General features: G+C 44.3%; 4 protein-coding genes across 4 annotated transcripts in view; all 4 read left to right on the top strand.

The window, feature by feature from the left end:
* The first annotated feature begins 13,290 nt into the window (after positions 1-13,290).
* Positions 13,291-74,895, top strand: LOC143767326 (uncharacterized). The gene is made up of 7 exons (XM_077255568.1): positions 13,291-13,434; positions 13,564-13,743; positions 13,826-13,949; positions 14,023-14,117; positions 15,646-15,736; positions 45,882-46,785; positions 73,770-74,895. The coding sequence occupies exons 1-7, from the start codon at positions 13,357-13,359 to the stop codon at positions 74,362-74,364; spliced, it is 2,067 nt and encodes a 688-aa protein (XP_077111683.1). The 5' UTR covers positions 13,291-13,356; the 3' UTR covers positions 74,365-74,895.
* Positions 74,896-92,172: 17,277 nt separating this feature from the next.
* The window catches only part of LOC143768146 (uncharacterized), a 350,260-nt gene continuing 308,426 nt past the window's right edge, over positions 92,173-134,006 (top strand). Inside the window, exons 1-2 of the mRNA XM_077256834.1 lie at positions 92,173-92,238; positions 93,104-93,283. Coding sequence (XP_077112949.1) covers positions 92,173-92,238; positions 93,104-93,283 — 246 coding nt within the window. The remainder of the gene's footprint in view (positions 92,239-93,103; positions 93,284-134,006) is intronic.
* Positions 93,358-111,385, top strand: LOC143767026 (oocyte zinc finger protein XlCOF7.1-like). The gene is made up of 4 exons (XM_077255046.1): positions 93,358-93,490; positions 93,574-93,671; positions 98,244-98,334; positions 107,158-111,385. The coding sequence occupies exons 1-4, from the start codon at positions 93,358-93,360 to the stop codon at positions 108,075-108,077; spliced, it is 1,242 nt and encodes a 413-aa protein (XP_077111161.1). The 3' UTR covers positions 108,078-111,385.
* LOC143767285 (gastrula zinc finger protein XlCGF66.1-like) overlaps positions 113,117-134,006 on the top strand; it is a 32,604-nt gene continuing 11,714 nt past the window's right edge. Inside the window, exons 1-6 of the mRNA XM_077255502.1 lie at positions 113,117-113,176; positions 113,401-113,550; positions 113,680-113,859; positions 113,942-114,062; positions 114,146-114,243; positions 116,090-116,180. Of these exons, the coding sequence (XP_077111617.1) occupies positions 113,150-113,176; positions 113,401-113,550; positions 113,680-113,859; positions 113,942-114,062; positions 114,146-114,243; positions 116,090-116,180 (667 nt within the window). The 5' untranslated portion in view covers positions 113,117-113,149. The remainder of the gene's footprint in view (positions 113,177-113,400; positions 113,551-113,679; positions 113,860-113,941; positions 114,063-114,145; positions 114,244-116,089; positions 116,181-134,006) is intronic.

Raw genomic sequence — 134,006 nt, 5'->3', positions numbered from 1 at the left:
TGTTGCAGTAGGGATAGCGTATTACAGGCATCTATTCAGAGATTATTGCCTTATAATCCTTGTTGCTGCAACCTAAAAAAATATAAAGGTAAAATCTATTCTATTCCCTATTAATACGGCTGTTAGCTGCATTTAGTGTAGTGAGAGGTCCTAGGTATCATCAGCTGGAAACAAATGTTCATTTTGGTCACGTACATCTCTTCCACAGTGTTATGGTTCTCAATGGCAAGAGAACATAGCCCAGCAAACATACGAACTAGCTCTTGGAAGGATGGAAACTAAACTGACCATGAACTAAACCTGCCGCACAACTAACAGTAGCCGGGTAGCGTAGCCTGCGTTTTATCCCTAGACGCCCAGCGCCGGCCGGAGGACTAACTAATCCTGGCAGAGGAAAATATAGTCCTGGCTCACCTCTAGAGAAATTTCCCCGAAAGGCAGACAGAGGCCCCCACAAATATTGGCGGTGATTTTAGATGAAATGACAAACGTAGTATGAAAATAGGTTTAGCAAAATTGAGGTCCGCTTACTAGATAGCAGGAAGACAGAAAGGGCACTTTCATGGTCAGCTGAAAACCCTATCAAAATACCATCCTGAAATTACTTTAAGACTCTAGTATTAACTCATAACATCAGAGTGGCAATTTCAGATCACAAGAGCTTTCCAGACACAGAAACGAAACTACAGCTGTGAACTGGAACAAAATGCAAAAACAAACAAGGACTAAGTCCAACTTAGCTGGGAGTTGTCTAGCAGCAGGAACATGCACAGAAAGGCTTCTGATTACAATGTTGACCGGCATGGAAGTGACAGAGGAGCAAGGCTAAATAGCGACTCCCACATCCTGATGGAAACAGGTGAACAGAGGGGATGATGCACACCAGTTCAATTCCACCAGTGGCCACCGGGGGAGCCCAAAATCCAATTTCACAACAGTACCCCCCCCTCAAGGAGGGGGCACCGAACCCTCACCAGAACCACCAGGGCGATCAGGATGAGCCCTATGAAAGGCACGGACCAAATCGGAGGCATGAACATCAGAGGCAGTCACCCAAGAATTATCCTCCTGACCGTATCCCTTCCATTTGACCAGATACTGGAGTTTCCGTCTGGAAACACAGGAGTCCAAGATTTTTTCCACAACGTACTCCAACTCGCCCTCAACCAACACCGGAGCAGGAGGCTCAACGGAAGGCACAACCGGTACCTCATACCTGCGCAATAATGACCGATGAAAAACATTATGAATAGAAAAAGATGCAGGGAGGTCCAAACGGAAGGACACAGGGTTAAGAATCTCCAATATCTTGTACGGGCCGATGAACCGAGGCTTAAACTTGGGAGAAGAAACCCTCATAGGGACAAAACGAGAAGACAACCACACCAAGTCCCCAACACAAAGCCGAGGACCAACCCGACGCCGGCGGTTGGCAAAAAGCTGAGTCTTCTCCTGGGACAACTTCAAATTGTCCACTACCTGCCCCCAAATCTGATGCAACCTCTCCACCACAGCATCCACTCCAGGACAATCCGAAGATTCCACCTGACCAGAAGAAAATCGAGGATGAAACCCCGAATTACAGAAAAAGGGAGACACCAAGGTGGCAGAACTGGCCCGATTATTGAGTTCAAACTCCGCTAAAGGCAAAAAAGCAACCCAATCATCCTGATCTGCAGACACAAAACACCTCAAATATGTCTCCAAGGTCTGATTCGTCCGCTCGGTCTGGCCATTAGTCTGAGGATGGAAAGCAGACGAGAAAGACAAATCTATGCCCATCCTAGCACAGAATGCTCGCCAAAATCTAGACATGAATTGGGTACCTCTGTCAGAAACGATATTCTCCGGAATACCATGCAAACGGACCACATTTTGAAAAAACAGAGGAACCAACTCGGAAGAAGAAGGCAACTTAGGCAGGGGAACCAAATGGACCATCTTAGAGAAACGATCACACACCACCCAGATGACAGACATCTTCTGAGAAACAGGAAGATCCGAAATAAAATCCATCGAGATGTGCGTCCAGGGCCTCTTCGGGATAGGCAAGGGCAACAACAATCCACTAGCCCGAGAACAACAAGGCTTGGCCCGAGCACAAACGTCACAAGACTGCACGAAGCCTCGCACATCTCGAGACAGGGAAGGCCACCAGAAGGACCTTGCCACCAAATCCCTGGTACCAAAGATTCCAGGATGACCTGCCAACGCAGAAGAATGAACCTCAGAAATGACTTTACTGGTCCAATCATCAGGAACAAACAGTCTACCAGGTGGGCAACGATCAGGTCTATCCGCCTGAAACTCCTGCAAGGCCCGCCGCAGGTCTGGAGAAACGGCAGACAATATCACTCCATCCTTAAGGATACCTGTAGGTTCAGAATTACCAGGGGAGTCAGGCTCAAAACTCCTAGAAAGGGCATCCGCCTTAACATTCTTAGAACCCGGCAGGTAGGACACCACAAAATTAAACCGAGAGAAAAACAACGACCAGCGCGCCTGTCTAGGATTCAGGCGTCTGGCGGACTCAAGATAAATTAGATTTTTGTGGTCAGTCAATACCACCACCTGATGTCTAGCCCCCTCAAGCCAATGACGCCACTCCTCAAAAGCCCACTTCATGGCCAAAAGCTCCCGATTCCCAACATCATAATTCCGCTCAGCGGGCGAAAATTTACGCGAGAAAAAAGCACAAGGTCTCATCACGGAGCAATCGGAACTTCTCTGCGACAAAACCGCCCCAGCTCCGATTTCAGAAGCATCGACCTCAACCTGAAAAGGAAGAGCAACATCAGGCTGACGCAACACAGGGGCGGAAGAAAAGCGGCGCTTAAGCTCCCGAAAGGCCTCCACAGCAGCAGGGGACCAATCAGCAACATCAGCACCCTTCTTAGTCAAATCAGTCAATGGTTTAACAACATCAGAAAAACCAGCAATAAATCGACGATAAAAGTTAGCAAAGCCCAAAAATTTCTGAAGACTCTTAAGAGAAGAGGGTTGCGTCCAATCACAAATAGCCTGAACCTTGACAGGATCCATCTCGATGGAAGAGGGGGAAAAAATATATCCCAAAAAGGAAATCTTTTGAACCCCAAAAACGCACTTAGAACCCTTCACACACAAGGAATTAGACCGCAAAACCTGAAAAACCCTCCTGACCTGCTGGACATGAGAGTCCCAGTCATCCGAAAAAATCAAAATATCATCCAGATACACAATCATAAATTTATCCAAATAATCACGGAAAATGTCATGCATAAAGGACTGAAAGACTGAAGGGGCATTTGAAAGACCAAAAGGCATCACCAAATACTCAAAGTGGCCCTCGGGCGCATTAAATGCGGTTTTCCACTCATCCCCCTGCCTAACTCGCACCAAATTATACGCCCCACGAAGATCTATCTTAGAGAACCACTTGGCCCCCTTTATGCGAGCAAACAAATCAGTCAGCAGTGGCAACGGATATTGATATTTAACCGTGATTTTATTCAAAAGCCGATAATCAATGCACGGCCTCAAAGAGCCATCTTTCTTAGCCACAAAGAAAAAACCGGCTCCTAAGGGAGATGACGAAGGACGAATATGTCCCTTTTACAAGGACTCCTTTATATATTCTCGCATAGCAGCATGTTCAGGCACAGACAGATTAAATAAACGACCCTTAGGGTATTTACTACCCGGAATCAAATCTATGGCACAATCGCACTCCCGGTGCGGAGGTAATGAACCAAGCTTAGGTTCTCCAAAAACGTCACGATATTCAGTCAAGAATTCAGGAATCTCAGAGGGGATAGATGATGAAATGGAAACCACAGGTACGTCCCCATGCGTCCCCTTACATCCCCAGCTTAACACAGACATAGCTTTCCAGTCAAGGACTGGGCCATGAGATTGCAGCCATGGCAATCCAAGCACCAACACATCATGTAGGCTATACAGCACAAGAAAGCGAATAATCTCCTGGTGATCCGGATTAATCCGCATAGTTACTTGTGTCCAGTATTGTGGTTTATTGCTAGCCAATGGGGTGGAGTCAATCCCCTTCAGGGGTATAGGAGTTTCAAGAGGCTCCAAATCATACCCACAGCGTTTGGCAAAGGACCAATCCATAAGACTCAAAGCGGCGCCAGAGTCGACACAGGCATCCGCGGTAATAGATGACAAAGAACAAATCAGGGTCACAGACAGAATAAACCTAGACTGTAAAGCGCCAACTGAAACAGACCTACCAAGCTTCCTAGTACGCTTAGAGCATGCTGACATAACATGAGTTGAATCACCGCAATAGAAGCACAACCCATTTTTTCGTCTAAAATTCTGCCGTTCACTTCTGGACAGAATTCTATCACATTGCATATTCTCTGGCGTCTTCTCAGTAGACACCGCCAAATGGTGCACAGGTTTGCGCTCCCGCAGACGCCTATCGATCTGGATAGCCATTGTCATGGACTCATTCAGACCCGCAGGCACAGGGAACCCCACCATAACATCCTTAATGGCATCAGAGAGACCCTCTCTGAAATTCGCCGCCAGGGCGCACTCATTCCACTGAGTAAGCACAGCCCATTTACGGAATTTCTGGCAGTATATTTCAGCTTCGTCTTGCCCCTGAGATAGGGACATCAAGGCCTTTTCCGCCTGAAGTTCTAACTGAGGTTCCTCATAAAGCAACCCCAAGGCCAGAAAAAACGCATCCACATTGAGCAACGCAGGATCCCCTGGAGCCAATGCAAAAGCCCAATCCTGAGGGTCGCCCCGGAGCAGAGAAATCACAATCCTGACCTGCTGAGCAGGATCTCCAGCAGAGCGAGATTTCAGGGACAAAAACAACTTGCAATTATTTTTGAAATTTTGAAAGCAAGATCTATTCCCCGAGAAAAATTCAGGCAAAGGAATTCTAGGTTCAGATATAGGAACATGAACAACAAAATCTTGTAAGTTTTGAACTTTCGTGGTGAGATTATTCAAACCTGCAGCTAAACTCTGAATATCCATTTTAAACAGGTGAACACAGAGCCATTCCAGGATTAGAAGGAGAGAGAGAGAGAAAGGCTGCAATATAGGCAGACTTGCAAGAGATTCAATTACAAGCACACTCAGAACTGAGAAAAAAAAAAAAAAAATCTTCAGCAGACTTCTCTTATCTCTCCTTTCTCTGTCAATTAATTTAACCCTTTTAGGCCGGTCAAACTGTTATGGTTCTCAATGGCAAGAGAACATAGCCCAGCAAACATACGAACTAGCTCTTGGAAGGATGGAAACTAAACTGACCATGAACTAAACCTGCCGCACAACTAACAGTAGCCGGGTAGCGTAGCCTGCGTTTTATCCCTAGACGCCCAGCGCCGGCCGGAGGACTAACTAATCCTGGCAGAGGAAAATATAGTCCTGGCTCACCTCTAGAGAAATTTCCCCGAAAGGCAGACAGAGGCCCCCACAAATATTGGCGGTGATTTTAGATGAAATGACAAACGTAGTATGAAAATAGGTTTAGCAAAATTGAGGTCCGCTTACTAGATAGCAGGAAGACAGAAAGGGCACTTTCATGGTCAGCTGAAAACCCTATCAAAATACCATCCTGAAATTACTTTAAGACTCTAGTATTAACTCATAACATCAGAGTGGCAATTTCAGATCACAAGAGCTTTCCAGACACAGAAACGAAACTACAGCTGTGAACTGGAACAAAATGCAAAAACAAACAAGGACTAAGTTCAACTTAGCTGGGAGTTGTCTAGCAGCAGGAACATGCACAGAAAGGCTTCTGATTACAATGTTGACCGGCATGGAAGTGACAGAGGAGCAAGGCTAAATAGCGACTCCCACATCCTGATGGAAACAGGTGAACAGAGAGGATGATGCACACCAGTTCAATTCCACCAGTGGCCACCGGGGGAGCCCAAAATCCAATTTCACAACACACAGTCCATAATTTGATTGCTTTTTTCCTTGCACTCAATGACAGATTCATGTTTTTTTATGGTGATCTGTACTCAGAAATGTATTAAAGCAGGCAGGGTTGCTTGGGTTCCTCCAGAGTTTGTTGCTGCTACATACAAGAAAAAATCTGTTTAGGGCCAATTCAAATCCCGTATATATTCTGCAATAATACCACTCTTATCTGCAATTCATGTAGGAGTAGCTGGCGCAGTAAGGTGTTGTGAATTCTGCTCTTGGGTTCCCTCCGGTGGTTCTTGGTGGTAATGCAGTTGTCTCAGGGTTGTATATCCTGGGCAGGTGTTCCTGCTGATTTCAGCTCTGCTGGGGTATTTAGGTGTGCAGGATCCATTAGCCCTTGCCAGTTGTCCATTGTTCTTGGAGGGATTACATCTCTGTCTGGTTCCTCCTGCCCTGCTGCCAATTCAGCCAAGATAAGTGTCTGGTTTATTTTTCTGCAGTACACATGCTGTGTGCTTTGCAATTCAGAACAATTCATAGTTTTTTCTTGTCCAGCTAGACTTGTTTGGATTTTTTTCAGTCATGCTGGATTCTCTGGAGATGCAGATATACATTCTATGTCTTTAGTTAGATGTTGAATTTTTGTATTATCTGCTGTGGATATTTTTAGGGTTTTAAAACTGACCGCTTAGTACTCTGTCCTATCCTTTACTATTTAGCTAGAAGTGCCTCTTTTGCTAAATCCTGTTTTCTGCCTGTGTGTGTCTTTACTCTAATATTCACCGTCAATATTTGTGGGGGGCTGCCTATCCTTTGGGGTTTCTGCTCTGAGGCAAGATAGAATTCCCATTTCCATCTATAGGGTTATTTAGTCCTCTGGCTGTGTCGAGGTGTCTAGGATGTGTTAGGTACACCCCACGGCTACTTCTAGTTGCGGTGTCAGTTTAGGGTTGCGGTCAGTACAGGTTCCACCTTCTCCAGAGAAAGTCTCATGCGGCTCCCAGGTCACCGGATCATAACAGTACAACTGGCCAACAATGAGTTAAATGCATCTCAGAAGAAGGGAAGAAGGGTGTTGAGCCATTTTTTTTTCTGTAGTCTGCTTTGTCTCTCCTTCCCTCTTTTCCTCTGGGTGGCTGAGGAGTCTTGTGCTAGCATGGATGTTCAGGGATTAGCTTCTCTTGTAGACCAGCTTGCTGCTAGAGTACAGGGTATTTCAGATTATATTGTTCAGACTCCGGTTTTAGAGCCTAGGATTCCTACTCCTGATTTGTTTTTTGGGGACAGGTCCAAATTTTTGAGTTTTAAAAACAACTGTAAATAGTTTTTTGCTCTGAGACCTCGATCCTCTGGTGATTCCATTCAGCAGGTTAAAATTGTCATCTCCCTGCTGCGTGGCGATCCTCAGGATTGGGCATTTTCCCTGGAATCTGGGAATCCGGCCTTGCTTAATGTAGACGCCTTTTTTCAGGCTTTAGGATTATTATATGATGAACCTAATTCTGCGGATCAAGCGGAGAAGACCTTGTTGGCCCTGTCTCAGGGTCAAGAAGCGGCAGAATTGTATTGTCAGAAATTTAGAAAATGGTCTGTGTTGACTAAATGGAATGATGATGCTTTGTCGGCAATTTTCAGAAAGGGTCTTTCCGAATCCGTTAAAGATGTTATGGTGGGGTTTCCCACGCCTTCCGGTCTGAGTGATTCTATGTCTCTGGCCATTCAGATTGATCGGCGCTTGCGGGAGCGCAGAGCGGTGCGCACTGTGGCGTTGTCCTCAGGGCAGATGCCTGAGCCAATGCAGTGTGATAGGATTCTGTCTAGAACGGAACAACAAGGATTCAGACGTCAGAATAGGTTGTGTTTTTATTGTGGCGATGCTTATCATGTCATTTCAAACTGCCCTAAGCGTACCAAGAGGATCGCTAGTTCAGTTACCATCAGTACTGTACAACCTAAATTTCTGTTATCTGTATCCTTGATCTGCTCATTGTCATCATTTTCTGTCATGGCGTTTGTGGATTCAGGCGCCGCCTTGAACTTAATGGACTTTGAGTTTGCCAGGCGTTGCGGTTTCCCCTTGCAGTCTTTGCAAAACCCTATTCCTTTAAGGGGCATTGATGCTACACCTTTGGCTAAAAATAAGCCCCAGTTTTGGACACAGGTGACCATGTGCATGACGCCAGCCCATCAGGAAGATTGTCGTTTTCTGGTGTTGCATAATTTGCATGATGCTATCATGCTGGGTTTTCCATGGTTGCAGGTACATAATCCTGTGTTGGATTGGAAGTCTATGTCTGTGACTAGTTGGGGTTGCCAGGGGGTTCATAATGACGTTCCTTTGATGTCAATCTCCTCTTCTTCATCTTCTGAAATTCCAGAGTTTTTGTCTGATTTTCAGGATGTATTCGATGAGCCCAAGTCCAGTGCCCTTCCACCGCATAGGGACTGTGATTGTGCTATTGACTTGATTCCAGGCTGTAAGTTTCCTAAGGGCCGACTTTTCAACCTGTCTGTGCCTGAACATACCGCCATGCAGAGTTATGTTAAGGAGTCTTTGGAGAAAGGGCATATTCGGCCAACTTCTTCACCGTTGGGAGCGGGATTTTTTTTTGTTGCTAAGAAGGACGTCTCCTTGAGACCCTGTATTGATTATCGCCTCTTGAATAAGATCACGGTCAAGTTTCAATACCCTTTGCCTCTGCTTTTCGATTTGTTTGCTAGGATTAAGGGGGCTAGTTGGTTTACTAAGATTGACCTTCGGGGGGCATATAATCTTGTTCGTATTAAGCAGGGTGATGAATGGAAAACTGCGTTTAATACGCCCGAAGGCCATTTTGAATACCTTGTGATGCCATTCGGGCTCTCTAATGCTCCATCTGTTTTTCAGTCCTTCATGCACGATATCTTCCGGACTTATCTTGATAAATTCATGATTGTATATTTGGATGACATTTTAATTTTTTCCGATGATTGGGAGTCTCATGTGGAACAGGTCAGGATGGTATTTCAGATCCTTCGTGATAATGCTTTGTTTGTGAAGGGGTCTAAGTGCCTCTTTGGAGTGCAGAAGGTTTCTTTTTTGGGCTTTATTTTTTCTCCCTCATCTATATGGATGGATCCGGTTAAGGTTCAGGCCATTCATGATTGGATCCAACCCACATCCGTGAAGAGCCTTCAGAAATTTTTGGGCTTTGCTAACTTTTATCGCCGTTTCATTGCTAACTTCTCCAGTGTGGTTAAACCCTTGACCGATTTGACGAAGAAAGGCGCTGATGTGACGAATTGGTCCTCTGCGGCTGTCTCTGCCTTTCAGGAGCTTAAACGCCGATTTACTTCTGCCCCGGTGTTGCGTCAACCGGATGTTTCTCTTCCGTTTCAGGTTGAGGTTGACGCTTCTGAGATTGGGGCAGGGGCCGTTTTGTCTCAGAGGGATTCTGTTGGTGTGCCTTCTTTTCCCGTAAGTTTTCGCCTGCTGAACGCAATTATGATGTCGGCTATCGGGAGTTGTTGGCTATGAAGTGGGCGTTTGAGGAGTGGCGACATTGGCTTGAGGGAGCTAAGCACCGTATTGTGGTCTTGACTGATCATAAAAATCTGATTTACCTCGAGTCTGCCAGATGGCTGAATCCTAGACAGGCTCGATGGTCCTTGTTTTTTTCCCGTTTTGATTTTGTGGTCTCGTATCTTCCGGGTTCTAAGAATGTTAAGGCTGATGCCCTCTCTAGGAGTTTTTTCCCTGATTCTCCTGAGGTCCTTGAACCGGTCGGCATTCTGAAAGAAGGGGTGGTGCTTTCTGCCATTTCCCCTGATTTACGACGGGTTCTTCAGGAATTTCAGGCTGACAAACCTGACCGCTGTCCAGTGGGGAAACTGTTTGTTCCTGATAGATGGACTAGTAGAGTGATTTCTGAAGTTCATTGTTCCGTGTTGGCTGGCCATCCTGGTATTTTTGGTACCAGAGATTTGGTTGGTAGGTCCTTTTGGTGGCCTTCTTTGTCACGTGATGTGCGTTCTTTTGTGCAGTCCTGTGGGACTTGTGCGCGGGCCAAGCCTTGTTGTTCCCGTGCTAGTGGGTTGCTTTTGCCTTTGCCGGTCCCTGAGAGGCCTTGGACGCATATTTCTATGGATTTTATTTCTGATCTTCCGGTTTCCCAGAAGATGTCGGTTATCTGGGTTGTTTGTGACCGGTTCTCTAAGATGGTTCATTTGGTGCCTTTACCTAAATTGCCTTCCTCTTCTGATTTGGTTCCGTTGTTTTTTCAGCATGTGGTTCGTTTGCATGGTATTCCGGAGAATATTGTGTCCGACAGAGGTTCCCAGTTTGTTTCTAGGTTTTGGCGGGCCTTTTGTGCTAGGCTGGGCATTGATTTGTCATTTTCTTCCGCATTTCACCCTCAGACAAATGGCCAGACCGAGCGAACTAATCAGACTTTGGAAACTTATTTGAGATGCTTTGTGTCTGCTGATCAGGATGATTGGGTGGCTTTCTGGCCATTGGCCGAGTTTGCCCTTAATAATCGGGCTAGTTCGGCTACCTTGGTTTCGCCCTTCTTTTGTAATTTTGGTTTTCATCCTCGTTTTTCTTCGTGGCAGGTTGAGCCTTCTGACTGTCCTGGTGTGGATTCTGTGGTTGACAGGTTGCAGCAGATTTGGGCTCATGTGGTAGACAATTTGGTGTTGTCTCAGGAGGAGGCTCAACGTTTTGCTAACCGTCGTCGGTGTGTTGGTTCCCGGCTTAGGGTTGGGGATCTGGTCTGGTTGTCTTCCCGTCATGTTCCTATAAAGGTTTCTTCCCCTAAGTTTAAGCCTCGGTTTATTGGTCCTTATAGGATTTCTGAGATTATTAATCCGGTGTCTTTTCGATTGGCCCTTCCGGCCTCTTTTGCTATCCATAATGTCTTCCATAGATCTTTATTGCGGAAATATGTGGTGCCCGTTGTTCCCTCTGTTGATCCTCCAGCCCCGGTGTTGGTGGATCGGGAGTTGGAGTATGTGGTTGAGAAGATTTTGGATTCTCGCTTTCAAGGCGGAGGCTTCAGTACTTTGTCAAATGGAAGGGTTATGGCCAGGAGGATAATTCTTGGGTTTTTGCCTCTGATGTCCATGCTGCTGATTTGGTCCGTGCCTTTCATCTGGCTCGTCCTGATCGGCCTGGGGGCTCTGGTGAGGGTTCGGTGACCCCTCCTCAAGGGGGGGGGGGTACTGTTGTGAATTCTGCTCTTGGGTTCCCTCCGGTGGTTCTTGGTGGTAATGCAGTTGTCTCTGGGTTGTATATCCTGGGCAGGTGTTCCTGCTGATTTCAGCTCTGCTGGGGTATTTAGGTGTGCAGGATCCATTAGCCCTTGCCAGTTGTCCATTGTTCTTGGAGGGATTACATCTCTGTCTGGTTCCTCCTGCCCTGCTGCCAATTCAGCCAAGATAAGTGTCTGGTTTATTTTTCTGCAGTACACATGCTGTGTGCTTTGCAATTCAGAACAATTCATTGTTTTTTCTTGTCCAGCTAGACTTGTTTGGATTTTTTCAGTCATGCTGGATTCTCTGGAGATGCAGATATACATTCTATGTCTTTAGTTAGATGTGGAATTTTTGCATTATCTGCTGTGGATATTTTTAGGGTTTTAATACTGACCGCTTAGTACTCTGTCCTATCCTTTACTATTTAGCTAGAAGTGCCTCTTTTGCTAAATCCTGTTTTCTGCCTGTGTGTGTCTTTACTCTAATATTCACCGTCAATATTTGTGGGGGGCTGCCTATCCTTTGGGGTTTCTGCTCTGAGGCAAGATAGAATTCCCATTTCCATCTATAGGGTTATTTAGTCCTCCGGCTGTGTCGAGGTGTCTAGGATGTGTTAGGTACACCCCACGGCTACTTCTAGTTGCGGTGTCAGTTTAGGGTTGCGGTCAGTACAGGTTCCACCTTCTCCAGAGAAAGTCTCATGCGGCTCCCAGGTCACCGGATCATAACAGTAGGGATAGTGTATTACAGGCATCTAGTCAGGGATTATTGCCTTATAAATTGTACTCCTTGCTGCTGCAACCTAAAAAACAAGCAGGCAAAATTAACTGATTTAATGTGTCCATTTGCAGTTTCTCTGTAGCATCTGTATGCAAGAGATAGCGGTGGGAGACTTTATGCTGGAACTGGAATTAACACTTCTGAAATCTCCAGTGCTTTGTTTCCATACATTTTTGGGTGCTTCTTGAAGTATGTTTGGGGTAATTGTCCTGCTGGAATACCCATGGTCTAGGATGCAAACCTAGCTTTCTGACACAGGGCACTACATTGCGACCCGAAATCCTTTGGGAATCTTCACATTTCAAGATGCCTTGTACACAGTCAAGGAATCCAGTGACAGAGGCAGCAAAACAATCCCAAAATATCTTTTTACCTCCACCATATTTGACTATAACTACTGTGTTCTTTTATTTGTAGGCCTCATTCCATTTATAGTAAACAGTAGAATGATGTCCTTTACCAAAAAGCTTTTTCTTGGTCTGATCTGTCCACAAGACAGCTGCTAGCCCTCTATAAATTGTGAGCGCTGTCTGCTGGTCCTCCAAACTTCAAAGTATTAATAGTAAAAAGAAAATTTGCCCACCTCAGATGGATACATTTTATTGCAGTAGCAATACACAGCTATGCAAAGCATAACCGACTGCTGGCAATGCAAAAATACTTAGTTAGGGCTGGCTGCTGGCCCTCTAAAATTAGAGTGAGGGCAGCCAGATGGCCCTCTGACAATAGTGAGGACCACCTGCTTGCGCTCTACAACTATTGAGGGCTGCCTGATGGGTCTGAAAAAAAACTTTGTGACTTTCAGAGTCCCTTCTTCATAACCTAAACAAAATGTGTCCACGGAAAAATGCTCAAGTTTTCCATTAACTTTCATTATACTCGTTACTCAGGTTGAGCACCCGAGCATTACGATTTTCTAGACCTAGTAACGAGTACCCAAGCACTTTAATGCTCGCTCATCGCCACTCCTGACCTCACACATTAACTTCCCCTCCTCTGGCACCATGACAACCAGCACAGCAGAGTCCTGCAGACACTGAGGCCCCTGATCATGTGACCCCTGACTCCTCCCCTCCTGTGACCTCATCACAGGTCCTGTGCTCACAGAACAGCCATATATGTGGTGTGCGGCTCTGCAGGTGGAGGTAGGTGCTGGAGATTCCCCATTACTGGGCGCAGGGGATATTAACCCCCTCAGTGCTGAGCCTGTGATAACTCTCTGTATGTGACTATAATGGACTGTGTGTTATACCGGGGGCAGGACGGGGCCATGACTGGATGTAGTGATCATGTGACGCCGGTAACAGCTCCGGAGGTTTCTTACATGGGATCTTTATGATGTTACATCGTCATCTTCTCCCCATTCAGGTCCCTACAATATCGGATTCTCTCAGTGGAGATCTTCTATATAAGAGAATTCTCCTGAGTGACCCTACAAGGATGGAGAGGGACAGGGACAAGATGGCGGAGAGGATATTACACCTCACCCTAGAGATCCTCTTCCGGCTTACTGGAGAGGTGAGAGATTCTGATGACGTCACATTACATCATTCTTATCTATGGGAATAACAGATGGACAGAACTGGAGAGGTGAGGACTCTGGAAATGTCTGTAGTGAGGTTTATTAATGTGTCTCTCCATAACCAGGATTACACAGTAGTGAAGAAGACCTCTAGTGAGAGCTGTCAGGACCCTGTGTCTGAGGGATGGGGAAGACCCCTGAGCCCAATCACGGGGCCTCCACCTCACCCCCTGATACATGAGGATATCAATGACCAGAAGATCCTAGAACTCGCCTACAAGATGATTGAGCTGCTGACTGGAGAGGTGACACTGCTGGGAATGCTGGGACATTATACAGTAACGCTATGGAGGGATCGGGGGATGACTGTATCATTGTATGTGTCAGGTTCCTATAAGGTGTCAGGATGTCACCGTCTATTTCTCCATGGAGGAGTGGGAGTATGTAGAGGGACACAAAGATCTGTACAAGGACGTCATCATGGAGGTTCCCCAGCCCCTCACATCACCAGGTAATAGACAGGACTAAATACACACGGCCTATGTGTAAAGAATACATTCAGTCCCTGTATGTTTTTCCTTCAGTCCCATGCAGTAAAAGGACACCAGAGAGATGTCCCCGTCCTCTTATACCACAAGACTGGAAACAAGAAAATCCCAATGGTCCTCAGGATCATCAGGTAGGGGTATCACAACCCAGACTGGCACCAATCTGCCCTGGATTGAAAATCATATTAGATATTCCCAAAAGTTAAAGAGGTACTCCCACTTATTCTTTAAATAAATGTGGATGTAATGTAGTGTGTGTATTTATACCTTTCTTTTTTGCTTCCCAGTGATGTGAACAACCTGCAGACTGTCTTGGTCACGCTGTGCTTTGTGTAACCCGGAAGTGACTTTTTCATTGGGAAACCTTGGAGCGTCAGAAAAAAGTTTTATGGGCTTTTATTGTAAAAGAGACTTCAGGGTCATACATAGAGTATATAGTGAGCCAGGTAGTTGCAACTGTGTTGACGTCACTGAGAACCAGAGAATAATGTTGTTGGATACTGGAGAAAGCAGCAGTATGTGAGTATTTTAATACACTCACACTAAATTACATGCACATACCCACACTTTTCGTGAATTAAAAACATAGTGGGAGTGATTGTTTAATTTACTATAAATATTTAATAGTGCTACTGCCTGTATCTAATAAATAGTATGGTTACTGGATGTTCCCCAGCCTGAAGTTGGATGGTGGCTATAACTCCTATAATATCAAGTTTTTGATGTACTAAGATTGGTGCCATATTCCTGTACTGATGATTATTCTGGTGCTGTATTTATACACTGACAATGGATCTGTAGATGCATTCATATATTGATCTGCTGATCTATACATGTACTGATAATGGATCTAATGCTGTATTCATGTACTGATGACTTTTCTTGTGCTGTATTTATCTTCCGCTGGTGGTTTTAGTGATGAATTCATGTTCTGATGTTGGTTTTCATCCTGTGTTAATATTGATTTAGTAATCTTTTATTTATTGATTCAAAATAATTATAGGGTCAGTATACACACATGAACAATATAAAAGACTAAAAATACAACTGTCTGAATGAGGCCAGATATTTCAACTGAGCAGTGTTTGACTAAAGACCTTATACACCTAAGGTAGATGTCAACTAGCAGCAATCTTTTCTGACTTTTGCCCTATGTCCCTTCCTCTGCCGAGCTCTCTTTTGTTTTGAATGAGAGAACTGCTGCTAGATATTTCTGCCAGTGGTTCATCTATTGGAGAACAAAAGGATCTGCAGTCTGCAATCAGACATTATTATCTCCACTGATGTCATCAATCATAGCCACAGATATACTCCAAACTGTCGGCCAAACTATTTGGTATTAGCAGGTTAGGAACACATTTACTCTAATGTATACGGGGCCTTTACTACCTAATAAAGGGCTTGTGCTAACTTAGGGTACATGCACACAATGTCTTTTAGCCGTTTGAAGCCTGTTTTTCAGATGGGTTCAATGCAGAATCCACCTGAAAAAGACATTGTGTGCACATACCCTTAGTCCAACTTACCAGTGCCTAGGGCACCCTGAAAGCCAAATACGGTTTGATTTTTGGTCACCATGTTCATTTACTATTTCTATTTTTTTTTTTATCGATTTATACAACTTCTCCATCTGTCAGTGACTTATACAATCTTTTTCAGGGTAAAGATCTGACCCATATTATTACTACAGAGACATATGTGAGGGGTGATGAGCGGCGTAAAGAGGAGATTCCTACAGATAACCACACAGGTGAGTAGTGACCACTAAATGCCGAGAAGTCACAGGTTCTAATCAGTCACTGGATGGTATAATTATGTGTACATTGTTATAGGGGCTGTGACACAGTTTTTTTTATGTGGATTTTACACCTAAGGATTAATATTTGAAAAAAAACCTTTTCATACTATGTTCTTTAGTTTGTCTCTCTGCTGTAGAAGGGAGTCTTCTGTATTCCTAGTCTTGTCTAACTCCGGACACTGTCCTCAGTGAATGTCTCTAAATTTACTTTTGAAACTTGTCAGTGTTGGGGATTAAAACTCAGGACCCCTGATATGGAAGGCAGAAACATTACTAGTGAGCCACAGGCTGCATTTTTATGGCCAAAATACATTTCTCAGTCTGAAAAAGTCAGTAACATTTTTTATTTTCAAGCATAATATTCCAGTATACATATGGCGCAGTTGTAGTGAGAATAGGTAAAATACTCATCACGCAGAACTGTGATTTCCTTGCAAGCTTTTTTTCAATTATTCCATTGCCTGCACAATTTTTGCTTGTTTTTGGCAGCCATAAGTTCTGTAAAGGTACCGTCACACTGAGCAACTTTACAACGAGAACGACAACGATCCGTGACGTTGCAGCGTCCTGAATAGCGATCTCGTTGTGTTTGACATGCACCAGCGATCTGGATCCCGCTGTGATGTCGCTGGTCGGAGCTAGAAGTCCAGACCTTTATTTTGTCGCTGATCACCCGCTGTCCATCGCTGGATCGGTGTGTGTGACACCGATCCAGCGATGTGTTCACTTGTAACCAGGGTAAATATCGGGTTACTAAGTGCAGGGCCGCGCTTAGTAACCCAATATTTACCCTGGTTACCATTGTAAAAGTTAAAAAAAAAACACACTACATACTCACCTTCTGATGTTTGTCACGTCCCCCGGCGTCCATGCGCTGCTGCCGAGACCTTTCCCTGCACTGACTGTCAGCGCCAGCCGTAAAGCAGAGCACAGCGGTGACGTCACCGCTGTTACTGCCGGCGCCGCTGACACATTCAGTGCAGGGAAAGCTCTCTGCAGCAGCGCGTGGACGCCGGGGGATGTGACAGACATCAGAAGGTGAGTATGTAGTGTTTTTGTTTTTACTTTTACAATGGTAACCAGGGTAAATATCGGGTTACTAAGCGCGGCCCTGCACTTAGTAACCCGATGTTTACCCTGGTTACCCGGGTGCTGCAGGGGACTTCGGCATCGTTGAAGACAGTTTCAATGATGCCGAAGTCGTTCCCCTGATCGTTGGTCACTGGAGAGAGCTGTCTGTGTGACAGCTCCCCAGCGACCACACAACGACTTACCAACGATCACGATCGCTGGTCGTGATCGTTGGTAAGTCTCTAAGTGTAACGGTACCTTAAGGCAATCAACCCTGTCGAAATGTGTCTAGTGTGCTAATCCCTACTTTACCAGCTAACCCTAAATGATTTTCAGATATGAGCGGTGTTATTAGAAAATAGAATCTATTTGAATTAACCTTAAAAAGGACTTTTAGTTTAATGTATCAACACCAGGGTCTGTAATGCAATCAACCCTTCTCTAAGTGCCGCTAATTCACTCTTCCTGCTAATCCTACCCTAATTGCCGCTAAACCAGTATTCTAGAATAGAATCTATTTGAATAAGCTCTAAAAAGGGCTGTTGTTTTATTATTGTACCAGCATGTAACTAAACACTATTGAACACACTGTCCCTTCAGCAGCGAGTCTCCCTACACTATGTCTTGGTACAGTGCCCTCAAAATTGCATCACCGGGTCTTATATAGACCCAATGACGCTATGCAGTCTGCCAATCACAGTAATGCCAATCACAGTAATGCCAACATGGCTACTGCATTACCGCAATCCAAACATATGTAGTGGCTGAAAATCAGGCGCCAAACATGCGGGACGGAGAATCGAGCATGGCACTCAAGTACCCAGATACTTGATCGAGCGCCGAGGTTCTCGAGCACCATGATGCTCGATCGAGCACTGAACAGTGCGAGGAATTCTCTCCCATCACTAGTGCCCTGCCGAGTGCATCAACCCCTTAAGAACGTGTCCATTTTTGTTCTTCAGGACAAATATTTTTTGTTTTGTTTTTATTTTACTTGTTCCTTTTCAAGACCCATGTCATTTTGTTTTTATGGAATTTGGGTTACTTACTAACCAACTATTTTTAACTGTTTATAGGAATAAATAGTAAAAAAACCCAGCAATTCTGTTGGTTTTTTATTAGTTCATTTGTCGCTATTCATATGCTGCGGGGTTAACTTTATTCTGTGGGTCCGCACAATTATGGTGATATTAAATTTATATATTTCTGTTTGTGTTCTACTACTTTTGTATAACAAATACTGTGAGCAAAAAAAAAATAATTTGTTTTTATCTCGTCATATCCTGAGAGTCAGACAGTTTACAATTTTCCATCAACAGAGATGTATGACGGCTTATATGTTGTGTAACAAGCTTGTATTACAATTTTTGGTGGCAGAATATGCATATTCTCTCGTGCCATTTCTGGGTACAGACAACTTTTTGGTAACTTTTTATTTCATTTTGAGTCTGTATGAGCAAAGTCTAACAATTCTGTAGTATTTTTTATTCTTACAATGCTTTTGTGGAGAGTTAATAATGGTATAGTTTTAAGGTACGAGTCAATTGCATAACTTGTGCAACAGATCACTGTGGGAAATATATTCTGTTTGCCATCCATTGTTTGAAAAGTTTGCCTTGAGGACAATCAGGCACTGGTCTGGCCCTGTGTGGGTGAGGTTATAGCAAACAGCCTCAGAAAGTTAAGAAGGAGGAGCTGAGCTTGTGCTGTGCTAGTTCATGAGAAATCAAAACACACCATGTGACCAGTGCGGGAGAAACGCCCTTCCTAAGGGATAAAAGCCATAATGTATGAACATAAAAGTGGTGAAAAAAACAGCCATGATGGTTTCTGATTTTCATAGCCTTTAAGCTAGGTGAGCAATGCAAGAACCAGGGACTGACAACCATGGCTTACAGAGGACACTGCTGCTAATTCTTTTTCACACCCCCAGTGCTCCCATATTCATATATTCCTGATGGAAGCCAATGTTTCCATTGGCTGCTATTATATATAAAATTATATAAAAGACTCTTTCTTGTGTTCACAACGTAGTTCTATAAGAAAAAGTGGTAACCCTACATTTTCTCTAAATCCGTGGCTTCCTTTAAATCCTCCCCTCTGCCCTGCTCTGTGCTAGACTACATGTATCTCACAGGAAGGAATGAGACAGACACCAACTAATAGCCAAGGAAAAGGATTAAGGGTGTCACTAACCAGAAACACATTGATGTTTTAAGGACTTATTTATCACGAAATTTTAATTTTGTTTGTACGGCTTTTTTGTACTCATCCACAAATAAACATTTGCAAAGGTGGACCTCTCCTTCTTTTCCTTGGATTTACTGCGTTTAGGAATAGACAATGCCATTGCTCCAAACTACTTGAGATTACATGCGGGTGAGCTGGATATTTTCTCTTTCTCACCAACTAGTAGCACTGACTTAAAGGCCCCTTTAGGGTTCTCCATTGATCTTATGACTCAGGGGTGGGGAACTTCTGGCCCACGAGCCATTTATGGAATGTGATGAACTTTACTCTGACCTCTGGAAGATTCGCGGAGACCGCAGTGTTTGGACTGGAAGCCCCGTTTTGTGGGGTCTTTATTTCCTTCTTGCACTGTGAGCTTACGTATGTAGCGTTCACTACTGAATGTTGCGGCGCATGTAATAAAGGATTACATCCTGATGTTGACCAGTGCCAGCAGGGCCGTATTTAGAGTTTGTGCTGCCCTAGGCACTTTTAGTGCTGCCTCCCCCATTGGTATGACTAAGGGCTCATACTCACATGCAAGAAACTCGGATGAGTGTCGCACGTCAATACCCGGCACTGAGATCGGAGACTGTGGCCGCATAGCAGTACACGCTCCGCTACTGAGTGCCAGGTATTGATGTGTGATATTCATCCGTGTTTCTCGTATGAACCCTAATGCAGACACTGTCGGCAGTGACAGGCTACTTTCACATCAGCGATTTTTGCCATTCGCGGCACACATACATACAGCCCCGCACACACACATACAGCTCCGCACACACACACACATACAGCCCTACACATACAGCTCCGCACACACACATACAGCCCCACACATACAGCTCCGCACACACACATACAGCCCTGCACACTCACAGCTCCGCAAACATACATACAGCTCCGCACACACATACAGCGCCACACACACACAGCTCCGCACACACATACAGCACCGCACAGGCACACACATACATACAGCTTCATGCACACAGCTTTGCACACACACACATAGCCCCCCACACACAGCTCTGCGCACACACATACATACAGCTCCGCTGCCTGCACACACACACACATACAGCTCTGCACACACAGCTCCGCACACACATACAGCTCTGCACGCACGCACACACATACAGCTTCCCTGCTCGCACACACACACACAGCCCCACACACATACAGCTCCGCACACACACAGCACCGCAGACACACACATACATACAGCTCCACGCACACACACACACACACACACACATACATGCGATACAGCCACATACACACACCAGCACTGGCAATGTTTGCTCCTAGGACCCAGATAGAGTGAGTGGTGGTGTATTATACCCCACCCCCACCACTCACTCTCTAGGTCCGTCTGCCGGGAGCAAAGATCAAACATCAAACATTAAGGGCTGCTGACTGTGTTTTCATGGCTCCTCCAGCCTCAGGCACTACAGACAAAAACTAGGCTGAGGAATGTGAGGGAAGGGGTGATGACCGTGAGGTGAGTCACAGACAGAGCCGTGCAGCAGGCAGCGCGCGGGCACGAGCACGAGCAAGGAGGGAGATCATTACAGACAGAGACAGTGTACACTACTTATTGTGTATGTACTGCTCTACTGTCTGCGAGTCCTCCAGGCCAGCAATGTGAGTCCAGGACACGACCCAGGGTTGGGACACAGGGCGCCGCCTGTTGTGAACTCTATTTCTGGGCTCCCTCTTGTGGTCACAAGTGGTACTGTGTGAGTGCTGTCTTTCTGCAGGTTTGTGACTGGCATCAGCTGTCTCGTTATATGTGGGCTGGTTTCCTATTTAAGCTCACTTGGACTCTCAGTTCATGCCTGCTGTCAATGTATTCAGTGCTATTCTGATTCCTTCTGACTACCTTGCTACCAGTCTCTTCAAGAGAAGCTAAGTTTCCGTTTGTTCATTTTTTGATCATCAGTATTCAATATGTTTCTTGTCCAGCTTGCTAATATGTGATTTCCTTGCTTGCTGGAAGCTCTAGGGGGCTGAGTTTCTCCCCCCACACCGTTAGTTGGTGTGGGGGTTCTTGAATTCTCAGCGTGGATGTTTTGGTAGGGTTTTCTGCTGACCGCACAGTTCTCTATCTGTTTTCTGCTATCTAGTATTAGCGGGCCTCATTTGCTGAATCTGTTTTCATTTCTACGTGTGTCTTTTCCCCTTACCTCACCGTTATTATTTGTTGGGGGCTTCCTATATCTTTGGGGTTAATTTTCTTGAGGCAAGTGAGGTCTTGCTTTCTCTATAGGGGTAGTTAGTTTCTCAGGCTGCGTCGAGACGTCCAGGATTTTAGGCACGTTCACCGGCTACCTTTAGTGTGTTTGGATAGGATCAGGATTGCGGTCAGTCCAGTTACCACCTCCCTAGAGCTTGTTCTATGTTCAGTAACTTAGCTAGTATTTCTAGTGATCCCCAGCCACTGGGATCATAACAGTACAGCAGGCCAAAAAGTGTTTAATGCATCGCAGAAGTGGGATAAAAGAAGTCCTGAGTACAATTTTTTTTTTTTCCTTCCTTCCTTTGCTGCAGTCAGTCCAGCTTCTCTCATCCCCTTAATCTCTGGGTGGTTTTGAGCTCAGCTGCAGACATGGATATTCAGAGTCTGACTTCTAGTGTGGATCATCTTGCTGCAAGGGTGCAAAATATTCGGGATTTTGTTGTTCATAGCCCTATGTCTGAGCCAAAGATACCTATTCCTGAGTTGTTTTCTGGAGATAGATCTAGGTTTCTGAATTTTAAGAATAATTGTAAATTATTTCTATCTTTGAGACCTCGTTCCTCTGGTGATTCCGCTCAGCAAGTTAAAATTGTTATCTCCTTGTTACGCGGCGACCCTCAAGATTGGGCTTTCTCTCTGGCGCCAGGAGATCCTGCATTGCTGAATGTGGATGCGTTTTTTCTGGCGCTTGGATTGCTTTATGAGGAACCTAATCTTGAGAACCAGGCAGAAAAGGCTTTGCTGGCTATCTCTCAAGGTCAGGATGAAGCTGAGGTGTACTGTCAAAAATTTCGGAAATGGTCAGTGCTTACTCAATGGAATGAGTGTGCCCTGCCTGCAAATTTCAGAGAGGGTCTTTCTGAAGTCATTAAGAATGTTATGGTGGGGTTCCCCACGCCTGCAAATCTGAGTGATTCAATGGCTTTGGCCATTCAGATTGATCGGCGTTTGCGGGAGCGCAAATCTGCGCATCCTCTGGCGGTGTTCTCTGAACAGAGACCTGAGTCAATGCAATGTGACAGAATTCTGACTAGAATTGAGCGGCAAAGTCATAGACGTCAAAATGGGTTGTTCTTTAACTGTGGTGATTCTACTCATGTTATCTCAGCATGCTCTAAGCGCTTAAAAAAAATCGCTAAACCTGTCACCATTGATACTATACAGCCTAAGTTCATTTTGTCTGTTACTTTAATCTGTTCTTTGTCATCCTATTCGGTTATGGCTTTTGTGGATTCAGGTGCTGCCCTGAATCTTATGGATTTGTCGTTTGCCAAGCGCTGTGGTTTTGTTCTGGAGCCTTTGGAATTTCCTATTCCACTGAGGGGAATAGATGCTACGCCATTGGCAGAGAATAAGCCTCAGTATTGGACTCAAGTGACCATGTGCATGACTCCTGTACATCAGGAGGTGATTCGCTTTCTTGTGCTGCATAATTTGCATGATGTTGTAGTTTTGGGTCTGCCAGGGCTGCAGGCACATAATCCAGTTTTGGATTGGAAAGCTATGTCTGTGTCAAGTTGGGGTTGTCAGGGGATTCATGGCGATGTCCCTTTGGTGTCAATTGCTTCTTCCACTCCTTCTGAGGTCCCTGAGTTTTTGTCGGACTACCAGGATGTATTTGATGAGCCCAGATCCGGTGCCCTGCCTCCTCATAGGGATTGTGATTGTGCTATAAATTTGATTCCTGGCAGTAAGTTCCCTAAGGGACGACTTTTTAATTTGTCTATACCAGAACATGCTGCGATGCGGAGTTATATAAAGGAGTCTTTGGGGAAGGGACATATTCGCCCATCCTCCTCCCCTCTTGGTGCAGGATCTTTTTTTGTGGCCAAGAAGGATGGTTCTCTGAGACCTTGTATAGATTATCGTCTTCTAAATAAAATCACGGTCAAATTTCAGTATCCTTTGCCATTATTGTCTGATCTGTTTGCTCGGATTAAGGGATCCAGTTGGTTCACCAAGATAGATCTTCGTGGTGCGTATAACCTTGTGTGTATCAAGAAGGGGGACGAATGGAAAACAGCATTTAATACGCCCGAAGGCCATTTTGAGTACTTGGTGATGCCTTTTGGACTCTCTAATGCTCCTGTGTTTCAGTCCTTTATGCATGACATATTCCGAGAATATCTGGATAAATTTATGATTGTGTATCTGGATGACATTTTGGTATTTTCTAATGATTGGGAGTCCCATGTGAAGCAGGTCAGGATGGTGTTTCAGGTCCTGCGTGCTAATGCTTTATTTGTGAAGGGCTCAAAACGTCTCTTCGGAGTACAGAAGGTTTCCTTTTTGGGTTTTATTTTTTCTCCTTCTACTATTGAGATGGACCCAGTCAAGGTCCAGGCTATTCATGACTGGACTTAGCCTACATCTGTTAAGAGTCTTCAGAAGTTCTTGGGTTTTGCTAATTTTTACCGTCGCTTCATCGCTAATTTTTCTGGCGTGGTTAAGCCCTTGACGGATTTGACCAAGAAAGGTTCTGATGTGACTAATTGGTCTCCTGCGGCAGTGGAAGCCTTTCGGGAGCTGAAGCGCCGGTTTTCTTCAGCTTCAGTCTTATGTCAGCCTGATATCTCTCTTCCTTTCCAGGTCGAGGTGGATGCTTCTGAGATTGGAGCAGGGGCTGTTTTGTCGCCGAGAAGCTCTGATGGCTCTGTGATGAAGCCTTGTGCCTTCTTTTCAAGAAAGTTTTCGCCTGCCAAGCGGAATTATGATGTTGGTAATCGGGAGTTGTTGGCTATGAAGTGGGCATTTGAGGAGTTGCGACATTGGCTCGAGGGAGCTAGGCATCGTGTGGTGGTCTTGACTGATCACAAAAATCTGATTTATCTCGAGTCTGCCAAGTGCCTGAATCCTAGACAGGCTCGTTGGTCGTTGTTTTTCTCCCGTTTCGATTTCGTGGTCTCGTACCTGCCTGGTTCGAAGAACGTGAAGGCTGATGCCCTTTCTAGGAGTTTTGTGCCTGACTCTCCGGGAGTTTCAGAGCTGGCTGGTATCCTCAAAGAGGAAGTGATTTTGTCTGCCATTTCCCCAGATTTGCGACGAGTGCTGCAGAAATTTCAGGTTGATAGACCTGACCGTTGCCCACCTGAGAGACTGTTTGTCCCAGATAGATGGACCAGCAGAGTTATTTCCGAGGTTCATTCTTCGGTCTTGGCAGGTCATCCTGGGATTTTTGGTACCAGAGATTTGGTGGCTAGGTCCTTCTGGTGGCCTTCCTTGTCGCGGGATGTGCGTTCCTTTGTGCAGTCCTGTGGGATTTGTGCTTGGGCTAAGCCTTGCTGTTCTCGTGCCAGCGGTTTGCTTTTGCCTTTGCCTGTCCCGAAGAGGCCTTGGACGCACATTTCCATGGATTTTATTTCAGATCTTCCAGTATCTCAGAGAATGTCTGTCATCTGGGTGGTGTGTGATCGTTTTTCCAAAATGGTCCATTTGGTGCCCTTGCCTAAGTTGCCTTCCTCCTCCGATTTGGTTCCTTTATTTTTTCAGAATGTGGTTCGCTTGCACGGCATCCCTGAAAATATTGTGTCTGACAGAGGATCCCAGTTTGTGTCCAGATTTTGGCGGATTTTTTGTGCTAAGATGGGCATTGATTTGTCTTTTTCGTCGGCCTTCCATCCTCAGACGAATGGCCAAACCGAGCGAACTAATCAGACGTTGGAAACTTATTTAAGATGTTTTGTTTCTGCTGATCAGGATGATTGGGTGACTTTTTTGCCATTGGCCGAGTTTGCCCTTAATAATCGGGCTAGTTCTGCCACTTTGGTTTCGCCTTTTTTCTGCAATTCTGGATTTCATCCTCGTTTTTCCTCGGGTCAGGTTGAGCCTTCTGACTGTCCGGGGGTGGATTCTGTGGTGGATAGGTTGCAGCAGATTTGGAACCATGTGGTGGACAATTTGAAGTTGTCACAGGAGAAGGCTCAGCGCTTTGCCAACCGCCGTCGCGGTGTTGGTCCCCGACTTTGTGTTGGGGATTTGGTATGGCTGTCTTCTCGGTATGTTCCTATGAAGGTTTCCTCTCCTAAATTCAAGCCTCGCTTCATCGGTCCTTATAAGATTTTGGAAATCCTTAACCCGGTGTCTTTTCGTTTGAACCTCCCAGCATCGTTTGCCATTCATAATGTGTTCCATAGGTCTTTGTTGCGGAGGTATGTGGTGCCTGTGGTTCCTTCTGTTGAGCCTCCTGCTCCGGTGCTGGTTGAGGGCGAATTGGAGTACGTGGTGGAGAAGATATTGGATTCTCATATTTCCAGATGGAGGCTTCAGTATTTAGTTAAGTGGAAGGGCTATGGTCAGGAGGATAATTCCTGGGTTGTCGCCTCTGATGTTCATGCGGCCAATTTGGTTCGTGCCTTCCATGCGGCTCATCCTGATCGCCCTGGGGGTCTTGATGAGGGTTCGGTGACCCCTCCTCAAGGGGGGGGTACTGTTGTGAACTCTATTTCTGGGCTCCCTCTTGTGGTCACAAGTGGTACTGTGTGAGTGCGGTCTTTCTGCAGGTTTGTGACTGGCATCAGCTGTCTCGTTATATGTGGGCTGGTTTCCTATTTAAGCTCACTTGGACTCTCAGTTCATGCCTGCTGTCAATGTATTCAGTGCTATTCTGATTCCTTCTGACTACCTTGCTACCAGTCTCTTCAAGAGAAGCTAAGTTTCCGTTTGTTCATTTTTTGATCATCAGTAGTGTTGAGCGATACTGTCCGATACTTGAAAGTATCGGTATCGGAAAGTATCGGCCGATACCAGCAAAGTATCGGATCTAATCCGATACCGATACCCGATACCAATACAAGTCAATGGGGCTCAAGTATTGGACGGTATCCCTGATGGTTCCCAGGGTCTGAAGGAGAGGAAACTCTCCTTCAGGCCCTGGGAACCATATTAATGTGTAAAAGAAAGAATTAAAATAAAAAATATTGCTATACTCACCTCTCCGACGCAGCCTGGACCTCACCGAGGGAACCGGCAGCGTTGTTTGCTTAAAATGCGCGCTTTTCCTTCCTCCCGTGACGTCACGGCTTGTGATTGGTCGCGTGCCGCCCATGTGGCCGCGACGCGACCAATCACAGCAAGCCGTGACGTAATTTTCAGGTCCTGAATGCCGAATTCTAGGCATTCAAGATTTTAAAATTACGTTCCGGCTTGTGATTGGTCGCGTCGCGGTCACATGGGCGGCACGCAACCAATCACAAGCCGGGACGTAATTTTAAAATGCACGCGTTTCCTGCCTCCCGTGACGTCACGGCTTGTGATTGGTCGCGTCGCCCATGTGACCGCGACGCGACCAATCACAAGCCGGAACGTAATTTTAAAATCCTGAATGCCTAGAATTCGGCATTCAGGACCTGAAAATTACGTCACAGCTTGCTGTGATTGGTCGCGTCGCGGCCACATGGGCGGCACGCGACCAATCACAAGCCGTGACGTCACGGGAGGAAGGAAAAGCGCGCATTTTAAGCAAACAACGCTGCCGGTTCCCTCGGTAAGGTCCAGGCTGCGTCGGAGAGGTGAGTATAGCAATATTTTTTATTTTAATTCTTTCTTTTACACATTAATGTTGTTTCGATACCGATACCCGATACCACAAAAGTATCGGATCTCGGTATCGGAATTCCGATACTCGCAAGTATCGGCCGATACCCGATACTTGCGGTATCGGAATGCTCAACACTAATCATCAGTATTCAATATGTTTCTTGTCCAGCTTGCTAATATGTGATTTCCTTGCTTGCTGGAAGCTTTAGGGGGCTGAGTTTCTCCCCCCACACCGTTAGTTGGTGTGGGGGTTCTTGAATTCTCAGCGTGGATGTTTTGGTAGGGTTTTCTGCTGACCGCACAGTTCTCTATCTGTTTTCTGCTATCTAGTATTAGCGGGCCTCATTTGCTGAATCTGTTTTTATTTCTACGTGTGTCTTTTCCCCTTACCTCACCGTTATTATTTGTTGGGGGCTTCCTATATCTTTGGGGTTAATTTTCTTGAGGCAAGTGAGGTCTTGCTTTCTCTATAGGGGTAGTTAGTTTCTCAGGCTGCGTCGAGACGTCCAGGATTTTAGGCACGTTCACCGGCTACCTTTAGTGTGTTTGGATAGGATCAGGATTGTGGTCAGTCCAGTTACCACCTCCCTAGAGCTTGTTCTATGTTCAGTAACTTAGCTAGTATTTCTAGTGATCCCCAGCCACTGGGATCATAACAGCCGCCGCTCCACCTCAGCCGTCAGTCACAGTCACATTCCGGCCGGGCACCAGTGAGGCTGTGAGCAGGGGCATCACTGTGTCTCAGCAGGGGGAGTAGGGAGAGTCGGCACCAGCACCACGTGTTCTGGCTGCCTCTCTGCTGCCCCCTGTCTTCAGGAAGGGACGCACAGCCAGAGCCAGGACTAGTATTAAAAAAAAAACATTGCTCAGGTGCCCCCCCCACTTGTTCCCGCCCTAGGCGCGTGCCCTCAAGTGCCTAGTGGCAAATACGGCCCTGAGTGCCAGCGTCTGGATCTACTTTGCTGGCGGAGTTAGCGCATGATGCACTCACATACCACCGATAAAGACATCAGCAGCAGCCCCCATGTCTCCTGTGGTGTATGTGCTCCAGCCCCAAAGGCTCCTATTGTATATATATGCCAGCCCCAATGTTTCCTATGTGATGTATATCCTCCAGCGACATTGTATCCTGTGTGATGTATGTGTTGTAGCTTCAGAGTATCCTGTTTGATGCATATGAGTCATTTCTAGTGTATCCTATGTGAGGTATAGGCTGAAGCCCCAGTGTCAGAGATATATACACTGCTCAAAAAATAATGGGAACACTTGAACAACAGAAAATAACTCCAAGTAAATCAAACTTCTGTGAAATCAAACTGTCCACTTAGGAAGCGACATTGTTTGACAATCAATTTCACATGCTGTTGTGCAAATGGAATAGACAACAGATGGAAATTATTGGCAATTATCAAGACACACTCAACAAAGGAGTGGTTCTGCAGGTGGGGACCACAGACCACATCTCAGTACCAATGCTTTCTGGCTGATTTGTTGGTCACTTTTGAATGTCGGTTGTGCTTTCACACTCGTGGTAGCATGAGACGGACTCTACAACCGACACAAGTGGCTGAGGTAGTGCAGTTTATCCAGGATGGCACATCAATGCGAGCTGTGCCAAGAAGGTTTGCTGTGTCTGTCAGCGTAGTGTCCAGAGGCTGGAGGCGCTACCAGGAGACAGGCCAGTACACAGGAGACGTGGAGGGGGCCGTAGGAGGGCAACAACCCAGTAGCAGGACCGCTACCTCAACCTTTGTGTAAGGAGGAACAGGAGGAGCACTGCCAGAGCCCTGCAAAATGACCTCCAGCAGGCCACAAATGTGCATGTGTCTGCACAAATGGTTAAAAATGGACTCCATGAGGATGGTCTGAATTCCCGACATCCACAGATGGGGTTGTCCTCACAGCCCAACACCGTGCAGGATGCTTGGCATTTGCCACAGAACACTGGGATTGGCAAATTTGCCACTGGCACCCTGTGCTCTTCACAGATGAAAGCAGGATCACACTGAGCACATGTGACAGATGTGACAGAGTCTGGAGACACCATGGAGAGCGATCTGCTGCCTGCACCATCCTTCAGCATGACCGGTTTGGTAGTGGGTCAGTAATGGTGTGGGATGGCATTTCTTTGGAGGGCCACATGGCCTTCCATGTGCTCACCAGAGGTAACCTGACTGCCTTTAGGTACTGAGATGAGATCCTCAGACCCCTTGTGAGACCATAAGCTGGTACGGTTGGCCTGGGTTCCTCCTAATGCAGGACAATGCCAGAACTCATGTGGCTTGAGTATGTCAGCAGTTCCTGCAAGATGAAGGCATTGAAGCTATGGACTAGCCCGCCCGTTCCCCAGACCTGAATCCGATTGATTATATTAAGAAAAAAGGAGCGCACTCAGCTATATTAAGTTGGTGCTGGCTGTACTCGGGAAAAACCCAACAATAAGTCCAATATAGAAAAATCAGCCGCACTCTTATGGTATATCTTTGCAAAAATGTGATGTATTTATTCACATATGTTGAGACAAAATTTTATATATATACACACACACACACAGCAGGGAGTATAAACGGAGTAGTAACGTTTTGACCCTGCCTCGGGTCTTTCTCAAACTGCGTTTTCTAGATAGTGTGCAAAATAAGAAGTGTGGTCCCTTTAAGGGCTCCTATTATTGTGATGTCAGGACGTCCTGCTTCTGTGGGCGTGTGACACATCACAATAATAGGAGCCCTTAAAAGGGACCACACTTCTTATTTTGCACACTATCTAGAAAACGCAGTTTGAGAAAGACCCGAGGCAGGGTCGAAACGTTACTACTCCGTTTATACTCCCTGCTGTGTGTGTGTATATATATATATATATACAATTTTGTCTCAACACATGTGAATAAATACATCACATTTTTGCAAAGATATACCATAAGAGTGCGGCTGATTTTTCTATATTGAATCCGATTGAACACATCTGGGACATCATGTCTCGCACCATCCACCAACGTTACATTGCACCACATACTGTCATATCATATCAGATCATACAGGAACTTTGGGACCACACACACTACTGAGCATCATTTCCTTGTCTTGAGGCCTTTCCACTGAAGTGGGATCAGCCTGTAACTTCATTTTCCACTTTGATTTTGGGGATCATTCCAACTCCAAACCTCCGTGGGATATCAGTTGTTATTTACATTGATAATTTTTAGTTTTTATTGTTCTAAACACATTCCACTATGTAATGAATAAAGATTTACAACTGGAATATTTCATTCAGTGATATCTAGGATGTGGGATTTTAGTGTTCCCTTTACTTTTTTGAGCAGTGTATATATATATATATATATATATATATATATATATATATATATATATATATATATATATATATATATATATATATATATTGTAGGGGTTTCACTCACTCAGGTGCGATGGCTGACACTTCAGGAGGCACGTTCCTTTAAAAAGTTCATAGGTTTATTACATCATAAACCATGTGGCAAAATAACAGCAAACAAATGGCCTTTAGTTCAGGAAAAAGGAAAACAAAGTGTCCAGTCCACCAGGCTCAGACCAGGAACTTTAACACACTCAGGAGCCTAGCAGCTCCACACATATCTCCTGTGTTAAGTATTAGGCTTTCTTTTATAGGTCTAACCACACCCATAACCCATCACATGATCAGGCATGTGGTTGTGACATCACCAGAGGATCTGACAGACATATAGGTAGCTATGGCTACATCACAGCGGCAAGCCATTTATGCGACACATATCGCCCATCGATTAAACACCCTTTAGCCACGCTACATACCTCCCCCCTCTGCCTAAAGCCGTGGGGCTTGGCACTTTCTCCCACTAGACAAGGGATTCTTGACAGGGCATCAGCATTACCGTGCAGCTTTCCGGCCCTATGTTCCACATGGAAACAGAAGTCCTGCAGGGCTAAGAACCAACGGGTGACCCTAGCATTTCTACCCTTCGTTTCCCTCATCCACCTAAGTGGGGCATGGTCAGATATCAATCTAAATTTACGTCCCAGCAGATAGTACCGTAATGTGTCCACCGCCTATTTTATGGCCAAGCACTCCTTCTCAACGACTGAGTAGTTCTTTTCAGACGAGGACAACTTCCTACTCAGATAGAGGACAGGATGCTCCTCCCCATGTAGCTCCTGGGAAAGGACTGCTCCCACCCCGACATCTGAGGCATCTGTCTGAAGAATAAACTCTTTTTTGAAGTTTGGGGCCATCAGAACGGGTTGCTTACACAAAGCCTCTTTCATTCCTTGGAAGGCTGACTGTTTCTTCGGACCACTTAACCATTACTGATTTTGTCCCTTTTAGCAGGTCAGTCAGAGGCGCAGCCATCGTGGCGAAGTTTGGGATGAACCTCCTGTAATATCCCAGGATACCCAGGAAGGCTTTAACTTGCTTCTTGGAAACTGGTTTTGGCCATGTTTGAATTGCCTCCACTTTACTGATTTGGGGTTTTATTTCTCCACGACCCACTATGTATCCAAGGTACTTAGCTTCTTCTTTACCCAAGGCACACTTCTTCGGGTTTATTGTAAAACCGGCCTCTCTTATAGCATCAAACACCGCTTGGACCTTTTCCAGATGACTCTCCCAATCCGGGCTAAAGATGACGATATCATCCAGGTACGCAGCAGCGTATGCCTTATGGGGTGCAAGGACTCTATCCATAGCCCTCTGGAAGGTCGCCGGAGCTCCCTGTAGGCCAAACGGCATCCGGACATACTGGAAACATCCATCTGGTGTAGAAAACGCCGTCTTCTCCTTGGCTTCCTGTGCCATGGGGATCTGCCAATACCTCTTCGTCAAATCCAAGGTGGTTATGTACCTGGCAGGTCCAAGCCTTTCGATGAGCTCATCAACGCGGGGCATGGGATAAGCGTCAAACTTGGAGACCTCATTCAACTTCCGATAGTCGTTGCAAAACCTCCACTCTCCATCAGGTTTTGGGACCAGGACAATTGGGCTCGACCAACCACTCTTGGATTCCTCAATGACTCCAAGCTTCAACATACGCTCCACTTCCTTGGAGATAACTTCTCGTCGAGCCTCAGGAATACGATAGGGCTTCACGTTCGCCCGCACATGTGGTTCTGTTAGGACCTCGTGCGCTATGACCTTCGTGTGTCCTGGCAACTCTGAAAACAGGTCCCTGTTTTTCTGGAGTAACTCCCGGCACTGTTGTTTCTGGGTCTTCGATAACGTATCCGCTATAGTAACCGCTCCAACCTCACCTTCTGGGTTGCTTAACAACGATGGAGTTACTGTCGGCTCCCTATCTTGCCACGGCTTGATGAGGTTGACATGGTACACTTGGAATGGTTTCCGTCTTCCTGGTTGGTGAATTTTATAATTTACTTCACCAAGTTTCTCGACAACCTCATATGGCCCTTGCCACTTGTCCAAGAACTTGCTCTCCACCGTCGGAACTAACACAAGAACTCGATCTCCCGGATTGAACTGCCTCACTCTTGCAGACCGATTGTAGATTCTGGCCTGAGCTTCTTGTGCCTGGAGGAGGTGTTCTTTCATGATAGGCATCACCTTTGCAATCCTCTGCTGCATCAGGGCCACATGCTCAATGACGCTTATGTGGGGCGTGGCTTCGGCTTCCCAGGTTTCCTTGGCTACATCCAGGAGTCCTCGCGGATGTCGGACATATAGAAGCTCAAACGGTGAGAACCCTGTGGAGGCCTGTGGAACTTCACGAATGGAAAACATCAGATAGGGTAAGAGACAATCCCAGTCTCTACCGTCTTTCTCTATAGCCTTTCTCAGCATGCTCTTCAGTGTCTTGTTAAATCTCTCAACAAGACCATCTGACTGGGGATGGTACACCGAGGTCCTCAACTGGGAGATTTTCAGGGCTTTGCATAACTCCCTTATCACCTTGCTCATGAAAGGTGTCCCCTGGTCAGTCAGGATCTCTTTCGGCAGACCTGTCCGGGAAAAGACATGGACCAACTCGCGGGCTATACTCTTCGAGGAAGAATTTCTCAAGGGAATTGCCTCAGGATAGCGTGTGGCATAGTCCAGGATGACTAATATATACTGATGGCCCCGGGCTGATTTAACTAAGGGACCAACCAAGTCCATGGCAATTCTCTCGAACGGTACTTCAATAATGGGCAGTGGCACAAGGGGGTTCCGGAAATGAGGAGTAGGAGCAGTTAGCTGACATGTAGGGCAGGACCTGCAATAGTTCACTATTTCTCGGTGACACCCAGGCCAATAGAATCTCTGCACAACCCGTTCCTGCGTTTTTTCCACCCCTAGGTGTCCACCCAAGATGTGTGAATGGGCCATGTCCAACACCTTCCATCTATATGGACCCGGTACTACCAACTGCTCTACCAACTCCTCCCTTATTTTCGTGACCCGGTACAACAACTCCCCACTCATCAGAAAATGGGGAAACCTTGTGTCCGCCCCCGGCTCCTGTACCACCCCATCAATAACTGTGACATTATTAAAGGCTTCCCTCAGCGTGGGGTCCCTATGTTGGGCAGTCCCAAAATTTTCACCGGTTACCTCTAACTCCATAGTGTCAGGTGCAGGGGACACTTCCTCCTCATCCCCAACCAGCACACAAAAAGGAAACCTGTCTGTCTCTGGGTGTGGTGACACCCTTCCAGGGTTCACTGGTTCCCTACTCTTGCTAGGGAGCTCAGAACCTTTTCCCCACAGATCCCAAAACAAACAGAAATCCCGGCCAATAATTATAGGGTGCAACAAGTCCTGCACGACGCCGACTATGTGGGACTCAGTGCCACATGCCGTTTCAATGTCCACCCTAGCCACAGGGTAGTCCTTTGCATCACCATGGATGCACCGCACTCCGACCTTCTTTCCCGGGAGTAGGTGGAGAGGAAAAGTGGCCCTCACCAGGGTCACTAGGCTCCCCGAGTCTAACAGTGCCGTTACTGCTCGACCGTTCACCTTTACGGGACACGCTTGAGGTCCCTCGTTGGGCGGAGAGTTCACACTGCAGGCTGGATACGCATAGTATGAACAACGGCGTCCCATGCTGCAGTCCATCTGCTCAGTGGTCTGGGGACAACGGGCAGCTATATGTCCTGGCCCGTGGCACCTCCAACAAATAATATCACCCGTAGGGACCTTGGGGCTTGGGCACCACCTCCCCCGCCCTTTGTGACCTTGGACGCGCCACCCCTTTTTGGGATTCTGCTCTCTTCTGGGACCCCCAGTACGGCATGGGTTGTCTCCCGGAGGAGCCTTCCAACCCTTGGTATCTCTCGACCAGTCCGATCAGTTCATCGGCATTCTGGGGGTCACCCTGGGCCACCCAAGTCTGTATGGACCTCGGGAGGGAATGCACAAACCGATCCATCATCACTCGTTCTACCATCTGTGCAGGCGTAGAGGACTCTGGCTGCAGCCATTTCTGGACCAGGTGCAACAGGTCAAACATTTGGCAGCGAGGCGGTTTGTCCCGGTGATAAGCCCAGGAGTGAACTCGCTGTGCCCTAACAGTCAGTGTCACCCCCAAACGTGCGAGAACCTCGGCTTTCAATTTGTCATACTCCTTGGCATCCTGCAAGGTCAAATCATAGTATGCCTTCTGAGGTTCCCCCGTCAGGTAAGGTGCCAACACCTCTGCCCACTGCTCTGGTGGAAGTTTTTCCTTCTCAGCGACCCTCTCAAACACCGTCAGGAAGGCCTCAACATCATCCCCGGGAGTCATTTTCTGTAATGCGCGTCTTACCGTCTTCCGGACGTGGGGGTCATCAGGCAAACCTGGGGTTGGGGCGCTCGTCTTGCCCTGGATGGCGGTTGCCAGAAGCTGCATCTGCTGCCGTTGCTCCTGCTGTGACTGCAACTGGACCAAGTGTTTCAGCAGTTCCTCCATTTTCCCCGGCTGGCTTACAACAGACTTGACCCAGGACATTCAATAACAGACTTTTCGTCTCCGCTGGGAACGCTGCCCGCATTCTCCACCAATTGTAGGGGTTTCACTCACTCAGGTGCGATGGCTGACACTTCAGGAGGCACGTTCCTTTAAAAAGTTCATAGGTTTATTACATCATAAACCATGTGGCAAAATAACAGCAAACAAATGGCCTTTAGTTAAGGAAAAAGGAAAACAAAGTGTCCAGTCCACCAGGCTCAGACCTGGAACTTTAACACACTCAGGAGCCTAGCAGCTCCACACATATCTCCTGTGTTAAGTATTAGGCTTTCTTTTATAGGTCTAACCACACCCATAACCCATCACATGATCAGGCATGTGGTTGTGACATCACCACAGGTCCTGACAGACATATAGGTAGCTATGGCTACATCACAGCGGCAAGCCATTTATGCGACACATATCGCCCATCGATTAAACACCCTTTAGCCACGCTACAATATATATACTAGATTGTGGCCCGATTCTAATGCATCGGGTATTCTAGAATATGCATGTCCCCGTAGTATATGGACAATGATGATTCCAGAATTCGCGGCAGACTGTGCCCGTCGCTGATTGGTCGAGGCAACCTTTATGACATCATCGTCGCCATGGCAACCATTATGACATCTACGTCGATACTGTGCCCGTCGCTGATTGGTCGAGGCGAATTCGCGGCAGACTGTGCCCGTCACTGATTGGTCGAGGCAACCTTTATGACATCATCGTCGCCATGCTGTGCCCGTCGCTGATTGGTCGAGGCCTGGCGGCCTCGACCAATCAGAGACGCGGGATTTCCAGGACAGACAGACAGACAGACAGACAGACAAACCCTTAGACAATTATATATATAGACTAGATTGTGGCCCGATTCTAATGCATCGGGTATTCTAGAATATGCATGTCCCCGTAGTATATGGACAATGATGATTCCAGAATTCGCGGCAGACTGTGCCCGTCGCTGATTGGTCGAGGCAACCTTTATGACATCATCGTCACCATGGCAACCATTATGACATCTACGTCGATACTGTGCCCGTCGCTGATTGGTCGAGGCCTGGCGGCCTCGACCAATCAGAGACGCGGGATTTCCATTATGACATCATCGTCGCCATGCTGTGCCCGTCGCTGATTGGTTGAGGCCCGGTGGCCTCGACCAATCAGAGACGCGGGATTTCCAGGACAGACAGACAAACAGAAAGACAGACAGACGGAAAAACCCTTAGACAATTTTATATATATATATATATATATATATATATATATATATATATATATATATATATATATAATATATATATATATTATATAAAGCTGAATGTGTGTATGTGTGTATGTATGTGTGTATGTCTGGGATTGGCATCTGAACCGTCGCAGCTACAGCCACAAAATTTTGCACAGTCACACGTCTGGACCCCGAGAGCGTCATAGGCTATGTTGTGAGGTGAAATTTTAACCCCGCGCTTTCCAATTCACCAAACAATTTTGCCCCTATCTACATAATGGGGAAAAAGTGAAAGGAAAAGTGTTGGAGGCGTTGCAGCTACAGGCACAAAATTTTGCACAGTCACATGTCTGGCCCCCGAGAGCGTCAAAGCTATGTTGTGAGGTGAAATTTTAACCCCGCGCTTTCCAATTCACCAAACAATTTTGCCCCTATCTACATAATGGGGAAAAAATTAAAGGAAAAGTGTTGGAGGCAAATTAACAGCTGCCAGATGTGAACAAGGGGGACTTAAAGAATGAGAGCGATGGCGCCAAAGAGTATATACTGTACAGTTGCTAAGGTGGGGCCCTGACTTGGGATAATCACCACACCACCACGGGGATATGAACACACACACAAAATGCGCCACACACTACCACGTGCTCGAACACATATACCACCCTCAGCGCACATTTCACCACACATACACCAACCTCGCCACATAAAAGTCGAAACACAAAAGTCGCCGCTCAAAACTCGCCACGCGCAAAACTCTCCACATGCAAAACTCGCCACACGTGCAAAACTCACCTCATGGAAAACTCGCCACACGCAAAACTTGCACACGCGGAAAAATTGCCACATGCACAAAAGTTGCAACACATGCAAAAGTTGCCTCACACAAAACTTGCACATACTCAAAAGGCACCACAAATAAAACTCGCCACGCGCAAAACTCGCCATGCGCAAAACTTGCTGCACACAACTTGCTACACTAACCTGTCACATGCAACTCGACACACAAAAAGTTGCTACACGCATGTCGCCACACAAAACTCATCTCACAAAAGTCGCTACATGCATGTCGCCACACGCAACTCAACACACACAACTTTACACACGAAACTCGCCCTAAAACACACACAAGTCTGGTATTATCCTTCAAAAATAAAAATCTGATTAATAAGCAGACAAACTACAAGAGCAACAAATGTACCATATAGGAATCCGGCAGCTGTCAGTCACATGACCAGTCTATTATGTGTATGTGTGAGCTAATATATACTGCCAGGGGGTGGGCTTACTGTTGGCTGGGGATTTATCAGGCTGCCAATTTAGCTTACAAATACTGAGGTAAAAATACTGACCAAATAATGTGTGAACGAGGTCTAATACAGGAGGAGATGACATACAGATATATACTATATACAGGAGGAGATGACACACAGGTATATACTATTTACAGGGGAGATGACACACAGGTATATACTATATACAGGAGGAGATGACACACAGATATATACTATATACAGGAGAGATGACACACAGGTATATACTATATAGAGGAGGAGATGACATACAGGTACATACTACATACAGGAGGAGATGACATACAGGTATATACTATATACAGGAGGAGATGACACACAGGTATATACAGGAGCAGATTACCTACAGGTATATAGTGTATACAGGAGGAGATGACATACAGGTATATGCTATGTATAGGAGGAGATGACATACAGGAATATACTATATACAGGAGGAGATGACACACAGATATATACTATATATAGGTGAGATGACACACAGGTATATACTATATACAGGAGGAGATTACATACAGGTATATACTATATATAGGAGATGACATACAGGTATATACTATATACAGGGGAGATGACACACAGCAGGTATATACTATATACAGGGGAGATGACATACAGGTATATACTATATACAGGAGATGACATACAGGTGTATACTATATATAAGGGAGATGACAAACATGTATATACTGAGGTGAAAATGAGAGGTGTGAGGTGAAAATGTAAAGGTGTGAGGGAAAATAGTGGAGTGATCGGAAAATGACAGATGTGAGGTCGAAATGACAAGTGTTAGGGGGGAATGAGAGGAGTGAGGGGGAAAATAAGAGGAGTGAGGGGGAAAATGAGTGGTGTGAGGGAGAAAATGAGAGATGTGAGGGGGAAAATGAAAGATGTGATGGGGAAAATGAGAGGCGTGATGGGAAAATAAGAGAAGTGAGGTGCTATAACTAACCACAGATATTTACTATGCCCAGGCAACGCCGGGCTCTTCAGCTAGTATATATATATGGGAAAATAAGTATTTTATACACTGCTGATTTTGCAAGTTTTCCCACCCACAAAGAATGGGGAGGTCTGCAATTTTTATCATAGGTGCACTTCACCTGTGAGAGGCAGAACCTAAAAAAAATGCAGAAAATCATATTGTGTGATTTTTACATAATTAATTAGCATTTTATTACATTAAATATGTATTTGATACAATAGAAAAACAGAACGTTATATTTGGTACAGAAACCTTTGTTTGCAATTACCGAGGTCAGACATTTCCTGTAGTTCTTGACTACATTTGCACACACTGCAGCAGGGATTTTGGCCCACACCTCCATAAAGATCTTCTCCAGATCTTTCAGGTTTTGGGTCTGTCACTCGGCAACACTGAGTTTCAGCCCCCTCTAAAGATTTTCTATTGGGTTCAGGTCTGGATACTGGCTAAGCCACTCCAGGACCTTGAAATGCTTCTTACGGAGCCATTCCTCCCCGCCCCAACAGATTCAGATCTGTGTAATTTAAATTTTTGCTGCTCTCATTCCGATGAGTGGAGAAAAATATGGAACAAAAACCATGTAAATAAACACGGCAAAAACGCATATTTTATGCAGCGTTTTTTCCTGCCATCACATCAAGATTTGCAGTAGAATTTTCAGCTGCAAATCCTGAATGTGTGAAAATAGCCTTAGTCCCTGTCCTGTGTCCTCTCCCCCATACATCCATTAACCCCTTCCCGACCTATGACGCCACGTAGGCGTCATGAAAACCCATGCCAATCCGACCCATGACGCCTATGTGGCGTCATGGAATGATCGCGTCGCTGCAGATCGGGTGAAAGGGTTAACTCCAATCTCACCCGATCTGCAGAGACAGGGGGAGTGGTGCTTCAGCCCAGGGGGGGTGGCTTCACCCCCCCCCCCGTGGCTACGATCGCTCTGATTGGCTGTTGAAAGTGAAACTGCCAATCAGAGCGATTTGTAATATTTCACCTAAAAAACTGGTGAAATATTACAATCCAGCCATGGCCGATGCTGCAATATAATCGGCCATGGCTGGAAATACTGAAGTGACCCCCCCACACCCACCGATCGCCCCCCAGTCCTCCGTTATGGGGTCCGGTCCCCTCCGTCCGCCTGCCGGCTCCCCCGTCCTCCTGTCCGCTCCCTCCTTGTTTGGATTCACCCCCCCTGTGGTGCGATTACCCCCCCCTGTGCTCCGATCCACCCCCCCACCACCCCTTCATACTTACCGATCCTCCCGGTGTCCGTACGTCTCCTCGCTGGGCGCCGCCATCTTCCAAAATGGCGGGCGCATGCTCAGTGCGCCCGCCGAATCTGCCAGCCGGCAGATTCCTTACAAGTACATTTTGATCGCTGTGGTAGGTTCTATCACAGCGATCAAAATAAAAAAAATTATAAATAAACCCCCCCCTTTATCACCCCCATAGGTAGGGACAATAATAAAATAAAGAAAATATTTTTTTTTCTTTTTCCACTAGGGTTAGGGTTAGAACTAGGGTTAGGGTTAGAACTAGGGTTAGGGTTACGGGTAGGGTTAGGGTTAGGGGTAGGGTTAGGGTTACAGGTAGGGTTAGGGTTATGGCATGTGCGGATTTGGCTGCGGATCCGCAGCGGATTGGCCGCGGATCCGCAGCGGATTGGCCGCGGATCCGCAGCGGATCCGCAGCGGATTGGCCGCGGATCCGCAGCAGATTGGCCGCTGCGAATTCGTAGCAGTTTTCCATCAGGTTTACAGTACCGTGTACACCTATGGAAAACCAAATCCGCTGTGCCCATGGTGTGGAAAATTCCGTGCAGAAACGCTGCGTTGTATTTTCCGCAGCATGTCAATTCTTTGTGCGGATTCCGCAGCGTTTTACACCTGTTCCTCAATAGGAATCCACAGGTGAAATCCGCACAAAAAAACACTGGAAATCTGCTGTAAATCCGCAGGTAAAACGCAGTGCCTTTTACTTGCAGATTTTTCAAAAATCGTGCGGAAAAATCTCACACGAATCCGCAACGTGGGCACATACCCTTAGGGTTAGGGTTGGAATTAGAGTTAGGGTTGGAAATAGGGTTAAGATTAGGCTTGTGGTTAGGGTTACGGATAGGGTTAGGGGTGTGTTGGGGTTACAGTTATGGTTAGGGTTGGGATTAGATAGATAGATAGTTATTAGATAGTTAGATAGATAGATAGTTATTAAGGTTGAAGGAAGACTGTAAGTCCATCTAGTTTAACCCATAGCCTAACCTAACATGCCCTAACATGTTGATCCAGAGGAAAGCAAAAAAAACCCATGTGGCAAAGAGTAACTCCACCATGGGGAAAAAAATTCCTTCCCGACTCCACATACGGCAATCAGACTAGTTCCCTGGATCAACGCCTTATCAAGGAATCTAGTGTATATACCCTGTAACATTATACTTTTCCAGAAAGGCATCCAGTCCCCTCTTAAATTTAATTAATGAATCACTCATTACAACATCATACGGCAGAGAGTTCCATAGTCTCACTGCTCTTACAGTAAAGAATCCGCGTCTGTTATTATGCTTAAACCTTCTTTCCTCCAGACGTAGAGGATGCCCCCTTGTCCCTGTCTCATGTCTATGATTAAAAAGATCATCAGAAAGGTCTTTGTACTGTCCCCTCATATATTAGGATTAGGGTTAGGGTTGGGATTAGGGTTAGGATTAGGGTTAGGGTTGGAATTAGGGTTACGGGTGTGTTGGGGTTAGGGTTGTGGTTAGGGGTGTGTTGGGGTTAGGGTTGGGATTAGGGTTATGGCTACAGTTGGGATTAGGATTAGGGGTGTGTTGGGGTTAGTGTTGAAGTTAGAATTGAGGGGTTTCCACTGTTTAGGCACATCAGGGGTCTCCAAACGCAACATGGCGCCACCATTGATTCCAGCCAATCTTGCATTCAAAAAGTCAAATGGTGCTCCCTCCCTTCCAAGCCCCGACGTGCGCCCAAACAGTGGTTTACCCCCACATTTGGGGTACCAACGTACTCAGGACAAACTGGGCAACAACTGTTGGGGTCCAATTTCTCCTGTTACCCTTGCAAAAATAAAAAATTACTTGCTAAGACATAATTTTTGAGGAAAGAACAATTATTTTTTATTTTCACGGCTCTGCGTTATAAACTTCTGTGAAGCACTTGGGGGTTGAAAGTGCTCACCACACATCTAGATAAGGTCCTTCGGGGGTCTAGTTTCCAAAATGGGGTCACTTGTGGGGTGTTTCTACTGTTTAGGCACATCGGGGCTCTGCAAATGCAACTTGACACCCGCAGACCATTCCATCAAAGTCTGCATTTCAAATGTCACTACTTCCCTTCCGAGCCCTGACGTGCGCCTAAACAGTGGTTTACCCCCACATATGGGGTATCACTGTACTCACAACAAACTGGGCAACAAACATTGGGGCCCAATTTCTCCTGTTACCCTTGTGAAAATAAAAAATTGCTTGCTAAAACATCTTTTTTGAGGAAAGAAAAATGATTTTTTATTTTCACGGCTCTGCGTTGTAAACTTCTGTGAAGCACTTGGGGGTTGAACGTGCTCATCACACATCTAGATAACTTCCTTGGGGGGTCTAGTTTCCAAAATGGGGTCACTTGTGGGGTGTTTCTACTGTTTAGGCACATCAGGGGCTCTGCAAATGCAACGTGACGCCCGCAGACCATTCCATCAAAGTCTGCATTCCAAAACGTCACTACTTCCCTTCCGAGCCCCGGCATGTGCCCAAACAGTGGTTTACCCCCACATATGGGGTATCAGCATACTCAGGAGAAACTGGACAACAACTTTTGGGGTCCAATTTCTCCTGTTACCCTTGCAAAAATAAAAAATTCTGGGCTAAAAAATATTTTTGAGGAAAGGAAACACATTTATTATTTTCACGGCTCTGCGTTATAAACTTCTGTGAAGCACTTGGGGGTTCAAAGTGCTCACCACACATCTAGATAAGTTCCCTTGGGGGTCTAGTTTCCAAAATGGAGTCACTTGTGGGGAGTTCCTACTGTTTAGGCACATCAGGGGCTCTGCAAACGCAACCTGACGCCCGCAGAGCATTCCATCAAAGTCTGCATTTCAAAACGTCACTACTTCCCTTCCGAACCCCGACGTGTGCCAAAACAGTGGTTTACCCCCACATATGGGGTATCAGCGTACTCAGGACAAACTGGACAACAACTTTTGGGGTCCAATTTCTCCTGTTACCCTTGGGAAAATAAAAAATTGTGGGCTAAAAAATCATTTTTGAGAAAAGAAAAATTATTTTTTATTTTCACGGCTCTGCGTTATAAACTTCTGCGAAGCACTTGGGGGTTCAAAGTGCTCACCACACATCTAGATTAGTTCCTTGGGAGGTCTAGTTTCCAAAATGGGGTCACTTGTGCGGGAGCTCCAATGTTTAGGCACACAGGGGCTCTCCAAACGTGACATGGTGTCCGCTAATGATCGGAGCTAATTTTCCATTCAAAAAGCCAAATGGCGTGCCTTCCCTTCCAAGCCCTGCCGTGCGCCCAAACAGTGGTTTACCCCCACATATGGGGTATCATCGTACTCAGGACAAACTGGACAACAACATTTGGGGTCCAATTTCTCCTATTACCCTTGGGAAAAAAAAAATCTGGGCTAAAAATAATTTTTGAGGAAAGAAAAATTATTTTTTATTTTCACGGCTCTGTGTTATAAACTTCTGTGAAGCACCTGGGGGTTATAAGTGCTCACTATGCATCTAGATAAGTTCCTTGGGGGGTCTAGTTTCCAAAATGGGGTCACTTGTAGGGGAGCTCCAATGTTTAGGCACACAGGGGCTCTCCAAACGTGACATGGTGTCCGCTAACGATTGGAGCTAATTTTCCATTCAAAAAGTCAAATGGCACGCCTCCCCTTTCCGAGCCTTGCCGTGCACCAAAACAGTGGTTTACCCCCACATATGAGGTATCAACGTACTCAGCAGAAATTGCCCAACAAATTTTAGGATCCATTTTATCCTGTTGCCCATGTGAAAATGAAAAAATTGAGGCTAAAAGAAATTTTGTGTGAAAAAAAGTACTTTTTCATTTTTACGGATCAATTTGTGAAGCACCTGAGAGTTTAAAGTGCTCACTATGCTTCTAGATAAGTTCCTTGGGGGGTCTAGTTTCCAAAATGGGGTCACTTGTGGGAGCGCTCCAATGTTTAGGCACACAGGGGCTCTCCAAACATGACATGGTGTCTGCTAGCGATGGAGATAATTTTTCATTCAAAAAGTCAAATGGCGCTCCTTCCCTTCCGAGCCTTACCATGTGCCCAAACAGTGGTTTACCCCCACATGTGAGGTATCGGTGTACTCAGGAGAAATTGTCCAACAAATTTTAGGATCCATTTTATCCTGTTGCCCATGTGAAAATGAAAAAATTGAGGCTAAAATAATTTTTTTGTGAAAAAAAAGTACTGTTTCATTTTTACGGATCAATTTGTGAAGCACCTGGGGGTTTAAAGTGCTCACCATGCTTCTAGATAAGTTCCTTGGGGGGTCTAGTTTCCAAAATGGGGTCACTTGTGTGGGAGCTCCAATGTTTAGGCACACGGGGGCTCTCCAAACGCGACATGGTGTCCGCTAAAGATTGGAGCCAATTTTTCATTGAAAAAGTCAAATGGCGCTCCTTCCCTTCCGAGCCCTGCCGTGCGCCCAAACAGTGGTTTACCCCCACATATGAGGTATCAGCGTACTCAGGATAAATTGGACAACAACGTTCGTGGTCCAGTTTCTCCTTTTACCCTTGGGAAAATTAAAAAGATGTCGCTAAAAGATCATTTTTGTGACTAAAAAGTTAAATGTTCATTTTTTACTTCCATGTTGCTTCTGCTGCTGTGAAACACCCGAAGGGTTAATAAACTTCTTGAATGTGGTTTTGAGCACCTTGAGGGGTGCAGTTTTTAGAATGGTGTCACTTTTGGGTATTTTCCTCCATATAGAACCCTCAAACTGACTTCAAATGTGAGGTGGTCCCTAAAAAAAATGGTTTTGTAAATTTTGTTGTAAAAATGAGAAATCACTGGTCAAATTTTAACCCTTATAACTTCCTAGCAAAAAAAAAAATTGTTTCCAAAATTGTGCTGATGTAAAGTAGACATGTGGGAAATGTTATTTATTAACTATTTTGTGTCACATAACTCTCTGGTTTAACAGAATAAAAATTCAAAATGTGAAAATTGCAAAATTTTCAAAATTTTTACCAAATTTCCGTTTTTTTCACAAATAAACTCAGAAATTATCGACCTAAATTTACCACTAACATGAAGCCCAATATGTCACGAAAAAACTATCTCAGAATCGCTAGGATCCGTTGAAGCGTTCCTGAGTTATTACCTCATAAAGGGACACTGGTCAGAATTGCAAAAAACGGCAAGGTCATTAAGGCCAAAATAGGCTGGGTCATGAAGGGGTTAAAAGTCTGCATTCAAGACAAAAGCAAACCTGGAAAACAGTTGTGAGTAGCAACCTCACTAATATCACCTAACATCACAGCTGCACCAAAGAAAAGCAGCTCCGGCCACCACATTAAGGGTGAGTTAACTAATGTTTGACCAAAAATAGCAGGGTAGTTTTCAAGTTGATAGTTTTGCCCGGCCCCCGAATGATGACATAAATATCCAAATGGCCTTGGCAGAAAAAAGGTTACCACCCCTGATATAACTGGTAATGATTGGTGACAGACAACGTAAATCGTGGACCATTGGAGAAGATGAATTGAACAGAGAAGTGAAAAATTTAAACCGCTTAACCTAGTGGCCTAACGTCATAACCCAATTCACTCGAATGTGAAATGCCCTAGATGTGGAGCAGAGGATACACATTTAATGGACATATTTTGGGAATGTAGGTGTTTGGGCTCGTATTGGACAAATACCTTGTCCCAGGTACAAATATACAGATATTTCAGGGTGCAACTTCAGGCAGACCGTAAGATATGTGTGTTGAGGTATTTGGGAAATTCAAAGGATTTTCAATCCTCGTTAGCTATTGGATTATGACGAATACTATACCAAGCTCGCAAACTCATTGCATCGCATTGGTTGAATGCTCAGCCTTTGTCAAGAAAAGGAATTAATAAATAGAATGAATGATAATATATGTGTGGAAAAGGGGCTGTATAGAAAGAGAAAAGCATCAAAGAAATTTGAAAAAATATGGGGACCCTGGCTGAATGTTCCAGGCCTACCGTCTGGTGCATTGATGAGAGATAGGTAATTAAGTTGTTTTGGTTATCTTGGGGGGGGGAGAGGTATTGGTTTATAGTTTTATAGTTATTAATATATAAGAGATAAAAATGTTTACATAACTGGATAGTGCTTGCATTTAATGGATAACAATACTGTGATGGCCTATCATGTAATTATAAACCTGTTGTTGTTAATTGACTGACTTGTAATATTGTTATATATTTTCTCTTATCAATAAAAAAGATCTGATTTAAAAAAATGTATAAACTATATAATATTGATATGTTTTCAATGTAGCATTAGTGGAAAATAATTAAGTTATTTTTATTCTTGACAGGTGAATGTACCAGGAGCTCAGAGGTACTTTCAGATTTCGCAACAGATGATCATGGTATTACACCAGATACATATGAAGAACATACCATTATCTCAGATATACCTCAATCCCTTCTCAGAAAAAGACTTTCATCCAACCATTTTGAACAGGTCCTTTCTTCTGCTTCATCAATGACCGATAAGCAAAACAAAAGTCATCGAAGGACCAATGAATCTGAACGAGCTCTTAAACAGGAGAAACTATTTTCATGCTCAGAATGTGGGAAATGTTTTAATAGGAAATTGAATCTCGTAAGACATCAGAAAATTCACACAGGAGAGAATCCATTTTCATGTTCAGAATGTGGGAAATGTTTTATTGGGAAATCAAATCTTGTCAGACATCAGAGTATTCACACACAGGAGAAGCCATATTCATGCTCAGAATGTGGGAAATGTTTTACTGACAAATCACATCTTATTGAACATCAGAGAATTCACACAGGAGAGAAGCCATTTTCATGCTCAGAATGTGGGAAATGTTTTAACAGGAAATTGAATCTCATTACACATCAGAGAATCCATACAGGGGAGAAGGAATTTTTATGTTCAGAATGTGGGAAATGTTTTATTGGGAAATCAAATCTTGTCAGACATCAGAGTATTCACACACAGGAGAAGCCATATTCATGCTCAGAATGTGGGAAATGTTTTACTGACAAATCACATCTTATTGAACATCATAGAATTCACACAGGGGAGAAGCCATTTTCATGTTCAGAATGTGGGAAATGTTTTACAAAGAAATCAACTCTTCTTGTACATCAAAGAAGTCACACAGGGGAGAAGCCATTTTCATGTTCAGAATGTGAGAAACGCTTTACAGTGAAAGCAAGTCTTGTTAGTCATCAAAGGACGCACACTGGGAAGTAGCAATTTTTCTTTTTTTATCTTTTATTGAAAACGTAAAAAAAATGCAAGTTTTAATAAATTCACACATTTACAAGAAAAATCAATAACTATTTTGAGCATCCTAAGATTATTAGAAAATGTATACAATTACCAATGATTGTTATTGAAAACAATTAGTATTCATATAATACACCTATGTATGAATCATATATATAGATGTCACGAGGCTTTTCTCAAACATATCCAACTGTCATGGTGGTGTCAGGATCTGTGGGTTCCACTGATTCAGACACTCCTTTTTAAGACTCCATAGATAGCTATGATCAGCACAGAGTGACTTCTAGAGCTGCAGCTTATAGGCAGGTTAGATCTTCGCTGGACTGAGCTTGTTGACTGCATGTGGTCACATACTGTGAGACAACCATTGGTATCTGATTTTTCCCTATTTAAGCTGGATCCACTGTTCAGCAAATACCAGCAAAAAGTTCTCTATCCAGGTCTGGAGAGTTGGACACATCCTGGTTATTAGTGGTTATTTCTAAAGTTGTTGCAAGCGGTGTTTGGTTAACCCTTTCCTTTTCATCGAGTTGTCATAATATTTTTTTGTTGCCTTTTGGCTATACACTTTCTATTCCTCTTTTCATTTCCCTGAGAGAGTGTTGTGTGATTGTCCTTCCAATTCTGCCCTGTCTGTCTTGTCTTGTATTTCCCCATACACTGCACAGACTAGTGCAAATTAGGAGCATAGGAAGGAATGAGGCCCACGCATCTCCACCTTCAGGGATAATCCTGGGACAGGGCTAGCCAGGGACCCCTTGCCTGAGGGTCAATATAGGTGCACATCTATTATCCCACAGTCACATCGTGACAATTGGTGTATAAAATATTTAACATTTATATAAATGAGATGTCTGATGCCGCTCTCTTCTGTTTGATGTGACATCAGCATTAGAAAGATGCTGCTATAGATCATAACAGTTGCCATCCAACAGCTAGCTCCTCTGTTAACAACTTAACTACCATTAAAACAGCGGCCATTTAGGGTCCTTATTTCTAATATTAAAACTGCGGTGATAAATAAGTAATGCACCAAGTGGGTAAAGATCCTACATGGGTGACAGATGTATATGATATCTGCATCTGACATCCAATTAACCTGTTAAATGCTGCTGTAAATCACGACCGTGCTTCTAAGTGGTTAAAAGGTCATTAAAACACATATAATATGTAAAGATGTAATTAAAACACACAGAAATTCACACACACACATCACGAAAACCCGTTTTGCCACTAAAAATGCTGCCTTTATGTTACAACAAAAAAACCTTCATAGAATTGGTATTGCCAGATCTGGAGTGACCAGAACTATAAGGCTATGTTCACACGCTGCGGGTTTTGCTGCGGACCCGCAGCTGTTTTGCAGCTGCGGGTCCGCATCCTTTTTCCATGTAGGTTACAGTACAATGTAACCTAATGGAAAACAAAACCCGCTGTGCCGACGATCCTTTTTTTCTGTGGAAAATCCGCGTGGATTTTCTGCAGAAAAAAAGAAGGAGCATGTCACTTCTTGGTGCAGAATCGCAGCGATTCTGCACCCATAGAAATGCATTGAACCGCTAACTTCCCGCATGGGGCTGTGCCCACGTTGCAGGAAGTTAAGCGGATAATGTGCCGATGGTACCCGGGGTGGAGGAGAGGAGACTCTCCTCCAAGCCCTGGGAACCATATTTTGGTGTAAAAAAAAAGAATTAAAATAAAAAATCATGATATACTCACCTCTCTGCGCTGCACGCGGACGGCCGGTCTTCGGTTTGCTGTGCCGAACAGGACCTGTGGTGACGTCGCGGTCACATGACCGTGATGACGCCGCGGTCACATGACCGTGACGTCGCGAAGGTCCTTGTCGGCACAGCCGCTTGCAGCGGCGGGGAGATCGCGACGTCAGAGGGTGAGTATAGCCAATTTTTATTATTTTTTACATTACTATTGATGCTGCCTATTGCTGCATATGCAGCATCAATAGTACAGCAGTAATCCCGCAGCGGAAACCGCGGAACAAACCGCGATAAATCTGCAGGGATAACCACAGCGGTTTTGCCCTGCAGATTTTCAATTCCGCTGCGGGATTAACCCGCAGAGGAACCCGCAGCGTGTGAACGTGGCCTAAAACTGTCTTGTTATTTATTCCGTATGGCAAAAACAGTGCAAGACAAAACATGTCAGAAATGTTTCTTCATCATACTGACAGACAAAAGATAGATAAAGGTCTTATCCAACTCACCAGATAGATGAATGCAATTCCTCCGGCAGTGCATGGAAATGAAGCCTGTGCAGGGTGAAGACAATTCAAAGGGAAGATATATCCAGCAACAGGTCTGGGAAAAAAAATCAGTTAAAAACAGCAAGTTTATTGAGAAAGTGTTAAAAAATATCCGTATAATAAAAGTGCAGTGTCACAGAGATTTGCACAAACTGAAGCGTTTCGAACTATGCGTAGTATAGTCATAGTATGGCATGATTCCCTGACATAGTGTTGTTTTATGTAGTAAAACCTAGAGGAAGTGACCTAGACAGATCATTATTAGTTAAAGAAACTGTAAATTTTTTGTCAAATATTTATTGTGCGGAGTGTGGTTATTCTGTGGACCTGAGAGGAAGTGTTTGAGCTGAGCTCTGTATAGCTGATACAATATCCTGAAGAAGATCCACTCACTGGGGTCTCAAAAACTATTCTAAGCATCCTGAGTGAGCGGGGAAATGGTGGAGCTGTGAGAAGACATCGGGTGTCCCTCAAGTCCTGTCAGGGGAGAGTTTGAACTGGTGAAGCAGCAAGTGGGAAAAGTTGCAGCGGCCATCTTTGTGCTTGTGCTCAATGCAGCTTCGAGGAGAAGAGTGTATCCTCCCACAGTAATACAGCTGCATGAAGATCTGCTGAACACAAACCTGAGCCCTCACCTGTTTTGATTCTCTCTGGACTGGTGGAGGCCCCCTGGGTCCTTGAATCATTGGCTGTCCGGGCTTGAGGTCTCCTGCGGTCTTTTGGAAGGTAAAGGAGGTAGGATGGACTTCCAGGAGCTGTCTGAGGCTAGGGTCTCCCAGCTTGAATTATAAATCGGTTGTCCCAGCAGGGAGTACTCCACTTATCTCTGTTTTCTGTTGCAGTACCAGAAGGCCTTAGTTGAAGAATTATTAAAAAAATTCCCATCTGATAACACTAGAGGCAGAGGTCACAGTTCCTTGAACAACCAGAGAGTAGAGAATGATGAGTGAAACACAAATTACATGCAGAAGAGGCAGGGGAACACTACCAAAGGTCTGAGACAGTTTTCTCAGACCCTCCCATAACCCAGGCCCTGATGCGCAGGGTACTCTGACAAAGAGGTAAAAGTTTTGGAAGTTGCTGAAAGAGTACCTTGACCACCGTACCAGCATCCTCCGTGATTGCTTTGTGCCTTACAACTATTGGGTATCCAAGATACACGCATGGCATGAACTGTCTCTCTATGCCTAGAAGGTCCTGCCCTGCCCTGCACTAGCATTTTGTCAGATCAGGTAATACTGCCGCCGGGGGTATAACTGATAGGTGCATCCACCTGTCAACTGAAAATGCTCACAGGCTTACTCTTATCAAAATGAACAAGTACTGGATTGGCCCAGACTTCTCAACACAACCAGATGACAGCAGCGGAACATAAACTCAAATCCAGAGGGTTTTTTTTATCTATTCCCATGAACTCCTTCCCACCCAAATATGGGTATGCGCTTCAGGATTTTGCATTTTTTTTCAACAGGATGATCATGCTACCCTCGCTATAATTTTTTAAGGGTGTTTATGATGCCTGCTTTAAGAATTTTGAGAGGCCCACCTCTGACATTCTTTGGAATACATGTATATCCCCCAGGGGTAAATGCTTTTTAGCCCATACACTTAGTGCATGCACATTACCAGTCTAGAATACAGAATCCTTAATAATGGAAAAAAATGTTTCTGAGGTCTTCCACTATGTCTCTTCAAAGGGGTATTGGAGTGCCTGCTTCTGATATTTGGCATCCCTTGCACTTAGTGCATATGATTTATCAGTCTGGGAGACCCACTCCTTCTTAATGGGAAAAAATGCTTTTCTGAGGCTCCAGTCTTTAGTTGAGGGAACGTTTTTGGAAATCAAAAGCCAGTTTGTTCTGTTAGTATAGGATCCATTGCCTTTTTATATGCTGTCAGGTGGTTGTCTCATAGAGAGTTTTCACACTGCATACAGGATTTCACAGCTGGAAGAGTTTGTACAGTAAATATTGAAGATCCTAGTCTCCTCTATGTAAGGTAGAGTAGATGTAAAACTCTCCACTATGTCCACAAGCAGGGTTGATGAAATAACAGTCCTTGAGGCTAAAAGCTAAAACTAAAAGCTTTTTCAGTGCTAATTCAAATACCGAAGAGTCTATTCTATAATAATACTCTTATATGCAATTCGTTTAGGGTGAGCTGTCGCAGTAGGGATAGCGTATTACAGGCATCTATATAGAGATTAATGCCTTATAATCCTTGTTGCTGCAACCTAAAAAAATAGAAAATCTATTCTATTCCCTATTAATACGGCTGTTAGCTGCATTTAGTGTAGTGAGAGGTCCTAGGTATCATCAGCTGGAAACAAATGTTCATTTTGGTCACGTACATCTCTTCCACAGTCCATAATTTGATTGCTTTTTTCCTTGCACTCAATGACAGATTCATGTTTTTTTATGGTGATCTGTACTCAGAAATTTATTAAAGCAGGCAGGGTTGCTTGGGTTCCTCCAGAGTTTGTTGCTGCTACATACAAGAAAAAATCTGTTTAGGGCCAATTCAAATCCCGTATATATTCTGCAATAATACCACTCTTATCTGCAATTCATGTAGGAGGAGCTGGCGCAGTAGGGTGTTGTGAATTCTGCTCTTGGGTTCCCTCCAGTGGTTCTTGGTGGTAATGCAGTTGTCTCTGGGTTGTATATCCTGGGCAGGTGTTCCTGCTGATTTCAGCTCTGCTGGGGTATTTAGGTGTGCAAGATCCATTAGCCCTTGCCAGTTGTCCATTGTTCTTGGAGGGATTACATCTCTGGTTCCTCCTGCCCTGCTGCCAATTCAGCCAAGATAAGTGTCTGGTTTATTTTTCTGCAGTACACATGCTGTGTGCTTTGCAATTCAGAACAATTCATTGTTTTTTTCTTGTCCAGCTAGACTTGTTTGGATTTTTTCAGTCATGCTGGATTCTCTGGAGATGCAGATATACATTCTATGTCTTTAGTTAGATGTGGAATTTTTGTATTATCTGCTGTGGATATTTTAGGGTTTTAATACTGACCGCTTAGTACTCTGTCCTATCCTTTACTATTTAGCTAGAAGTGCCTCCTTTGCTAAATCCTGTTTTCTGCCTGTGTGTGTCTTTACTCTAATATTCACAGTCAATATTTGTGGGGGGCTGCCTATCCTTTGGGGTTTCTGCTCTGAGGCAAGATAGAATTCCCATTTCCATCTATAGGGTTATTTAGTCCTCCGGCTGTGTCGAGGTGTCTAGGATGTGTTAGGTACACCCCACGGCTACTTCTAGTTGCAGTGTCAGTTTAGGGTTGCGGTCAATACAGGTTCCACCTTCTCCAGAGACCGTCTCATGCGGCTCCCAGGTCACCGGATCATAACAGTACAACTGGCCAACAATGAGTTAAATGCATCTCAGAAGAAGGGAAAAAGGGTGTTGAGCCATTTTTCTTTCTGTAGTCTGCTTTGTCTCTCCTTCCCTCTTTTCCTCTGGGTGGCTGTGGAGACTTGTGCTAGCATGGATGTTCAGGGATTAGCTTCTCTTGTAGACCAGCTTGCTGCTAGAGTACAGGGTATTTCAGATTATATTGTTCAGACTCCGGTTTTAGAGCCTAGGATTCCTACTCCTGATTTGTTTTTTGGGGACAGGTCCAAATTTTTGAGTTTTAAAAACAACTGTAAATTGTTTTTTGCTCTGAGACCTCGATCCTCTGGTGATTCCATTCAGCAGGTTAAAATTGTCATCTCCCTGCTGCGTGGCGATCCTCAGGATTGGGCATTTTCCCTGGAATCTGGGAATCCGGCCTTGCTTAATGTAGACGCCTTTTTTCAGGCTTTAGGATTATTATATGATGAACCTAATTCTGTGGATCAAGTGGAGAAGACCTTGTTGGCCCTGTCTCAGGGTCAAGAAGCGGCAGAATTGTATTGTCAGAAATTTAGAAAATGGTCTGTGTTGACTAAATGGAATGATGATGCTTTGGCGGCAATTTTCAGAAAGGGTCTTTCTGAATCCGTTAAAGATGTTATGGTGGGGTTTCCCACGCCTTCCGGTCTGAGTGATTCTATGTCTCTGGCCATTCAGATTGATCGGCGCTTGCGGGAGCGCAGAGCGGTGCGCGCTGTGGCGTTGTCCTCAGGGCAGATGCCTGAGCCAATGCAGTGTGATAGGATTCTGTCTAGAACGGAACAACAAGGATTCAGACGTCAGAATAGGTTGTGTTTTTATTGTGGCGATGCGTCTCATGTCATTTCAGTCTGCCCTAAGCGTACCAAGAGGATCGCTAGTTCAGTTACCATCAGTACTGTACAACCTAAATTTCTGTTATCTGTGTCCTTGATCTGCTCATTGTCATCATTTTCTGTCATGGCGTTTGTGGATTCAGGCCCCGCCTTGAACTTAATGGATTTTGAGTTTGCCAGGCGTTGCGGTTTCCCCTTGCAGTCTTTGCAGAACCCTATTCCTTTAAGGGGCATTGATGCTACACCTTTGGCTAAAAATAAGCCCCAGTTTTGGACACCGGTGACCATGTGCATGGCGCCAGCCCATCAGGAAGATTGTCGTTTTCTGGTGTTGCATAATTTGAATGATGCTATCGTGCTGGGTTTTCCATGGTTGCAGGTACATAATCCTGTGTTGGATTGGAAGTCTATGTCTGTGACTAGTTGGGGTTGCCAGGGGGTTCATAATGACGTTCCTTTGATGTCAATCTCTTCTTCTTCATCTTCTGAAATTCCAGAGTTTTTGTCTGATTTTCAGGATGTATTCGATGAGCCCAAGTCCAGTGCCCTTCCACCGCATAGGGACTGTGATTGTGCTATTGACTTGATTCCAGGCTGTAAGTTTCCTAAGGGCCGACTTTTCAACCTGTCTGTGCCTGAACATACCGCCATGTGGAGTTATGTTAAGGAGTCTTTGGAGAAAGGGCATATTCGGCCATCTTCTTCACCGTTGGGAGCGGGATTTTTTTTGTTGCTAAGAAGGACGGCTCCTTGAGACCCTGTATTGATTATCGCCTCTTGAATAAGATCACGGTCAAGTTTCAATACCCTTTGCCTCTGCTTTCCGATTTGTTTGCTAGGATTAAGGGGGCTAGTTGGTTTACTAAGATTGACCTTCGGGGGGCATATAATCTTGTTCGTATTAAGCAGGGTGATGAATGGAAAACTGCGTTTAATACGCCCGAAGGCCATTTTGAATACCTTGTGATGCCATTCGGGCTCTCTAATGCTCCATCTGTTTTTCAGTCCTTCATGCACGATATCTTCCGGACTTATCTTGATAAATTCATGATTGTATATTTGGATGACATTTTATTTTTTTCCGATGATTGAGACTCTCATGTGGAACAGGTCAGGATGGTATTTCAGATCCTTCGTGATAATGCTTTGTTTGTGAAGGGGTCTAAGTGCCTCTTTGGAGTGCAGAAGGTTTCTTTTTTGGGCTTTATTTTTTTCTCCCTCATCTATAGAGATGGATCCGGTTAAGGTTCAGGCCATTCATGATTGGATCCAACCCACATCCGTGAAGAGCCTTCAGAAATTTTTGGGCTTTGCTAACTTTTATCGCCGTTTCATTGCTAACTCCTCCAGTGTGGTTAAACCCTTGACCGATTTGACAAAGAAAGGCGCTGATGTGACGAATTGGTCCTCTGCGGCTGTCTCTGCCTTTCAGGAGCTTAAACACCGATTTACTTCTGCCCCGGTGTTGCGTCAACCGGATGTTTCTCTTCCATTTCAGGTTGAGGTTGACGCTTCTGAGATTAGGGCAGGGGCCGTTTTGTCTCAGAGGGATTCTGTTGGTTCCTTGATGAAACCGTGTGCCTTCTTTTCCTGTAAGTTTTCGCCTGCTGAACGCAATTATGATGTCAGCAATCGGGAGTTGTTGGCTATGAAGTGGGCATTTGAAGAGTGGCGTCATTGGCTTGAGGGAGCTAAGCACCGTATTGTGGTCTTGACCGATCATAAAAATCTGATTTACCTCGAGTCTGCCAGACGGCTGAATCCTAGACAGGCTCGATGGTCCTTGTTTTTTTCCCGTTTTGATTTTGTGGTCTCGTATCTTCCGGGTTCTAAGAATGTTTAGGCTGATGCCCTCTCTAGGAGTTTTTTGCCTGATTCTCCTGAGGTCCTTGAACCGGTCGGCATTCTGAAAGAAGGGGTGGTCCTTTCTGCCATTTCCCCTGATTTACGACGGGTTCTTCAGGAATTTCAGGCTGACAAACCTGACCGCTGTCCAGTGGGGAAACTGTTTGTTCCTGATAGATGGACTAGTAGAGTGATTTCTGAAGTTCATTGTTCCGTGTTGGCTGGCCATCCTGGTATTTTTGGTACCAGAGATTTGGTTGGTAGGTCCTTTTGGTGGCCTTCTTTGTCACGTGATGTGCGTTCTTTTGTGCAGTCCTGTGGGACTTGTGCGCGGGCCAAGCCTTGTTGTTCCCGTGCTAGTGGGTTGCTTTTGCCTTTGCCGGTCCCTGAGAGGCCTTGGACGCAAATTTCTATGGATTTTATTTCTGATCTTCCAGTTTCCCAGAAGATGTCGGTTATCTGGGTTGTTTGTGACCGGTTCTCTAAGATGGTTAATTTGGTGCCTTTTTCCTAAATTGCCTTCCTCTTCTGATTTGGTTCTGTTGTTTTTTCAGCATGTGGTTCATTTGCATGGTATTCCGGAGAATATTGTGTCCGACAGAGGTTCCCAGTTTGTTTCTAGGTTTTGGTGGGCCTTTTGTGCTAGGCTGGGCATTGATTTGTCTTTTTCTTCCGCATTTTACCCTGAGACAAATGGCCAGACCGAGCGAACTAATCAGACTTTGGAAACTTATTTGAGATGCTTTGTGTCTGCTGATCAGGATGATTGGGTGGCTTTCTTGCCATTGGCCGAGTTTGCCCTTAATAATCGGGCTAGTTCGGCTACCTTGGTTTCGCCCTTCTTTTGTAATTTTGGTTTTCATCCTCGTTTTTCTTCGTGGCAGGTTGAGCCTTCTGACTGTCATGGTGTGGATTCTGTGGTTGACAGGTTGCAGCAGATTTGGGCTCATGTGGTAGACAATTTGGTGTTGTCTCAGGAGGAGGCTCAACGTTTTGCTAACCGTCGTCGGTGTGTTGGTTCCCGGCTTAGGGTTGGGGATCTGGTCTGGTTGTCTTCCCGTCATGTTCCTATGAAGGTTTCTTCCCCTAAGTTTAAGCCTCGGTTTATTGGTCCTTATAGGATTTCTGAGATTATTAATCCGGTGTCTTTTCGATTGGCCCTTCCGGCCTCTTTTGCTATCCATAATGTCTTCCATAGATCTTTATTGCGGAAATATGTGGTGCCCGTTGTTCCCTCTGTTGATCCTCCGGCCCCGGTGTTGGTGGATGGGGAGTTGAAGTATGTGGTTGAGAAGATTTTGGATTCTCGCTTTTCGAGGCGGAGGCTTCAGTGCCTTGTCAAATGGAAGGGTTATGGCCAGGAGGATAATTCTTGGGTTTTTGCCTCTGATGTCCATGCTGCTGATTTGGTCCGTGCCTTTCATCTGGCTCGTCCTGATCGGCCTGGGGACTCTGGTGAGGGTTCGGTGACCCCTCCTCAAGGGGGTGTACTGTTGTGAATTCTGCTCTTGTGTTCCCTCCGGTGGTTCTTGGTGGTAATGCAGTTGTCTCTGGGTTGTATATCCTGGGCAGGTGTTCCTGCTGATTTCAGCTCTGCTAGGGTATTTAGGTGTGCAGGATCCATTAGCCCTTGCCAGTTGTCCATTGTTCTTGGAGGGATTACATCTCTGTCTGGTTCCTCCTGCCCTGCTGCCAATTCAGCCAAGATAAGTGTCTGGTTTATTTCTCTGCAGTACACATGCTGTGTGCTTTGCAATTCAGAACAATTCATTGTTTTTTCTTGTCCAGCTAGACTTGTTTGGATTTTTTCAGTCATGCTGGATTCTCTGGAGATGCAGATATACATTCTATGTCTTTAGTTAGATGTGGAATTTTTGTATTATCTGCTGTGGATATTTTTAGGGTTTTAATACTGACCGCTTAGTACTCTGTCCTATCCTTTTCTATTTAGCTAGAAGTGCCTCTTTTGCTAAATCCTGTTTTCTGCCTGCGTGTGTCTTTCCTCTTATACTCACAGTCAATATTTGTGGGGGGCTGCCTATCTTTGGGGTTCTGCTCTGAGGCAAGATAGAATTCCCATTTCCATCTATAGGGTTATTTAGTCCTCCGGCTGTGTCGATGTGTCTAGGATGTGTTAGGTACACCCCACGGCTACTTCTAGTTGCGGTGTCAGTTTAGGGTTGCGGTCAGTACAGGTTCCACCGTCTCCAGAGAAAGTCTCATGCGGCTCCCAGGTCATCGGATCATAACAGTAGGGATAGTGTATTAAAGGCATCTAGTCAGGGATTATTGCCTTATAAATTGTACTCCTTGCTGCTGCAACCTAAAAAACAAGCAGGCAAAATTAACTGATTTAATGTGTCCATTTGCAGTTTCTCTGTAGCATCTGTATGCAAGAGATAGCGGTGGGAGACTTTATGCTGGAACTGGAATTAACACTTTATTATTATTATTATTCATTTTTATAGCGCCATTTATTCCATGGCGCTTTACATGTGAAATACGGGGCAAATATAGACAAATACATTAAACATGAGCAAAAACAAGGCACACAGGTACATAAGGAGGGAGGACCCTGCCCGCGAGGGCTCACAGTCTGCAGGGGATGGGTGATGATACACTAGGAGAGGGTAGAGCTGGTTGTGCGGCGGTTCAGTAGGTTCAGGATCACTGCAGGCTGTAGGCTTGTCGGAAGAGGTGAGTCTTCAGGTTCTTTTTGAGTTTCTATGGTAGGCGAGAGTCGGATGTGCTGGGGTAGAGAGTTCCAGAGTATGGGGGAAGCACGGGAGAAGTCTTGGATGCGGGAAGAAGAGATGAGGGGGGAGTAGAGAAGGAGGTCTTGAGAGGATCGGAGGTTGCGTGTTGGTAGGTACCGGGAGATCATGTCACAGATGTATGGAGGAGATAGGTTGTGGATGGCTTTGTAGGTCATTGTGAGGGCTTTGAACTGGAGTCTCTGGGCGATAGGAAGCCAGTGAAGGGCTTGGCATAGGGGAGAGGCTGGGGAATAGCGGGGAGACAGGTAGATTAGCCGAGCAGCAGAGTGTAGGATGGATTGGAGTGGTGCCAGAGTGCTAGAGGGGAGTCCAGAGAGTAGCAGGTTGCAGTAGTCGAGGCGGGAGATGATAAGGGCATGCACTAGTGTTTTTGCGGTGTCGGGGTCAAGGAATGCGCGGATCCGGGAAATGTTTTTGAATTTGAGGCAGTAGGAGGAGGCAAGGGCTTGGATATGTGGCTTGAAAGAGAGGACAGAGTCGAGGATCACCCTGAGGCAGCGGGCATGTGGGACTGGGGAAAGTGAGCAGCCATTGACATTGATGGATAGGTCTGGTGGAGGGGTAGAGTGAGATGGGGGAAAGATGATGAATTCTGTTTTGTCCATGTTCAGTTGTAGAAAGCGAGCAGAAAAGAAGGCTGAAATAGCAGACAGACAGTGCGGGATTTTGGTAAGTATGGAGGTGAGGTCAGGTCCGGATAGGTAGATCTGCGTGTCATCAGCATAGAGATGGTACTGCATACCGTGGGATTCTATGAGCTGTCCCATACCGAAGGTGTAGATGGAGAAGAGAAGGGGTCCTAGAACAGAGCCTTGAGGAACACCGACTGACAAGGGGCGAGGTGAGGAGGTGGTGAGGGAGAGGGAGACACTGAATGTCCGATCTGTCAGATATGATGAGATCCAGGAAAGGGCCAAGTCTGTGATGCCAAGAGATGAGAGGATTTGTAGCAGAAGGGAGTGGTCCACAGTGTCAAAGGCAGAAGACAGGTCCAGGAGAAGGAGGACAGAGTAGTGTTGCTTGCTCCTGGCAGTTAGTAGGTCATTGGTGACTTTAGTTAGGGCAGTTTCAGTTGAGTGATGGGAACGGAAGCCAGATTGTAATCGATCAAAGAGGGAGCAGGAGGAGAGGTGAGAGGACAGTTCAAGATGGACGTGTTGCTCCAGCAATTTAGAGGCATAAGGAAGAAGAGATATCGGGCGATAGCTAGACACAGAGGATGGGTCGAGGGAGGGCTTTTTGAGGATGGGTGTGATCTTGGCATGCTTGAAGGATGAGGGGAAGACACCTGTTGTGAGTGAGAGGTTGAAGAGGTGCGTTAGGGTTGGGATGAAGACCGTGGAAAGGTTAGGGATGAGGTGGGATGGGAGCGGGTCGAGCGTGCAGGTGGTGAGGTGTGATCTTGACAGGAGGGTGGAGAGCTGATCTTCTGTCATGGTGGAGAAGCTGGTTTTGGAGGAGCAGGGGTGAGCAGCTAAGAGGGGCAGTGGGCGCTGTGGGACAAAGCTTTCTCTGATCGTATCGATCTTCTGTTTAAAGAAAGAGGCAAAGTCTTCAGCAGAAATGAGAGGGGAGGGGGTGCTGGGGGACGGAGTAGAGAATTGAAGGTGTTGAAAAGCTGTTTAGGGTTGTGAGACAGGGAGGATATGAGAGATGAGAAGTAAGTTTGTTTTGCGGCAGTGAGCGCGGACTTGAAGCTGGCGAGGCACTGCTTGTATGCGGTGAAGTGGTCAGCAGAGCGGGATCGCTTCCATTTCCGCTCAGCGATCCTGGAAGCCCATCTCAGTTCTTTAGTCAGGCTGGTCAGCCAGGGCTGCCTGTTGATTGTACGAGTTTTGCTATGCATGAGTGGGGCGGCCGAATTGAGTGTTGCTGTTATTGTGGCGTTATAAAAAGCAGCAGCAGCATCTGTGTCATGAAGGGAGGCTATGTCGGTAAGAGGGAGAAGGGACTCAGAGAGTGATTGTAAGTTGAGATGTTTGAGATTTCTGCGAGGGAGTTCATGGAGTGGGGGTTGCACACTAGGAGAGGAGAGGGAAGAGAATGTCAGTAGGTTGTGGTCAGACAGGGGGAGGGGTGAGTTAGTGAGATTAGTAAGGGAGCAGAGGCGGGTGAAGACGAGGTCCAGCGTGTGGCCATCTTTGTGAGTGGCCTCAGAGGACCATTGAGTGAGGCCAAAGGAGGCAGTCAGTGATAAAAGTTTAGAGGCAGCTGAGGTGGAAGTGTCAATCGGGATGTTGAAATCACCCATGATGATAGTGGGGATGTCAACAGAGAGGAAATGAAGTAGCCATGTGGTGAAGTGGTCGAGAAAGGTGGAGATGGCTAGTTCTGGGGGGTGGTAGATGACACCCAGCTGGAGGTTGGAGGGGGAATTGATGCGGATGGAGTGCACCTCAAATGAGGGAAGAGTAGCAGAGAGTGGTAGCGGGATTGGAGTGAAGGAGCAGGTGTCGGACAGGAGCAAGCCAACTCCTCCACCACGTTTGTTGGTGGAGCGATAGGTGTGAGAGAGGTGGAGACCGCCGTAGGAAATCGCAGCTGGAGAGGCTGAGTCAGAGGGGGTGAGCCAGGTTTCCGTGATGCCAAGGAAGGAGAGTTTGTTGGTGATGAAGAGGTCATGGATAAATGGCAGTTTGTTGCAGATGGAGCGTGCGTTCCATAGTGCTCCAGGTAAGGGGACTGGGGGAATGGGGGCTGGATGAATGGGTATGAGGTTGTCATGGTTGGGAAAACGTGCGGAGGATCGAGGTAGGGGGTTAGAAATGAGTGTGGGGATGTGTTGGGGTGGGCCGGGATTTGGGGATACATCACCGGCAATGAGGAGTAGCAGACAGAGCGTTAGAAGGTGGGTGCAGGATAGGACATGATGCGGCCGTGTGTGTCTGGAGAAAAAGGATTGTATGTGGGGGAACAGTTCTGAGGAGAAGGTGAGATGGCTGGGGAGGATGGAGGAAGAAATGACTAGTTCCTTACAAGGTGGAGGGATTGCAGGAGATTGTAAGAAGGAAAGTAGTATGGGGGTGAATGAGAAAAGAAACCGAAACATTGTAGAGGTTGGTGTTCTGTTACCTTCCAGTCAATTCCAGTCCAATTCAGTCTAATTCAAATTCATAATTAAAAAGATGTAATTTAAAAGATGGAAGTTAAAAGATGAAATGCAGCAGACTGCGTCTGTAGCAGACGCCTGCATGTGAATATATCTGTGAACACTTGTGAACACTGTGAACACTTCTGAAATCTCCAGTGCTTTGTTTCCATACATTTTTGGGTGCTTCTTGAAGTATGTTTGGGGTAATTGTCCTGCTTGAATACCCATGATCTAGGATGCAAACCTAGCTTTCTGACACAGGGCACTACATTGCGACCCAAAATCCTTTGGGAATCTTCACATTTCATGATGCCTTGTACACAGTCAAGGAATCCAGTGACAGAGGCAGCAAAACAATCCCAAAATATCTTTTTACCTCCACCATATTTGACTATAACTACTGTGTTCTTTTATTTGTAGGCCTTATTCCATTTATAGTAAACAGTAGAATGATGTGCTTTACCAAAAAGCTTTTTCTTGGTCTGATCTGTCCACAAGACAGCTGCTAGCCCTCTATAAATTGTGAGCGCTGCCTGCTGGTCCTCCAAACTTCAAAGTATTAATAGGAAAAAGAAAATTTGCCCACCTCAGATGGATACATTTTATTGCAGTAGCAATACACAGCTATGCAAAGCATAACCGACTGCTGGCAATGCAAAAATACTTAGGGCTGGCTGCTGGCCCTCTAAAATTAGAGTGAGGGCAGCCAGATGGCCCTCTGACAATAGTGAGGACCACCTGCTTGCGCTCTACAACTATTGAGGGCTGCCTGATGGGTCTGAAAAAAAACTTTGTGACTTTCAGAGTCCCTTCTTCATAACCTAAACAAAATGTGTCCACGGAAAAATGCTCAAGTTTTCCATTAACTTTCATTATACTCGTTACTCAGGTTGAGCACCCGAGCATTACGATTTTCTAGACCTAGTAACGAGTACCCAAGCACTTTAATGCTCGCTCATCACCACTCCTGACCCCACACACTAACTTCCCCTCCTCTGGCACCATGACAACCAGCACAGCAGAGTCCTGCATACACTGAGGCCCCTGATCATGTGATCGCTGACTCCTCCCCTCCTGTGACCTCATCACAGGTCCTGTGCGCACAGAGCAGCCATATATGTGGTGTGCGGCTCTGCAGGTGGAGGTAGGTGCTGGAGATTCCCCATTACTGGGCGCAGGGGACATTAACCCCCTCAGTGCTGAGCCTGTGATAAATCTCTGTATGTGACTATAATGGGACTGTGTGTTATACCGGGGGCAGGACGGGGCCATGACTGGATGTAGTGATCATGTGACGCCGGTAACAGCCCCGGAGATTTCTTACATGGGATCTTTATGATGTTACATCGTCATCTTCTCCCCATTCAGGTCCCTACAATATCGGATCCTCTCAGTGGAGATCTTCTATATAAGAGAATTCTCCTGAGTGACCCTACAAGGATGGATAGGGACAGGGACAAGATGGCGGAGAGGATATTACACCTCACCCTAGAGATCCTCTTCCGGCTTACTGGAGAGGTGAGAGATTCTGATGACGTCACATTACATCATTCTTATCTATGGGAATAACAGATGGACAGAACTGGAGAGGTGAGGACTCTGGGAATGTCTGTAGTGAGATTATTAATGTGTCTCTCCATAACCAGGATTACACAGTAGTGAAGAAGACCTCTAGTGAGCGCTGTCAGGCCCCTGTGTCTGAGGGATGGGGAAGACCCCTGAGCCCAATCACGGTACCGCCACCTTACCCCCTGGTACATGAGGACAGCAATGAACCGAAGATCCTAGAACTCATCTACAAGATGATTGAGCTGCTGACTGGAGAGGTGACACTGCTGGGAATGCTGGGACATTATACAGTAACGCTATGGAGGGATCGGGGGATGACGCTATCATTGTATGTGTCAGGTTCCTATAAGGTGTCAGGATGTCACCGTCTATTTCTCCATGGAGGAGTGGGAGTATGTAGAGGGACACAAAGATCTGTACAAGGACACCATGATGGAGGTTCCCCAGCCCCTCACATCACCAGGTAATAGACAGGACTAAATACACACGGCCTATGTGTAAAGAATACATTCAGTCCCTGTATGTTTTTCCTTCAGTCCCATGCAGTAAAAGGTCACCAGAGAGATGTCCCCGTCCTCTTATACCACAAGACTGGAAACAAGAAAATCCCAATGTTCCTCAGGATCATCAGGTAGGGGTATCACAACCCAGACTGGCACCAATCTGCCCTGGATTAAAAATCATATTAGATATTCCCAAAAGTTAAAGAGGTACTCCCACTTATTCTTTAAATAAATGTGGATGTAATGTAGTGTGTGTATTAATACCTTTCTTTTTTGCTTCCCAGTGATGTGAACAACCTGCAGACTGTCTTGGTCACGCTGTGCTTTGTGTAACCCGGAAGTGACTTTTTCATTGGGAAACCTTGGAGCGTCAGAAAAAAGTTTTATGGGATTTTATTGTAAAAGAGACTTCAGGGTCATACATAGAGTATATAGTGAGCCGGGTAGTTGCAATTGTGTTGACGTCACTGAGAACCAGAGAATAATGTTGTTGGATACTGGAGAAAGCAGCAGTATGTGAGTATTTTAATACACTCACACTAAATTACATGCACATACCCACACTTTTCGTGAATTAAAAACATAGTGGGAGTGATTGTTTAATTTACTATAAATATTTAATAGTGCTACTGCCTGTATCTAATAAATAGTATGGTTACTGGATGTTCCCCAGCCTGAAGTTGGATGGTGGCTATAACTCCTATAATATCAAGTTTTTAATGTACTAAGATTGGTGCCATATTCCTGTACTGATGATTATTCTGGTGCTGTATTTATACACTGACAATGGATCTGTAGATGCATTCATATATTGATCTGCTGATCTATACATGTACTGATAATGGATCTGATGCTGTATTCATGTACTGATGACTTTTCTTGTGCTGTATTTATCTTCCGCTGGTGGTTTTAGTGATGAATGCATGTTCTGATGTTGGTTTTCATCCTGTGTTAATATTGATTTAGTAATCTTTTATTTATTGCTTCAAAATAATTATAGGGTCAGTATACACACATGAACAATATAAAAGACTAAAAATACAACTGTCTGAATGAGGCCAGATATTTCAGCTGAGCAGTGTTTGACTAAAGACCTTATAGACCTAAGGTAGATGTCAACTGGCAGCAATCTTGCCTGACTTTTGCTCTATGTCCCTTCCTCTGCCGAGCTCTCTTTTGTTTTCAATGAGAGAACTGCTGCTAGATATTTCTGCCAGCGGTTCATCTATTGGAAAACAAAAGGATCTGCAGTCTGCAATCAGACATTATTATCTCCACTGATGTGATCAATCATAGCCACAGATATGCATCAAACTGTGGGCCAAACTATCTGGTATCAGGAACACATTTACTCTAATGTATGCGGGGCCTTTACTACCTAATAAAGGGCTTGTGCTAAATTAAGGGTACATGCACACAATGTCTTTTAGCCGTTTGAAGCCTGTTTTTCAGATGGGTTAAATGCAGAATCCACCTGTAAAGACATTGTGTGCACATACCCTTAGTCCGACTAACCAGTGCCCAGGGCACCCTGAAAGCCAAATACGGTTTCATTTTTGGTCACCATGTTCATTTACTATTTCTATTTTTTTTTTATCGATTTATACAACTTCTCCATCTGTCAGTGACTTATACAATCTTTTTCAGGGTAAAGATCTGCCCCATATTATTACTACAGAGACATATGTGAGGGGTGATGAGCGGTGTAAAGAGGAGATTCCTACAGATAACTGCACAGGTGAGTAGTGACCACTAAATGCCGAGAAGTCACAGGTTCTAATCAGTCACTGGATGGTATAATTATGTGTACATAGTTATAGGGGCTGTGACACAGAATTAACATTTTTTATTTTCAAGCATAATATTCCAGTATACATATGGCGCAGTTGTTGTGAGAATAGGTAAAATACTCATCACGCAGAACTGTGATTTTCTTGCAAGCTTTTTTTCAATTATTCCATTGCCTGCACAATTTTTGCTTGTTTTTGGCAGCCATAAGATCTGTAAAGGTACCGTCACACTGAACAACTTTACAACGAGAACGACAATGATCCGTGACGTTGCAGTGACGTTGCAGCGTCCTGGATAGCGATCTCGTTGTGTTTGACACGCACCAGCGATCTGGATCCCGCTGTGATGTTGCTGGTCGGAGCTAGAAGTCCAGACCTTTATTTCGTCGCTGATCACCCGCTGTCCATCGCTGGATCGGTGTGTGTGACACCGATCAAGCGATGTGTTCACTTGTAACCAGGGTAAATATCGGGTTACTAAGTGCAGGGCCGCACTTAGTAACCCGATATTTACCCTGGTTACCATTGTAAAAGTTAAAAAAAAAACACACTGCATACTCACCTTCTGATGTCTGTCACATCCCCCGGCGTCCACGCGCTGCTGCCGAGACCTTTCCCTGCACTGACTGTCAGCGCCAGCCGTAAAGCAGAGCACAGCGGTGACGTCACCGCTGTTACTGCCGGCGCCGCTGACACATTCAGTGCAGGGAAAGCTCTCTGCAGCAGCGCGTGGACGCCGGGGGATGTGACAGACATCAGAAGGTGAGTATGTAGTGTTTTTTTTTTACTTTTACAATGGTAACCAGGGTAAATATCGGGTTACTAAGCGCGGCCCTACACTTAGTAACCCGATGTTTACCCTGGTTACCCGGGTGCTGCAGGGGACTTCGGCATCGTTGAAGATAGTTTCAATGATGCCGAAGTCGTTCCCCTGATCGTTGGTCGCTGGAGAGAGCTGTCTGTGTGACAGCTCCCCAGCGACCACACAACGACTTACCAACGATCACGATCGCTGGTCGTGATCGTTGGTAAGTCGCTAAGTGTAACGGTACCTTAAGGCAATCAACCCTGTCGAAATGTGTCTAGTGTGCTAATCCCTACTTTACCAGCTAACCCTAAAGGATTTTCAGATATGAGCGGTGTTATTAGAAAATAGAATCTATTTGAATTAACCTTAAAAAGGACTTTTAGTTTAATGTATCAACACCAGGGTCTGTAATGCAATCAACCCTTCTCTAAGTGCCGCTAATTCACTCTTCCTACTAATCCTACCCTAATTGCAGCTAAGACCAGTATTCTAGAATAGAATCTATTTGAATAAGCCCTAAAAATGGCTGTTGTTTAATTATTGTACCAGCATGTAACTAAACACTATTGAACACACTGTCCCTTCAGCAGCGAGTCTCCCTACACTATGTCTTGGTACAGTGCCCTCAAAATTGCATCACCGGGTCTTATATAGACCCAATGACGCTATGCAGTCGGCCAATCACAGTAATGCCAACATGGCTACTGCATTACCGCAATCCAAACATATGTAGTGGCTGAAAATCAGGCGCCAAACATGCGGGGCGGAGAATCGAGCATGGCACTCAAGTACCCAGATACTTGATGGAGTGCCGAGGTTCTCGAGCACCATGATGCTCGATCGAGCACTGAACAGTGCGAGGAATTCTCTCCCATCACTAGTGCCCTGCCGAGTGCATCAACCCCTTAAGAACGTGTCCATTTTTGTTCTTCTTTTTTGTTTTGTTTTTATTTTACTTGTTCCTTTTCAAGACCCATGTAATTTTGTTTTTATGGAATTTGGGGTACATATAACTTACTAACCAACTATTTTTAACTCTTTATAGGAATAAATAGTAAAAAAACCCAGCAATTCTGTTGGTTTTTTATTAGTTCATTTGTCGCTATTCATATGCTGCGGGGTTAACTTTATTCTGTGGGTCCGCACAATTATGGTGATATTAAATTTATATATTTCTGTTTGTGTTCTACTACTTTTGTATAACAAATACTGTGAGAAAAAAAATCATTTTTTTTAATCTCGTCATATCCTGAGAGTCAAACAGTTTACAATTTTCCATCAACAGAGATGTATGACGGCTTATATTTTGTGTAACAAGCTTGTATTACAATGTTTGGTGGCAGAATATACTAAAGAACTATTAATTCTAAAATTGTTATTTCAGCGGGATAAGCTGGTTTTTTTTTCTCTCGTGCCATTTCTGGGTACAGACAACTTTTTGGTAACTTTTTATTTCATTTTGAGTCTGTATGAGCAAAGTTTGACAATTCTGTAGTATTTTTTATTCTTACAATGCTTTTGTGGAGAGTTAATAATGGTATAGTATTAAAGGTACGAGTCAATTGCATTACTTGTGCAACAGATCACTGTGGGAAATATATTCTCTTTGCCATCCATTGTTTGAAAGGTTTGCCTTGTGGACAGTCAGGCACTGGTCTGGCCCTGTGTGGGTGAGGTTATAGCAAACAGCCTCAGAAAGTTAAGAAGGAGGAGCGGAGCTTGTGCTGTGCTAGTTCATGAGAAATCAAAACACACCATGTGACCAGTGCGGGAGAAACGCCCTTCCTAAGGGATAAAAGCCATAATGTATGAACATAAAAGTGGTGGAAAAAACAGCCATGATGGTTTCTGATTTTCATAGCCTTTAAGCTAGGTGAGCAATGCAAGAACCAGGGACTGACAACCATGGCTTACAGAGGACACTGCTGCTAATTCTTTTTCAGACCCCCCCCCCTAGTTCTCCCATATTCATATATTCCTTATGGAAGCCAATGTTTCCATTGGCTGCTATTATGTATAAAATAATATAAAAGACTCTTTCTTGTGTTCACAACGCAGTTCTATAAGAAAAAGTGGTAACCCTACATTTTCTCTAAATCCATGGCTTCCTTTAAATCCTCCCCTCTGCCCTGCTCTGTGCTAGACTACATGTATCTCACAGGAAGGTATGAGACAGACACCAACTAATAGCCAAGGAAAAGGATTAAGGGTGTCACTAACCAGAAACACATTGATGTTTTAAGGACTTATCTATCACGATATTTTAATCTTGTTTGTACGGCTTTTTTGTACTCATCCACAAATAAACATTTGCAAAGGTGAACGTCTCCTTCTTTTCCTTGGATTTATTGTGTTTAGGCATAGACACCTCCATTGCTCCAAACTACTTGAGATTACATGCGGGTGAGCTGGATATTTTCCCTTTCTCGCCAACTAGTAGCACTGACTTAAAGGCCCCTTTAGGGTTCTCCATTGATCTTATGACTCAGGGGTGGGGAACTTCTGGCCCACGAGCCATTTATGGAATGTGATGAACTTTACTCTGGCCCCTGGCAGATTCCCGGAGACCGCAGTGTTTGGACTGGCAGCCCCATTTTGTGGGGTCTTTATTTCCTTCTTGCACTGTGAGCTTACGTATGCAGCGTTCACTACTGAATGTTGCGGCGCATGTAATAAAGGATTACATCCTGATGTTGACCAGTGCCAGCAGGGCAGTATTTAGACTTTGTGCTGCCCTAGGCACTTTTAGTGCTGCCTCCCCCATTGGTATGACTAAGGGCTCATACTCACATGCAAGAAACTCGGATGAGTGTCGCACGTCAATACCCGGCACTGAGATCGGAGACTGTGGCCGCATAGCAGTACACGCTCCGCTCCTGGGTGCCAGGTATTGATGTGCGATACTCATCCGTGATTCTCGCATGCGAGTATGAACCCTAATGCAGACACTGTCGGCAGTGACTTAGGCTACTTTCACATCAGCGATTTTTGCCATTCGCGGCACACATACATACAGCCCCGCACACACACATACAGCTCCGTGCACACACACATACTGCTCCGCACATACAGCTCCGCACACACACATACAGCTCCGCACACACACATACAGCCCTGCACACTCACCGCTCCGCAAACATACATACAGCTCCGCACGCACATACAGCTCCGTGCACACACACATACTGCTCCGCACATACAGCTCCGCACCCACACATACAGCCCCACACATACAGCTCCGCACACACATACAGCCCCGCACACACACATACAGCCCTGCACACTCACAGCTCCGCAAACACACATACAGCTCTGCACACACACATACAGCGCCGCACACACACAGCTCCGCACACACATACAGCACCGCACAGGCACACACATGCATACAGCTCCGCGCACACAGCTTTACACACACACACACATAGCCCCACACACACACCTCTGCGCACACACATACATACAGCTCCGCTGCCCACACACACACACACACACACACACACACACACACACACACATACAGCTCTGCACACACACACACACACACAGCACCGCACAGACACACACATACATACAGCTTCACGCACACACACACACATACATGCGATACAGCCACATACACACACCAGCACTGGCAATGTTTGCTTCCAGGACCCAGATAGAGTGAGTGGTGGTGTATTATACCCCACCCCCACCACTCACTCTCTAGGTCCGTCTGCTGGGAGAAAAGATCAAACATCAAACATTAAGGGCTGCTGACTGTGTTTTCATGGCTCCTCCAGCCTCAGGCACTACAGGCAAAAACTAGGCTGAGGAATGTGAGCGAAGGGAAGGGGTGAGGACCGTGAGGTGAGTCACAGACAGCGCGTGGGCACGAGCATGAGCAAGGAGGGAGATCATTACAGACAGAGACAGTGTACACTACTTATTGTGTATGTACTGCTGTACTGTCTGCGAGTCCTCCAGGCCAGCAATGTGAGTCCAGGACACGACCCAGGGTTGGGACACAGGGCGCCGCCCCTCCACCTCAGCCGTCAGTCACAGTCACATTCCGGCCGGGCACCAGTGAGGCTGTGAGCAGGGGCATCACTGTGTCTCAGCAGGGGGAGTAGGGAGAGTCGGCACCAGCACCACGTGTTCTGGCTGCCGCTCTGCTGCCCCCTGTCTTCAGGAAGGGACGCACAGCCAGGACTAGTATTAAAAAAAAACATTGCTCAGGTGCCCCCCCACTTGTTCCCGCCCTAGGCACGTGCCCTCAAGTGCCTAGTGGCAAATACGGCCCTGAGTGCCAGCGTCTGGATCTACTTTGCTGGCGGAGTTAGCACATGATGCACTCACATACCACCGATAAAGACATCAGCAGCAGCCCCCATGTCTCCTGTGGTGTATGTGCTCCAGCCCCAAAGGCTCCTATTGTATATATATGCCAGCCCCAATGTTTCCTATGTGATGTATATCCTCCAGCGACATTGTATCCTGTGTGATGTATGTGTTGTAGCTTCAGAGTATCCTGTTTGATGTATATGAGTCATCCCTCGTGTATCCTATGTGAGGTATAGGCTGAAGCCCCAGTGTCAGATATATATATATATATATATATATATATATATATATATATATATATATATATAATTATAATCTTTATTTTTATATAGCGCTAACATATTCCGCAGGGCTTTACAGTTTGCACACATTATCATCACTGTCCCCGATGGGGCTCACAATCTAAATTCCCTATCAGTATGTCTTTGGAATGTGGGAGGAAACCGGAGTACCCGGAGGAAACCCACGCAAACACGGAGAGAACATACAAACTCTTTGCAGATGTTGTCGTGGGTGGGATTAGAACCCAGGACTCCAGCACTGCAAGGCTGCAGTGCTAACCACTGCGCCACCGTGCTGCCCTAATATATATACAGTATATACACTGCTCAAAAAATAATGGGAACACTTGAACAACAGAAAATAACTCCAAGTAAATCAAACTTCTGTAAAATCAAACTGTCCACTTAGGAAGCAACATTGTTTGACAATCAATTTCACATGCTGTTGTGCAAATGGAATAGACAACAGATGGAAATTATTGGCAATTATCAAGACACACTCAACAAAGGAGTGGTTCTGCAGGTGGGGACCACAGACCACATCTCAGTACCGATGCTTTCTGGCAGATTTTTTGTTCACTTTTGAATGTTGGTTGTGCTTTCACACTCGTGGTAGCATGAGACAGACTCTACAACCCACACATGTGGCTTAGGTAGTGCAGCTCATCCAGAATGGCACATCAATGCGAGCTGTGGCAAGAAGGTTTGCTGTGTCTGTCAGCATAGTGTCCAGAGGCTGGAGGCGCTACCAGGAGACAGGCCAGTACACAGGAGACGTGGAGGGGGCTGTAGGAGGGCAACAACCCAGCAGCAGGACCGCTACCTCAACCTTTGTGTAAGGAGGAACAGGAGGAGCACTGCCAGAGCCCTGCAAAATGACCTCCAGCAGGCCACAAATGTGCATGTGTCTGCACAAATGGTTAGAAACCGACTCCATGAGGATGGTCTGAATGCCCGACGTCCACAGATGGGGTTGTCCTCACAGCCCAACACCGTGCAGGATGCTTGGCATTTGCCACAGAACACCAGGATTGTCAAATTCGCCACTGGCGCCCTGTGCTCTTCACAGATGAAAGCAGGATCACACTGAGCACATGTGACAGACGTGACAGAGTCTGGAGATGCCGTGGAGAGCGATCTGCTGCCTGCACCATCCTTCAGCATGACCGGTTTGGTAGTGGGTCAGTAATGGTGTGGGATGGCATTTCTTTGGAGGGCCACATGGCCCTCCATGTGCTCGCCAGAGGTAGCCTGACTGCCTTTAGGTACTGAGATGAGATCCTCAGACCCCTTGTGAGACCATATATATGAAAATATGTATTTTATACACTGCTGATTTTGCAAGTTTTCCCACCCACAAAGAATGGAGAGGTCTGCAATTTTTATCATAGGTGCACTTCACCTGTGAGAGACAGAATCTAAAAAAATGCAGAAAATCATATTGTGTGATTTTTACATAGTTAATTAGCATTTTATTACATTAAATATGTATTTGATACAATAGAAAAACAGAACGTTATATTTGGTACAGAAACCTTTGTTTGCAATTACAGCGGTCAGACATTTCCTGTAGTTCTTGACCAAGTTTGTACACACTGCAGCAGGGATTTTGGCCCACTCCTCCATAAAGATCTTCTCCAGATCTTTCAGGTTTTGGGTCTGTCCCTCGGCAACACTGAGTTTCAGCTCCCTCTAAAGATTTTCTATCGGGTTCAGGTCTGGAAACTGGCTAAGCCACTCCAGGACCTTGAAATGCTTCTTACGGAGCCATTCCTCCCCGACCTCCCCCCCCCCCCCCCCCCCCCAATTGATTTGAAGGCTATGTGCAATTTTTCTACTCGAAAATGTTGAGGAAAATATGCAGTATTTTACAGTAAAGAAAAGTGAATGAGATTTCTGAATTCTAATTCACGTCGCCTATTTTGCAACAGATTCAGATCTGCATAATTTCAATTTTTGCTGCTCTCATTCCAATGAGTGGAGAAAAATATGGAACAAAAACCAAGTAAATAAACACGGCAAAAACGCATATTTTATGCAGTGTTTTTTCCTGCCATCACATCAAGATTTGCAGTAGAATTTTCTGCTGCAAATCCTGAATGTGTGAGAATAGCCTTAGTCCCTGTCCTGTGTCCTCTCCCCCATACATCCATTATAAGTCTGCATTCAAGACAAAAGCAAACCTGGAAAACAGTTGTGAGTAGCAACCTCACTAATACCAAAGAAAAGCAGCTCCAGCCACCGCATTAAGGGTGAGTTAACTAATGTTTGACCAAAAATAGCAGGGTAGTTTTCAAGTTGATAGTTTTGCCCGGCCCCCGAATGATGACATAAATATCCAAATGGCCTTGGCAGAAAAAAGGTTACCACCCCTGATATAACTGGTAATGATTGGTGACAGACAACGTAAATCGTGGACCATTGGAGAAGATGAATTGAACAGAGAAGTGAAAAATGTAAACCGCTTAACCTAGTGGCCTAACGTCATAATCCAATTCACTCGAATGTGAAATGCCCTAGATGTGGAGCAGAGGATACACATTTAATGGACATATTTTGGGAATGTAGGTGTTTGGGCTCGTATTGGACAAATACGGTACCTTGTCCAAGGTACAAAGATACAGATATTTTAGGGTGCAACTTCAGGCAGACCGTAAGATATGTGTGTTGAGGTATTTGGGAAATTCAAAGGATTTTTAGCTATTGGATTATGACGAATACTATACCAAGCTCGCAAACTCATTGCATTGCATTGGTTGAATGCTCAGCCTTTGTCAAGAAAATTAATTAATAAATAGAATAAATGATTACATATGTTTGGAAAAGGGGCTATATAGAAAGAGAAAAGCAACAGAGAAATTTGAAAAAATATGGGGACCCTGGCTGAATGTTCCAGGCCTACCGTCTGGTGCATTGATGAGAGATAGGAAATTAAGTTGTTCTGGTTATCTTGGGGGGGGGGGGGGGGGGAAGAGGTATTGGTTTATCATTTTATAGTTATATAAACATTTTTATCTCATATTTATTAATAACTGGATAGTGCTTGCATTTGATGGATAACAATACTGTGATGGCCTATCATGTAATTATAAACGTTATTGTTAATTGACTGACTTGTAATATTGTTATATATTTTCTCTTATCAATAAAAAAGATCTGATTTAAAAAATGTATAAACTATATAATATTGATACAATTTCAATGTAGCATTATTAAGAAATAATTAAGTTATTTTTATTCTTGACAGATGAATGTACCAGGAGCTCAGAGGTACTTTCAGATTTCGCAACAGATGATCATGGTATTACACCAGATACATATGAAGAACATGCCATTATCTCAGATATACCTCAATTCCTTCTCAGAAAAAGACTTTCATCCAACCATTTTGAACAGGTCCTTTTTTCTGCTTCATCAATGACCAATAAGCAAAACAAAAGTCATAGAAGGACCAATGAATCTGAACGAGCTCTTAAAGAGGAGAAACTATTTTCATGCTCAGAATGTGGGAAATGTTTTAATAGGAAATTGAATCTCGTAAGACATCAGAAAATTCACACAGGAGAAAATCCGTTTTCATGTTCAGAATGTGGGAAATGTTTTAATAGGAAATTGAATCTCATAAGACATCAGAGAATTCACACAGGGGAGAAGCCATTTTCATGTTCAGAATGTGGGAAATGTTTTAACAGGAAATTGAATCTCATTACACATCAGAGAATTCATACAGGGGAGAAGGAATTTTTATGTTCAGAATGTGGGAAATGTTTTATTGGGAAATCAAATCTTGTCAGACATCAGGGTATTCACACACAGGAGAAGCCATATTCATGCTCAGAATGTGGGAAATGTTTTACTGACAAATCACATCTTATTGAACATCATAGAATTCACACAGGGGAGAAGCCATTTTCGTGTTCAGAATGTGGGAAATGTTTTACAAAGAAATCAACTCTTCTTGTACATCAGAGAAGTCACACAGGGGAGAAGCCATTTTCATGTTCAGAATGTGAGAAACGATTTACAGTGAAAGCAAGTCTTCTTAGTCATCAAAGAACGCACACAGGGAAGTAGCAATTTTTATTTTTTTTTATCATTTGAAAACGTAAGAAAAAGTTTTAATAAATTCACACATTTACAAGAAAAATCAATAACTATTTTGAGCATTCTAAGATTATTAGAAAATGTATACAGTTACCAATGATTGTTATTGAAAACAATTACCAGTAGTATTCATATAATACACCTATATATGAATCATATATATATATATAGATGTCACAAGGAGGCTTTTCTCAAACATATCCAACTGTCATGGTGGTGTCAGGGTCTGTGGGTTCCACTGATTTATGACTCCATAGATAGCTATGATCAGCACAGAGTGACTTCTAGAGCTGCAGCTTATAGGCAGGTTAGAATGTGTTAAATCTTCGCTGGACTGAGCTTGTTGACTGCATGTGGTCATATACTGTGAGACAACCATTGGTATCTGATTTTTCCCTATTTAAGCTGGCTCCACTGTTCAGGTAATGCCAGCAATAGTTCTCTATCCTGGTCTGGAGAGTTGGACACATCCTGGTTATTAGTGGTTATTTCTAAAGTTGTTGCAAGCGGTGTTTGGTTAACTGTTATGGTCTGGTGATTAAGGAGCGACATGCGACTAGCTCTGAGCAGGTGGTAACTATACCGACCGCAGTTCCTGATCTTAACACAGACACTATCAGTAGCCGTGGGATGTTCCTGTCACTCCCTGGACACCTCGTCACAGCCGGAGATCTAGCTACCCCTAAAGGTAGAAGCAGGAAAGCTATCTTGCCTCAGAGAAAATCCCCAAAGGATAGGACAGCCCCCACAAATAATGACTGTGAGAGGAGAAGGAAATGACATACGTAGTATGAAACAAGATTTAGCAAAGGAGGCCACTACTAGCTAGAAAGAATTAGTACAGGACAGAACACTGTGCGGTCAGTAATAAAAACTAGAAAAAGTCCACTGCAGAGAAATGCAAAAATCTCCACACCTGACTAAAGGTGTGGAGGGCAAACTCTGCAGCCCAGAGCTTCCAGCTTAGCTGACTAGATACATACTGATAAGCTGGACAAATGAGCAAAACATAGAAAGTGCTAAACAACAAAGTCCACAACAAGTGAACTGCAAAAAGACAAGCAAGGACTTAGCTTTGCTGAAATGGTCAGAGTGACAGGGAAATCCTCAGAGAGCCATGACTCCAAGCTCAACAATTGACAACTGGCATTGAATTAGGGAAAAGGCCAGACTAATATAGCAGAGCCAGAAAGACGATCAGTGAAAACAGCTGCTGATGCTAAATCCAAGAAGCAGCCATACCACTCAAAACCACAGGAGGGAGCCCAAGAGCAGAACTCACAAAAATGCTACTTATAACCACCGGAGGGAGCCCAAGAGCGGAATTCACAACAGTTAACCCTTTCATTTTCCTCTAGTTGTCTTTATATTATTTTTTGCCTCTTGGGCTATACAATTTCTATTCGTCTTTGTATTTCCCTGAGAGAGTGTTGTGTGATTGTCTTTCCATTTCTGCCCTGTCTGTCTTGTCTTGTATTTCCCCATACACTGCACAGACTAGTGCTAATTAGGAGCATAGGAAGGAACGAGGCCCAGGCATCTCCACCTTCAGGGGTAATCCTGGGACAGGGATAGCCAGAAACCCCTTGCCTGAGGGTCAATATAGGTGCACATCTATTATCCCACAGTCACATCGTGACAATTGGTGTATAAAATATTTAACATTTATATAAATTAAATGTCTGATACCGCCCTCTTCTGTTTGATGTGACATCAGCATTAGAAAGATGCTGCTATAGATCAAGACAACAATGTTTAGGCGGGCACCACCGCCAGGGATCACCTATAGCATGCTACAAAAAGCTCAACACACAAAATAGAGAAAAAGAGGTAGCATGCATGACAAGAGGGATCACCACAAGAATTGTAAATAATTTGTATAAGTTTATTACAACACTTTAAACACTACAAAAAGACATTTAAAAACATTTAAAATTGCCAAACACAGCAAAAGGTAGAAACAGCGACCTGCCAGGGTATTAAGGGTTGAGAATATCATAGTTACCCATGTAGGGATCCCCCTAAAACCAGGATATCAGGCAATAAAGCATCCCATACAACCTGGCGCTGTGAGTGAAATGTCCAAAAATAGTGTAGAGTCCCTGTAGAGCACAACAGTGCAATGCAAAGTGGTAGCAAAGAGGGGTGGCACCGGGCATTGCCCCTGAGGAAGCCAGTACTACTGGCGATACGCGTTGGGCATTTGTGCCCGGTGCCACCCCTCTTTGCTACCACTTTGCATTGCACTGTTGTGCTCTACAGGGACTCTACACTATTTTTGGACATTCCACTCACAGCGCCAGGTTGTATGGGATGCTTTATTGCCTGATATCCTGGTTTTAGGGGGATCCCTACATGGGTAACTATGATATTCTCAACCCTTAATACCCTGGCTTTTCCATTTTGAATCTTGCTGTGTTAGAGTATCCTTTTATTTGTGTGGTACTTAGAGTTAATTGTGGATGAATAAGACGTGTTGGATCTATGTATATTCAAAGTGGCACCGTGGTATGACCTTATTACAGGTCGCTGTTTCTACCTTTTGCTGTGTTTGGCAATTTTAAATGTTTTTAAATGTCTTTTTGTAGTGTTTAAAGTGTTGTAATAAACTTATACAAATTATTTACAATTCTTGTGGTGATCCCTCTTGTCATGCATGCTACCTCTTTTTCTCTATTTTGTATGCTGCTATAGATCATAACAATTGCCATCCAACAGCTAGCTCCTCTGTTAACAACTTAACAACCATTAAAACAGCGGCCATTTAGCGTCCTTATTTCTCATATTAAAACGGCGGTGATAAAGAAGTAACGCACCAAGTGGGGTAAAGATCCTACATGGGTGACAGATGTATATGACATCTGCATCTGACATCCGATTAACCTGTTAAATGCTGCTGTCAATCACGACTGCAGCTTCTAAGTGGTTAAAAGGTCATTAAAACACATATAATATGTAAAGATGTAATTAAAACACACACAGAAACTCACACACACATCACGAAAACCCGTTTTGCCACTAAAAATGCAGCCTTTGGGTTACAGCAAAAAAACCTTCATAATTGGTATCGCCAGATCTGGAGTGACCAGAACTATAAAACTGTCTTGTTATTTATTCCTTACGGCAAAAACAGTGTAACAAAAAACATGTCAGAAATGTAGTTTCTTCATCATACTGACAGACAAAAGATAGATAAAGGTCTTATCCAACTCACCAGATACAGTAGGTGAATGCAATTCCTCCGGCAGTGCACGGAAATGAAGCCTGTGCAGGGTGAAGACAATTCAAAGGGAAGATATATCCAGCAACAGGTCCGGGAAAAAATTCAGTTAAAAACAGCAAGTTTATTGAAAAAGTGTTAAAAAATATCCATATAATAAAAGTTAAAAGTGCAGTGTCACAGAGAAGTGCACAAACTGAAGCGTTTCGAACTATGCGTAGAATAGTCATAGTATGGCATGATTCCCTGACATAGTGTTGTTTTATGTAGTAAAACCTAGAGAAAATGACATAGACTGATCATTATTCGTTAAAGAAAGTGTACATTTTTTGTCAAATATTTATTGTGCGGAGTGTGGTTATGCTGTGGACCTGAGAGGAAGTGTTTGAGCTGAGCTCCGTATATCTGATACAATATCCTGGAGAAGATCCACTCACTGTGGTCTCAAAAACTATTCTAAGCATCCTGAGTGAGCGGGGAAATGGTGGAGCTGTGAGAAGACATCGGGGGTCCCTCAGGTCGTGTCAGGGGAGAGTTTGAACTGATGAAGCAGCAAGTGGGAAAAGTTGCAGCGGCCATCTTTGTGCTTGTGCTCAAAGCAGCTCCGAGGAGAAGAGTGTATCCTCCCACAGTAATACAGCTGCATGAAGATCTGCCGAACACAAACCTAAGCCCTCACCTGTTTTGATTCTCTCTGGACTGGTGGAGGCCCCCTGGGTCCTGGAATCATTGGCTGTCCGTTCTTGAGGTCTCCTGCGGTCTTTTGGAAGGTAAAGGAGGTAGGATGGACTTCCAGGAGCTGTCTGAGGCTAGGGTCTCCCAGCCTGAATTATAAATCGGTTGTCCCAGCAGGGAGTACTCCACTTATCTCTGTTTTCTGACTGGGCACGCTCCTGCACTGTCGCCCTCACCGGTCTGTTCTGCCTGTGCAAATGTCACTCCTGGCAGCTCTCCCTCCCCTAATACTTCAGTTACTTGAGAGGGAGACCCCTCACCCGACATAGCCCACCTCCAGCTTCACTTATAACCTGGCTGAACTGACTGCATTTTATTATTATAAAACATTTTTTATAGCGCCATTTATTCCATGGCGCTTTACATGTGAAAAAGGGGTCAAATATAGAAATAATAATAATACAATAAACAAGAGCAAAGAACAAGGCACTAACAGGTACAGAAGGAGGGAGGACCCTGCCCGCGAGGGCTTAGTCTGCAGGGGATGGGCGAGGATACACTAGCAGAGGATAGAGCTGGTTGTGTGGCGGTTCAGTAGGTTAAGGATCACTGCAGGCTGTAGGCTTGTCGGAAGAGGTGAGTCTTCAGGTTCTTTTTGAAGGTTTCTTTGGTAGGCGACAGTCTTGTATGCGGTTGTGGGAAGAAGAGATAAGAGGGGAGTAGAGAAGCAGATCTTGCGAGGATCAAATGTTGCATGTAGGTAAGTACCGGGAGACCATGTCACCGATGTATGGAGGAGACTGGTTGTGGATGGCTTTGTATGTCATAGTAAGGGTTTTGAATTGGAGTCTCTGGATGATAGGAAGCCAGTGAAGTGCTTGGCATAGGGGAGAGGCTGGGGAATGGCGGGGAGACAGGTAGATTAGTCGGGCAGCAGAGTGTAGGATGGATTGGAGTGGTGCCAGAGTGCTAGATGGGAGGCCAGAGAGTAGGAGGTTGCAGTAGTCAATGTGGGAGATGATAAGGGGGTCTGCACTAGTGTTTTTGTGGTTTCGTGGTGAAGGAATGGTCGGGGAATATTTTTGAGTTTAAGAAGGCAGGAGGAGGCAAGGGCTTGGATATGTGGCTTGAAAGAGAGGGCAGAGTTGAGGATCACCCCGAGGCACCGAGCATGCGGGACTGGGGAAAGTGAGCAGCCATTGACATTGATGGATAGGTCTGGTGGAGGGGTAGAGTGAGATGGGGAAAGATGATGAAAAATGTTTTGTCCATGTTCAGTTTTGGAAAGTGAGCAGAAAAGAAGGCCGAGATAGCAGACAGACAGTGTGGGATTTTGGTGAGTAAGGAGGTGAGGTTAGGTCTGGATAGGTAGATCTGCATGTCTGTTGTGAATTCCGTTCTCGGGCTCCCTCCTGTGGTCATAAGTGGTACTGTGTGAGTTTGTTCTGGGGCTCCCTCTGGTGGCCTTTAGCGATATGGCTGGGCTCAGCTGCTTCATTTCCTTCTATGCTGGGCCTATTTAACTCACCTGGACCTTCATTTGTTGCCTGCTGTCGGTGTATTCAGTCCTGTTTCTGAGAGCTCCTGAATATTCCTTGTGACCAGTCTCCTGCTGGAGAAGTAAGTTTGTTTGTTCATTTTGCTCATTATTTCCTTGAAAACGTTTCTTTGTATATGATGAGTTCAGTACAGCTTGCTTATATGTGATTTTTCGCTTGCTGGTTAGTTCTGGGGTGCAGAGTGTGCCCCTCACATCGTGAGTCGGTGTGGGGGTTCTTGTATTCTCTGCGTGGTTTATTTTTGATAGTTTTGTACTGACCGCACAGACTCCTATCTATTTTCAGTCTATCTAGTGTTATCGGGCCTCATTTGCTGAACCTGTTTCATTTCTACGTTTGTCTTTTCCCCTTAACTCACCGTTATTATTTGTGGGGGGCTGACTATAACTTTGGGGTTATTTCTCTGAGGCAAGTGAGGTCTTTGCTTTCTCTCTAGGGGTAGTCAGTTTCTCAGGCTGTGAACGAGGCGTCTAGGATTTTAGGAACGCTCCACAGCTGCCTTTAGTGTTTGTGGATAGGATCAGGATTGCGGTCAGTATAGCTTCCACATTCCCAGAACTTGTCCTATATTCTGGTCATATGTGTCAGGTCAGTTTTGAGATCCTACCACCGGATCATAATAGTACAGCAGGCCGAAAAGTGTTAATGCAGCAGAAGAGGGAGAAGAGAAATCCTGAAGTCATTTTTTTTTTTTTCCTCTGCACTGTGTTTAGTTTCTCTCCTCCCCTTAATCTCTGGGTGGTTCTGAACTCAGCTGCAGATATGGACATTCAGAGTCTGTCTTCTAGTGTGGATCATCTCACTGCAAGGGTACAGGGCATTCAGGATTATGTAGTCCGCAGTCCTATGTCAGAGCCTAAAATACCAATTCCTGAGCTGTTTTCCGGAGATAGATCTAGGTTTTTGAACTTTAAGAATAATTGTAAGTTATTCCTTTCTCTGAGACCTCGCTCCTCTGGTGATTCTGTTCAGCAAGTTAAAATTGTTATTTCTTTGTTACGCGGTGACCCTCAAGATTGGGCATTCTCTCTGGCGCCAGTAGATCCTGCATTGCTAAATGTGGATGCGTTTTTTCTGGCGCTTGGAGTGCTTTATGAGGAACCTAATCTGGTAGACCAAGCAGAGAAGGTTTTGCTGGCTCTCTCTCAGGGTCAAGATGAAGCAGAGGTTTACTGTCAGAAGTTTAGGAAGTGGTCTGTGCTCACTCAATGGAATGAGTGCGCCCTGGCGGCGATTTTCATAAAGAGTCTTTCGGAAGCCCTTAAAGATGATGTGGTGGGGTTCCCCACACCTGTGGGTCTGAATGAGTCTATGTCTTTGGCCATTCAGATAGATCGGCTTCTGTGGGAGCGCAAACCTGTGCACCATCTGGCGATATTTTCTGAGCAGAAACCTGAGCCTATGCAAGGATTCTGACCAGAGTTGAACGGCAAAACCACAGACGTCAGAATGGGTTGTGCTTTTACTGTGGTGATTCTACTCATGTTATCTCAGAGTGTTCTAAGCGCACAAAAAGGTTCGCCAAGTCTGTCACCATTGGTACTGTACAACCTAAATTCATTTTGTCTGTTACTTTGATTTGCTCTCTGTCATCCTACTCAGTTATGGCTTTTGTGGATTCAGGTGCCGCCCTGAATTTGATGGATTTGTCATTTGCCAGGCGCTGTGGTTTTATCTTGGAGCCTTTACAGTTCCCTATCCCACTAAAGGGAATTGATGCTACGCCATTGGCCAAGAATAAGCCTCAGTACTGGACCCAAGTGACCATGTGCATGGCTCCTGCACATCAGGAGGTGATTCGCTTTCTTGTGCTACATAATTTGCATGATGTTGTCGTGTTGGGTCTGCCATGGCTGTAGGCTCATAATCCAGTCCTGGATTGGAAAGCTATGTCTGTGTCAAGTTGGGGTTGCCAGGGAATTCATGGTGATGCTCCTTTGGTGTCAATTGCTTCTTCTACTCCTTCTGAAGTCCCTGAATTTTTGTCGGACTACCAGAATGTATTTGATGAGCCCAAATCTAGTGCTCTACCTCCTCATAGGGATTGTGATTGTGCTATAAATCTGATTCCTGGTAGTAAGTTCTATAAGGGACGACTTTTTAATTTATCTGTACCAGAACATGCCGCTATGCGGAGTTATATAAAGGAGTCCTTGGAGAAGGGGCATATTCGCCCGTCCTCGTCCCCTTTAGGTGCGGGGTTCTTTTTTGTGGCCAAGAAGGATGGTTCTCTGAGACCCTGTATAGATTATCGCCTTCTAAATAACATCACGGTCAAATTTCTGTACCCCTTGCCACTGTTGTCCGATCTGTTTGCCCGGATTAGGGGGGCCAGTTGGTTCGCTAAAATAGATCTTCGAGGAGCGTATAATCTTGTGCGCATAAAGCAGGGCGATGAATGGAAAACAGCATTTAATACGCCCGAAGGCCATTTTGAGTACTTGGTGATGCCTTTTGGGCTTTCTAATGCCCCCTCTGTGTTTCAGTCCTTCATGCACGACATCTTCCGAGAGTATCTGGATAGATTTATGATTGTGTACCTGGATGATATTTTGGTCTTTTCTGATGATTGGGAGTCTCATGTGAAGCAGGTCAGGATGGTATTTCAGGTCCTGCGTGCCAATGCCTTGTTTGTGAAGGGCTCTAAATGTCTCTTCGGAGTCCAGAAAATTTCCTTTTTGGGCCTTATTTTTTCTCCTTCTACTATTGAGATGGATCCAGTAAAGGTCCAGGCTATTCATGACTGGACTCAACCTACATCTGTGAAGAGTCTTCAGAAGTTCTTGGGTTTTGCTAATTTTTACCGTCGCTTCATCAATAATTTTTTCTGGCGTGGTTAAGCCTTTGACGGATTTGACCAAGAAGGGTTCTGATGTGACGAATTGGTCTCCTGCGGCCGTGGAGGCCTTTCAGGAGCTGAAACGTCGGTTTTCTTCGGCTCCTGTCTTGCGCCAGCCCGATGTCTCTCTTCCCTTTCAGGTCGAGGTTGATGCTTCTGAGATTGGAGCAGGGGCTGTCTTGTCGCAGAGAAGCTCTGATGGCTCTGTGATGAGACCATGTGCTTTCTTTTCAAGAAAGTTTTCGCCTGCTGAGCGGAATTATGATGTCGGTAATCGTGAGTTGTTGGCAATGAAGTGGGCATTTGAGGAGTGGCGTCATTGGCTTGAGGGAGCCAAGCATCGTGTGGTGGTCTTGACTGATCACAAGAATTTGACTTATCTCGAGTCTGCCAAACGGTTGAATCCGAGACAGGCTCGATGGTCGCTGTTTTTCTCTCGTTTCGATTTCGTGGTTTCATATCTTCCGGGTTCGAAAAATGTGAAGGCTGATGCCCTTTCTAGGAGTTTTGTACCTGACTCCCCGGAGGTTTCTGAACCGACTGGTGTCCTCAAAGAGGGGGTGATTTTGTCTGCCATCTCTCCTGATCTGCGACGGGTGTTGCAGGAGTTTCAGGCCAATAGACCTGACCGTTGTCCTCCGGAGAGACTGTTTGTCCCGGGCAGATGGACCAGTAGAGTTATTTCCGAGGTTCATTCTTCAGTGTTGGCGGGTCATCCTGGGATTTTTGGTACCAGGGATTTGGTGGCGAGGTCCTTTTGGTGGCCTTCCTTGTCGCGGGATGTGCGTTCCTTTGTGCAGTCCTGTGGGATTTGTGCTCGGGCTAAGCCTTACTGTTCTCGTGCCAGTGGATTGCTTTTGCCTTTGCCTGTCCCGAAGAGGCCTTGGACGCATATTTCCATGGATTTTATTTCGGATCTTCCTGTCTCTCAGAGGATGTCTGTCATCTGGGTGGTTTGTGATCGTTTTTCTAAAATGGTCCATTTGGTACCCTTGCCTAAGCTGCCTTCCTCTTCCGATTTGGTGCCACTATTTTTTCAGAATGTGGTTCGTTTACATGGTATTCCGGAGAACATTGTGTCTGACAGAGGATCCCAGTTTGTGTCCAGATTTTGGCGGTCCTTTTGTGCTAAGATGGGCATTGAATTGTCTTTTTCATCGGCCTTCCATCCTCAGACGAATGGCCAAACCGAACGAACTAATCAGACCTTGGAAACTTATTTGAGATGTTTTGTTTCTGCTGATCAGGATGATTGGGTGACTTTTCTGCCATTGGCTGAGTTCGCCCTCAATAATCGGGCTAGTTCTGCTACTTTGGTTTCACCGTTCTTTTGAAATTCTGGGTTTCATCCTCGTTTTTCCTCGGGTCAGGTTGAGCCCTCTGACTGTCCTGGGGTGGATTCTGTGGTGGATAGGTTGCAGCAGATTTGGAACCATGTGGTGGACAATTTGACGTTGTCCCAGGAGAAGGCTCAGCGCTTTTCTAACCGCCGTCGCTGTGTGGGTCCCCAACTTCGTGTGGGGGATTTGGTATGGTTGTCTTCTCGTTATGTCCCGATGAAGGTTTCCTTTCCTAAGTTCAAGCCTCGTTTCATCGGTCCTTATAAGATTTTGGAAATCCTCAACCCTGTGTCATTTCGGTTGGACCTCCCAACATCGTTTGCCATTATATAATGTGTTCCATAGGTCATTGTTGCGGAGATACGTGGTGCCTGTGGTCCCTTCTGTTGATCCTCCTGCTCCGGTCTTGGTCGAGGGGGAGTTGGAGTATGTGGTGGAGAAGATCTTGGATTCTCATATTTCGAGACGGAAGCTTCAGTACTTAGTTAAATGGAAGGGCTATGGTCAGGAGGATAATTCCTGGGTTGTCGCCTCCGATGTCCATGCGGCCGATTTGGTTCGTGCCTTTCATTCGGCTCGTCCTGATTGGCCTGGGAGCTCTGGTGAGGGTTCGGTGACCCCTTCTCAAGGGGGAGGTACTGTTGTGAATTCCGTTCTCGGGCTCCCTCCTGTGGTCATGAGTGGTACTGTGTGAGTTTGTTCTTGGGCTCCCTCTGGTGGCCTTTAGCGATATGGCTGGGCTCAGCTGCTTCATTTCCTTCTATGCTGGGCCTATTTAACTCACCTGGACCTTCATTTGTTGCCTGCTGTTGGTGTATTCAGTCCTGTTTCTGAGAGCTCCTGAATATTCCTTGTGACCAGTCTCCTGCTGGAGAAGTAAGTTTGTTTGTTCATTTTGCTCATTATTTCCTTGAAAACGTTTCTTTGTATATGATGAGTTCAGTCCAGCTTGCTTATATGTGATTTTTCGCTTGCTGGTTAGTTCTGGGGTGCAGAGTGCACCCCTCACATCGTGAGTCGGTGTGGGGGTTCTTGTATTCTCTGCGTGGTTTATTTTTGATAGTTTTGTACTGACCGCACAGACTCCTATCTATTTTCAGTCTATCTAGTGTTAGCGGGCCTCATTTGCTGAACCTGTTTCATTTCTACGTTTGTCTTTTCCCCTTAACTCACCGTTATTATTTGTGGGAGGCTGACTATAACTTTGGGGTTATTTCTCTGAGGCAAGTGAGGTCTTTGCTTTCTCTCTAGGGGTAGTCAGTTTCTCAGGCTGTGAACGAAGCGTCTAGGATTTTAGGAACGCTCCACAGCTGCCTTTAGTGTTTGTGGATAGGATCAGGATTGCGGTCAGTATAGCTTCCACATTCCCAGAACTTGTCCTATATTCTGGTCATATGTGTCAGGTCAGTTTTGAGATCCTACCACCGGATCATAACACATGTCATCGTCATAGAGATGATACTGCAAACCATGGGATTCTATGAGATGTCCCAGATGGAGATGTAGAGTAGTGGTCCTAGCACTGAGCCTTGAGGAACACCGACAGACAAGGGGCGATGTGAGGAGGTTGTGTGGGAGAGGGAGACACTGAATGTTCTGTCTGTTAGATGTGACAAGATCCAGGATAGGGCCAAGTCTGTGATGCCAAGACATGAAAGAATCTATGGCAGGATGGAGTGGTCCACAGTGTCAAAGGCAGAAGATAGGTCCAGGAGAAGGAGGACAGAGTAGTGTCGCTTGCTCTTGGCGGTTAGTAGGTCATTGGTGACTTTAGTCAGGGCAGTTTCAGTTGAGTGATGGGGTCGGAAGCCAGATTGTAACCGGTCAAAGAGGGAGCAGGAGGAGAGGTGGGAGGACAGTTCAAGATGGACATGCTGTTCCAGTAGTTTTGAGGCATAAGGGAGAAGAGATTTTGGCCGATAGCTAGACACAGAGGATGGGTCGGGTGAGGGCTTTTTGAGGATTGGTGTGATCTTGGCATGTTTGAAGGATGAGGGGAAGACACCAGTTGTGAGTGAGAGATTGAAGAGGTGTGTTAGGGTTGGGATGAAGACTGTGGCAAGGTTAGGGATGAGGTGGGACGGGAGCGGATCAAGCGTGCAAGTGGTGAGGTGTGATCTTGACAGGAGGGTGTAGAGCTGATCTGTCATGGTGGAGAAGCTGGTTTTGGAGGAACAGGGTTGAGCAGCTAAGAGGGGCATTGGGGGATACGGGCCAAAGCTTTCTCTGATCATATCGATCTTCTGTTTAAAGAAAGAGGCAAAGTCTTCAGCAGAAATGAGAGGGGAGGAAGGAGGTGCTGGGGGAAGGAGTAGTGAATTGAAAGTGTTGAAATGCTGTTTAGGGTTGTGCGACAGGGAGGATATGAGAAATGAGAAGTTTGTTTTACAGCAGTGAGCGTGGACTTGAAGCTGGCGAGGGACTGCTTGTATGCGATGAAGTGCTTGGCAGAGTGGAATTTCTTCCATCTCCGCTCAGCGACCCTGGAAGCCCGTCTAAGTTCTTTCATCAGGCTGTTCAGCCAGGGCTGTCGATTGTATGATTTTTGCTATGCATGAGGGGGGCGGCCGAATCGAGTGTTGCTGTTATTGTGGTGTTATAAAAAGTGGCAGCAGCATCTGTGCCATGAAGGGAAGCTATGAAAGAGGGAGAAGGGACTCAGAGGGTGATTGCAAATTGAGATGTTTGAGATTTTTGCGAGGGTGAGGGAGTTTGTGGGGTGAGGGTTGCGCACTAGGAGAGGAGAGGGAAGAGAATGTCAGTAGGTTGTGGTCAGACAGGTGGAGGGGTGAGTTAGTGAGATTAGTGAGGGAACAGAAGTGGGTAAATATAAGGTCTAGTGTGTGACCATCTTTGTGAGTGGCCGCAGAAGACCATTGTTTAGAGGCAGCTGAGGTGGAAGTGTCAATGGGAATATTGAATTCACCCATGATGATAGTGGGGATGTCAGCAGAGAGGAAATGAAGTAGCCAGGTGGTGATGTGGTCGAGAAAGGAGGAGATGGCTTCTCACACCCCTCACCCCAGCACCAAACATGGAGGAGTTGGCTTGCTCCTGTCCGACATCTGCTCCTTTACCCCAATTCCACTACCTCCTCTGCTACTCTCCCCTCATTTGAGGTGCACTCCATCCGCATCTATTCCCCCTCCAACCTCCAACTGGCTGTCATTTACCGCCCCCCAGAACTAGCCAAGAATTAGAAAGAGGCATGGCTTGAGGGCCGCATAATAAAGAGGAAGAGGATAGAAAAATTAAGAAAATGAGAACCGTATACCCTTGTTTGGGTGGGATAGGGTGCATGGGAATACACCAAAAGAAAAGGAACACTTTAGCTGACTTTATGTTCCGCTGCTGTCATCTGATGGGTTGAGAAGTCTTGGCCAATCCAAGCTTTGTTCGTTTGGATAAGAGTCAGCCTGTCAGCATTTTCAGTTGACAGGTGGATGCACCTATCAGTTACTATGCACCTGGTGGCACTAAAAACCAGCACCTCCAAGGCATAGAGGGACAAGTTCATGCCACATGTCCAGCTTGGATACCCAATAGTTAATAATAATAATAATAATAATTTTATTTATATAGCGCCAACATATTCCGCAGCGCTTTACAACTTATAGAGGGGACTTATACAGACAACAGACATTACAGCATAACAGAAATCACAGTTCAAAACAGATACCAGGAGGAATGAGGGCCCTGCTGCTCGCAAGCTTACAATCTATGAGGAAAAGGGGAGACACAAGAGGTGGATGGTAACAATTGCTTTAGTTATTTGGACCAGCCATAGTGTAAGGCTCGGGTGTTCATGTATATAACAGTACAGACACAGAGGCTATTAACTGCATAAAGTGTATGAGAACATGATGGAGGAACGTGATTATGTTGTTGTTTTTTATTAATAGGCCACACAGGGATAATTAGGTTAATGCGTTGAGGCGGTAGGCCAATCTGAACAAATGAGTTTTTAGTGCACGCTTAAAACTGTGGGGATTGGGGATTAATTGTATTAACCTAGGTAGTGCATTCCAAAGAATCGGCGCCGCACGTGTAAAGTCTTGGAGACGGGAGTGGGAGGTTCTGATTATTGAGGATGCTAACCTGAGGTCATTAGCAGAGCGGAGGGCACGGGTAGGTTGGTAGACTGAGACCAGAGAGGAGATGTAGGGTGGTGCTGAGCAATGGAGTGCTTTGTGGATGAGGGTAGTAGTTTTGTACTGGATTCTGGATTGGATGGGTAGCCAGTGTAATGACTGGCACAAGGTAGAGGCATCGGTGTAACGGTTGGCGAGGAATATGATCCTGGCAGCAGCATTCAGGACAGATTGGAGCGGGGAGAGTCTGGTAAAAGGTAGGCCAATTAGTAGAGAGTTACAATAGTCCAGACGAGAATGAATAAGTGAGACAGTAAGAGTTTTTGCAGAGTCGAAAGTAAGAAAAGGGCGAATTCTGGAAATGTTTTTGAGAATAGTTGCACAACACAGAGAAATCACGGAGGATGCGGGTTGGATCAGCTAGGTATTCCTTAATCATCTTCCAAAACCTTTCTCTCCTTGTCAGAATACACTGCACATCAGGGCATAATAAACTGCTCAAGACCTTTAATAGTCTTCCCTGTCTTTGTTAGACCTAGAGTATGTCTTCCTCATCTGTACTCCTTGGTTGTCCAAGGAACTATGACCTCTGTCGCCAGTGTTGTCAGGCGGGAATTTTTGTACTAATTGTTCACCTAGGGCCTTCTGGTATGGCATCATTTTACTAAGCCTTTCTGCCACAGTAAGGAGAGATGGGAAGTTCTCCTTATAGTGTGGGTCGAGAAGGATGAACAAACAGTAATCAGTATTAGCCAAAATGCATACAGTTGTGTGAAAAGTGTTTTCCACTTCTTGATTTCCTATTGTTTTGCGTGTTTGTCACACTTAAATGTTTCAGATCCCCAAACAGATTTAAATATTAGACAAATATAACTCAAACACAAAATGCAGTTTTTAAATTAAGGTCTTTGCTATTAAGGGAAAAAGAAATCCAAACTTACAAGGCTCTGTGTAAAAAAAAAAAACAACTGCAATCAAGCATTTGTGATAACTGGCAATGAGTCTTTTACAATGCGCTGGAGGAATTTTGGCCCATTCATCTTTGCAGAATTGTTTCAATTCAGCCACACTGGAAGTTTTCCAAGAATGAAACGCCTTTTTAAGGTCATGCCACAGCATCTCAATCAGATTAAGATCAGGACTTTGACTAGACCACTCCAAAGTCTTAATTTTGTTTTTCTTAAGCCATTTGGATGTGGACTTGCTGGTGTGTTTTGCATCTTTGTCCTGCTGCATAACCCAAATGTACTTCAGCTTGAGGTCACAAACTTATGGCCAGACATTCTCCTTCAAGATTTTTTGACAGACAGCAGAATTCATGTTTTCATTTATCACAGCAAGTGTTCCAGGTCCTGACACAGCAAATCAGCTTCAGACCATCACACTACCACCACCATTTACCATTTACTATTGGTATGATGCTCCTTTTCTGAAATGCTGTGTTACATCTACACCAGATTTAATGGGTCATACACCTTCCAAAAAGTTCATCTTTTGTATCGTCAATCAAAGTCTTGGGGATCATCAAGATGTTTTCTGGCAAAACTGAAACGAGCCTTTATTTTCTTATTGCTCAGCAGCTGTTTTTGTCTTGAAACTCTGCCATGCAAGCCATATTTGCCCAGTCTCTTTCTTATGGTGGAGTCATGTACACTGACCTTAACTGAGGCAAGTGAGGCCTGAAGTTCTTTGGATGTTGTTGTGGGGTCTTTTGTGATCTCTAGGATGAGTCATTGCTGCGCTCTCTGGGTAATTTTGGTGAGCAGGCACTCCTTGAAAACTTCAATACTGTTCCACGTTTTTGCAATTTGTGGATAATGGCTCTCACTCTGGTTTGCTGGAGCTTTAGAAATGGCTTTATAACCTTTTCCAGACTGATAGATCTCAATTACATTGTTTCCCATTTTTTTCCAGAATTTCTTTTTATCACGGCATGAGGTCTAGTTTTGAGGAGCTTTTGGTATACTTAATTTTGTCAGGTAGGTCCTATTTAAGTGATTTCTTGATTGAGAACAGGAGTGGCAGTAATCAGGCCTGGGTGTGGCAAGGAAATTTGAACTCAGCTTCCCAAAGATGTGATAAACCACCGTTAATTTATGTTTTCCATTAATAATGAAGACCTTAATTTAAAAACTGCATATTGTGTTTACGTATCTTATATTTGTCTAATATTTAAATTTGTTTGGTGATCTGAAACATTTAAATGTGACAAACATACAAAATAATAGGAAATCAGGAAGGGGCAAACACTTTTTTACACAACTATATAATGCAAAAGGTTCCCCTATCCCAGATAATTTTGCACTCCAAAAGTCGAATAGTGTGCCTTCCTTCCGCAACCTGCCATGCACCTAAACAGTAATTTTTCACCATATATTGGATATCAGTATAATCAGGAGAAACTGCAAAAGAAACTTTTGGGTCCATTTCCTCTTGTTGCCATTGTGAAAAATGAAAAAATGGGGCTAAAGCAACATTTTTGTGGGAAAAATGTAAATTTAAATTTTTTCCTTCTACATTGCTTTAATTTCTCTGAAGCACTTAGAGGGTTAGTAAACTTCTCCTTGAGGAGTGTAGTTTTTAAAATGGTGTCACTTTTAGATTTTTTTCTGTCATATAGACCCTTTAAAGTTACTTCTAATGTGACGCGGTCCCTAACAAAAATGGTTATGTAAATTTTCTTTAAGGGCATAAAATTAAAAGTTTGAAAATTGTGAAATTTTCCTTTTTTCGTCAAATTATCGATATGTAAATAAATAAATGAACATCATTTCGACCTAAATTTACTACTAGCATGAAGTACAATGTGAAAAAATAGCCTCAGAATCACTGGGATATGTTGATACTTTCCAGAGTTATTACTACAAAATGAAACTGTTCAGAATTGAAAAATTTGTACTTGTAAGGAAGGTGACAAAAGGCCTGGGGATGAAGTGGCTAAAGTGTATTTTATGTGTATTCCCTTGTGGGGTTTTTTATTGTCCGTTATTGCGGGCAGGGTTTGGGATTCACCAATTACAACTTTTTTAAAAAAGTCAAAAACTTAGTGTAGTCCAGTAACCCCTGTAGTTATTTTTGTGATGTTTTAGGCCACATACTGTACACACGCGGCTCCGCTCCGGACACCTTATACACACGCGCTTTATGGACACAGGGAGGTGTCCATAAATATGAATGTTTGCATTTCTTTTGCTTGTCCCGATACTGTATGTTATAAGGTATATTTATGTTTAATGTTATATTTTGCCTTTGACTGCTGCAATTGGATATGTCTAGTAATGTACATTATTTCTGCTGCTATGTATAAGAAGATGTGCATAGTTTATCATAGGGATGGGGATATAGAGATGCTCAGAGTGTAAATAGTTAAGTGGGAGGAGCTAACGGCCGTTAACCTGATAAACATCTAGAATTTGAATCTGTTGGGCGGAAGCGCCCTGACAGGGCAGTTAGCTCTGTAACGTTTAAGACAGGAGCCCAGAAGTTCAGGGCCTGAGGGGCACAGAAAACAGCGTAGATTACAGCAACGCAGATTATAACAGGACAGATGGTGGCAAGGCAGCTATCAGCAGTACAGCAGCACAGGTCACTCATCATGAGGCAGCTTGCTACGTGGGTAGATGCCCTCTTGTCTGAGGCGAAGCGGTCAGAGGAGTACCTGAGTGTGGTGGAGCTGAACAGAGAGGACGCTGTGATTCCTGACAGGATGATCCAGATACATACTGAAGGATAACAGGGAAAGCACAGGGAAGGTGCAGCAGATAGCTTGTGTAAAGCTCGGAGTGTATGCTGTAATTGTCATAAACGGACTGAGAACAGAAAATAGTAAAGTTACTCGTTTAAAGTTGGTACTGGACTGAGTCTCTGTCTTTGGGCTCGTTCCCATTTGCGAGAAACACGTCCGTGTCTCGCATGTGAAAACCAAGTTCTGGCGCCGGCACTTTGGAGCGGAGCGTGCAGTTCCATGTGTTGCTATGCGGCCGCACGCTCCGCTCTGGAGTGCCGGCTCCAGAACTTGGTTTTCACATGCGAGACACGGACGTGTTTCTTGCAAATGGAAAAGAGCCCTTTGAACAAGTGTCTGGGGAGAAGTCTCATCCACCCAGAGGGAGCTCTGAAGGTGAGAAGAATGAAAGGTATGCTGACAGAAAACTGTGATATTTATGTGAGGGGAGGCCAGGGTGTGATGGAGCAGAATTCTTCAGCCACGACTACCGCCCCGCACCACCCTTATACACACACAGCTCCTCTCCGCACACCTCGTACACACACGGCTCTGCTACATCCACCCTGAACCTTCCTCCTGACCCCACACAGAATCCTCCCCTCATCCAGCACCATGACAACCAGCACAGCAGAGTCCTGCATACACTGAGGCCCCTGATCATGTGACCCCTGACTCCTCCCCTCCTGTGACCTCATCACAGGTCCTGTGCGCACAGAACAGCCATATATGTGGTGTGCGGCTCTGCAGGTGGAGGTAGGTGCTGGAGATTCCCCATTACTGGGCGGGGCAGGGGCAGTAACCCCCTCAGTGCTGAGCCTGTGATAAATCCCTGTATGTGACTATAATGGGACTGTGTGTTATACCGGGGGCAGGACGGGGCCATGACTGTATGTAGTGATCATGTGACGCCGGTAACAGCTCCGGAGGTTTCTTACATGGGATCTTTATGATGTTACATCGTCATCTTCTCCCCATTCAGGTCCCTACAATATCGGATCCTCTCAGTGGAGATCTTCTATATAAGAGAATTCTCCTGAGTGACCCTACAAGGATGGATAGGGACAGGGACAAGATGGTGGAGAGGATATTACACCTCACCCTAGAGATCCTCTTCCGGCTTACTGGAGAGGTGAGAGATTCTGATGACGTCACATTACATCATTCTTATCTATGGGAATAACAGATGGACAGAACTGGAGAGGTGAGGACTCTGGAAATGTCTGTAGTGAGGTTTATTAATGTGTCTCTCCATAACCAGGATTACACAGTAGTGAAGAAGACCTCTAGTGAGCGCTGTCAGGCCCCTGTGTCTGAGGGATGGGGAAGACCCCTGAGCCCAATCACAGAGCCTCCACCTCACCCCCTGATACATGAGGACATCAATGACCAGAAGATCCTAGAACTCACTTACAAGATGATTGAGCTGCTGACTGGAGAGGTGACACTGCTGGGAATGCTGGGACATTATACAGTAACGCTATGGAGGGATAGGGGGGATGACGGTATCATTGTATGTGTCAGGTTCCTATAAGGTGTCAGGATGTCGCCGTCTATTTCTGCATGGAAGAGTGGGAGTATTTAGAAGGACACAAAGATCTGTACAAGGACGTCATGATGGAGGTTCCCCAGCCCCTCACATCACCAGGTAATAGACTGGACTAAATACACATGGCCTATAATTATCTGTATGTAAAGAATGAATTCAGTCCCTGTATGTGTTTCCTCCAGATCTTTCCAGTGAGAGGACAACACCAGAGAGATGTCCCCGTCCTCTTCTTCCACAGGACTGTAAACAAGAAGATCCCAATGTTCCTCAGGATCATCAGGTAGATGGAGAAAAGGTGTCATGAGATCTCCACTGAGATGTATAGAAGGCTGTGAAGGTCTTGTGTTCAGTCTTGCGTGAGGGGGGCACTTTGAAAAGGGTGCAGCATGAGGCATGGATAGTGTGGAGATCATAGTACATAAGTGAGGAAGGTGTGGTAGGTGTAATCCATAAGGTAGGACAGTGTGATGGTTGCTAATTTCTTCAGAACAATGATATTTCTGCAAGGTAAAAAAAACTTAATTTAAATTTTTCTTATTTGGTTGTCAATTATCGGCTAGTATAAATACACATAAGGCCGGGGTCACACTTGCGAGTGCAATGCAAGAAACTGGCGCCTCAATACCCGGCACTGCGGCTGGCGATTCGGGCCGGAGCGTTCAGCTGCAGAGAAATACATGCATCCACACACTCCGTTCCCGAGTGCCGGCGGCAGTGCCAGGTATTGAGGTAAGAGACTGGCACGAGTTTCTCGCATTGCAGTTGCAAGTGGGACACCGACCTTAAAGAATTACTAAACTTTTTTTCTGAGCTTTTTATATTTGTTTTGGGCCCTTTAATTCTGAGCAGATCAGTTGGGGATCCAGTTCTGAGAGCCCAAATAATTGAACAAAACAACTTGTGGCAGGTTGGCTCACTTAGCTGCTCCTCGAGGTAGACACAGGCTCACGTGGGTTAAAGTCTCTGCGTGGTTTATTGTGTCATAAACCACAAAATGGTAACAGAAAAACAGCCTTTCTGGCTCTAAAGGAAACAAAAAGTTAATAAACAGTCTTGCCCAGCACTTCTGGCCAACACATATGGCAGCTCTCTCAGGAGCGTCAGCCTAAGGCTTGCTTGCCTCTACACAACACAGAACACAAAAAAAACTGACTAGACATTTATTTCCCCCCAGCCACTGGAGGTGGAGATATGGTGGGTAGGCTTCCGCTGGAGAAAACACGTATGGCTTTCACATCACACATGAAAGCAACCTACAGTGCCTTATGAAATTATTTGCCCCCCTGGAACTTTTCAACCTTTTCCCACATATCATGCTTCAAACATAAAGATACAAAATGTATATTTTTGGTGAAGAATCAACAAGTGGAACACAATTGTGAAGTTGAATGAAATTTATTGGTTATTTTAAATTTTTGTGGAAATTCAAAACTGAAAAGTGGGGCGTGCAATATTATTCGGCCCCTTTAACTTAATACTTTGTTGCGCCACCTTTTGCTGCGATTACAGCTGCAAGTCGCTTGGGGTATGTCTCTATCAGTTTTATACACCGAGAGACTGAAATTCTTGCCCATTCTTCCTTGGCAAACAGCTCGAGCTCAGTGAGGTTTGATGGAGATCGTTTGTGAACAGCAGTTTTCAGCTCTTTCCACAGATTCTCGATTGGATTGAGGTCTGGACTTTGACTTGGCCGTTCTAACACCTGGATACGTTTATTTGTGAACCATTCCATTGTAGATTTTACTTTATGTTTGGGATCATTGTCTTGTTGGAAGACAAATCTCCCGAGTCCCAGTCTCAGGTCTTTTGCAGACTCCAACAGGTTTTCTTCAAGAATGGTCCTGTATTTGGCTCCATCCATCCTCCCATCAATTTTAACCATCTTCCCTGTCCCTGCTGAAGAAAAGCAGGCCCAAACCATGATGCTGCCACCACCATGTTTGATCGTGGGGATGGTGTGTTCAGGGTGATGAGCTATGTTGCCTTTACGCCAAACATATTGTTTGGAATTGTTGCCAAAAAGTTCGATTTTGGTTTCATCTGACCAGGGCACCTTCTTCCACATGTTTGGTGTCTTCTAGGTGGCTTGTTGCAAACTTTAAACAACACTTTTTATGGATATCTTTGAGAAATGGCTTTTTTCTTGCCATTCTTCCATAAAGGCCAGATTTGTGCAGTGTACGACTGATTGTTGTCCTAGGGACAGACTGTCTCACCTCAGCTGTAGATCTCTGCAGTTCATCCAGAATGATCATGGGCCTCTTGGCTGCATCTCTGATCAGTCTTCTCCTTGTTTGAGATGAAAGTTTAGAGGGATGGCCGGGTCTTGGTAGATTTGTAGTGGTATGATACTCCTTCCATTTCAATATGATCTCTTGCACTGTGCTCCTTGGGATGTTTAAAGTTTTGGAAATCATTTTGTATCCAAATCCAGCTTTACACTTCTCCACAACAGTTTAACGAACCTGCCTGTTGTGTTCCTTAGTCTGTGCTTCAAACAGAACCCAGAGACTATCACAGAGCAGGTGCATTTATACGGAAACTTGATTACACACAGGTGGATTATATTTATCATCATTAGGCATTTAGAACAACATGGGATCCTTCAGAGATCCACAATGAACTTCTGGAGTGAGTTTGCTGCACTGAAAGTAAAGGGGCCGAATAATATTGCACGCCCCACTTTTCAGTTTTTGAATTTCCACAAAAATTTGAAATAACCAATAAATTTTGTTCAACTTCACAATTGTGTTCCACTTGTTGTTGATTCTTCACCAAAAATGTACATTTGGTATCTTTATGTTTGAAGCATGATATGTGGGAAAAGGTTGAAAAGGTACTGCTACATATTTAGGCAGTTAACTGGTTCATGCAGCTTTACACGAACACCCGAGCCTTACACTATGGCTGGTCCAAATAACTAAAGCAATTGTTACCATCCACCTCTCGTGTCTCCCCTTTTCCTCATAGTTTGTAAGCTTGCGAGCAGGGCCCTCATTCCTCCTGGTATCTGTTTTGAACTGTGATTTCTGTTATGCTGTAATGTCTGTTGTCTGTACAAGTCCCCTCTATAAGTTGTAAAGTGCTGCGGAATATGTTGGCGCTATATAAATAAAAATTATTATTATTATTATAAAAGTTCCAGGGGGCAAATACTTTCGCAAGGCACTGTATGTGACACCTATTTCCCCTCATGTACAACACCAGCGACCCTGTCACAAACTCTTAGAGGTGCATCTATCTGGAGCGCACACACAGCTGATGCAGGAGAGAGTCATAGGCTCCTGTCTCCTGGCCTGTGCACTTTTAAACTTTTTTTGAGAAATCGATGGGGTATCGGGACCTAATCTGCTTAGGATTAATAGGCTTAAAAAACATTAGCTATATTAGATATTCCCCAAATAGAACCACTCCAACTATGTATTTTATTCATGAAATTTGTGTGTATGTGCATGTAATGTGCGTGTATTAATATACTCACCTACTGCTGATCTCTCTGGAGTCCAGTACCGTTCTTCGCTGCTTCCCCATGACACCACTGCTGTACAGACTGTCTGGGTCACACTGTGCTCTGCATGATCCAGAAGTGACTTTTTCAATGGAAACCTATGGAGTGTCAGAACAAAGCTCCATAGACTTTAATTGTAAAAGATACTTCAGGTTCACACAGTACAGAGTGAGCCGGCTATTCGCAATTGCGGTGACGTCACTGAGAAGCAAAGAAGAACGTAGTTGGACACTGGAGAAAGCAGCAGTATGTGTATATTAATACACTCACACTACATTACGTGCACATACACACACATTTCATGAATAAAAAACTTAGTAGCAGAGCTTCACAGCCTAATGTTAGATGATAACTACAACTCCCATCATTTCCTTATCGTTATTAAGGACATAATGGAATTTGCAAGTTCATGCCACACAATTTTATATTCCAGAGGCTGACAAGACTTTGAAATTGATTTCTGTACTATGATTGGTGCTATATTCCTGTACTGATGATTATTCTAGTGCTCTATTTATGTACTGACAATGGACCTGGAGATGCATTCATATCTTGATCTGGTGATCTATACTTGTACTGATTGTTGTTCCGGTGCTGTATTCATGGCTTTTCTAGCACTGTATTTATATTCTGCTGGTGATCTATGCATGTCCTGATGTTGGTTCTCATCCTGTATTAATCTTGATTTAGTAATGTTTAATTTATTGATACAAGATCATCGCACACATGAACAACACAAAGACTAAAAATATGACTGTCTGAATGAGGCCCGATATATCAACTGAACAATTGTTTGACTAAAGACCTCATACACTTAAGAAAGCTGTCCGCTGGCAAACTGAGCTCTCTCTTTTGTTTTCAATGAGAGAACTGCTGCTAGATATATCTGCCGACGGTTTATGCCTTAAAGAACAAAAGGATCTGCAGTCTGCAATCTGAAATCGTTATCTCCACTGATGTCATCATTTAGGCACCGATACACATTAAACTGTCAGCAAAACCCCTTGGTATCAGCAGGTTAGGCCGACGTTACTCTGTGTATGGGGGCTTTTACTACCTAATAAAGGGTATGTGCACCCTTAGGGTATGTGCTCACGATGTAATTCAGCCGTTTGCAAATCCATTTTTCAGATGGGTTCCAAGCAGGATCGACGTGAAAAACATCTTGTGCACACACCCTTAGTCTGACTTACCAGTAGGGGTCGTGACTATTTAAATTGCCTAGGGCACCATGAAGGCCACATGCGGTGTCATTTTTGGTCGCTATGTTCATTTACTATTTCTGTTTTTTTAAATCTATTTATACAACTTCTCCATCTGTGACTTTTACAATCTTTGTTTCAGGGTGAAGATCTGCCCCATATTAATACTACAGAGACATATGTGAGGGGTGATGAGTGGTGTAAAGAGGAGATTCCTACAGATAACCGCACAGGTGAGTAGTGACCACTAAATGCAGAGAAGTCACAGATTCTTCTCAGTCACTGGATGAATGTTTTTTTAATGTGGAATTAACAAATAGGGATTTCGCACTAAAACAAAACAAAAAAAACCTTTTCACATTATTTTATATAGTTATCTTTCTGCTTTAGGAAGGAGTCTTCAGTGTTCATAGTTTTGTAGAACAGCGGACACTGTGCTAAGTGGATGTCTCTAACTTACTTTTGACCCTTGTCAGTGTTGGGAATTTGAACTCCGGACCCCAATATGGAAGGCAGAAACATTACTAGTGAGCCGCAGGCTGAACTGTCTCTTATGTACACGATACATTTCTCAGCCTGAAAATCTCAATTTACAATCATAATATTCTAGTAGATAAATGGCGCAATTGTTGTTGGAACGGTGAAAAAATCTCATGATGCAGAACTTTCAATTCTTTTTTGTAAATCGGATACATTTTTAATGAATTTTTCAACATACAACAAAAGATAGCACCCGTCCAAACCACCCTCCCCCTCCTTGTTCCGGACCACGTCATAGCAATTAGCAATTATCTTATTATATTAACCAACATATTGAAGCTGAATACGGCAATCTGTACACTCATGTGCAAATAAACATTATGAAAAATAAGTCCCACGTCTCTAAGATCTATAGCTTTCACCTGAAACAGGAAGGACATTATGAAAACAGATTTTATATACATCACTCCAAGGACCTTAATCAGACATATCTCGCTCGACACAAGTAATAATATTACCCAGCACCCCCAAGTAAGGACAGAATATCCAAACCTTGGTGAATTCTCCAGTGCTCCCATATTTTACAGAATTTATGCAGGGCTCTCCTCTTTTGATATACTCCTTCTTCCAGACGTAGCAGAAGATTAATTTTTTCCATAAATTCCCTAAAGGTAGGTGGCGCCCTGTCCAACCAGTGTGCTGCTATAATTTTCCTGGCTTGATATAACGTTCTTTTAAGTGCCAACCTTACGATTGCATCTTCAGCAACCCCGTCCATAAAGCCCAAGACACAAACCAGAGGACGCATAGGAATCACAACCCCAAACACCATATTTATGTGGTCTATGACTTGCGTCAAGAACTTCCCGATGGAACCACATGACCAAAACATATGTAGCAAATCGGCAGGTCCCAAACAGCATCTTGGACACAAGTCATCCTCTTTTACCCCAATTTTATGCAGGAATTTGGGAGTCTTGTATACCCAATGCAGCAGGTACATCTGTGACAACTTTTTTGCCTCATTAGTGGACAACTGGGGAATCGAGGATATGTCATTTCACTGCTCATGGTCAATCACCCCAACATCCTGCTCCCATTTTTCTTTAAGCTTCAACGGATGCTTATCTATAACCTGGGCAAGGAGTAGTTGATAAAATCTAGAAATTGCACCAGCGACACAACCCTGGTTCTCAGCCATAGAACCCATAATCATTTATTGTTTTCTAAGTGGAGTAAGGGACTTCTGATTATGCCATACGTGTCTCAATTGAAGGTACTGAGAAAAGTACTTATGTGGTAGCTGGAATTCATCTCTTAACTGCTGAAAACTTTTAAAGACACCATCCAACTGAAGTTGATCTATAAATAGGATCCCCGCTTGTCACCAGGAGCTAAAGCCCTCTAACCTGAATATTTCCAGCAACTTTGGGTTTTGCCACATAGGAGTAACTGGAGTAAACCCCTCAATATTAAGGAGTTGCTTAGTCTTTTCCCACGTTTTATTCATAAGGACTATAGTAGGGAGCTTAGTCGTATTTTCCCCCAAATAACCTGCTTCCAAAAATGAGATAACTGGGTTTCCCCCCCGTATACCCCTGGACAATGGAAGCTATAGCACCCTGAAGCAGTTTAAGCTGTTGCAATTGTGAGGCTAGAAAATACAGCCACGGGCCAATCCTCCTTCCCCCTCTGTAATGTGTCGTATTTAATCCGAGCTGTGCCTTTTTTCCAAATTCTCTTACCACAGCTTGAAATTTGTAAAAGTGTTTCAGAGGAATCTACCCTGGGGCGTTATGGATGTCATATAACAGCTGGGGCATAAGAATCATTTTAACCAAATTGACCTGATAATGGTAATTTACACCAGGTGTTGAAGTTTGCTTGGAATTTCATGTATAGCGGATCCAAATTCAAACTTTTTCCCACTTTAAGTCTCGTTTGACTGACGTTGGATGCTTGAGAAAGTTCATCCACTGGCATTAACATAGATTTCTCCCAATTAATTTGAAGCCCTGAAAAATCTCCAAACTGGTTAATTATAGCTATAGCGTTTAACAATGAATCCTCTGTATCCCCAAGAATTACCAAAAGGTCATCTGCATACAATGCCACCGTTTCTTCCACCGATGCACAAAGCCCTTTATCTCCCCACTAGTTCGGAGTTTAATAGCCAGGGGTTCTATCTCCAATGCGAACAGCAGAGGGGACAGTCCTGCCTAGTTCCCCTACACAGCTCAAAAGCCTCTGATGTACAACCATTTATTTTAATTTATGGATTGCAGGATAAAAGCTTGACCCATGAAAATGGGACCGAAACCCATACCCCTCATGACAGACCACAAGCTTTTTCAGCATTGAGTGAGAGTACTGCCCTCCCCCTACATTCTGCGACTGTGCCAGTAGATTAATAAAGAGACGTTGCAAATTTATGGCAGTCGATTTGGCAGGCATGAAGCCAGTCTGGTCACCATGAACTAAGTGAGTAATGACCTTTATGAGTCTCATGACGAGCACTTTGGCCAAAATCTTGACATCAACCCTGCAACAGGGAAATGGGTCTATAGTCTATAGGAATCCATAAGGGTCGGATCTTTCCCCTGCTTAGGCAGCAAGACTATCACCGCTTCAGACATAGATTTAGGAAGACGACCCACACTAAGGGATTCCCAGAATACATCCAGCAAGTTAGGCAACAACACTGAACCTAGCTCTTTATACAATTCAGTTGACAGCCCGTCTGTCCCCGGAGCCTTATTAGCTCGAAATGAGGTTAGAGCTTCCTCCAGTTCCTCCACTGTAAGAGGCGCATCCAATGCCAACCTTTGTTCCTCCGATAACTGTGCAGAGGCAATGAGCTAAGATGGCTATCAATCGCCTCTGTTGTTATAGAGAGTTTGGAAGAATATAATAGTTGATAGAAAAGGAGAAACTGATTAAGAATTTCCTCCGACCCGGTAACTGTGGACCCATCCATTGTCTTAATTGCCGGAATAACAGGAGATCCCTGCTGAGCTCTAGCAACCGTGGCCAACAGATGCCCCGCACCCCCCTCCGTATAGAAATTGTCTGATAAAAAATCTTTTATGTTCGACCTGTTCCAAAAGGTGATTATTTAGTAATTTTTGTGCTCCCACCCATTTATCTCTATGAAACTGAGTTCAGGAATTTACAAACCGCTGTTCTGCCTCATCCACACATCGCTTAACATCAATAGTATGGGCTCTACTCTTAGTTTTAATTCTTGAGATCTCTTTAATCAGAACCCCCCCTTAGAAAGCATTTCATTGCATCCCAAACTATCAGGGGTGATGCCGAGCCAATATTATCTTGAAAAAAGGCCTTCAACTTCCCAGCTAATCCTTCTCTGTCCTTCAATATTGCCAGCCAGTACTGGTTGAGCTTCCATAGTTCTCTCGATGCAGTAGATAGGGGAAGAATATTAAGAACAACCCGTAATGGTGAGTGATCTGACAACTGTCTCGTGAGATATTCCAAAAACTTACATTATTAAAAAATATCGGAACCCAGACAGATTCCATAATACATGGGACCACTCTGCTTCTGATTGCATTGGTTGTACAACACATCCATTTTGAACATGAATCGGCTGTCAGTCAATAAATGGAGACGTGTGTTTTTCATTTGATTTGTAGAGGAAACTTTCCCATTCAAGTGAATGTGTCTGTGAGAAAACTGGTAACACTCAGATGTCATCCGTGTGGTCATCTGAGTGCTGTCCATTCTTCACTGAGCAGTTGACATTAGAGGCTTTGACAAACGAAAAAACTGGATGTCACACAGATTGTAAAAACAGACACCTGGACCAAAAATAGAACCAACATATTGTAACAAAAATTGTATTTTAACTTGCTTAAAAAACAGACAAAAAACTGATATCGTCTGATAGAGGCCCAACTCTATATTCACAATGTGAAGAGCGCACTGTCAGGGGGTTATCTTTGTATACAAAATTAGAGTGCAAACGTGTCCATCAACCCCTTAAGGACGTGCCCATTTTCAGTCCTTAAGACAATGTTTTTTGTTGTTTTTTTTTACTTGTTCCGCTTCACGAGCCATGGTATTTTTATTTTTATGAATTTTGGGGTACATCTAACGTTTTAAGTAACTTTTTTTAACTCTTTATAGGGAGAATTATAGAAAAAAAACACTTCTTTTGGTTTTTGATTTATTTGTGTGCTGCACATATAAGGCGTTACCTTTATTTTGTGGGTCTGCACGATTATGGCGATACTGAGTTTATATATTTCTATTTGTGTTTTGCTACTTTAGTATAATAAATACTGTAAGAAAAAAAATTGTTTTTATGTCGTCATATTCTGAGAGTCAGACACTTTACAATTTTCCATCAGCGGAGATATAGCACAGCTTATATTTTGCATGAGAAGCTGTAGTTTTCAGTGGTGCCATTTCTGGGTGCAAACAACTTTTTGGTAACCTTTTATTTAATTTTGAGACTGTGAGCAAAATCTAACAATTCTGTGGAATTTTTTATTCTTTTGACGTTCTTCATGGAGAGTTAATATTGGTATAATTTTAGAGTACAAGTCAATTGCATAACTTGTGCAACAGATGGGTGTGGGAAATATATTCTGTGTGACGTCCATTGTTTGCAACATTTTCCTCGTGGACCATCAGGCATTGTGTGTTTGGCAGTATGTGGGTGAGGTTATGATAAACAGCCTCAGAAAGTTGAGAAAGAGGAGCTGAGCTTGTGTTGTGCTAGTTCATGAGAAATCAAAACACACAATGTGACCAGTGCTGGGGAAACACTCCCCTTCCCAAAGGATAATGTATGAACATCAAAGCAATGAACAAACAGCCATGAGGGTTTCTGATAGAGGAAAGTTCAATGCTAAAAACACCCTAAAGACCACTTTAGGCTGGTTTCACACGTCTGATATTTCTGGTACTGGAAAAACCAGTATCGGAGATATCAGTGTCCATGTGCAATACTTGCGGCACATTTGGCAACTGTGTGCCGCCCGTGTGCCACATCAGTACCACATGTACGGGCGTCTGAGAAGCAGCTGAACAGTTAGTGCTATTCCCTGGCGCCGGCTGCGGAAGACCGTTACACATCATTCTCCCCTGCTCTTCCGGCGATCAGCGCAAGCTGTGGAGAATGATGAGTTATATTCAATTGATAACAGCGACAGCTGATGGGACTATTACTCCCGTCAGCCTACACCAGCTGCCGCTAAAAACAGTGAGAGCAGGCAGCGGCTGATGGGAGTATTTTTCATCCGCTGCCTATTTGACGCCCATTCCATTGAATCAGTGGTGAACTCACTGAGCTGAAATGCAGTGAACTCAGTTACTTTTTCTCACGGTGCTGAGGTCACCGCAATTCAGCCCACTGCTCACTGATGCTGCGCTTGCAGCAGCTCATTCACTAGTGGTTCTCAGCCTGGATGGTCACATCTTGGCACGGTCCAGGTTGAAAACTATTAATCCTCATTCCAGGCATAGATTACAGTGTGGGACAGAATGATGGACAGGTGAAGGATATGGTTGTTTTTTATTTTTGGTTTATTACAGGAGATGAGGGATTCAATGGAATGGGCGTAAGGTAAGTATAACTGTGTTTATTTTTAGATTAAAATGGAAAAGTGTGTTTTGTTTCAATTTTCCTAAAAAGGCTTTTGTTTATTTACCATATAACTATAGGATTAGTAATGGGTTTGATGTCACCTGACAATGCAAAGGTGACATCAACCCCACAAATATGTACCCCACTTGCCACTGCAACAGGGCAAATGGAAAGAGCTGGGCAAAGCGCCACAATTGGCGGATCTAATAGATGTGCCTTTTCTGGGCAGCTGCTGGGGGTGGGTCAATATCCATGGCCCATTAACAGCCTGAGAATACCAGCCCCCATCTTTCTGCTTCAGCAAGGCTGGTTGTCAAAAATGGGGAGGACCCTATAGTTTATTTAAATGATTTATCTATATAATTAAAAAAATGGGAGTGGGGACCCCTCTGTTCTTGATAACCAGCCTTGATAACGCTGACAGGTGAGTGCTGCAGCCCCCAGTTGTCAGTTTTGCCTGGCTGGTTATCAAAAATACAGGGTGACTCACGCCATTTTTTTAAATTTATTTATAGCACAGGCAGCGGGTGATGAATACTCCCATCAGCCACTGCCTGCTCTCATTATTAGCTGCAACAGGTGTAGACTAATATGAGTAATAGTCCCATCAGCCACCGCCTGCTGTCGCTGTTATCAGTTGAATATAATTCTCATCATTCTTCCCTGTTCGCGCTGATGGCTAGCAGAGCAGGGGAGAATGATGTGAGCGGTCTTCAGCATCCGGCGCCGGAGAACAGTGCTAACTGTACCGCTGCTTCTCAGGCGCCGATACATGGATGACATCCCTGTGTGTCATCCGTGTTCACTTGTGTGGGATGTTTTGCGGCCCGTGCTGCTGGTAAAATTGGACATGCCAACGCATTTTGCCCACGGACACGCAGTCCATGGAAACACACTGACATGTGCGTGCACAGGCCCATTCACTTGAATGGGTCTGCGTCTGTCAGTGTCTCCGGTACATGTGAGAACTGTTACCACTCGTACCAGACACACTGATGTCTGAAAGAGGCCTTAATCTGGAAGTACATGGACATTGTATATGAATGTGAGAAAGTGGCCTTAAGGGAGATTATTTTACAAATAACGGAATTACAGCAAGTCATATATTACAAATACAGAATAATTTTACATCCAGCACTCTCGTCTCATCTGATTAGAGCCGTTTTCTGTTGTTTCTTCTCAATCTTGTCAGACCTTCATGTCGACATCTTCCGGCCACCCCTTGTTTTGTCACACTGATCACTGCAGACCTAAAAATAACAATGTCATATCATATATATTGTATATATACATTTATTTCTTAAATAAAAAATTCCCCACTGTGCTCCTGAACACATATATGTACCCCACCATTAATATGCTATTAGCTACGCACCAATAAAAATGTTAATTGGTAAAATCTGCAGCATGTCTTTTTTTGTATGATTTTTGGAGTTGGAGATCTCGGCACCAAGATCTCGGGAGATGTGATCTCAGCGCTGAGATCTCATCTCCTGAGATCTTGGTGCCGAGATCTCCATCTGCGCATGCAGTCCAGTCCACCGCATAGAAAACCATGTGACTGCGGGGGCCCTGGTCTGTCTCAAGATGTTAGCAGAGCCCCCGCAGCCCCGGACACCCGCAGTGGCACGCCGCACCGCACATTCGAACACCCCTCATCCCAGCCTGCGGCTGGTAAGGTATATCCGCATTATAAGACACCCCCCCAAATTTGGGGGGAAAAAACTGCGTCTTATAATCCGAAAATACGGTATATATTCAGTAGTCTCATTATCTCCTATATAGCAAAGCTCCTTTTCTAATGGAGGAGGCTGATGGACTGGTCTTCTGGTCAGATATAGCTCCATGAGCAGTCATTTTATTTGATATCTAAAAAGAGAGGATTTTATGTAATATGGAGAACGCACTGTGAATAACAAAAATAATGTGAATTCACTATGTAAGAGATGTGCTATGCAAAACAAGAGATCATACTATGTAATAATGGACAGCGCTGTACATACAGGGCGCTATATAGTAAAGGACGGCATCATGCATAACTCGCCAGAATGGTACGTAATATGGGATAGCGATATACATAAGAGGAAACTATGTAATTAAGGACAGGGCTGTATATAACAAGAACATACAGTACACTGTATTATAAGTGACTGTGCTATACATAATAAGGCTACATTCCTTGTGAAGTGTTGGTGTGCTGCCAGGTTTTTCTTTTTGGACAGCACACAGACCAATTGAGTACGTCTGCCTAATCGAATCAGAAATAGATATGCTTTGGGTTGCTCAAATCTCATTATCAGATCTATGATCTTCACGGATATGTGAATGGATCTACATGTGCTGTCCGATGAAAAAATCAGGGAGCAAACGGGAAATTCACAGAAATGTGAGCATGTGGCCTAAGGGAGGTTCTGCAAATAGCCTTAGTCCCTGTCCTGTGCCCTCTCTCCCCACATACATTCATTATAAGTCTTACCAACACAAACCTGGAACAGTAGTTGCGAGTAGCAATATCACTAATAACATCACTCGCCTCACCAAAGAGAAGCAGCTCCAGCCATCACATAGGGGGTGAGTTAATTAAATGTTTAACCAAATAAAGCAGTATAATTTTCAAGTTGATAGTTTTGCATTGTCCCCAAATGATGGTATAAATATCCCAATGGAATTAGCAGAAAAAAGGTTCTGCACTCCTGATATAACTGACTGGTGACAGGCGAAGTGAAACATGAACCTATGGGGAACATGAATCCTACAGACAAGTGAAAAATTGGAATGGCAGAACCTGGAGGCCTAAAGTAATAATCCAATAATCATTGCTTTATGCTCTACTTTCTTAGTCAATTGGTCAATTTATTTGTATTACAATTTTCATAAAAAATGGACAAAATATGTAATATTGATATGATTTTGGTGTAGTAGTATTATTGGAAAATAATAAAATAATTATTATTCTTGACAGATAACTGTACTAGAAGCTCAGTGGGACATCTGATACTTTCAGATTTCGCAACAGATGATCATGGTCTTTCACCAGCTACATATGAAGAACATGCTATTATCCCAGATACACCTCAATCCCTTCCGAGAATAAGTCTTTCATCTGATCATTTTCAACAGGTCATGTCTTTTGCTTCATCAATGACTGATATGCAAAACAAACGTCATAGGAGGACTAATGAACATGAAATAGCTCTTAAAGAGAAAAAAACATTTTCATGCTCAGAATGTGGGAAATGTTTTAATAGGAAAATGAATCTCATTACACATCAGAGAATTCACACAGGGGAAAAGCCATTCTTATGTTCAGAATGTGGGAAATGTTTTAATAGAAAAATGAATCTTGTTACACATCAGAGAATTCACACAGGGGAGAAGTCACTTTCATGTCCAGAATGTGGGAAATATTTTGTACGGAAATCACATCTTGTTATACATCAGAGAATTCACACAGGAGAGAAGCCATATTCATGTTCAGAATGTGGGAAATGTTTTATAGAGAAACCACATCTTATTAGACATAAGAGAACTCACACAGGGGAGAAATTATTTTTATGTAAGGAATGTGGGAAATGTTTTACAGTGAAAGCACATCTTGTTAGACATCAGAGAACTCACACACGGGAGAAGCCATATTCATGTTCAGAATGTGGGAAATGTTTTAATGTGAAATCACATGTCATTGAACATCAGAGAATTCACACAGGGGAGAAGCCATTTTCATGTTCAGAATGTGGGAAATGTTTTACAAAGAAATCAACTCTTGTTGCACATCAGAGAATTCACACAGGGGAGAAGCCATTTTCATGTTCAGTATGTGGGAAACATTTTACAGTGAAAGCAACTCTTGTTGGTCATCTAAGGACACACACAAGAAAGTAGCGACTTTCTTTTTTTATCATTTTATTGAAAACATTTTAGAAAAAAATACAAGTTATACAAAAGTCACACATCTACAAGAAAGATGAAAAACAATTTGGAGCATTAAATGATTACTAGAAAATGCGTACAATTGCCAATGATTGTTAGCGAAAAGCAATTAGTATTCATATAATACAGCTATGTATGAATCATATGCAGTGCTGCTCACCATTATTGGCACCCCTTTTCAGAGACTGTACAATATCTTCAGAAATAAATTAGTAATCCAAAGTAACACAACAATAAAACATTGTTTTTCAACTTACAATTTTATAGAAGAAACAAAATAAACAGCATGTGCAGTAATAAAGGCACCCCTAATTAATACTAGGTTGCACACTCTTTGGAATTGATCACAGCCTCCAAACATTTTTTGTAGCTATCTATAAGCTTCTTGCACTTCTCAGCTGGTATTTTCTCCCACTCTTCCTTTGCAGATTGTTCAAGCTTAATGTTTGCAGCATTATTTTTTCTCAAACGCAGATTTTAGCTCACCCCAAAGATTTTCAATGGGATAGAGGTCAGGACTCATTGATGGCCATTTTAAAATGGTCCTTTTTTTCTTTTGGATGTATACTTTTTGGTTTGTCAAGGTACTATTTGTCAAAAATCATTTGTTCCTTTTAATGTCTATTCTTCATCAATGGTTTCTTCCTTGGCCTTTGCCCATAAGGCTGTGCTTGGTTTAGTGTGCCACGTATGGTACTTGTTGAAACCATAACCCCAGACTGTTCTTGCTTGGTTTTCAGATCATTGGGTGTTTGACGTGGTGTTTTTTCCACCATTCGCACCAACCTTCGAAGATCTCTCTTGTCAATTTTTCTCTTACCACCACGTCCAGGGAGGTTCTTGACTGTTCCAAGCTTGGCAAACTTCTTAATAACATTGCGCACTGCTGAAACTTGGATGCCAAGGTCTTTGGAGATGGCCTCAAACCCTTTGGAAGTGTCTTGTTTGCTAATAATAGCGGTTCTGATGTCCTCAGACAGCTCCTTTGTCTTCACCATGTGGCTTTTTAAAACATTGAATTCATCATTTATTGACTAATTCATGTCCGATGGGCATCGACAATTAATCACAGGTGATTATCATTTGTGATTTACCACAGGTGAATCAAAATGTGTTTCCATACTAATTTAATGTAAAGGGTGCCAATACCAGTGTCACAGCAGCTTTAGGTTTTTCTATTTTCCCTCCCATTGTTTATTGGTTTAAATTATTGTTTATCAATTGCTCTTTTGTATTTAACATGAGTGCACTATGCAAAAAAACTGTTTACCTTGATTCCTTTGTTTCAGGAAATTTTCCACATTATGCACTTAAACTTCACATATTAACATTTACATAAATAAGTTGTCTGATACCTCTCTCTTCTGTTTGATGTGACATCGGCATTGGAGTGATGCTGCTATAGATCAGAAGAGTTGCCACTCAACAACTAGCCTGTCAGTTAACAATTTAAGGACCCCTGATATGCATGCAAATGGCAGCCATTTAGTGTCTTTATTTTTCATATTAAAACAGCAGTGAAAAATAAGTAAATAGCGCACCCAGTGGGTGAAAATCCCATGCGAGTGACAACTGTATTTGACATCTGTATCTGAAATCCGATTAACCCGTTAATGCCGCTGTCAATCACGACAGCGGCATCTAAGTGTTTAAAACACATATCATATGATAAGAAGTAGAAAGAAAAAACACACACGAATGCACACAGAAATCCCGAAAACCCAATTAGCCACTAAAAATGCAGCTTTTGTGATATAACTAAAATACCATCACATAATTGGTGTCACCAGATCCGGAACAACCGGACAATAAAACTGTCTCCATATTTATTGCGTATGGCAAACACCATCAAAAATGTAATAAAAAATACGTAAAAAATTTAGGTTTTTTTCGTCATACTGACAAACAAAAAATGTTATGAACAGCGATCAAAAAGTGTAATGTAAAAAAATATATATGATAGCGTCAACTTGTCCTGCAAAAACAAGCCATAATATTGTTCATTCAGCAACTAAAAGTTTTACAGCTGTCAGAATATGAGATGCAAAAACAAATTAATGTAAAATATTGTTTTTAGTGTGTAAAAGTAACAAAGCATAAAAAAATGTAAATCTGGTATCGCTATAATACTGACCCGAAGAATGAATTGTTCTCTTATACTGCACCGTAAACCAACCAAAAAGATATATTAAAAACAATAACTGAATTTTGCATTTTTGTCCATTCTCTGTCTGAAAAATTGTAACAAAAAGTGTTAAAACAAAAAAAATGTTATGTACCTCAAAATGGTACAAAACAAAAAATCAAATTGTTGGGCAGAAAATAAGCCCTCGGTTTTGTTTGCCAGAAAAATAAAAAAGTTACAGCTTCCAGAATACGTCAACAGAAAAAAAAATTATATATAATTAGATGGTGTTCCGATTCTGACGCATCGGGTATTCTAGAATATGTATGTAGTTTATTTATGAAAATTTAAGAATAATGCAATGAATACACAGGATTTTCCGGGTAAAATATATACATTTTCATTAAATTGTATTGCTCATATAACTTAATACAACTGAACGAAATTATTAAACAGATCATCAAAATATATAAACCATTACATGAATATCTAACTGTATTTAAATAAATCATCGGACGAAAGAAGTAAATCGACACTATAATATATTTGTTAACAATATCAACCCCAAATTTTTTTGTACACCACATTGACTGACTGAATGTGTTCAGTAAACGTGAGTGAACTATGTCGCACTGTGACTGACAGAACTTATTCAGTAAACGTGAGTGAACTATGTCACACTGCAGGGCCGGACTGGCCATCTGGCAATTCTGTCAAATGCCAGAAGGGCCTGTCTGGTCATGGGCTGCTTTGACTGCTACAATGTTAACAGAATCGGTGTTCTTAAGACACTCATACTGTTAAGAGTTGTGACGGAGGTATCATTAGAAAGATTGGTCTTGTAGTAAATCTTGCTTTCCTCAACGCAGGGTAATATTAGTAATATATCCTATGTGGTTCTTGGAGACAGGGACAGCATGGGCCTCTGTGATTTCAAGTGCCAGAGCTGAATTTCAGCCCCAGTCCGTACCTGTCGCACTGTGACTGACAGAACTTATTCAGTAAACGTGACTGAACTACGTGGCACTGTGACTGACAGAACTTATTCAGTAAACGTGAGTGAACTATGTCGCACTGTGACTGACAGAACTTATTCAGTAAATGTGACTGAACTACGTGGCACTGTGACTGACAGAACTTGTCCAGTAAACGTGACTGAACTACACCACACTGTGACTGACATAACTTGTTCAGTAAACGTGACTGAACTACGTGGCACTGTGACTGACAGAACTTATTCAGTAAACGTGAGTGAACTATGTCGCACTGTGACTGACAGAACTTATTCAGTAAATGTGACTGAACTACGTGGCACTGTGACTGACAGAACTTGTCCAGTAAACGTGACTGAACTACATCACACTGTGACTGACATAACTTGTTCAGTAAACGTGACTGAACTACGTGGCACTGTGACTGACAGAACTTGTTCAGTAAACGTGAGTGAACTATGTGACAACCAATCAGCGACGTGGGAATTCCGTTACAGACAAACAGACAGAATTAGATGATTATATAGTAGATTTTTTTAAAACAGCAAAACTTAAATAAATTGTATAAATCTGGTATCAATGTAATCTTGAAGAATAAATTGAAATCCATCTTCTAACTTGCACCTTACAAAAAATGGCATAAAAATAAGAACTATTGTTGTACTGCTGTATATTTGTTTATCCTCCCTCTCAAAAATCGAACTACGGCTCTGTTCTCAGTTATCCTGTGCTCTCCGCTGAGTGCTTACGTTGTGGTCTCTGTGTAAATCCCCAAAACCGCTGTTGAGAAAAAATCCCAACGAAATCACACAATATAATCAGGCAGATGGAGTCACTTTGGACTCCATATGGTCCCTGTTCTGGAGGTGTCCCATCATTTTAGGTATCTTTTACGCACACAAGTGTGAGCAGCCACAGTTCTGTGCCTAAGAAGATGGATACCACTGGAGCAGACACCAAAGTCCTAATGGTAATGGTTGAGACTGTGGTCCCAGCTGTCTTCAGGTCATTGACCAGGACCTCCTGTGTAGTTCTGGGCTGATTCCTGACCTTTCTCAGAATCATCCTTACCACACGAGGTGAGATCTTGCATGGAGCTCCAGACTGAGGAAGATTGACAGCCATCTTGTGTTTCTTCCATTTACTAATAATTGTGCCAACAGTTGTTGCCTTCTCGGCAAGCTGCTTGCCTATTGTCCTGTAGCCCATCCCAGCCGCCTTGTGCAGGTCTACAATTTTGTCCCTGGTGTCCTTAGACAGCTCTTTGGTCTTGGCCATGGTGGAAAGGTTGGAGTGTGATTGATTGAGTGTATGGACAGGTGTCTTTTATTCAAGTAAAGAGTTCAAACAGGTGCAATTAATGCAGGTAATGAGTGCAGAGTAGGAGGGGTTCTTAAACAAAAATTAACAGGTCTGTGAGAGCTAGAATTCTTGCTGGTGGGTAGATGATTAAATACCTATTTCATGCAATAAAATGCAAATTAATTATTTAAAAATCATACAATGTGACTTTCTGGATTTTATTTTTAGATTCTGTCTCTCACAGTTGAAGAGTACCTGCAGTAAAAATTACAGACCTCTCCATTCTTTGTAGGTGGGAAAACTTGCAAAATTGTCAGTGTATCAAATACTGGTTTTCCCCACTGTATATTACACCATGTATAAACTGCAGAATATATGTGATAGAGACACACAGCTCTGCTACATACACATTATATACACGCACGACTCTGCTACATCCACCCTGTAAACCCCTCCTGACCCCACACAGAAACTTCCCCTCATCCAGCACCATGACAACCAGCACAGCAGAGTCCTGCAGACACTGAGGCCCCTGATCATGTGACCCCTGACTCCTCCCCTCCTGTGACCTCATCACAGGTCCTGTGCGCACAGAGCAGCCATATATGTGGTGTGCGGCTCTGCAGGTGGAGGTAGGTGCTGGAGATTCTCCATTACTGGGCGCAGGGGACATTAACCCCCTCAGTGCTGAGCCTGTGATACATCTCTGTATGTGACTATAATGGGACTGTGTGTTATACCGGGGGCAGGACGGGGCCATGACTGGATGTAGTGATCATGTGACGCCGGTAACAGCTCCGGAGGTTTCCTTCATGGGATCTTTATGATGTTACATCGTCCTCTTCTCCCCATTCAGGTCCCTACAATATCGGATCCTCTCAGTGGAGATCTTCTATATAAGAGAATTCTCCTGAGTGACCCTACAAGGATGGAGAGGGACAGGGACAAGATGGCGGAGAGGATATTACACCTCACCCTAGAGATCCTCTTCCGGCTTACTGGAGAGGTGAGAGATTCTGATGACGTCACATTACATCATTCTTATCTATGGGAATAACAGATGGACAGATCTGGAGAGGTGAGGACTCTGGGAATGTCTGTAGTGAGGTTTATTAATGTGTCTCTCCATAACCAGGATTACACAGTAATGAAGAAGACCTCTAGTGAGCGCTGTCAGGCCCCTGTGTCTGAGGGATGGGGAAGACCCCTGAGCCCAATCACGGGGCCTCCACCTCACCCCCTGATACATGAGGACATCAATGACCAGAAGATCCTAGAACTCGCCTACAAGATGATTGAGCTGCTGACTGGAGAGGTGACACTGCTGGGAATGCTGGGACATTATACAGTAACACTATGGAGGGATCGGGGGATGACGGTATCATTGTATGTGTCAGGTTCCTATAAGGTGTCAGGATGTCACCGTCTATTTCTCCATGGAGGAGTGGGAGTATGTAGAAGGACACAAAGATCTGTACAAGGACGTCATGGAGGTTCCCCAGCCCCTCACATCACCAGGTAATAGACAGGACTAAATACACACGGCCTATAATTATCTGTATGTAAAGAATGAATTCAGTCCCTGTATGTGTTTCCTCCAGTTCTATCCGGTGAGAGGACAACACCAGAGAGATGTCCCCGTCCTCTTCTTCCTCAGGACTGTAAACAAGAAGATCCCAATGTTCCTCAGGATCATCAGGTAGATGGAGAGAAGGTGTCATGAGATCTCCCCCATGATGTGTAGAAGGCTGTGAAGGTCTTGTGTTCAGTCTTGTTTTATCCACCAGTATTTTACATTGAATGGACAATGTATTAGAGACACTGACACTTTCCAGATTTGATCTTCATTGTGTGGAATGAGACCTATGATCCCGCAGTGTAGTATTAAATAAAGTGATGAATTTCTATTAAAACTGGAAGAGTGAGTGATCCGAGCGACTTCCAACACAGGCTTTGGTGCTATATTAGCCAGGACCAGTATTTAAAAAACTACCGACCTTGTGGTTATTCTCCTTGCAATGTTATCAAGGCTATACTATGAATATTGTGATTATATATAAACATTCAACTTCAAAATTTAAGGTTGGTGTAGGTGGATTAATAATGTGTGAATGATATTTAAAGAAGTTGTCCACTACTTGGACAACCTCTTCTCATACCCCTCGCTTCACCCCCATTACATAGTAAAGCCTATACTCCCATCACATGGCGTCGCCATTCCCGCAGTGTCGGCACCCGCTCTCTCCGGGGCTCTCATGCAGTTATGTAACACATGACGATAGCGCCCAATCAGTCGTGGCGTCACTGTCCTCACCTTTGTATGTTTTCAGCCGGAACAGGACATCGGTGGGGTCTCAGGACCCAGACCGGCACCTATCTGCTCAATATTAAAAGGCTTAAAAAGCATATTAGATGTCCCCAAATGTTAAAAAAGTACTCCCGTATGAATTTGATTTATTAAATGTTTGTGTATATAATAATATTTTTTATCTTTATAGCAGCAACATATTCCACAGCACTTTACAATTTTAGGAGAGACTTGTACAGACAATAAAGACCTTACAGAATAAGCATAACTCAGATATCAAAAGGAGTGAGGGCCCTGCTCGCAAGCTTACAATCTATGAGGAAATAGGGGAGACATGAAATGTGACTGGTAAAATGCGTTTATACTGTACAATACAGCCATAGTATACTAAATAGCATATGCACATAATGCTGCATGAACTGTTCGCCAGATTGATGTACTAAGATTGGTGCTATATTCCTGTACTGATCATGATTCCGGTGCTGTATTTATGTTCTGACAATGGAAGTGGAGATGCATTAAAATATTGCTCTGGTGATCTATACATGTACTGATGATGGATCTGGTGATCTATACATGTACTGCTTGTTGTTCTGATGCTGTATTCATGTACTGATGACTCCTGGTGCTGTATTTATATTCTGCTGGTGGTTCTGGTGATGAATGCATGTCCTGATGTTGGTTCTCATCCTGTATTAATGTTGATTTAGTAATTTTTAATTTACTGATACAAGATCATTATAGGGTCAGTGTGCTGTTCACCGCACACAAGAACAATACAAAGACTAAAAATACAACTGTCTGTATGAGGCCAGATATATCAACAGGATCTGTATTCTGCAGTCAGACATTATCTACACTGACGTCATCAGTCAGAGGCATCAATACACATTAAACTGTCAGTGATACCCCTTGGTATCAGCAGGTTAGGCTGACATTACTCTAATGTGTATAGGGGACTTTACTACCTAATAAAGGGTATGTGCATACTTAGGGTATGTGCTCACGATGTGTTTTAGCCGTCTGCAGACCCGTTTTGCAGATGGGTTCCAGACAGAATTCCCCTTAAAAATACACTGTGTGCACATACCCTTATTCTGACTGACCAGTTGGGAACATGACCATTTAAATTGCCAAAGGCACTATGATGTCATTTTTGGTTGCCATTTACTTTTTTTTTTAACTCAATTTATGCAACTTCTCCATCTTTCAGTGACTTTTCCAATATTATATTTAGGGTGAAGATCTGGCCCATAGTAATACTAAAGAGACATATGTGAGGGGTGATGAGTGGTGTAAAGAGGAGATTCCTACAGATAACCGCACAGGTGAGTAGTGACCACTAAATGCCGAGAAGTCGCTGGATGGTATAATTATCTGTAGAATTTTTTAGGTTCTGTTATAATTAGGTTTTTTATGTGGATTTTACACCTATTGATTTATCACTAGAGATGGGCGGACACCTGGATGTTCGGGTGTGGCAGGTTCGGCTGAACAGTTACAAAACGTTCGTGTTCGGGTACCAGAACAGTACCCAAACCCACATCCCATTCACTTTAATGGGGGGCCCGAACATCCAGTGTTTGCTGCGTTATAATGTGCAAGACAGCGCAGCAGACACCACTTCTGATCGGCTTTGAAATCATCCCTGCCGGTCATAGAGCTGCGATTCCCACACTGTCAGAAGACAGCGTGAACGCTCACCTGTGATCGGAGGTATAAAGATTACCTCCTGTCACTGGTGTCAGCTGGTGGGACAACTGCTCCCATTATCCTACACCCGCTGCCGCTAATAACAGCGAGAGCAGGAGCATTGGATGGGAGTATTCATCAGCCGCTCCTGCGCTGTAAATAAATAATTAAAAAAAAAACATCATGGGTTCCCCTGTGTTTTTGTTAACCAGACAGGCAAAACTCACAGCTGGGGGCTGCAATCCTCAGTTGTCAGCTTCAGCAAGAGGCTAGTTATCAAGAATAGAGGGGTCCCCATGTCAAATTTTTTAATTATTTAAATAAATAATTTAAAATATGGCGTGGGGTCCCCCCCCATTTTTGACAGCCAACCTTGCTAAAACACAGCTGGGGGCTGGTATTCTCAGGCTGGTAAGGGGCCATGGATATTGCCACCCCCCCAGCCTAAAAATAGCAGCCCGCAGCTGCCCAGAAAAGGGACATCTATTAGATGCGCCAATTCTAGCACTTTGCCCGGCTCTACCCACTTGCCCTGTAGCGGTGGCAAGTGGGGTGATAGTTGGGGAGGTTGATGTCACCTTTGTATTATCCGGTGACATCAAGTTCCGAGGTTAGTAATGGAGAAGCGTCTATAAGACGCCCCCATTACTAACCCCATAGTCACATTGTAAGAAAACACAGACACCCAGAAAAAAGTTATTTAATTGAAAAAATCTAACAGACTCCTTTAATAATCTCAATTAAACCATACTTACAACCTCGCAAAATTCCACCAAAGCCCTCGTTCTCCTGTAGTAAACCAAAATTAATAAAACAACAATATACCATACCTGTCCATCGTTCTGTCCCGCACCGTAATCTATGTCTGGGGGAAAAACAGTTTTCAACCTGGACGGTGCCAAGATGCGACCGTCCAGGCTGAAAACCACTGGGAAATGAACTGCTGCGAGCGCAGCGTCGGTGACTAACGGTGACGTCGAGGCTACCTACGGTCACTGAGGCTCCTATCCCAACCGGGCTGATCTGCGGTGACCTCTGTGAGATCCCCGCTAGCACTGTGGGAAAAACTCTCACAGTGCTAGCGGGGATGTCAACGAGGTCTCCGCAGTTCAGCCCGGCTGGGATAGGAGCCTCAGTGACCGTAGGTAGCCTCGATGGCGTCACTTCCAGTCACTGATCTCGCAGCAGTTAATTCGGTGGAATTAGGCGAAGTCGTAAGTATGGTTTAATTGAGATTATTAAAGGAGTCTGTGTCATTTTTTTCAATTAACCCCTTAACGACCGCCGATACGCCTTTTAACGGCGGCCGCTGAGGGTACTTAATCCACAGCGCCGTTAATTAACGGCGCTGTGGAAAAAGTGAATAGCGCCCCCCAGAGTCGGATTTTCTCTGGGGTCTCGGTTGCCGAGGGTAGCCGAGACCCCAGAGAACATGATTCGGGGGGGTTTTACCGACCCCCGAGTTGCGATCGCCGGTAATTAACCGTTTACCGGCGGTCGCAAAAAAAAACAAAACGCGATTTGCCGTTTAATTTCTCTGTCCTCCGATGTGATCGCACATCGGAGGACAGAGAAATGTGGTCCCCGATGGCCCCCAATAGCCCCCCAATACTTACCTACCTCCCCCGGTGATCCTCGTGGCTCCCGATGGGCGCCGCCATCTTTTTTCCGGGAAAAAATGGCGGGCGCACGCGCAGTACGCCCGGCACCCGGAAGATCTTTGGGGTCTCGGCTGCCGGGGGTAGCCGAGACCCCAAAGAACATGATCGGGGTCGGTTTGCACCGACCCCTGCTTTGCGATCGCCGGTAATTAACAGTTTACCGGCGACCGCAAAAAAAAAAAAAAGCGATCAGTTATTTCTCTGTCCTCTGATGTGATTGCACATCAGAGGACAGAGAAATAGGGGGATTCGGGGACCCTAACATACTCACCCGGTGTCCCTGGGTCCTCTTCTGTCTTCTCCTGCCAGCCGGCTTTTTCATCATGGCGGGCGCATGCGCAGTGCGCCCGCCATCTGCTGCCATCTGCCGGCCGGCAGGAGAAGACGAGTTGGGGCTAAAATTAGGGTTAGGGTTAGGGTTAGGGTTAGAGTTAGGGTTAGGGTTAGAGTTAGGGTTAGGGTTAGAGTTAGAGTTAGGGTTAGGGTTAGGGTTAGAGTTAGGGTTAGGGTTGGGGCTAAATTTAGGGTTAGGGTTAGGGCTAGGGTTAGGGTTAGGCTACTTTCACACTAGCGTTTTTTGGCTTCCGTCGCAATGCGTCGTTGGAGAAAAAACGCATCCTGCAAAAGTGCTTGCAGGATGCGTTTTTTCTCCATTGGCTTGCATTAGCGACGCATTGCGACGGATTGCCACATGTCGCATCCGTCGTGCGACGGATGCGTCGTGCTTTGGCGGACCGTCGGCACAAAAAAAACTACATGTAACTTTTTTGTGCGACGTGCCCGCCATTTCCGACCGCGCATGCGTGGCCGGAACTCCGCCCCCGCCTCCCCGCACCTCACAATGGGGCAGCGGATGCGTTGAAAAAACAGCATCCGCTGCACCCGTTGTGCGGCGCTTACAACGCTAGCGTCGGTACGTCGGCCCGACACACAGCGATGGGCCGAGTACGACGCTAGTGTGAAAGTAGCCTTAGGCTTCTTTCACACTTGCGTCGGTACGGGGCGGTCGCAATGCGTCGGCCCGACGTACCGACGCACGTTGTGAAAATTGTGCACAACGTGGGCAGCAGATGCAGTTACGGCCACGTATGCGCGGAAATGGCGGACGCGACGTACAAAAAAAAGGTTACATTGAACTTTTTTTGTGACGACGGGGGCTAAAGTTATGGTTAGGGTTGGGGCTAAAGTTAGGGTTGGGGCTAAAGTTAGGGTTAGAGTTGGGATTAGGGTTAGGGGTGTGTTGGATTTAGGGTTTTGATTAGGGTTATGGTTAGGGTTGAGATTAGGACTGTTTTGGGGTTAGGGTTGTGATTATCGTTAGGGTTGTGATTAGGATTATGGATCGGGTTGAGATTAGGGTTAGGGGTGTGTTGGGGTTAGGGTTGGAGTTATAATTTGGGGGTTTCCACTGTTTAGGTACATCAGGGGGTCTCCAAACACGACAGCCAATTTTGCGCTAAAAAAGTCAAATGGTACTCCCTCCCTTCTGAGCTCTGCCGTGCGCCCAAACAGTGGTTTACCCCCACATATGGGGCATCAGCGTACTCGGGATAAATTGGACAACAACTTTTGGGGTCCAATTTCTCCTGTTACCCTTGTGAAAATAAAAACTTGGGGGCTAAAAATCTTTTTGTTGGAAAAAAAAATATTTTTTTATTTTCACTACTCTGCATTATAAACTTCTGTGAAGCACTTGGGCATTCAAAGTTCTCACCACATATCTAGATAAGTTCCTTGGGGGGTCTATTTTCCAAAATGGGGTCACTTGTTGGGGGTTTCTACTGTTTAGGTACATTAGGGGTCTGCAAACGCAACATAACGCCCGCAGACAATTCTATCAAAGTCTGCATTCCAAAATGGCGCTCCTTCCCTTCCGAGCTCTGCCGTGCGCCCAAACAGTGGTTTACCCCCACATATGGGGTACCAGCATACTCAGGACAAATTGGACAACAACTTTTGGGGTCCAATTTCTCTTGTTACCCTTGTGAAAATAAAAACTTGGGGGCTAAAAAATCTTTATTGTTAAAAAATATATATTTTTTATTTTCACGACTCTGCATTATAAACTTCTGTGATGCACTTGGGCATTCAAAGTTCTCACTACACATCTAGATAAGTTCCATGGGGGGTCTAGTTTCCAAAATGGGGTCACTTTTGGGGAGTTTCTACTGTTTAGGCACATCAGGGGCTCTCCAAACGCGACATGGCGTCCGATCTCAATTCCAGTCAATTTTGCATTGAAAAGTCAAATGGCGCTCCTTTGCTTCCGAGCTCAGCCATGCGCCCAAACAGTGGTTTACCCCCACATATGGGGTGTCGGCGTACTCAAGACAAATTGTCCAACAACTTCTGGGGTCCATTTTCTCCTGTTACCTTTGGTAAAATAAAAATTTGGAGGCAAAAGATCATTTTTGTAGAAAAAATGCGATTTTTTTTATTTTCACGGCTCTACGTTATAAACTTCTGTGAAGCACCTGGGGGTTTAAAGTGCTCACCACACATCTAGATAAGTTCCTTAAGGGGTCTAGTTTCCAAAATGGTGTCATATGTGGGGGGTCTCCACTGTTTAGGCACATCAGCGGCTCTCCAAACGTGACATGGCGTCCGATCTCAATTCCAGCCAATTCTACATTGAAAAAGTAAAACGACACTCCTTCTCTTCCAAGCTCTGCGGTGCGCCCAAACAGTGGTTTACCCCCATATATGGGGTATTGACATACTCAGGTGAAATTGCACAACAACTTTTGTGGTCTAATTTCTCCTGTTACCCTTGTGAAAATAAAAATTTGGGGGCAAAAAGATCATTTTTGTAGAAAAAATGAGATTTTTTATTTTCACGGCTCTACGTTATAAACTTCTGTGAAGCACTTGGGGGTTCAAAGTGCTCTCCACACATCTAGATAAGTTCCTTAAGGGGTCTAGTTTCCAAAATGGTATCACTTGTGGGGGGTTTCCACTGTTTAGGCACATCAGGGACTCTCCAAACGCGACATGGCATCCGATCTCAATTCCAGCCAATTCTGCATTGAAAAAGTCAAACGGTGCTCCTTCACTTCCAAGCTCTGCGGTGCGCCCAAACAGTGGTTTACCTCCACATATGGGGTATCGACGTACTCAGGAGAAATTGCACAACAACTTTTGTGGTCTAATTTCTCCTGTTACCCTTGTGAAAATAAGAATTTGTGGGCGAAAAAATCATTTTTGTGAAAACAAATGCGATTTTTTATTTTCACGGCTCTACGTTATAAACTTCTGTGAAGCACTTGGGGGTTCAAAGTGCTCACCACACATCTAGATAAGTTCCTTGGGGGGTCTAGTTTCCAAAATGGTGTCACTTGTGGGGGGTTTCCACTGTTTAGGCACATTAGGGGCTCTCCAAACGCGACATGGCGTCCGATCTCAATTCCAGCCAATTCTGCATTGAAACAGTCAAACGGTGCTCCTTCACTTCCAAGCTCTGCGGTGCGCCCAAACAGTGGTTTACCTCCACATATGGGGTATCGGCGTACTCAGGAAAAATTGCACAACAAAATTTGTGGTTACATTTCTGTTTTTACACTTGTGAAAATTAAAAAAAATGGTTCTGAAGTAAAATGTTTGCAAAAAAAAGTTAAATGTTCATTTTTTTCTTCCACATTGTTTTAGTTCCTGTGAAGTACGTAAAGGGTTAATAAACTTCTTGAATGTGGTTTTGAGCAGCTTGAGGGGTGCAGTTTTTAGAATGGTGTCACACTTGGTTATTTTCTATCATATAGACCCCTCAAAATCACTTCAAAGGTGATGTGGTCCCTAAAAAAAACATGGTGTTGTAAAAATGAGAAATTGCTGGTCAACTTTTAACCCTTATAATTCCCTAACAAAAAAAAAAATGTTTCCAAAATTGTGCTGATGTAAAGTAGACATGTGAGAAATGTTATTTATTAACTATTTTTTGTGACATATCTTTCTGATTTAAGGGCATAAAAATACAAAGTTTGAAAATTGCAAAATTTTAAAAATTTTCGCCATATTTCCATTTTTTTCATAAATAATTGCAAGTAATATCGAAGAAATGTTACCACTAACTTGAAGTACAACATGTCACGAAAAAACAATCTCAGAATCAGTGTGATCCGATAAAGCGTTCCAGAGTTATAACCTCTTAAAGTGACACTGGTCAGAATTGTAAAAATTGGCTCGGTCATTAAGTACCAAATTGGCTCTGTCACTAAGGGGTTAAAGGACTTTATTCTGGCTGTGTGTTTATTTACCATATAACTATAGGATTAGTAATGGATAGGTGTCTTATAGATGCTTCTCCATTACTAAGCCTTGGGCTTGAGGTGACATCAATCCCACAAATATGAACCCCACTTGCCACCTCTACAGGGCAAGTGGAAAGAGCCTGGCAAAGCGCCAGAATTGGCGCATCTAATAGATGTGCCTTTTCTAGGCAGCTGCGGGCTGCTATTTTTAGGCTGGAGGGGGCAATATATACGTGGCCCCTTACCAGTCTGAGAATACCAGCCCCCAGCTGTCTGCTTTAGCAAGCTTGCTTGTCAAAAACAATAATTAATAAATACGGCGTGGGGACCCCTCTATTCTTGATAACTATCCTTGCTGAAGCTGACAGCTGAGGGTTGCAACCCCCCAGCTGTGAGTTTTGCCTGGCTGGTTATCAAAAATAGGGGAAACCCACGCCTTTTTTTTTTTAAATTATTTATTTACAGCACAGGAGCGGGTGAAGAATACTCCCATCCGCCGCTCCTGTTCTCACTGTCATTAGCGGCAGCAGGTGTCGGATGATGGGAGCAGTTGTCCCATCAGCTGATACCTGTGACCGGAGGTAAACTTTATACCTCTGATCACAGCTGAGCGCTCCCGCTGTCTTTTGACAGCGTGGGAACCCCGGCCTTCTGACCGGTGTTGATGATTTCACCACTGATCAGAAGCGGTGTTTGCCGTGCTGTCATGCACATGACAGCATGACAAACACCCGGTGTTCGGGCAGCCAAACTCGAACAGTAACACAGACTTCCTGGTGAAGTCCGTGTTCAGTGTCCGTGCCCAAACAGTAGGTGTTTTTTATGGACGACGAACTTTACTGTTCGAGTTCGCCCATCTCTATTTATCACTAAAACAGAAAAAAGACTTTTTAGTTAATATAATTGTCTCTCTTCTTTAGAAAAGAATCTTCTGTGTTCAGAGTCCTGTTGTCATGCATCTGGGTTCGAACTTCTGAGCTAGTGTTCTTGTGATCAAGCTCTCTGGTCACCGAGCCACAGCAGACACACCTGTTCTCTGTGTGTTTTAGTTTCTGTTGTCCTTGTTGCAGTCCTTTTAGGGTAACAGGTGTTTTTTTTTCTCACTTGTCTGTCCTATCATGTTTTGGGTGCAGCTTTATATATCTTGCCCTTGCTTGTATTTCCTGCTGGTGATAGTCTCATTTGAATATCCAGTCATACTGCTGTAGTTTAGACGATCTCTGCAACTGCAGTTCTTGTTTTGAACATGAATCCTGTTTGCTTATTCCTAAAATGGAACAGAAAAGAAAACTCGCTAACAAAAGTGTGAACATGGCCTGAGGCTGTTAGCCAAAAAAGTAGAGGTCTGGTTTTCATTTGATTTGTACAGCAAATTTTCCCATTTAAGTGAATGTGGCTGTGAGAAAACAGGTAACACTCAGATGTCATCAGTGTAGTCATCTGAGTGCTGTCCATTCTCCACTGAGCAGTTGATAATAGATGCTTTGACAAACAAAATTACTGGATGACACAGATTGTAAAAAAAGTTTGCAGGGACCAAAATAGATCCAACACATTGAAATAAAAGTTGTATTTTAACTTGTAAACAAATAAACAACAAAATGAGGTTGCATAATTGAGACCAAAGCCTATATTCACATTCTGAAGTGCACTCTGTCTGGGGGCTACACCTTTATACACGAAAATAGTGTGAAAACGTTCCCTTGACTTGTCCATCAACCCCCTTAAGGACATACCCATTTTTTAATAAATTTTTTGTATTACTCTTTTATTTATTTTATTACTTTTTCCTTTTCTAGAGCCATGTTATTTTCTACTTCGCCTCAATGGGGGACACAGGACCATGGGTGTTATGCTGCTGCCACTAGGAAGCGGACACTAAGAAAACACAAAAAGATTAGCTCCTCCTCTGCAGTATACACCCACACACTGGCTCCAGCCGAACCAGTTCATGCTTAGTGTCTGTAGGAGGCACATGGGTCTGGTCTTCAGACCACAATTTTTTATCTTTAATTTTTATTCTTAATCTTTTTCAAGGATTACAGGGGGGCGACTGATCCCTTTAGGGTTCCGATCTCCCCAAACCAATAACAGGCGGGAACGTGGAGTGTCGCCTCCACGTACCCCCTACTGCACCGATGACCGTCAGAAGGAGGCACATGTGCTCTGACTTTCAGTCCACAGGTTTGACTTTTCTTTTTTTCTTTATTTGACATCTTTTTCGTCAGATTACAGAGGGTCGACGGATTCCTTAATGGTTCCGTTCTCACCAAACCTACAACAGGCGGGAACGTATCACTTCCATGTACCCCCTCCTGCACCTCTTTTTGTTATGATAGATAAGTCCTTGAAGCATCAACGTGTTTCTGGTACGTGACACCCTTAATCTGGAAGCACACGGACATTTCATGCGAATGTGAAAATGTGGCCTAAGGGAGGTTATTTTTACAAATAACAGAATTACAACAAGACATATATTACAGATACAGAATTATATTTACATCCAGTGACTTAGCGCTCCTGTCTCATCTGATTACAGACATTTTCTGTTGCTTCTTCTCCATCTGGTCAGACCTTCATGTCAACATCTTCCAGCCACCACTTGTCACGATGATCACCCAGCCCTGAACATAACAAGGTCACGTAACTTGTATATATATACAAGTGCTTCTCAAAAAATTAGAATATCATGAAAAAGTTAATTTCCAGTTCACCAATCCTGACAGTACCATGGAAAACGTCCTTCTTATCCTCATTGGGCTCCTGCGCCCTGCTAGTGACTCACCTCCACTAGCAGGGCGCGGGAGCACCGCTGATCCAGCAACACGGGACACAGGACATGTAAGGTTCACCACAGAAGTGACCACCACTCTATTGGAGCTCCTCGTTCCAGGGACACTTAGGCCCTCACTGGCTATACAGCAAGGATATGCACTAAAGAGACAGCTCGCCCATCCTCTACTCTTGCCACTTGTGTGTATATATTAAAAAAAACAAGTAACCCCATGAATAAGACCCGGGAGGGTCGAAACGTTGGGTTTCTATTCTCTATGAGGCAACTTTTTTTGTTACTTTAAATAAATTTGACATATACCTTCTTGCATCATACCAGTTTTGAGTGTGCGGTAATTTTTTCTCTATGCAACATATTTTTACATTGAACATAAAATAACTCTGTTATAAGACTTGGGAAGCCGCTGCTCCATGAGGGAAGCAATGAGAATCTTGGGACTAATGACATCTTGCATCCCCTTTGTACGGTGGAGTCAGTTCCACTCTTGGGATCTTCAGGGCGCAGTTTTATCCGCCTGGGACAAACGTCAACGATCGCTGGACAAAGTCATGCCCCTATCCCTCCCAGTTACGGAATCCTTACGTTGGTGGATCGCTCCAGAAAACCTCCAGGCAGGAGTTCCATGGATTCTCTCCCCATGCATCGTGGTCACCACCGACCCAAATCAGCTAGGCTGGGGCAGCCATGTAGAAGAGAGATATTTCCAAAGAGAATGAAGTCCAGAGATGAGATTCAGGACCTCGAATTTCAGGGAGCTGTATGAAGTATGGAAGGTACTACTTTGGGTCCAGTCGATGGTCAGGGGCAGACAAATAAAGATACTGTCCGACAACATGATGGCGGTGGCATTCCTACATCATCAAGGGGGACCAAAACATCCTGCACTGCAACACCTGGCCAAAAGGATCTTTAAATGGGCAGAGGCAATGGTTCTATCCATCTCTACGATACACCTAGGGGGGCCCAGAAACCAGGTGGCAGACTTCTTGAGCAGACAGTAGTTATCCCCCACGGAGTGGGAGCTGAACGAGGAAGTGTTCATTATGCTGTGTCAGTGCTAGGGGGGTGCCACTAGTGGATCTGTTCGCAGCCAGAGAGAATGTGAAGGTCAGAAGGTTTTTTTCCCTAAACCCCCTAGACGGTTCAGCAGGAGTCAAAGCACTGTCCCAGCCATGGGGAGAGGGGCTGTCCTATGCATTTCCACCTCTTCCTCTGGTTCTGAGGGTGCTCAGGGAAGGACAGAAGGAAAGGGCGAAGATTTTCTTGGTGGTGCCCTTCTGTCCGAAGAGGAGTTCGTTCCCTCTGCTGAGGAAAATGACAGAAGAAGACCCCATCCTCTTTCCAAGAAGAAAAGATCTCCTCCCCCAGGGCCCAGTTCTTCACCACAACCCAGACAGTCTTCAACTCTCAGCATGGAGCCTGAGAGGCAGGTCCTGAAGTCAAGAGGATTGTCCGATGAAGTAAATTCTACCCTTCAAGCGAGCAGAAAGCCCGTGACCTCTGCTATATACAACAAAATTTGGAAGCACTTCTGCATGTATTGCGGAGAATCATCAGTAGATACATCTCACATGATTATCCCCAAAATCCTTGATTTCCTGCAGACAGGTTTCAAGAAGGGCCTTAGATCTAGAACTCTGAGGGAGCAGATCTCCGCCCTTAGTTTATTTTTTTTACTTTCCCCTATCTACCCACCCCTGGATAGCTAGGTTCTCTAGAGCTTTACAGAGGCTGAAGCCTTCTGTAAGGAAGTCTGTCCCTCCTTGGGATCTTAACCTAGTACTAAATGCACTTTGTAAGCACCCATGTGAACCAACAGATGATATGAACATTAGTAGTCTCTCTTTTAAAACTGCCTTCCTGGTAGCGATCACATCTGCAAAAAGAATAGGGGAACAACAAGACTTAGTCTCTTAGCCTTCGGTAGAATGGTTCTTGGTCACGCCCTAGATCGTCATACTTTGGTAGGTCTAATTACTATTTTATTTCAGTTCTTCAATACAAAAAGTGAAACTCATATATAGAGTCATTACAAACAGAGTGATCTATTTCACGTGTTTATTTCTGTTAATGTTGATCATTACGGTTTACAACCAATGAAAACCCAAAAGTCCTTGTCTCAGTAAATTAGAATAATTAACAAAAAACATCTGCAAAGGCTTCCTTAGCAGTTAAAAAGTTCCCTTAGTCTGTTTCAGTAGGCTCCACAATCATGGGGAAGACTGCTGACTTGACAGATGTCCGGAAGGCAGTCATTGACACACTCCACAAGGAGGGTAAGCCACAAAAGGTCATTGCTAAAGAAGCTGGCTGTTCACAGAGTGCTGTATCCAAGCATGTTAATGGAAAGTTGAGTGGAAGTAAAAAGTGTGGTAGAAAAAGGTGCACAAGAAACTGGGATAACCACAGCCTTGAAAAGATTGTTAAAGGAAACCTGTCACCCCCAAAATCGAAGGTGAGCTAAGCCCACCAGCATCAGGGGCTTATCTACAGCATTCTGTAATGCTGTAGATAAGCCCCCGATGTATCCTAAAAGATGAGAAAAAGAGGTTAGATTATACTCACCCAGGGGCGGTCCCGGTCCGGTCCGGCGCCTCCTATCTTCATCAGATGACGTCTTCGTCTTGTCTTCACGCTGCGGCTCCAGCTCCGGCGTACTTTGTCTGCCCTGTTGAGGGCAGAGCAAAGTACTGCAGTGCACAGGCACCGGGCCTGTCTGACCTTTCCCGGGGCCTGCGCACTACAGTACTTTGCTCTGCCCTCAACAGGGCAGACAAAGTACGCCTGCGCCGGAGCCCCAGCGTGAAGACAAGAAGAGGACGTCATCCTATGAAGATGGGAGGGACCGGACGCCCATCGGATCGGACCGCCCGCCTGCCCAGGTGAGTATAATCTAACCTCTTTTTCTCATCTTTCAGGATACATCGGGGGCTTATCTACAGCATTACAGAATGCTGTAGATAAGCCCCTGATGCCGGTGGGCTTAGCTCACCGTAGATTTTGGGGGTGACAGGTTCCCTTTAAGAACCACTCAAAAATTTTGGGGATATTCACAAGGAGTGGACTGCTGCTGGAGTCTTTGCTTAAAGAGCCACCACACACACCACAGACGTATCCAGGACATGGGCTACAAATGTTGCATTCCTTTTGTCAAGCCACTCATGACTAACAGACAATGCCAGAAGCATCTTACCTGGGCCAAGGAGAAAAAGAACTGAACTGTTGCTCAGTGGTCCATGGTGTTGTTTTCAGATGAAAGTAAATTTAGCATTTCCTTTGGATATCATGGTCCCAGAGTCTGGAGGAAGAGTGGAGAGGCACACAATCTAAGATGCTTGAGGTCTAGTGTGAAGTTTCCACAATCAGTGATGGTTTTGGGAGCCATGTCATCTGCTGGTGTAGGTCCACTGTGTTTTATCAAGACCAAACTCAGCGCAGCCGTCTACCAGGAAATTTTAAAGCACTTCATGCTTCCCTCTGCCGACAAGCTTTTTGGCGAAGAAAATTTAATTCTCCAGCAGGTCTTGGCACCTGTCCACACTGCCAAAATTACCAATACCTGGTTTACAAACAACAGTATCACTGTGCTTGATTGGCCAGCAAACTCGCCTGACCCCCCATAGAGAATCTGTTGTATTGTCAAGAGGAAGATGAAAGACACCAGACCCAACAATGCAGGCAAGCTGAAGGCTGCTATCAAAGCAACCTGGGCTTCCTTAACACTTCAGCAGTGCCACAGGCTGATTGCCTCCATTCCACGCCGCATTGATGCAGTAATTGATGCAAAAAGAAGCCCTGACCAAGTGTTGAGTGCATTCACTGAATATACATTACAGTCGACCAACATTTCAGATTTTAAATTAATTTTTTTTCAAGTAGGTGTTATAAAGTATTCTAATTTACTGAGATAATGACTTTTGGGTTTTCATGGGCTGTAAGCCATAATCATCCACATTAACAGAAATAAACACTTGGAATAGATCACTCTGTTTGTAATGACTATATAATATGAGCTTCACTTTTTGTATTGAAGAACTGAAATAAATTAACTTTTTGATGATATTCTCATTTTGTGAGAAGCACTTGTACATTTGTCTCCTAAATAAAAAATCCCCCACACTACTCTCCTGAATACAAATACAGTTGAAACCAGAAGTTTACATACACTATATAGAAGACACACATGCATGTTTTTCTGATTTTTTGACATGAAATCAGAATAAACTTTTCCCGTTTTAGGTCAATGAAGATTACCATAATTATTAATGTTTGCCAAATGCCAGGATAATGAGAGCTAGAGAGAGAATGTTTAAGGCATTTTTATTACTTACTGCAAAGTCAAAAGTTTACATACATTTCATTAGTATTTGTTATCATTTCCCTTAAACTGAAAGGGAACCTGTCACCCCGGTTTTTCAGTATGAGATAAAAATACCGTTAAATAGGGCCTGAGCTGTGCTTTACAATAGTATTTTTTTTTTGTCCCCTGATTCCCCACCTATGCTGCCGAAATACCTTACCAAAGTCGCTGTTTTCGCCCGTCAATCACGCTGGTCTGGTCAAAAGGGTGAAATGGCTTTTTCTCCCCCACCTCTTGCTTATCTTCCCGGCGTTGGCGTAGTGTTCTGTGCATGCGCAACTGCCGAATGCACTGCGCAGCGGCAGACAAAGAGCACGATCTGCGCTATTCACCGGCTTTTCCGTGGCGGCGGCCATCTTCCTGAGGCCGCGCGTGCGCAGATGGAGTGCTCTGCTGCCCGGGGCTTCAGGAAAATGGCCGCGGGATGCCGCGCGTGCGCAGATTGAGATCGCGGCGGCCATTTTCCTGAAGCCGAGTTCGCATCTCTGCTTCAGGAAAATGGCCGCCGCGATCTCCATCTGCGCACGCGCGGCATCCCGCGGCCATTTTCCTGAAGCCCCGGGCAGCAGAGCACTCCATCTGCGCACGAGCGGCCTCAGGAAGATGGCCGCCGCCATGGAAAAGCCGGTGAATAGCGCAGATCGCGCTCTTTGTCTGCTGCTGCCACTTGGGATGGTGTGCTTAGGCTTCCAAGTTTCTCCCTTTTTCCTTCAAATGTAACGATGTTCATTATGCCCAAAAAGTTCAATTTTTGTTTAACCCCTTTCTGACATCGGACGTACTATCCCGTCGAGGTGGGGTGGGCCCCCATGACCACGGACGGGATAGTACGTCCAGCGCGATCGGCGGCGCTCACGGGGGGAGCGCGGCCAATCGCGGCCGGGTGTCAGCTGCCTATCACAGCTGACATCCGGCACTATGTGCCAGGAGCGGTCACGGACCGCCCCCGGCACATTAACCCCCGGCACACCGCGATCAAACATGATCGCGATGTGCCGGCGGTGCAGGGAAGCATCGCGCAGGGAGGGGGCTCCCTGCGGGCTTCCCTGAGCCCCCCGCAGCAACGCGATGTGATCGCGTTGCTGCGAGGGTCTTACCTCCCTCCCTGCCTGCTCCAGACCCGGATCCAAGATGGCCGCGGATCCGGGTCCTGCAGGGAGGGAGGTGGCTTCACAGAAGCCTGCTCAGAGCAGGCACTGTGAAGCAGCCTGCACTTCTCTCAGATCGGTGATCTGTCAGAGTGCTATGCAAACTGGCAGATCACCGATCTGTATTGTCCCCCCCTGGGGCAAAGTAAAAAAGTAAAAAAAATTTTTTCCAAATGTGTAAAAAAAAATAAAAAATTTTTTTCCAAAATAATGAAAAAAAAAAAAATATTATTCCCATAAATACATTTCTTTATCTAAATAATAAAAAAAAACAATAAAAGTACACATATTTAGTATCGCCGCGTCCGTAACGACCCGACCTATAAAACTGGCCCACTAGTTAACCCCTTCAGTAAACACCGTAAGAGAAAAAAAAAAAAAAGAGGCAAAAAACAACGCTTTATTATCATACCGCCGAACAAAAAGTGGAATAACACGCGATCAAAAAGACAGATATAAATAACCATGGTACCGCTGAAAGCGTCATCTTGTCCCGCAAATAACGAGCCACCATACAGCATGATCAGCAAAAAAATAAAAAAGTTATAGTCCTGAGAATAAAGCGATGCAAAAATAATTATTTTCTCCATAAAATAGTTTTTATCGTATAAAAGCGCCAAAACATAAAAAAATAATATAAATGAGATATCGCTGTAATCGTACTGACCCGACGAATAAAACTGCTTTATCAATTTTACCAAACGCGGAACGGTATAAACGCCTCCCCCAAAAGAAATTCATGCTTAGCTGGTTTTTGGTTTTTTGGTCATTCTGCCTCACAAAAATCGGAATAAAAAGCGATCAAAAAATGTGACGTGCCCAAAAATGTTACCAATAAAAACGTCAACTCGTCCCGCAAGAAACAAGACCTCACATGACTCTGTGGACCAAAATATGGAAAATTTATAGCTCTCAAAATGTGGTAACGCAAAAAATATTTTTTGCAATAAAAAGCGTCTTTCAGTGTGTGACGGCTGCCAATCATAAAAATCCGCTAAAAAACTTGCTATAAAAGTAAATCAAACCCCCCATCATCACCCCCTTAGTTAGGGAAAAATAAAAAAAATGTATTTATTTCCATTTTCCCATTAGGGCTAGGGTTAGGGTTAGGGTTGGGGCTAGGGTTAAGGCTACAGTTAGGGTTGGGGCTAAAGTTAGGGTTAGGGTTGGGGCTAAAGTTACGGTTAGGGTTTAGATTACATTTACGGTTGGGATTAGGGTTAGGGGTGTGTCGGGGTTAGAGGTGTGGTTAGGGTTACTGTTGGGATTAGGGTTAGGGGTGTGTTTGGATTAGGGTTTCAGTTATAATTGGGGGTTTTCCACTGTTTCGGCACATCAGGGGCTCTCCAAACGCGACATGGCGTCCAATCTCAATTCCAGCCAATTCTGCGTTGAAAAAGTAAAACAGTGCTCCTTCCCTTCCGAGCTCTCCCGTGTGCCCAAACAGGGGTTTACCCCAACATATGGGGTATCAGCGTACTCAGGACAAATAGGACAACAACCTTTGGGGTCCAATTTCTCCTGTTACCCCTGGGAAAATACAAAACTGGGGGCTAAAAAATAATTTTTGTGGGGAAAAAAAAAAGATTTTTTATTTTCACGGCTCTGCGTTATAAACTGTAGTGAAACACTTGGGGGCTCAAAGTTCTTACAACACATCTAGATAAGTTCCTTGGGGGGTCTAGTTTCCAAAATGGGGTCACTTGTGCGGGGCTTCTACTGTTTAGGTACATTAGGGGCTCTGCAAACGCAATGTGACGCCTGCAGACCATTCCATCTAAGTCTGCATTCCAAATGGCGCTCCTTCCCTTCCGAGCCCTTCCATGCGTCCAAACGGTGGTCCCCCCCACATATGGGGTATCAGCGCACTCAGGACAAATTGGACAACAACTTTTGGTGTCCAATTTCTCCTGTTACCCTCGGGAAAATACAAAACTGGGGGCTAAAAAATAATTTTTGTGGGAAAAAATTTTTGTTTTATTTTTACGGCTCTGCATTATAAACTTCTGTGAAGCCCTTGGTGGGTCAAAGCGCTCACCACACATCTAGATAAGTTCCTTAGGGGGTCTACTTTCCAACATGGTGTCACTTGTGAGGGGTTTCAATGTTTAGGCACATCAGGGGCTCCCCAAACGCAACATGGCGTCCCATCTCAATTCCAGTCAATTTTGCATTGAAAAGTCAAATGGCGCTCCTTCGCTTCCGAGCTCTGTCATGCGCCCAAACAGTGGTTTACCCCCACATATGGGGTATCGGCGTACTCAGGACAAATTGTACAACAACTTTTGGGGTCCATTTTCTCCTGTTACCCTTGGTAAAATAAAAAAAATTGGAGCTGAAGTAAATTTTTTGTGAAAAAAAGTTAAATGTTCATTTTTATTTAAACATTCCAAAAATTCCTGTGAAACACCAGAAGGGTTAATGAACTTCTTGAATATGGTTTTGAGCACCTTGAGGGGTGCAGTTTTTAGAATGGTGTCACACTTGGGTATTTTCTATCATATAGACCCCTCAAAATGACTTCAAATGAGATGTGGTCCCTAAAAAAAAATGGTGTTGTAAAAATGAGAAATTGCTGGTCAACTTTTAACCCTTATAACTCCCTAACAAAAAAAAATGTTGGTTCCAAAATTGTGCTGATGTAAAGTAGACATGTGGGAAATGTTACTTATTAAGTATTTTGTGTGACATGTCTCTGTGATTTAATTGCATAAAAATTCAAAGTTGGAAAATTGCGAAATTTTCAAAATGTTCGCCAAATTTCCGTTTTTTCACAAATAAACGCAGGTACTATCACAGAATTTTTACCACTATCATGAAGTACAATATGTCACGAGAAAACAATGTCAGAATCACTGGGATCCGTTGAAGCGTTCCAGAGTTATAACCTCATAAAGGGACAGTGGTCAGAATTGTAAAAATTGGCCCGGTCATTAACGTGCAAACCACCCTTGGGGGTGAAGGGGTTAATCAAACCACAGGGCATGTCTGCAGAAATTAAGGTCTTTGTTCCTGTGTGCATTTGCAAACATTAATCTGGCTTTTTATGTTTCTTTTGGAGTAGCGGCTTCTTCCTGGCAGAGTGGCCTTTCAGCCCATGTTGATAACGTACTCGTTTCACTCTAGGTATTGACACAGTCTTACAAGCTTCTGCCATCATCTTCACAAGGTCTTTTGCTTTTGTTCTTGGGTTGATGTGCACATGTTGGAACAAATCACGTTCATCTCTGGAACACAGAACCTGTCTCCTTCCTG

The sequence above is a fragment of the Ranitomeya variabilis genome, chromosome 4 (genome assembly GCF_051348905.1).
Source record: "Ranitomeya variabilis isolate aRanVar5 chromosome 4, aRanVar5.hap1, whole genome shotgun sequence".
Lineage (NCBI taxonomy): Eukaryota > Metazoa > Chordata > Amphibia > Anura > Dendrobatidae > Ranitomeya > Ranitomeya variabilis.
Note: the sequence above shows the minus strand (reverse complement) of the source record. Positions and strands in the feature narration are given on the sequence as shown.

What these genes read in the sequence shown, in the direction of transcription:
- LOC143767026 (XM_077255046.1), top strand. Translation starts at nt 93,358, where the DNA reads ATGTGTCAGGTTCCTATAAGGTGTCAGGATGTCGCCGTCTATTTCTGC. An exon ending in CCAGCCCCTCACATCACCAG is followed by an intron (nt 93,491 to 93,573) that starts GTAATAGACTGG and finishes TGTTTCCTCCAG; the next exon opens with ATCTTTCCAGTGAGAGGACA. An exon ending in TCCTACAGATAACCGCACAG is followed by an intron (nt 98,335 to 107,157) that starts GTGAGTAGTGAC and finishes TATTCTTGACAG; the next exon opens with ATAACTGTACTAGAAGCTCA.
- LOC143767326 (XM_077255568.1), top strand. Translation starts at nt 13,357, where the DNA reads ATGGAGAGGGACAGGGACAAGATGGCGGAGAGGATATTACACCTCACC. An exon ending in CCAGCCCCTCACATCACCAG is followed by an intron (nt 13,950 to 14,022) that starts GTAATAGACAGG and finishes TTTTTCCTTCAG; the next exon opens with TCCCATGCAGTAAAAGGACA. An exon ending in TCCTACAGATAACCACACAG is followed by an intron (nt 15,737 to 45,881) that starts GTGAGTAGTGAC and finishes TATTCTTGACAG; the next exon opens with GTGAATGTACCAGGAGCTCA.